This window comes from Curcuma longa, chromosome 11 (assembly GCF_044706935.1).
Source record: "Curcuma longa cultivar G26 ecotype Majalengka, Jawa Barat chromosome 11, ITB_CL_G26_1.1, whole genome shotgun sequence".
NCBI lineage: Eukaryota > Viridiplantae > Streptophyta > Magnoliopsida > Zingiberales > Zingiberaceae > Curcuma > Curcuma longa.
The window spans coordinates 18,701,394-18,834,533 of record NC_133871.1 but is presented as its reverse complement, the minus strand read 5'-3'; the positions used below and the strand labels follow the sequence as shown (position 1 = coordinate 18,834,533).

Sequence of the window (133,140 nt, the reverse complement as noted above, 5' to 3'; positions counted from 1 at the left end):
TGGTACCCATCTTTCAATTCCTAGGTAGGCTGGACATTGAACTTGGAACATTTGCTTTATTATACCTTTTCTTTTTCATAGCAAGGTTCCAATGCTAGAGAAAGCCTGTGCATATTTGTAAGGACTATGTTTGAAATCGATTACTGTGTTTCTATCATTTTAGTGGTAATGTATGAACATTTTGTTTGTTAATTCATCAGTGACATGAAGTTTATGTCTTTATCTTGGCTTACTTTGTTTAATGGTGAGTTTCTAATTGTTTTCATTATCTCATAACAGAAGCTATTATATCTAAGGGAATTGAGAATATTAAGTTTTGAAAAACTAATAAAATAAATGAACATCATGCACACTTGACATCTCAAGCTGTATCTTGTCAAACTGAATGGCTTGTATTTCAAATGCAGCAAACAATTGTAGTAATTTTTACTAGTATTCAAGAAATATCTTAACATAAATTGTACCTCTGATTTTCTTTGCAATAGTTCAAGTGTTGTCACCAGCTTCTTTGTATCAGGTCGGTCCCTAGGCTCATACTGTAAACACTGAGAAGCAAGGTCAACTAGTGTAGTTGCCTCTTCAGTTGAGAAATTTCCTTCCAAGTGTGAATCCATTAAGATTAAAGTGTTTTTATCACGTATCATGTCAAGAGCCTGCAAGAACTTGGATCTCATCAACTACTCAAACATATTTGTCCTTTCACAAAGTAACCACATATATTCATGTGCGTGTGCACATAGTATAATCAATACTCATTAACATACATTCATGTGCACATGCTCTATAAATTTTGCTAATCACGAGTAAAGAGGTGGACAAAATAATAAAAGTAGTTACAGATGGGTATAGTCAAACTGAAGCTGGAATATTCACAGGTACCATAATAGATAAGCCATAATTTTCTTTAATCCTTTTGTAAAGGGCCTTGATAAGACATGTAACTCATGGGCCTAACTATTAACTGAGAAAACTACATCGTGGCTGAAATCAAATCTTCCCAAAATGAAAAATTTAACATCTGACTATATGATCTTCACAAAACAAAACCAAATTGTAGCTCCTTTAGTTTGCTTACTTAATAGCATGTGACAGGAAACACCTCGATGGAGCACTGACAGATGGCAACAGAGACATGAACAATGGCAATATCCATGCCACCTAAAGTAAAAGGGTGGTTGATAATTGTGGTACTCTTTTATTGCAATTTTTCAGCCTCGTGTTTTTTTCTACATAGATATTTGTACTACTCCTGGCTTAGAAAGCTAGTTGTTCTGGAGCTAATCCCCTATCATCCAAAAAGGCCCTCCTGTCGTTCTACAAGACACCACAGTGGCATTTTTTCACAATGTTGTATTGGTTTTAGTAACAAAGTAGCATTTCATTAGGTTTTGTTAAAATCAAGGCTAAATGTTAAATGTTAATCTTTTAGTTAGTGAGCCACCTTCCCTTGTTGGTTTCCAGAATTATCTTATCTTCGCCTAGTTCACAAACTACCCATCAAAAACTTGCCAAGTAACACTTGTCATGGCAACTTATCCTAAAATTATTCAATCTGACAGTAAACAACCTATGCACAGATTGAATATGATTAAATTATACAATTTTGTTTCCCCTTTCCTGTGTGTCTTGAATCCATTCTCTAATCCATCCCTAAGTTGGCAATATAGCAATTTCATCAAAAGTCTATCACATGTCTTATAAGTTGAGCCATAATAGTCAAGACTAAGGGCTACATCAATAATCTTGTTCAGCTATAGGTTCTAACACCATGTGTTTCTAAAACCAAACTAGAGGTCGAATTGTTAAGGCCACTGAGTAGCTGGTTCAACTGTGGAACCAGATGGCCTGATTGACTAGGAAAATGACATCATAGATATAATTTATATTTTTACATTCATTAAAATAGTTATATGTTTAATAAAGATATTAACATACTGGTGATCCATCAACTGGAAAAAGAATGTCACAAATATGCTTTTGTACAAAATATTTTTTATAATTATATATATACACAACCCCAGAAGCACACCAACCATTAGGCTAGAAACCTAACTGGATTCAATTTTCCCGGTTACTATTTTCATATCACTCAATTTATGAGTCAAACTGGATCGAATTTGTTGCTGGCTCCTGGTTTCACCAGCCAGTCCAGTTCAGTCTTAAAACCACTGATACAATGCAACTTAAGAGCTGGCAGGGATTTTCATGCAGAGATTGCAGAAATTTATCAAATAACCAAGGTAGTCTACTATAGGTATATAGGCTCTCACTAGCCTGATTTTGTTCACCGGGTGTCTTACTACCAACAATCTATGTTAAAAAAACATGCATATCTAAAGCTAAGAGAATGGAACGATAACTTACATGAGTAGGAGGAATGCGCTTTCCACTCAGAAGATCCAAGAGGACAGTGCCAAAGCTAAATATAACACTCTCTGGAGTTACTCTCCCTGTAGAGAATCAAAGGTATTCCAGTCATAGGCACAAGCCTGAATTCCTTTTTCACTTTAGCAGGTACTAATATATTGATAGGTTAAGACAGATATAGTAGTGGTAATAATTTTGCACCTGGAAAATTTTACATTACTACAAAATTTCCCAATTTAAGTTTAAAAAAAAAACATGAATGCCACTTTACAACTCAACCTAGTTTCAAATCTCTCTCTCTCACACACACACACATATTGATCAATGTGAAGTTTGCTTGGATTGTTGTCATAATCCCAAAGCATTGATTGCTGGATAGAAATTGAGTAACATAAGAGCGAAACAGACAATAATAAATCAAATAAGGTAGATTGGGCATTACATAAAACTAATATAAAGCCTGTCATAGTGTTCTAGACTAAGTGGGCACGTTTGAAGGATCTCTTCAATTTGAAATCAACAGGCTCTCCACCTGTAATTTCAGTCTACTACAAAGCTTGTACAATTTGCCCTCGATACTATGGTATGAAGGAAAAAAGAAAATACCAATATGATCTTGCATCAAAGGAGAGAAGAGTCAGTTCTATGGAATGAAATCAGAACTTCATGTTTTCTGATCAGATGGTATGAAGTAAGAATAAAACATCTAATAGATATCCATACAAATATAGCAAGTGCTATATGCCAATAATTCTCTCTTTTAGAAATTTCATGCTCTCCACCTATATACTCTAAGCCTCTGCCGCGATTTTGAAATAGGAGAAAATCAATAATGATTTGTTTTGGCAGATTGTAGTGTATCATTGTATAGGCAGATATTTTTCTAACTGTCACTTATGGAACATGTATATAACACAAAACTCAATGATGAAAAAATTACTACAATCCTTTCCTCACCGAAAATAAAGCACTATGCTCAAGCATGCAACATAGTTTTGCTTGTAGCAAAATGCTAAAGAAACATCAAACAAAGAGAATTTGCACAGATGATATTAGTATCAAAGATGTACTTAACAAATCTCTTCAGTAACAAAAATAAGCTAGTACCATTTCTCAAATACTCTGGTGGTGTATATGCTAGATTAGTGCTATAACTTTTACCATCCCTGCTGTTCTTCATAAGACCAAAACAAGAAAGCCGTGGATCACCATCCTGCATGCATATGTGAAAAAATAAACTAAAAACACCCAGTATTGTAAACAAATGCACAGCAATTTCTGTGATTGTAGCAAATTCAGGAAGAGGAGAATATCATAATTGTTTACTTTTCCTTTTTCATCTTACAGTTTCAGAAGCTATGTTCATAAGTTTTACACATTGAGATTATTTTCCATCTAGATGCATGGCCAAGATAAATGAGTGCATGGGCATGTCCTTATCACCTTTTGCAACAAGTAAATTGGCAAAGGGTGAAACAAATCACACCAATTCTACATACATTTATGACCTAACAAGCCAGTATTTTCAACAATTTAGAATTATGTTCACTTGCCTTTTAATCTTATAGCCCTACATACAAAATATGCTTTGGCAACTTCAAACTTGAAAAGGAAGAAGAGATTGAATGGTGAATCAGAAACAGAATCTAACACTGGTTCATTTAACTTTTGCTGATATTGTTATAGATGGATAAAAAAACTATTGGTATTTATTACGCACAAACAGAATGTCATGACCTGTAGTTAGTAATTGAATACTTTATCAGAAACCAAAAAGTCATAATACACGCACTAAAACCAACCGAAACTAACAAAGTTGTATTCAGGGATTCTCAAAGACAGAAAATCCAGTTCAACAAAGGATGCATTCTCAAATGGCAATGAAAGCTTTGTTCACAAGTACATAATAGCTCTTAACTCACAGAAGTTTGCCCATTTTGATTCAATCATAGAGAACTTTCTCTTTCACATAGAAAAAACTCATGTTTATGAGATTTGACAAATCACTACATTTTAGTTTCCAAGAAGCTTGCAGAATAAAACACCAAGCAGACAAGTTTCATAAAGTTGCCAAGACAATTATAGAATAAAAGCTGCTCAGCTCAATATTATCCTCTTTTAAAGGTACAAACTCCAATGATATTTTCCCACAACAAAACATTGTTGTGTCAGCAATATATCATACTGCAGAAGAATCCTAACTATTGAAATGAAAAGATGATTCAATAACAATTAGCTAAGTCACCTCGTCAAAAAGGACTCTGTAAGCATTCAGGTCATGATACAGTGGTCGTTCCTCATTGCTGCAGTATTCAAGGGCTTCGGCAATATAGAATGCAACTCTTAAACGCATAGCCCATTCAATCGTTTGGTTTTCCCCTTCGAAGCAAAGAATGATAAAGGGTAAGATTCCATATAAAATAAACTTTAAGTAGTAACACAAAAAACCTTACATAAGGTGCTGAACAAAATGCAGTTTTTCTTTACCAAAATTGTTTTATCTTTTTTATCTTCTACATAGGAACAACAAATTCACCATGCTTCATTTGACAAATCAAGAAGCGTGTCTAGTTCCCAACTACAATCAGTCTAATGACACTCGCTCCCAAAATTTTTGCATACTAGTTAACCATTTTCAATGAAGGCGACAGCTTAAAAATTCGGCTTATAACAAGTATACAAATTATGGCATAGTACAATAGAAAAGATATGCAAATTGAGAGCGCCCAGATACTCCAACTCAACATAATGATGAGTAACACTCATTTTTCAACTAATGAAGCTTGTCATTTCAACAGAAGAAGATAATTGGGTGATGGGAATACATACAGTGGAAGAGATGCTTTGCAAGGGTGTCATTTGGCATATACTCAGTCACCAGGAGCCTCTCATCTCCTTCACAACAGTACCCAATTAGATTCGCCAGCCTCCTGTGCCTCAATTTCCCAACTCCCCATGCTTCCTCCTATAATCCCAAGAAGAAGAAGCAATTATTCCCTTTTTGCTACCAACAACAAGATCAATCGAGCAACAAAACGAGACGATGGGTGGGTGGTGGGCGGGGGGAGAAACCAACGGCGAACTGTTTGGGATCAGGCCAGGCACTCTTGGTGAACTTCTTGACGGCGATCCACCGGCGGTTCTGCAGCCGGCCCTTGTAGACCACATTAGGGGCTTTGTCGCCGCTCTCCGACACGACGTTCTTAGGGCTGAATCCGTTGGTCGCCTCCCTGAGCTCCGCCAGCGAGAACTGGTCAAAGGCCGGCACTTCTCGCCCACGGCCGCCCCCACCACTGCCCTCGGCCGCCTGGAGCGACAAGGACGGGCGGCGGCGCTGTTGTTGCTGCTGCTGGCTCTGGTGGCTCCATTTCTCGCTCTCCGGCTTCAGGCAGGAATTGCAGCATCCCATGGCCGCCACCAGCGACGAGGAAGACGAGACGACGACTACAAAAGCTACTCCTTTCTCGATGGAAAATTCTCTGCCTCTCCTCTTAACCCTTCTATATATGTATCGGTTAAAACGGAAATTACATGGAAAGTGTGAAAAATATCAACTTTTTCACACAAGAACCTGAAAATAAGGCAAGAGAACTACACCTCTTGCTCCACTTGCTTCTCTATTCCCCTTCATCCTTCCTTCGAGCAGGAGCTCGGTCTCGACTTGTGCAACCAGATATGAGTTTTTAATCTCCTTTTTATTCCTTATCTCCTCAGGCATTAACTGGACACGCAATAAACAAGCAGCATTTAGTACATGCAGCAAGCAACTACTGTTGCCGCTTTAACGTCATCTCTGTCATTTCTTCGCACAACGCTACTTCATACTTTTATATCTACTTGGTCTGAATTTCTCGGCGAAAATTATGTGTCAGGTGGTGACAGATCTTTATCAGAATGAAAAGAACACATGAATCTCACGAGTCGCGAACTCTCGTCACGGGCCCTGCAAATTTCTTTTTTCATTTCCTATGTTTTCGGAACACCTTTTAACTTCACACACTCGCAATGAATGTAAAAGAAAAAATTTTGCCGGAGCTGGAAATCTGGTCAGTGCACGAATTGATGGAATGCGCTGGTCTGGAAGTGGCTGAAAGCCGGCATATGACTTTCACGCATATGGCCGAGTCCATAGCGCGTCCTTTGACGAGCGACCGAGTTCATACGTATAAAACCATAAACTGTTGCTTGCTCTTGTGGGGAAGAGAAGACTCGGAGCCTGCCAGGTTTGAATCAAGCTTCCATCCACCACTTGGCTCACGTTGAATGGAATTGAGTCTCTGAACAGTAACGGCCGCTGGGGACTAATTAATCGCAACAAGCCATGCATGTTGCAGTCGCAGTTGCAGTCGATGATGAAAGTGATGGCATCGGATCAGTTAACCTAGGCGTAACTAGAGTTATTGAAAACGTTCAGTTCATGCAGATTCAGCCACAAAAAGATTCGACACATTCAACTATAATTCAAATATCAAATAAAAATTATTTTAAGACTTTTTTAAACAGCTTTCGATAAGATTTATGATGATCATTTTTTAATCAGCAGAACGTTTCGGGACCTTGGAATCCTGGTTGAGTGCACTCTGAGGTTGTGGGAGTTTTTGTGCACGAGGATCACTAAAGGCGATATTAACTTTTCTTCATCAAGAGTTTAAGGTAGAGTAAGAGTGATGGTATCCGAGATTATTTCTTAAGCACCCAATCTTATTTTCCAAGCGCTCCTAACTCATTAATATCTTCCCTGAGCACTTAATCTTCATCTAATTACATCTCATTTGGACTTGGGGTGGTTGCTGAGGATCTCGAGCATTCAATATTCGTCTAATAATATTCTACTTGGGCTTAGGAAGGTTGCTTGAGATCTATGCTCTGTCCTCACTATTTGTCTAGTAACATCCCACTTAGATTTGGGAAGGTCCCTCGGGATTGATGCTTCCGAACACTTACCGTTCGTCCAACGGTGATCCATTTGGACTCGAGAGACCTACTCAAAATTAATCAATCCAGCCCTTAGCCTCAATTTCCGACGATTTAACACCCTAGCAACATGACTAGTGTATATGATGGGCACTGACCTCAACCATCGTCCCCGTTTGTGCCCTAATTGTCTCTTAGAGGGATAGTCATTGTACATATGACATGCTAAGTGAAAATTCTTTTCCGTCGATTATATATTACAACCGATGAAAATAGATTAAAATATAATTTTATTTTTGCACGTGTAAATAATTCTTTTCTATCACACACTCGCTCTTTTTCTTTTTCTCGCATTTCTATGCATCTCATTTCTTAATTTGGTATTGATTTGATCATCGAATCATCCATGGAGCCCCGCTGATATACTTTATTTCATAGATCATTGGATCTTAACTAGCTAAAAGATTATTATAACTTCGACTCAAGAGACATCAAGAGAGAGGAGTCGTCTAGTAAGTAGGAAGGACATCATTAAAGATATTTATGTGTAAAGCGTAAATGTTTATTTGTCGAAGTGTTTATTATATTTTATCAATAGATTAATCATAAACAGTTTTGTAGGCATAATTTACACCGAATTAAATATAAGTCCTCGTCTTTTTAATTTATGTGTTATATATGTTAAGATGGATAAAAAAAATTATCTTGCAGACTGCTTCTACTCTTAATTTAGAAGTGCTCAAGTTGAGATAATCAATTATAACAAGTAATCATAGACATGTCTTCAATCTCATCAAGCGATAGTGGAGATCTATCTTTAAAGTTTTACCACTAATGCTCTGATGACCTTGATAGATTTGAAAGAGAAGAAAGAATATTTCTATTTTTATAAAGTTTTTCTCTAGTTTGTCTCGTCAAAACTTGAAATGAAAAAAATGTTAGTCGATAAAGAGAGATACGAGTCATTAGAGGAAGAGAAAATATTTTTTGATAAGGAATCCAAAGAGGAGTGATATAGTTGATGGAGAAGACGGTTATCAATATCGAGAGTAGGTGGACAATGCACCACTACGCTGATACTAGTTCAGTCACCATTAATTATTGATCGACTTCTTATCACTCCAATTTAGTTGTTGGCGGATAGATTTGAGATTTGGGAGTGTGTGATAGTCATAGATCATATCATTTTTTAAGGATAAGGCTAAATGGCGAAACGTGGACTCAGGAGCTTCGATTGCGTAGAATCTACGACAAAATTTATAAGCGTGCCAGAAATCAACATGTGGTGAGGAACGAGGGATCTATAGCTAGACCCTTTTCTCTCTCTCAAATTAATGAAGGTAGATAAACAAGGGAATGGTTCTGTTTTTAGATTCTCCCTCAAATTAATGAAGGTACATAAACAAGGGACTGAATATTGAAAATGAATTCTTTTCTTTTTTAAAAAAGAAAAAAGTCTTTTCCTTCCCATTTTGTTCTCCCAGCACAACATAATATCGAGCAAAGATACTCCATCAACAAAATATCCGATTACTCAGTTCGATTGAATTGCCCTGCATCAAAAGAATTTTTGAAGATCTTGTCCTATTTGCAAATCTTAGCTTCAATCAGAAGACCAGCCGGAAAGAATTCTATGCACGTATCTCCAATGAAGTAATTAACCTGTCATCGAAATTTGACAAGTATTCCTAATTTCTTTGCGTTGGGCCCCACCTAAAAATGGAAATCATTCGAGCATGATTCACCACTCCATGTGCTAGATTTGTAACTCATGGCTGGCTCGCTGCCCAATCATTTCATGGTTCGGTGTCATGCGATCGTGACGTGTGGACAGGCTGTGACGAGATGCGTCGTACGCTCGGACCTGCCACTTTTTCTGTCTTGGCCTGTTTTGTGGCAGTTGGCACGATGATACGACGCACGGTGGCTACGGACGGAGATAGATAGGGATGCCGTGTTGTCGGAGTCGTAGCTGCGCGTGTGGAAAGGGATGCGCGTTCGCAAAGCGAGCGTTGAGCGGACACGACGCAAACAGTGAAATCGATACATGGACTGCCAAATAGATCGGAGCTGGGCAGATAGGTTTGTGTCGGCCCATCCAAGGCCCGTTATTCTGCTCGAATAGAGAGCAGGTCAAGTATGAGCCGCCTAAGCTTTCTAATACGGACACCGCCTAAAGGATTTGGCACGAAGCATCGAAGCTAAAATTAGCTTCATGATGCATCATAAACTTTCAAACCAAATCTAAATATAATTATATACTCATTGAATCCTCTTAATTACTCCTTTTCTATTGAATTGCCGACAGCCATGATCTATATCCATATCTTTTGCATGGCAAAGTTCTTTTACCCCGTTGTCGATCTTATGAGTTTTGAGCATACTTCATATGAAAGACTCGTGATCTTGAATATATTTTACACGTAGTCCATGTAGAACACTGCTCCACCAAACTGCTCCACGTTCTACACTAAAAGTCCACCTGTCCTCAAGGAAGAGCCATCGATCCTTGAAAAAGTAGCCGCCATGACGGCATGACCTCATGAATAGTGACGATACAACTACTCCACTCGAATGCGTTCTACGCCCTTCTCGAGGATCCAAAGTGCTTCCTCTGTTCTCAATAATTCTAGGATTACGTATCTAAAAGCCACTCTTTTTTCAGGGACTCTGGTTCGTGCATTATTGAAAGAAGGGGATTAATTGAAGTATTTTTTAAAAAATAATAATAATAAAATTAATCCACTCGTAGAAGAATCAAGAAATAGATTTATTCTTCTATTATATATTTCATTTGAGTCAATTATAATTTTTTGATTTATTTTTTCATATACGATCGATTGACCATGCGGATGCCATCTTTTGCAAAAGAAGCAGATTTATTGAATTGATTTATTTGTTTGTATCTCACTACAGCTGTAGAACCCATACTATTATAGCGTTTGAGGAGAGTAAAATTATTTTTTATTGAGTTATAGCTTGATTTGAAATTTATACTTGGTAAGATTAATTATTTAGCTCTTTAAAAGGAAACAATTAAAGTGGTAAGTTTCTTTGAAAGGAAACAATATAATTAAAATGGTAAGAATTGAATCATATCTAGTAATTATTGTATTCGGAAGAAAATCCATTCAGAAAATAATAAATATTATGGTAACTAGAAAATATATATTTGGGCCAAATGGTTTTAGTGCAGGAAATTAGATGAACTTAAGGACTAATTGCCCTATAGTATCTAATTTTTGTGATATGGTAAATCCTAAAAGTAAATTATTTAATTCCACATACACAATTAAATAAATACAAATAAATTCTGACATGACATCTAACATCACTAATGGCTTTAACTCTGAGAGTTCAAAAATATCCAACTTGAAATTCAAATCCACAATAAAAATCATTCTTGTCTTTTATCACAGCATCGTGTCCCGGAGGCCACATTATTATCATTCCTATGAGAGATGAGTTCGATCGATTTTAAGCAATAAAAAACAAACACCTAATAATTTTGCAAGTGTATATCTATATCCATCTGACAAGCATTAAACGATTGAAAACGATGAGTACCTAATCCTGTCATCTGAACCCAAAATTAGAAGTTGCCTCATTTCTCAACTAATCTGATTTGAACTTGTCCTAATAGACATATTTTAGCTAGTTAGATCTGAGAGCTTCGATTTATTTTCGAGTGCGGTGGATAAGTTCTACTTATCCATAAAGTCGTTTCACAATTTTCGTCTTGAGCCCTAGTTTTACCTTTTTTATATTGGATGTCAATTTAGTGAATTACAAGGGCCAAAATCACAATTAATCTAATATTATTATTAGATTATTATTATTAGAAGGTAGTGCTTTCTACATGATTATTATTATTATTATTATTATTATTATTATTATTACTACTAAATACTTTATTCGACCAGTTATGTTATTATAATTGTGATTTTGGCCCTTGTAATTCACTAAATTGACATCCAATATAAAAAAGGGTAAAACTAAGGTTCAAGACGAAAATTGTGAAACGACTTTATGGATAAGTAGAACTTATCCACCGCACTCGAAAATAAATCGAAGCTCTCAGATCTAACTAGCTAAAATATGTCTATTTGGACAAGTTCAAATCAGATTAGTTGAGAAATGAGGCAACTTTTAATTTTGGGTTTAGATGGCAGGATTAGGTACTCATCGTTTTCAATCGTTTAATGCTTGTCAGATTAATGATGCTGTGATAAAAGACAAGAATGATTCTTGTTGTAGATATTTTTGAACTCATTTGTATTTTTTGAATTTATTTAGTTGTGTATTTGGAATTAAATTATTTACTTTTAGGATTAATCATATCACAAAAATTAGATACTATATATAGGGCAATTAGTCCTTAAGTTCATCTAATTTCCTGCACTAAAACCATTTGGCCCAAATATATATTTTCTAGTTACCATAATATTTATTATTTTCTGAATGGATTTTCTTCCAAATACAATAATTACTAGATATGATTCAATTCTTTCCACTTTAATTGTTTCCTTTCAAAGAAAATTACCAAGTTCAAATACTTGAATTATTTATAGTCAATTAAAATAAAAACAAATTTTGGAGGCGCAGATGGTGAGAGCTAAATAATTAATCTTACCTAGTATTAATTTCAAATCACGCTATAATTCAATAAAAAATAATTTTACTCCCCTCAAACCTTATAATAGTATCTGTCCTACAGCCATAATAATACAAAAAAATAAATTCAATAAATCTGTTTTTTCTGCAAAAGGTGAAATTCTTCATCTAATAGTTTTATACGATCGGTTTCATGATCATCTATAAAAAAGTAAATTAAAAAATTATAATTAAACACGATAGAATAATTTTATTATTATTATTTTTAAAAGTACTTCAATCAATCCCCTTCTTTCAATAATGCACGAACCAGAGTCCTTGAAAAAAGAGTGGCTTTTAGATACGTAATCCTAGAATTATTGAGAAAAGAGGAAGCACTTTGCATCCTCGAGAAGGGCGTAGAACGCATTCGAGTGGAGTAGTTGTATCATCACTATTCATGAGGTCATGCCGTCATGGCGGCTACTTTTTCAAGGATCGATGGCTCTTCCTTGAGGACAGGTGGACTTTTGGTGTCGTCGAACGTGGAGCAGTTTGGTGGAGCAGTGTTCTACATGGACTACGTGTAAAATATATTCAAGATCACGAGAGTCTTTTATATGAAGTATGCTCAAAACTCATAAGATCGACAACTGGGTAAAAGAACTTTGCCATGCAAAAGAGATGGATATAGATAATGGCTGTCGGCAATTCAATAGAAAAGGAGTAATTAAGAGGATTCAATGAGTATATAATTATATTTAGATTTGGTTTGAAAGTTTATGATGCATCATGAAGCTAATTTTAGCTTCGATGCTTCGTGCCAAATCCTTTAGCAGTTTTGTTTCTGTGTGGTGTCCGTATTAGAAAGCTTAGGCGGCTCATACTTCACCTGCTCTCTATTCGATCAGAATATCGGGCCTTGGATGGGCCGACACAAACCTATCTCACCCAGACCATTCTGCCCAGCTCCGATCCATTTGGCAGCCCTCTGTAGCTCTGCGAACGCGCATCCCTTTCCACACGCGCAGCTACGACTCCGACAACACGGCATCCCTATCTATCTCCGTCCGTAGCCACCGTGCGTCGTAGCAGAGTGCCAACTGCCACAAAACAGGGAAAGACAGAAAAGTGGCAGGTCCGAGCGTACGACGCATCTCGTCACAGCCTGTCCACACGTCACGATCGCATGACACCGAACCATGAAATGATTGGGCAGCGAGCCAGCCATGAGTTACAAATCTAGCACATGGAGTGGTGAATCATGCTCGAATGATTTCCATTTTTAGGTGGGGCCCAACGCAAAGAAATTAGGAATACTTGTCAAATTTCGATGACAGGTTAATTACTTCATTGGAGATACGTGCATAGAATTCTTTCCGGCTGGTCTTCTGATTGAAGCTAAGATTTGCAAATAGGACAAGATCTTCAAAAATTCTTTTGATGCAGGGCAATTCAATCGAACTGAGTAATCGGATATTTTGTTGATGGAGTCTCTTTGCTCGATATTATGTTGTGTTGGGAGAACAAAATGGGAAGGAAAAGACTTTTTTCTTTTTTAAAAAAGAAAAGAATTCATTTTCAATATTCAGTCCCTTGTTTATGTACCTTCATTAATTTGAGGGATAATCTAAAAACAGAACCATTCCCTTGTTTATCTACCTTCATTAATTTGAGAGAGAGAAAAGGGTCTAGCTATAGATCCCTCGTTCCTCACCACATGTTGATTCCTGGCTCGCTTATAAATTTTGTCGTAGCTTCTACGCAATCGAAGCTCCTGAGTCCACGTTTCGCCATTTAGCCTTATCCTTAAAAAATGATATGATCTATGACTATCACACACTCCCAAATCTCAAATCTATCCGCCAACAACTAAATTGGAGTGATAAGAAGTCGATCAATAATTAATGGTGACTGAACTAGTATCAGCGTAGTGGTGCATTGTCCACCTACTCTCGATATTCGATAACCGTCTTCTCCATCAACTATATCACTCCTCTTTGGATTCCTTATCAAAAAATATTTTCTCTTCCTCTAATGACTCGTATCTCTCTTTATCGACTAACATTTTTTTCATTTCAAGTTTTGACGAGACAAACTAGAGAAAAACTTTATAAAAATAGAAATATTCTTTCTTCTCTTTCAAATCTATCAAGGTCATCAGAGCATTAGTGGTAAAACTTTAAAGATAGATCTCCACTATCGCTTGATGAGATTGAAGACATGTCTATGATTACTTGTTATAATTGATTATCTCAACTTGAGCACTTCTAAATTAAGAGTAGAAGCAGTCTGCAAGATAATTTTTTTTATCCATCTTAACATATATAACACATAAATTAAAAAGACGAGGACTTATATTTAATTCGGTGTAAATTATGCCTACAAAACTGTTTATGATTAATCTATTGATAAAATATAATAAACACTTCGACAAATAAACATTTACGCTTTACACATAAATATCTTTAATGATGTCCTTCCTACTTACTCAGACGACTCCTCTCTCTTGATGTCTCTTGAGTCGAAGTTATAATAATCTTTTAGCTAGTTAAGATCCAATGATCTATGAAATAAAGTATATCAGCGGGGCTCCATGGATGATTCGATGATCAAATCAATACCAAATTAAGAAATGAGATGCATAGAAATGCGAGAAAAAGAAAAAGAGCGAGTGTGTGATAGAAAAGAATTATTTACACGTGCAAAAATAAAATTATATTTTAATCTATTTTCATCGGTTGTAATATATAATCGACGGAAAAGAATTTTCACTTAGCATGTCATATGTACAATGACTATCCCTCTAAGAGACAATTAGGGCACAAACGGGGACGATGGTTGAGGTCAGTGCCCATCATATACACTAGTCATGTTGCTAGGGTGTTAAATCGTCGGAAATTGAGGCTAAGGGCTGGATTGATTAATTTTGAGTAGGTCTCTCGAGTCCAAATGGATCACCGTTGGACGAACGGTAAGTGTTCGGAAGCATCAATCCCGAGGGACCTTCCCAAATCTAAGTGGGATGTTACTAGACAAATAGTGAGGACAGAGCATAGATCTCAAGCAACCTTCCTAAGCCCAAGTAGAATATTATTAGACGAATATTGAATGCTCGAGATCCTAGCAACCACCCCAAGTCCAAATGAGATGTAATTAGATGAAGATTAAGTGCTCAGGGAAGATATTAATGAGTTAGGAGCGCTTGGAAAATAAGATTGGGTGCTTAAGAAATAATCTCGGATACCATCACTCTTACTCTACCTTAAACTCTTGATGAAGAAAAGTTAATATCGCCTTTAGTGATCCTCGTGCACAAAAACTCCCACAACCTCAGAGTGCACTCAACCAGGATTCCAAGGTCCCGAAACGTTCTGCTGATTAAAAAATGATCATCATAAATCTTATCGAAAGCTGTTTAAAAAGTCTTAAAATAATTTTTATTTGATATTTGAATTATAGTTGAATGTGTCGAATCTTTTTGTGGCTGAATCTGCATGAACTGAACGTTTTCAATAACTCTAGTTACGCCTAGGTTAACTGATCCGATGCCATCACTTTCATCATCGACTGCAACTGCGACTGCAACATGCATGGCTTGTTGCGATTAATTAGTCCCCAGCGGCCGTTACTGTTCAGAGACTCAATTCCATTCAACGTGAGCCAAGTGGTGGATGGAAGCTTGATTCAAACCTGGCAGGCTCCGAGTCTTCTCTTCCCCACAAGAGCAAGCAACAGTTTATGGTTTTATACGTATGAACTCGGTCGCTCGTCAAAGGACGCGCTATGGACTCGGCCATATGCGTGAAAGTCATATGCCGGCTTTCAGCCACTTCCAGACCAGCGCATTCCATCAATTCGTGCACTGACCAGATTTCCAGCTCCGGCAAAATTTTTTCTTTTACATTCATTGCGAGTGTGTGAAGTTAAAAGGTGTTCCGAAAACATAGGAAATGAAAAAAGAAATTTGCAGGGCCCGTGACGAGAGTTCGCGACTCGTGAGATTCATGTGTTCTTTTCATTCTGATAAAGATCTGTCACCACCTGACACATAATTTTCGCCGAGAAATTCAGACCAAGTAGATATAAAAGTATGAAGTAGCGTTGTGCGAAGAAATGACAGAGATGACGTTAAAGCGGCAACAGTAGTTGCTTGCTGCATGTACTAAATGCTGCTTGTTTATTGCGTGTCCAGTTAATGCCTGAGGAGATAAGGAATAAAAAGGAGATTAAAAACTCATATCTGGTTGCACAAGTCGAGACCGAGCTCCTGCTCGAAGGAAGGATGAAGGGGAATAGAGAAGCAAGTGGAGCAAGAGGTGTAGTTCTCTTGCCTTATTTTCAGGTTCTTGTGTGAAAAAGTTGATATTTTTCACACTTTCCATGTAATTTCCGTTTTAACCGATACATATATAGAAGGGTTAAGAGGAGAGGCAGAGAATTTTCCATCGAGAAAGGAGTAGCTTTTGTAGTCGTCGTCTCGTCTTCCTCGTCGCTGGTGGCGGCCATGGGATGCTGCAATTCCTGCCTGAAGCCGGAGAGCGAGAAATGGAGCCACCAGAGCCAGCAGCAGCAACAACAGCGCCGCCGCCCGTCCTTGTCGCTCCAGGCGGCCGAGGGCAGTGGTGGGGGCGGCCGTGGGCGAGAAGTGCCGGCCTTTGACCAGTTCTCGCTGGCGGAGCTCAGGGAGGCGACCAACGGATTCAGCCCTAAGAACGTCGTGTCGGAGAGCGGCGACAAAGCCCCTAATGTGGTCTACAAGGGCCGGCTGCAGAACCGCCGGTGGATCGCCGTCAAGAAGTTCACCAAGAGTGCCTGGCCTGATCCCAAACAGTTCGCCGTTGGTTTCTCCCCCGCCCACCACCCACCCATCGTCTCGTTTTGTTGCTCGATTGATCTTGTTGTTGGTAGCAAAAAGGGAATAATTGCTTCTTCTTCTTGGGATTATAGGAGGAAGCATGGGGAGTTGGGAAATTGAGGCACAGGAGGCTGGCGAATCTAATTGGGTACTGTTGTGAAGGAGATGAGAGGCTCCTGGTGACTGAGTATATGCCAAATGACACCCTTGCAAAGCATCTCTTCCACTGTATGTATTCCCATCACCCAATTATCTTCTTCTGTTGAAATGACAAGCTTCATTAGTTGAAAAATGAGTGTTACTCATCATTATGTTGAGTTGGAGTATCTGGGCGCTCTCAATTTGCATATCTTTTCTATTGTACTATGCCATAATTTGTATACTTGTTATAAGCCGAATTTTTAAGCTGTCGCCTTCATTGAAAATGGTTAACTAGTATGCAAAAATTTTGGGAGCGAGTGTCATTAGACTGATTGTAGTTGGGAACTAGACACGCTTCTTGATTTGTCAAATGAAGCATGGTGAATTTGTTGTTCCTATGTAGAAGATAAAAAAGATAAAACAATTTTGGTAAAGAAAAACTGCATTTTGTTCAGCACCTTATGTAAGGTTTTTTGTGTTACTACTTAAAGTTTATTTTATATGGAATCTTACCCTTTATCATTCTTTGCTTTGAAGGGGAAAACCAAACGATTGAATGGGCTATGCGTTTAAGAGTTGCATTCTATATTGCCGAAGCCCTTGAATACTGCAGCAATGAGGAACGACCACTGTATCATGACCTGAATGCTTACAGAGTCCTTTTTGACGAGGTGACTTAGCTAATTGTTATTGAATCATCTTTTCATTTCAATAGTTAGGATTCTTCTGCAGTATGATATATTGCTGACACAACAATGTTTTGTTGTGGGAAAATATCATTGGAGTTTGTACCTTTAAAAGAGGATAATATTGAGCTGAGCAGCTTTTATTCTATAATTGTCTTGGCAACTTTATGAAACTTGTCTGCTTGGTGTTTTATTCTGCAAGCTTCTTGGAAACTAAAATGTAGTGATTTGTCAAATCTCATAAACATGAGTTTTTTCTATGTGAAAGAGAAAGTTCTCTATGATTGAATCAAAATGGGCAAACTTCTGTGAGTTAAGAGCTATTATGTACTTGTGAACAAAGCTTTCATTGCCATTTGAGAATGCATCCTTTGTTGAACTGGATTTTCTGTCTTTGAGAATCCCTGAATACAACTTTGTTAGTTTCGGTTGGTTTTAGTGCGTGTATTATGACTTTTTGGTTTCTGATAAAGTATTCAATTACTAACTACAGGTCATGACATTCTGTTTGTGCGTAATAAATACCAATAGTTTTTTTATCCATCTATAACAATATCAGCAAAAGTTAAATGAACCAGTGTTAGATTCTGTTTCTGATTCACCATTCAATCTCTTCTTCCTTTTCAAGTTTGAAGTTGCCAAAGCATATTTTGTATGTAGGGCTATAAGATTAAAAGGCAAGTGAACATAATTCTAAATTGTTGAAAATACTGGCTTGTTAGGTCGTAAATGTATGTAGAATTGGTGTGATTTGTTTCACCCTTTGCCAATTTACTTGTTGCAAAAGGTGATAAGGACATGCCCATGCACTCATTTATCTTGGCCATGCATCTAGATGGAAAATAATCTCAATGTGTAAAACTTATGAACATAGCTTCTGAAACTGTAAGATGAAAAAGGAAAAGTAAACAATTATGATATTCTCCTCTTCCTGAATTTGCTACAATCACAGAAATTGCTGTGCATTTGTTTACAATACTGGGTGTTTTTAGTTTATTTTTTCACATATGCATGCAGGATGGTGATCCACGGCTTTCTTGTTTTGGTCTTATGAAGAACAGCAGGGATGGTAAAAGTTATAGCACTAATCTAGCATATACACCACCAGAGTATTTGAGAAATGGTACTAGCTTATTTTTGTTACTGAAGAGATTTGTTAAGTACATCTTTGATACTAATATCATCTGTGCAAATTCTCTTTGTTTGATGTTTCTTTAGCATTTTGCTACAAGCAAAACTATGTTGCATGCTTGAGCATAGTGCTTTATTTTCGGTGAGGAAAGGATTGTAGTAATTTTTTCATCATTGAGTTTTGTGTTATATACATGTTCCATAAGTGACAGTTAGAAAAATATCTGCCTATACAATGATACACTACAATCTGCCAAAACAAATCATTATTGATTTTCTCCTATTTCAAAATCGCGGCAGAGGCTTAGAGTATATAGGTGGAGAGCATGAAATTTCTAAAAGAGAGAATTATTGGCATATAGCACTTGCTATATTTGTATGGATATCTATTAGATGTTTTATTCTTACTTCATACCATCTGATCAGAAAACATGAAGTTCTGATTTCATTCCATAGAACTGACTCTTCTCTCCTTTGATGCAAGATCATATTGGTATTTTCTTTTTTCCTTCATACCATAGTATCGAGGGCAAATTGTACAAGCTTTGTAGTAGACTGAAATTACAGGTGGAGAGCCTGTTGATTTCAAATTGAAGAGATCCTTCAAACGTGCCCACTTAGTCTAGAACACTATGACAGGCTTTATATTAGTTTTATGTAATGCCCAATCTACCTTATTTGATTTATTATTGTCTGTTTCGCTCTTATGTTACTCAATTTCTATCCAGCAATCAATGCTTTGGGATTATGACAACAATCCAAGCAAACTTCACATTGATCAATATGTGTGTGTGTGAGAGAGAGAGATTTGAAACTAGGTTGAGTTGTAAAGTGGCATTCATGTTTTTTTTTTTGAACTTAAATTGGGAAATTTTGTAGTAATGTAAAATTTTCCAGGTGCAAAATTATTACCACTACTATATCTGTCTTAACCTATCAATATATTAGTACCTGCTAAAGTGAAAAAGAAATTCAGGCTTGTGCCTATGACTGGAATACCTTTGATTCTCTACAGGGAGAGTAACTCCAGAGAGTGTTATATTTAGCTTTGGCACTGTCCTCTTGGATCTTCTGAGTGGAAAGCGCATTCCTCCTACTCATGTAAGTTATCGTTCCATTCTCTTAGCTTTAGATATGCATGTTTTTTTAACATAGATTGTTGGTAGTAAGACACCCGGTGAACAAAATCAGGCTAGTGAGAGCCTATATACCTATAGTAGACTACCTTGGTTATTTGATAAATTCCTCTGCAATCTCTTATTTGCATTCATGAAAATCCCTGCCAGCTCTTGACAAAAGAAGTTGCATTGTATCAGTGGTTTTAAGACTGAACTGGACTGGCTGGTGAAACCAGGAGCCAGCAACAAATTCAATCCAGTTTGACTCATAAATTGAGTGATATGAAAATAGTAACCGGGAAAATTGAATCCAGTTAGGTTTCTAGCCTAATGGTTGGTGTGCTTCTGGGGTTGTGTATATATATAATTATAAAAAATATTTTGTACAAAAGCATATTTGTGACATTCTTTTTCCAGTTGATGGATCACCAGTATGTTAATATCTTTATTAAACATATAACTATTTTAATGAATGTAAAAATATAAATTATATCTATGATGTCATTTTCCTAGTCAATCAGGCCATCTGGTTCCACAGTTGAACCAGCTACTCAGTGGCCTTAACAATTCGACCTCTAGTTTGGTTTTAGAAACACATGGTGTTAGAACCTATAGCTGAACAAGATTATTGATGTAGCCCTTAGTCTTGACTATTATGGCTCAACTTATAAGACATGTGATAGACTTTTGATGAAATTGCTATATTGCCAACTTAGGGATGGATTAGAGAATGGATTCAAGACACACAGGAAAGGGGAAACAAAATTGTATAATTTAATCATATTCAATCTGTGCATAGGTTGTTTACTGTCAGATTGAATAATTTTAGGATAAGTTGCCATGACAAGTGTTACTTGGCAAGTTTTTGATGGGTAGTTTGTGAACTAGGCGAAGATAAGATAATTCTGGAAACCAACAAGGGAAGGTGGCTCACTAACTAAAAGATTAACATTTAACATTTAGCCTTGATTTTAACAAAACCTAATGAAATGCTACTTTGTTACTAAAACCAATACAACATTGTGAAAAAATGCCACTGTGGTGTCTTGTAGAACGACAGGAGGGCCTTTTTGGATGATAGGGGATTAGCTCCAGAACAACTAGCTTTCTAAGCCAGGAGTAGTACAAATATCTATGTAGAAAAAACACGAGGCTGAAAAATTGCAATAAAAGAATACCACAATTATCAACCACCCTTTTACTTTAGGTGGCATGGATATTGCCATTGTTCATGTCTCTGTTGCCATCTGTCAGTGCTCCATCGAGGTGTTTCCTGTCACATGCTATTAAGTAAGCAAACTAAAGGAGCTACAATTTGGTTTTGTTTTGTGAAGATCATATAGTCAGATGTTAAATTTTTCATTTTGGGAAGATTTGATTTCAGCCACGATGTAGTTTTCTCAGTTAATAGTTAGGCCCATGAGTTACATGTCTTATCAAGGCCCTATACAAAAGGATTAAAGAAAATTATGGCTTATCTATTATGGTACCTGTGAATATTCCAGCTTCAGTTTGACTATACCCATCTGTAACTACTTTTATTATTTTGTCCACCTCTTTACTTGTGATTAGCAAAATTTATAGAGCATGTGCACATGAATGTATGTTAATGAGTATTGATTATACTATGTGCACACGCACATGAATATATGTGGTTACTTTGTGAAAGGACAAATATGTTTGAGTAGTTGATGAGATCCAAGTTCTTGCAGGCTCTTGACATGATACGTGATAAAAACACTTTAGTCTTAATGGATTCACACTTGGAAGGAAATTTCTCAACTGAAGAGGCAACTACACTAGTTGACCTTGCTTCTCAGTGTTTACAGTATGAGCCTAGGGACCGACCTGATACAAAGAAGCTGGTGACAACACTTGAACTATTGCAAAGAAAATCAGAGGTACAATTTATGTTAAGATATTTCTTGAATACTAGTAAAAATTACTACAATTGTTTGCTGCATTTGAAATACAAGCCATTCAGTTTGACAAGATACAGCTTGAGATGTCAAGTGTGCATGATGTTCATTTACTTTATTAGTCTTTCAAAACTTAATATTCTCAATTCCGTTAGATATAATAGCTTCTGTTATGAGATAATGAAAACAATTAGAGAAGTGAGTAATTGATCCTCTTAAAAGCTGAGTTTACCTTCTTGTTTGATATGGGCATCTACAGAGGCAATACCGCAATGTGCTCCTTTGTGGAGCAAATGTTGTCATTTAAAAATAAAAATAAAAGAAATCTTACATGACATAGGTGACTCTTATAAACTAGCTAAGTTGACTCTGTTTGTTAATTGGATGCTGGCCAAGCAAATTAAAAGATTCAACAAATGAGTCAGCCAATGTTACATTTCTGAAATGTTTTAGTGGTCTAGTATTTCTGAAAGTATGTTGTATACTAAAATGTTCTGTGTTGCACAGGTGCCATCTCACATAATGATGGGCCTAGAGAAGCAGCATGAAGAAGCTCCACCTCTGCAGCAGCCTCTGTCACCTATGGGAGAGGCCTGCTCCAGAATGGATCTTACAGCCATTCATCAGATTTTAGTAACGACTCACTACAGAGATGATGAAGTAACTAATGAGGTATTTATGCATATTTTGACACAAGAAACTATTTTGATTGCTTTCGGCAATACTATGTTGAAGAAAATAGTTCTAGTTTATAGAGAATAGTATAATGCTTTTATCTTTTCGTGATTGTATCAGCTATCATTCCAAGAATGGACGCAGCAGATGAGGGATATGCTGGAAGCACGCAAGCGAGGGGATTTTGCTTTCCGTGACAAAGAATTTAAGACTGCAATTGAGTGTTACTCTCAGGTATTTCTGTTCTACATAAGTGAATGATTCTTTGTTTTACTAGGATAAAAATTGATGAATGTGATGAGTTTAATTGATGAATTTATAGGAACCCATTTCACTAGTTCCATTCAGTTTACACTGATTCCACCTAACCGATTAATCTTAGTGTTACACAATGGCTATGCAAGCAACATCAACATTGCTTATCTATTTGCCAAGGTTGCTTAGCATTATAGCACACGTTGCTCAAGTTGACATTGTTTTTCTCAATTTGTTTTAATTTGCAGTTCATAGATGTTGGTACTATGATCTCGCCGACTGTGTATGCTAGGCGAAGCTTGTGCCATCTTTTGTGTGACCAACCTGATGCAGCTCTACGAGATGCAATGCAAGCACAATGCCTTTACCCTGATTGGCCGACTGCTTTCTACATGCAAGCCGTTGCTCTTGCCAAGCTGAACATGCAGGGCGACTCCCTGGACATGTTAAACGAAGCTGCAAAGCTCGAAGAGAAGAGGCAGAAGAACACTAGAGTTTCCTAATTATGCTCATGTAATTGTATCTTCTCACTGTGCTCTTGTTCATCTGTGCTTGCCGTGCCTGGAAAAGAAATATTATAGAGGGGAAAAAATGTTTCGATTAATTCAATGTATTTGGTTTTCCTTATCTATATATATATATATATATATATATATATATATATTATATCTGATTAATTAATTGAGAGGTTTCTGAGTTAACATATCACTCTTTTCATAGTCGCAGGTAGCACATCTCTGCAATAATTTCTGATCTAAAATTGTTTAATTTTTCTAAATTACATACATGTATAAATATATTCAAAAGTCATCTAAATTTGCACACAAATAATTATAGTAAATTATATATTTTATTATATTTGTACATATAAATAAAAAATATTTAATAAAAATTAAATTATGGTTAAAAGCATTAGAAACATTCCAAAAGTACCTAAATCTAAAAAAAAATATTTCATTAAATTACCTTCTATTTATTACTAACAAATTAAACAATATTTGTATTTATCAAAAGCAAACACAATTATGCATTAGTTAATAAACACTATAATTTTGTAGAAGGGTTGCACAACTTCAAAAGATAGTTTGAGACTACAATTTTTTTTGATGTTATGGTTAAAAATAGCTAAAAAATTCTAATTTGATGCAATAATATTTAGGCGTAGGTTATATATATGTGTATATATATATAAATATAATATGACATTAAAAATTATTGTGTTCAAATTCAAATAGTTGAAATAATTTTACTTATCATTAGAAAAATTATTTGAAAATGGTTTTAGATACTACATATTTTTAAGATTATCAATTCAGCCTTCCATTCTTTTAAAATACTCTTGCTCTTTACTATCCATCTTCCTTGTCTTCGGTATAACTGGCAATCGCTCAAATAGATTCAGCCACCATAACAAAATGACTTGGTTTACATTTTTATTTTGTATTTTTTTGATAATTTAGGTGTTTAAGTTTCACATGATTAATCTTGGAGGTAGACAAACATCTCCATTTAGAAGTCGATCTTCAGAATATTCGTTAGTTTATCAAGTAAATTTGAAATGTAATTTATGTACATTTAGAGATTGACCGTGCTTGACTTTAACTTATCTTGAAGTATATTAATTGTTATTATATTTTTATGAGCCTATTCTACTCTATCCTATTATATCAAGGGCATGAAATTTTTTTTATGAGTTTCTCTATAATGACAGACAGACGACAGACCGACGAAGATTTATTATGTTTACTTGAAAGTTAGTTCATAATTTAATGATAATAGATTTTAGACATAAACACACTCTATTGTGTTGTTGCTATCGTGTTTAATGGTCACGATAAGAATAGCGTTTGCTGCTGTATCAATTAATTAAGCTAGAAATTAAGGTCCAAGGCCTAATTTTCCCCCAACAACAAATCAACAATTCACCTGCCTAAGCTTCTTACAACAAGCCCACAGTAGCACAGTCCATGAATGAGAATCCAAGTCCTCAATCAGGGGGAAAATCAATCGTCCAACTACACAACAAAGCCACAACATTAATAATATTGCGTCCCGAGACAGTAGTAGTGGGTGGTGCAGATTAATGAACCAATGAATTAAACAGTGAAATCTAGGACGAGAATGACCATCTCCGTATCAGAATTTATGAAGAGTATATATATATATATATATATATATATATATAATTATATTAGACTAGCTAGACTGGTCCCAGCAGTGCAGTGAATCTAGAAGCGAAGCCACGTGATGTGGCTGTCTGTGAAGCAGCGACTAAGTGATTGGCAATGTCCCCTCCTATTTCTCTTTTCCACGGTCTCTTTTTTTGACTCCATCGTCGTCATGAATATCGCTGTCGGGCATTGAGCAGGCTCGCTTGATGGGCTTTACGTATGGCGCACGCGGTGGCCGGCCGGCAGCGCAGCAGCGTGCATGCGGTCGTGGGTTGCCGCCCTCGACATGGCCTCGCTGAGGCAGGCCGGTTCATGCATCATTTTCATGCCTCCCTCCCTCCACTCATCACGCTGCCTACTCGCTTGGCTTTACGTGCGGTGCGGGCAGGCAGGCAGGCAAATGGAGTGCTAGCTGTGCTTTGCTGCAGCTTCAGAGACTAATATATATATATATATATATATATATATATATATATATATATATATATATATATATATATATTCTAGATGAGATTATACTGATTATTCGTAGATGTGTATGTGATTCCTAACGAGTCCCGCCGCTGGCTTCCAAGCGCGACCAGACAAACAAATACTACGCATCCGATCGATCAGCATGTGCGAAGAGACATTAATTTTATAGCTAGCATATTAGTCGTTTCAGGGTGATTCAGATTAACAAACAAAAGCTTTAACGGATGAATAAAAAATGACAGTGATTAATCATTCTGGCGTTGTTAATTTATAGACCACTAATCATTCATCAAATCACTTAAAGAATTCTAAAACATAATAAATAAATAAATAAATGTCTAAAAGAACTAACAAAATGACAGGGAAATAAACACAACTCGCTGCTATTGCAATTCGTATATATTTAATTGTACACATATAAGGAAGCATCTCCTCACGATGGATGGATCGATGGAGTTAGGCGGGGCTTGATTAGTCAATAATTGGATCCAAACAAAAGCTAAATCCAAAAGTAGCTAGAAAAAAAAAAAAAAAAAAAAAACAGTGAGGTTTTTGGTCCTTCACAATTGTTTCTTCCATCACGTGTCAATATAATCGCTGCCCCCAATTAATTAATTTTAGATTTCTTTTAATCAATCGCTGTCCTGTTAATTGCTTCCGTTCGACTATATTGTGAGTTTCAGTTAATTAACACGACACGATTTAATTCAATTGTGAATTAATTACCAATCCGACACGGGAATTGCGTGCGTTGGTTTGCTATTAGTTTTGGCTTTTCACTCATGCAATCAATCCCTTCTATCGGATGTATATGTACTAGTCTATGGAATAACTATAGCAATTTGGGGTATTTGGATGAGACCAAACGTACTATATATAGCAATAATAAAGTCTTATTCCTGACTATAACATTTTTATCAATCGTTTAAAGTTTTATTAATATTTATTAATCGTTTAAATATATATATCAATATCACTTTAAATATATATAATCTCTCAGAAGTTTTACTCAATAAATATAATCATGATTTTTTTATAATATTTTTATTTTTTATTAAGCTTGACATAATTGTTAGTAAAAATTTAATATATATAATTAAGCTTTAATTTCATGGATGGATTAATATATATGTATCTATAAAGGAGTGCGATATATGTGTAATAAACCACGGTAAAAAATTCTAAAATTTTTTTTTTTATTGTTAGAAGTGACATGTACTAATTTCTGTTCTTTATTAACAATAATTCATTTTCTAAGAACGTGGTGTCTGTGCGCTTTTGTAATTCCATGAAGATCATATATAGATGAAAACTCCGGTCCGGTCCACTCCACCCACTAAGTACATGTGGACAGTTCGAAGAGACAGTTTTTAATAAATGATGCTAAAAGAAACAGCTGTCAACTTTATCCGATCGATCGATTGAATCAGAGACAATGAAATAATGATTCAAGAAAGCCGATTAATTAAGATCATCTGACCAGTATTTAAAGGCATTTAAGACTAAATATTGAAAACGAAAAACCCTTCGAGTCAAATTTATTCCAAAAATATAATAATAAGAAAAAAAATGTAATAAAATCCAAGTTAAACCGCCTAGCCACTAAACGATAATTTTCTAAAAAACACACACACATACACAAAATCACAACTATTTATCTAGTCTTTTCAGTTGATATGATACAAGCAAATAGGAAATACAAGACACAGAGAAGGTACCAATCAAAACTCAAAAGTTAGAAAACTCAACTGGATCGGACTCGCCCGATTTGTTTGTATGATATATTCAGAACTGGGATCGTTTCAATCTTTTTCATTGCTTTTGTTTGCGATCGAGCCTCAACGCGTGAAACTAATTAACTTTATTCATTTTTCCATTTTTACGTGGATGGAGGAATATAATTCAAGCCAATGGTGGTCGGTTGGATCGGAGTTAATTATTAATTAATTAATTAGCTAGCTAGCAGCCGTAGCTGTCACAAAATTGCGTGGCTGGTGTAATTAGTCGTCAAGTCATGTGATGGGTTTAGGGATGGGAAGGCATGGCATGTGGACTCAATTAACAAGCTAATCAAACTCACAGCAACAGCAACAGAACAAATCACGGCTCATCGAACGGGTTTATATATAATTCGCCCAAGCTCATCATTAATTCAATCGATGGAATCTTTCTTGTCAATTTTTTTTAAAAATTAATTTGATTAGAGTATTTAATTAATGTTTTCCTCCAGCCAATTATGAAGTCTGACGTTAAAAACATAACAAATTAATGGTTGCTAATCGATGTGACATATTTTGATTTTCTGTAAGCGCTTAGGCCTCATCGATTCGACTACACTCGACAGTTGGTAAAAATAGAAATAACATAAACATAAAAAAAAGGATGCTTTGTGTCGCATAAGTAGAAATTTAAAACGTTCTTTTTTTAATCTAAATTATTTAAAACACCACCGACCGTCTACCTCCCTCCCCTCCTTTCCTTTGTTGACATTCACAATGGTAGCCATTGTCCCTAGCTATATCTTAATTATAAAATGAAATTCAACATATTAATTTCCATAAATCTATAGAGATGGATGCTAATTTTAAATTAAAGTTTAGATCATTCTCTTGGGTTGAATTTGTATCCGGCTAAATAAAATTTGTTCCTCTAAATTGTACATAATATTTTTAAACACCAAACGTAAAATAATAATAATAAAAGAAAAGGGCCTAGCGTGCATCGCACCACAGTCCAGAGCAGAAGCGTCCAAACATCTACAGCAAATGGCTACTTATTAAGACAAAAGACATAAAAGGGTTCGGTCTTATCAGACACCCATGTTCTCCAAAAAAATGAAATGGCTGAGGCGTATACAAAATTTGAGATTTAAAAAAAAAATAATCAATTTTTAGTTTTTACCATCCGTTTCTGATTTGTTGATCTACAATTTTAGCTGAAAATGCTTGGAACCGACAGAGATGCCTTGATTCCAAATTTAATTTGAAAACATTCACCAAATTTAATTTGAAAACATTCACCAAATTTAATTGAATTAAGAAGCTGGATTTTTAATAGAAGAAGCCAAATGATTACTCCAAGGAGGAGGAATAGGAAACGACAGAAGCATACAACGCAACGTCCATGGAGTGGGTTGGATGTGCGTGCCTGCCGCATGCAGACGCCATCACCCAACGAGCACACGTGCTTCCCTTCCCCCACTGCTTCTTGTTTCCTTCCTCGCCTCGCCTCGCCTCGCTTCTCTTCCTTAGCTTGCTTGAACCGCCGCTGTTGCCCTCTTCGATCCGCCTCCCCGTCTCCGTTCTATAAAACTTTCACCGAGTCCGAGAAGAACAGTAGTGGCAGGACAGCAGCCGTCCATAAGGCTGGAAGAGCGCAGCAGCCTGGTGTACATGCGAGATGCAATGGCAAGCCTGGATTCTTGTCCTTTATCAACATGATTCAATCCTTGTTTTTGTGGGAAACAAGCCAACAGAGGCAGAGCTGGGAGAGCAAAGCTAAAGGAAAAGGCACAGCAAAAAGCGGTTCGCAGCTCGGAATCCTCTCCATCACTTTCTTGGGTGCGTGAAAGAAAGGATTCTGTAGTTGGTAGTTTGCTAGGGTGGTCTTGTCGCTGGCTCTTCTTCCCAATCTTGCCACCTCCGCCCTTTTAGTACGCCCACTATAACTATTTTTTCTTTCCTGGGGAAGACCACAGCCCTTAAAACACACGCTGCTACCTCTGTTGCAGCGTTGCTTGTTGCGCCACTGCCTTTTCTTTTGCCTCTGTTGCGAATGCGTGATGTGTCCCTCCTCTTCCCCAGTCTCATCTATTCTCTCTTCCTCTTTATGCGTTCGGTGAGCAGAGTGTGGTGGAGCTGTGTGATGAAATGGGTGAAAATTTTGAGAGAAGAACCCCTTCGGTCAGAGAGGTTGAGCAGGTTTGCTTTCCTATTCTCTCTTCCTCCTCCTATCTATCTACTATTTTTCATATGTATATTTCTGGTATGAATCTTGATATGTATTGGAGGAAAAAAATATTTTTTGATGTGTTTTACATTTGTTGTTATTTTCATTGAATAAAATGGTTTTTGGAATGAGGTATGGGGATGCATGGAGACCATATGAGCTGGGTTTTCTGGTGTTTTTATTTTGATTAATCACTAGCTAGTAGCTATCCATGTCTTCATAAAAGAAAAGCGTGTGGTGGATGCACTTGTGCACTTTTTGTTGACAGACACAGTTCACATTTTTCCCGTGTAATTTTGGTGTGGCCTGAGAATTTCATGCTCCTTTTATTGTGGCCGAGACACATTCCAGCTCTGTGCGGCAAATGAGTAACGTTTAGATTCTTTTTGGAGTTTTTCTCTGACAATTTCATCTATACTAGATATTTGCTTTCTTCTCTACCAAAAAATTTTTATCAAGGTTGAAGTATTGTGATTCCGGATTTCGTAATTAAATTCTTCTGTTGTATGTATCTTAAATGTTTCACTGTTTCCTCTTTCTTTGTGAAATGAGCCTCTTCTCCCTCTTTTTGTTGAGCAGGCCATTACAGCTTTGAAGAAAGGCGCTCATCTTCTGAAGTGTGGAAGGAGAGGGAAGCCCAAGTTCCGGCCTTTCAGGCTCTCAACAGTATGTGCGAAGATTTTTTTTGTTTGTTCCTCAAATGAATGGCCAAGTTGTTATCCTTTTTTTGCTTTGTCCCCCCCTTCTGAACATTATCAAAGGCACCAAAGATATGAAGGTTACAATTAATTTGGGCATTATGAACCTTGCTTTCAGTTAAACCTCCTGTTACTCTTGGACTCAGTTTGCAATCAGCCATCATTATTTTCATTAAAATAAGAGAGTATTTGCAATCCATCCTACAATTTGGAACTACCTTTAGCTTTTTCATGCTTGTTTTCTATCAAAGCTTTTCTCCATCAGGTCCCACTTTGGAACAAAGGCATCTCTTGCAACTTACAAGTAACAACTTTAGATTCACTTTTTGAGTTTCACTTTGTATCGCCAGATGAAACCCTGGGTCCTGGAAGGATAATCTCTGAAATGGTCACTTTTCACTATTAGAGTCTTGTTTTATTTCACCATCACCATTATTACTCTTCTTTTTCTTTCTTCTGAATGTCATGATTGTGTCAATGGACATAATGTAGAAAATATTCTTAAGTTTTGGTTGTTAATGGTTTAATATCACTTAATATAAATATGCAGTAGTTTCTTGATTGGTGAATTAAAAATTTTGCTAACATGAAGTACATATGTTAGAGAACTTAATAGTTGCTAGGTGTAATAATGATATAGAAACTAAAAGTACACCTGTTAAACTGCTCAAGAATTTAAATTGCTGGAATTTATTGGAAATGTTCAGCTTAGATAGTGATCTTAAACCTATGACAGTCAGTATGAGAAGGTTTTAATTGAAGTTCTTCTAGTTTCTTACATAACTTTATTAATTTTGCTATTTTGGTATAGAAAGAAGTATACCTGCATGTAGTACTCTTGCAAGTCATTCATCAAAATATTTAACTTTACTTATAGGATGAGAAGAGCTTGATTTGGTATTCTGGGGAGAAGGAAAAACACTTGAATCTAAATGCTGTCGCCAAACTGGTTCGTGGACAACAAACTGTATGTATCCTTAACTAAATATTTATACAAGTAATTGTTGTGATCTTCCTTATTTCATCTCAGTAACAACTGATTCAAATCAAACTGATGCGCAGGTAAATTTTCTTCGGCAGAATCAAATAGATAATAAACTTCAATCATTTTCACTTATATATGAAAATGGCCAACGTTCACTTGACTTGGTATTGACTCACACTTGAGTCTTGTTGTAAAGTTCTCTCTTTGGCATAATATATTGCTCATCTTTCTTTGAACATGTACCCAGCTAGCTAAATGACGTTGTTGTTGTATGTCTTAGATATGCACGGACAAGGAACAGGCTGACTCTTGGTATCTAGGTTTGACAGCCTTGGTCTCATCAACTCATCTACCAAGACCTTTGGCTAACATAAGCAGTAGTAGATGGGCACATAGTTGTGTAAATAGCCCTGTTGGCTACATCACAACAAATCATAAGCCGGGGCTCATCCATGGTTCAGCAAAATTAGCTAAGGTTAGACAGTACTGTCCTCTTATCCTTGCTGCAAACATGACAAGCTTTGCCTGTTTCACTTTTGTGTTGAATTTCTCTTTGGTAGCATATCAAATAAAACCTCTGACTTAATTTATTATCATCCCTTATGCTAAGGTGGCAAAATTTCATAGTTGATTTTTCTCTTGAAGGTGCGCAGTTTGTATGGAAGTCCTGCTCGGTCTTTGTTAGACAAGCATTTGTCAGATAGAATGTTGAAATCATCAGATGAATTCTATTCACCAAGACAAAGAACTTTGTCAGATATACAATCATATTTGGATAAAATACTCCCTCGACTTCCACATGTGGTATCTTACACAGAGAAGGATAAAACAGATGGTAATCTGAGTAGCAGACAAAGATTACTCTCAAAATCGAAGCTCATCTTGTCTGAGCATGAACCTCCCAAGAGTTATGTCAATGATGGGTTGAAGGATGTCTTCATCTGGGGAGAAGGAGTAGCAGGAGGTATGTTAGGCGGTGATATTGACTCATCAGTTCCAAAGCTTTTGGATTCAACCCGAGCACTGGATGTGCGGAATATATCCTGCGGAGACAGGAATGCTGCTTTAGTTACTAAACAAGGGGAAGTCTTTTGTTGGGGTGTGGAAAATGGTGGAAGACTGGGGCATAAGGTCACTATGGACGCTCCATGTCCAAAAATTGTGGAGTCTCTAACTGGAATCTGTGTGCATAAAGTTGTTTGTGGGGCACAGTGCACCTTTGCTATCACAAATGCTGGAGAGCTATACGCATGGGGTGACAGCAACCATGGCCTTGACCTTTCCGGTGATAGAGGCCATAAAAGCCATTGGTTTCCCCATAAGATATCTGGTCCTTTAGATGGCTTATCTATATCAAGGATTGCTTGTGGAGAATGGCACACAGCAATTGTGTCATCTTCTGGGCAGCTATTCACTTATGGTGATGGAACATTTGGAGTTCTTGGTCATGGTGATACCAAGAGTGTCTGTCAACCCAAAGAAGTTGAGTCATTAAAAGGGTCACGAGTAAAGTCGGTTGCATGTGGACCATGGCATACGGCTGCTGTCGTGGACATCGTGGTTGGTCATGTTAAAGGCAATTCTCCTGGTGGCAAGCTATTTACATGGGGTGACAATGATAAAGGGAGACTTGGACATGCTGATAAGAACAGAAAACTTACGCCAACATGCGTTGCTTCCCTTGTCGATTGTGATTTTGTGCAAGTTTCCTGTGGAATTATGTTAACTGTAGCGCTTACAATTACTGGCAGAGTTTTTACTATTGGAAGCTCAGTACATGGACAATTAGGAAATCCCCAAGCCGAGGATGTTTCAATAACTAGAGTTGAAGGGTTGCTTAGAAATGAGTCTGTTAAGGAGATATCTACAGGTTCATTTCATGTGACAGTGCTGACGACAAAAGGAAAAGTATACACTTGGGGAAAGGGTGGAAATGGACAACTTGGATTAGGTGATAATAAAGATAGAAACTCTCCAACACTAGTGGAATCCTTGGAAGATCGGCATGTCGATAGCATAGACTGTGGTTCCAATTTCACAGCTGTAACTTGTTTGCATAAAATTATCTCAAGCAAGGACCAATCACTATGTACTGGTTGCAAATTGGTTTTCGGGTTTGCTAGAAAGAAACATAATTGCTACAATTGTGGTCTCATGTTCTGTCATTCATGTAGCAGTAAAAAAGCCATGAATGCAGCATTAGCGCCGAATAAATGCAAGAGGTGTCGGGTTTGCGATGCATGCTTCACACAGCTACACAAGATTTCAGATCCTAGAACAAACATGGAGATTTCAACTCCTAGGCCATTACTACTGACAGTGGAGGGATACTCTGATCTAAAAGTTAAGAAAGAGCAATCATCTCTCTCCAGAGAAAATCCATTTTTATCTAAATTGTCAGCCCTTGAGGAAACTAAACTGATTGAAGCAAATGCAGAATCTATGCGAGAGAGAAAAAAATAAGCACAACACACAATCCTTAACAGCTCGAAGATGGGGGCATGTGCCATGCCCTCTGCAATTCCTTGAACATGCTAGAGAGAGTTCCTTGAAAGTGGTTCCTATTTCCGGACAGGAGATCTCTGATATTCTCGGCGCTTGTTCACAGAATTCTATGCTGGAGATGAACAATGTACTATCCAAAGCTGGCAGCTTGAAGCATGAATTAGATAATGTGGATAAGATTCTGAAAGAAGAACTACATCGATTGCAAAATGAGGTACAGTTTCTAGCCGCTATCTATTTAATTGCCTGTTAAATCATTGTGGATTTATTACATTCATATGTTAATTGTGTGTGCATTTTAATCTCATTTCCCGTCATATTTTTGTCAAAAAGGATAGTTATTAATTAATATGGAATTTTATTTGATTAGGCAAAATCTCTAACCCAAAAATGCCAGAGCAGAAGTCAGAAACTCCAACTTTATAAATGCAAAATTGAGGAGAACTGGTTGCTAGCCAAGGATGAAGCTGAGAAATGTGAAGCAGCAAACGCCGTAATCAAAATTCTAACTAGTCAGGTATGGGTATTCACGTTTAACTCTGCTATGTGTTTCACTTTAACTCATGTTGTTTTAGCTCATAACCTGCAGTAGAAAGTGAGAGTGGTGACACCACTAAGTACTCAAATTATACTTCTTGGAAGTAGATTATGCATAGTTATGGTCAAATTTTATACCTTCTGCTTCAATGTGCCAATGCGCTAGTGAATGAAGGATCAACTTTCGTTTTGTGATAGCCATTTTAGTCCAATGTGTTTTTAGCTGTAAAAAGCATCTAACATGGGTTTAGTTTTGGAACAGTTGAATGCTTCGACTGAGAAACTCCCAGCAAGAAAACGGATGAGTCATATTGGATCCTCCACTGATGTGATCGAAATGTGTCACCCTATGCAAACTAAGTGTTTGAATCCTAAAGATGACCAGCTGGTTTCTGGTTCTGGTCACCAGCTTACTAACCTAAACCAGAGATCCAAGAATCAAGCTTACACAGGCACATCAAATGATACACCCACAGCTAGGGGAAATGCAAAAATTTACAGAACTAATGAATTGAAGAATGAAAGCGTGGAGCAAGTTGAAGTTGGCGTGTATATTACTTTCATCACTTTGCCTAGTGGCCACAAGGGCCTCAAGAGAGTACGATTTAGGTAAGCCACAGTTCCATAATCCTATTACTATATAATTATGGATTCATGCTTGCACAATTGCTGTACTATCTATTTACTCAATTTTTGAATACATAAAAATAATAAATGATAAAGTTATTCATGAATGAAGTTATAAGCAACAGAATGCCAATGATGACTAATCTTGATGTCATGTTAACAGTCGGAAGCATTTCGGCGAGAAGGAAGCTGAGGTATGGTGGGAGGAGAATCAGAGGAGAATATATTCAAAGTACAACATCGAGAAAATTGTTACGCCACCTTGAAGTAAGACAGACAAATAGTTGACATGAAACTGAGATGTGGTTGTTAGTGAACATATGGAACAACAAAACTAACAATGACATTAAGCAGATAGCCGCAACAAAAAATTCAAATGGACAGCTCTCCTTTAAACGGTGAAATGCCATAGGTTTATGGAGATTTAGAAACAGAAACAGTTTGTCAAAATTATGTAAATGGCTTTATGGAGATTTAGAAGCCAAACCTATAAGTCAGTGGAAGCCGAAGGAAAGAGTAGTGAAACTTTGAAGGGTGGATTGTCAATAGTTTCTTTATTGAGAGCTGTTCTTGTTGATCGTGATAAACTTGCTCTATGACTATATTGATTCCCAGAGCTGATCAAATCAGGTACCTTTGTATTGTAAAGAATAATTTAAGATTGTTGGCGATTTACACATGGGTGAAGTATGTAAAGATTGGGTGATGTCCTAATATCTTCTTAATTGTAAAGAATAATTTAAACTTGAAGTATTTTATTTGAAGTTCTATAGATGCTGTGACCAGTACTACTTTCTTTCTTACAATTTGGATTACTGAATATTGTTAGCTTGTGCCAAAACACTGTATCACAATCTGTCGAAACCAAGGGCGTAGGATTGGCCTCAGTTCATGATATCAATGCGATGATGACTTCAAATGTTCAGACTTACGGAAATGCCAAATCGCCAAACTGAAAAAGTACAGAGTCAACGCTACATTCAAAATATTTTTTAAAAAGTAATGTCGAGTAACGAAATATATATATATATATATATACACACACATATATTGAATTTTCTTTAAAATTCCAGTACGAAGTACCTAGAAAGAGAGGATGGCTTGGATGTGAGGCCACGGCACTTGCTAGAACAAGATAGACTAATCTCCTAATCACGATGCACTTATTCAGAGTCAACAAATACTGCTTACATATATTGCTCAAGATCCAACTAAGAACACATGAAAAGAAAAATAACAAAAATTAAAAATCAACAAGAACGCGCAAAATGTCAAACAAGAGATTCAGAGTTTCACTTTAATAACTTCAGGGAACTTGTCTTCCAGTTCTGATCACCGAGCACGCCTGTTGCAGACATTGACCGAACTAGAAATTGTACGAGTCATCGTGTACATAGCAATCCTCCGTTACTTCACACGAATAATCCACCGTTACGCTTGATCCATCTGCTCCATGATAATCGAAGGAATAATCTACCTCCACATTTTCCTCATAATAGTTTGATCTATGGCCTGCACCTCCATCTTGATTCGGCATTGAGTGTAATCGATCATCGGCGCCTCCATTTCCATCTTGACAGGTGCAGTTGTATCTATTGCCACAGGCACAATTGTCATTTCCATCTCCTTGATCTCTATTTCCATCTCCACAAGTGCAGTTGTAGCGATCGCCACAGGCACAATCGCCATGGCCATTTCCTTGATTTCTGTTTCCATCTTTGCAAGTGCAGTTGTAGCGATCGCCACAAGAACAATTGTCATCTCCTGTTGCATTTGTCTGAGGTTGCTGTTGTGGTTGCTGCTGAGGCTGTGACGGTAAAGGCTGCCGCCGCTGCTGTGGTGGATTTAGAAGGCCCAGCAGCGGCAATGATACTTGTGGTTGTTGCTGTTGCCACGGAGATTGAGGCGGAGGAGATTGCCCCATTGGTCGTGGTGGGCGTAGAAGCCCATTGGCTGGTGATGGTGCTTGTGGTTGTTGCGGCTGCCAAGGCCGAGGCAGAGGAGACTGCCCCAGCGGCCGCTGAGGACTTAGAAGCCCCATGGGCGGCGATGGTGCTTGTTGCGGCCGTACTGGTGGCGATTCCCGTGGAGGGGCCGGTTGCAGTGGCGCACATGGTTGCTGTGATCCCTGTTGTTTTCTCCGAAGGCCACGATCCCCCGACTTAGTCCGAGACCGGGGCAGAGTCTGCTGGGCCGCTTCGTTGTTTTCTCCATCTTGATCTCCACACGATTCGCTGCTGCTGTCGCTGCCATCTCCAGCTTGCGACGAGGAAGCCCGTTGCCGTGGTGCAGATGGCCGTTGCGGTGCCCCTGGAAGTGGCGCAGGTGGCTGTTGAGATCCCTGTTGTTGTCTCCCGCGTCCACGCTGCCCCGACTGAGTCTGAGGCTGGGCCAGAGTCTGCTGTGTACCCTTGTCTTCTCCATCTCGATCTTCACTCGATTCACTGCCGCTGTCACTGCCATCTCCTACTTGCGGCTGGGAAGCCCGTTTCCGCGGTGCAGATGACCGTTGGGGCGCCACCGGCAGTGGAGCAGGTGGCTCTAGGGATCTCTGAGTCTGTCTCCCACGACCGGGTGGCCCCAGTCGACTCGGAGGCCGTGTCGACGGTGGCCGGGATTGAGTCTGATCAGGCGCGAAATTTAATGCACCGTCGTCTCCTCCATCTTGATCTCTACTCGAGTCGCTGCTGCTTTCGCTACCATCTCCAGGATGCGATCGCTGTCGTCCTCGTGGCCGAGCTCTCTGCTCTGTTTGCCGTGAACTAGTCGCTGTTTGCAGATTTCCCGCCGGCTTCGGTGTGGACGTGGCACACTCGATATGAATATCGAAATCGCATGCCGCACAGCGATATAGCCAGTGGTCCGTCCCGGCGCCACGACACACGTCACAAGAGAACACCTTCTCCTCGTACGGCGGGGAGAAGACGAGGTGGAGCGCGTGCTGGTGCGCCCGGTGCTTCACCGTGAGCTGCTTCGCAGCGCACTGGCAGTGCACTTGGTAGCCGCAAGGTTCGCACAGGAACACGAATCCGCTGCTTCCTCGGCCGCACGCTCGGCAGCTTGACACGGCGTCGCCGACAACGATGTTCATAGAGTCCTTGTGCGACGGGTGACGGATCCGCCGAGGCATCTGGACGCAGGAGACATCTAGCGCGTAGTTACACGGCTCGCAGAAGTAGTAAGCGCTGCCTAAGACGCGGGAGTCGCAACCGGCGCATATGGGCGGCGGCTGCGATGGGTCCGGCGGCGTGAGCTGTAGGTGGTGAGGGTGGCTGAAGTGGGTGACCCATGGATCGTCACCGGATGCCGCTGCGGCGCGGTTGGTCCTCGGAGAATCGCTGCCACCGCCCAGCCTTCCCATGGTCGACTACAATCGATAAGTTAGAACTGGGAAGCTGGCTTAACCTTGTTCTTTGGTATGGTATAAGTAACGATGGAGGGGCATTGACCCAGTTAAAGTCAACCAATGAAATGGTTTACAAATGTGGATGGGTTGACATCAATCGTAGCCGCTTGTGGATTCGCCGTAATCTATGGGATTTATGTTTCATATCTTAGCTGGCAGTTTGACTTTTCTGCATATAATTGGTCCACGACGATGACACTTCCACTTAAATCTATATTCCATTCTAATTGATTAGTTCCCTATTTTGATAGATTAATAAATTCACTAAAAAAAAGGTTAAATCCATATCTTAGTATCATGAACTAGCAGCTAGCTGCCCAATATTCAACTCCTTAGAACAGTATCTAGATATCATGAACTACTGTATCGATTATTATATCTCCAAGACCAATTCAATGTTACTAAACCAAATACTAGAAAAATAAAAAATTAAAATATTTAAAATATATATTTATTTATATTATTCATCTCTAATCAGTTTTAAAAATAATATTAATTATTTTTATTTTATTTTATTTTCTGAAAAAATTGGGAAAAGCTAGAGATATAGAGAGAGTGTTAGGCACGTTACTTCGAAGGCACGTAGTCTAAGCAACTTGCATGAAATGTTAGCTACAAACTAATGGATCACGACGTAGAGTTGACTCTCGATCCAATTTATGTAAAGAAATTTTAGGCCTCAACAACTTTATTAGTTGTGACTGTTAGATAAATATTTAATTATTTTAAATATTATATTATAATGCAGTACTGATGATGATATTAAATTTTTTGATACTTAATCAGATAAATATTTAAAAATCTTAAATATTATTATAAAGTAGATTATAATTTATATTTAATTATATATAATTAAATAAAAAATTTATTTGGATATACATAATTATAAATTTTTAAATAGATATAATCTTATTATAATGGATAAAAATTTTGATTTCTCTTGATATAAAAAATTTTCATTATGATTTCTTCTAATATGGAAAAAATATTATCATGATTTATCATAATATTTTAGATTAACTCGGTCCTTTTTGAGATATTAATAGTTGAAGGTACATTTAGTTATTCGTCATATTTATTGAACTTAGAGAAATATAATCTTAAGTATTTATCATGCTTATTGAGTTTAGGAAAGCCTGATATATTAAGCTCTCTTACAGTGACATCCTTGTCGAATAACAATCAATTTCTTTTTTCAGAAATAGCTAAATTTTCAGAAAGGAATTAAAGAAAGCATGCTTGATCAAAGAGGATCGATGGCAAAAATTCATGCTGCAGCTTTAAAATTTATCCTGAAGTTTGAAAGATTATAATTTATGTTTGATGAGGATTAATTGATCGTTCTAAAAATTTGTTAACAACGTCGACGTCACTGCATGTTGCGATCTTGTGGTGTGGGTATATCTGTAACTCTCGTTGTGCATGATCTTTTGTGTGTATCTGTATTCTAGCCATTCAACGATCGCTTCCGCTTGCTTTTCTATCAGTGGAAAAGAGTTTGTGGATTCAATAAGCGATCATATCATTTTGGTTTGAATACTTTGTAACTTTTTAGAAGAAAGAGATCGAAATGGAGGAACAGATGACCTCTCGAACTGTAGAAGAGTGTGAGAGTGAGACAGAGCTGCGTTTCTCAAGAAATTAGAATTTGGAAAATATGAAATATTTAAAAAACTTTAGATCAAATGAGATTTGTAGGCCAAATGTAACAACAACATAGGATAAGATTTTTTAATATTATATTTAGGATTTATTCTACAGCCAAAGGTATATAATAACAAGTATCTCGAAATAACTAGTGCTGCGAAATAAATGTCCAGTTTACTTCATAAATATGTTCCATTCTCTCACGCCTGCTTATTTCGTCCTCTAGTTATTAATCATTTCTCATCTGCTTCTCTCCCCGATTCATCGTCCCAATCTTCAACTAAAACACGAACAGAACATTCAACATAATTTACACATCAAAAGATTAGTAATATGATTTTTTTAATGTTCAGACAAATAAATTTCAACCATTTAGCAAATATCTACTTATTTTGATCCCTGCCAAAGTCCTTGAAAGCTGATCTTCTTAGTTGTTCCTCTTCATCCGTTCCCTATAAGCAGTGAAAGTATAATTTCATTAAAAGATTCCTCCGATAATACAAACAGAATGCAAGAACAAGTAAATCTCAGGCGCAATATATCTAGAAATAACGAGGTTAATTTGTGCAAAGATGCATACACTTGACTGGGGTTCGGTTGCAGCTCTAGAATTTGCAGCGTTGTTGATGGACAATAAAGCCAAATTGTTCATGATCATGGAGTTGGCCATGGCAGCGTACTGGCTCGGAAGTGGCCCAGCGTCGTAGTAGCTGTACTGATAAGCTCCGGAGTCTGGAGCCAGATTGGCAATGGCTCTGGCTCCTTGAACCATGGTGTCGGCGGCCATCATACTCGCCTGCATCTGCAGCTGGAGATCCAACAGTTGCTGCCCCATATTCGCATGCGCAGTTTGTGATCCTTTGGCTATCTTATTCGGCGCGTGGACGTCGTCGGACACGAAGCAGACGACGTGGCCGCCGAAGTCGCAGGCTCTGCAGACGTAGAACCACTGAGACGCGGCGTCGAGTTCACCCTGGCAGAGATCGCAGACGTAGTAATTGGCGACGGCCGTAGGGCCCTTGTAGTCGGTGACGAGGTCGAGAGGGTGGGAGTGGGACTTATGGCGGAGCTTCCGAGGGACGGCGGCACAGGGGAGGTGGAGGTCGAAATCGCATTGGGAGCAGTTGTAGCAGAACGAGTCGCCGTCGTGGCCGCAGGCGTCGCAGAGGAAGCTGCCGCTGGCGTAATTGGGGAGGAAGCGGAGGGTGAGGAGGTGGGCGGGGTGGGCAGGGTGGCGGAGCTTTTGGGGCAGCCGTGCGCAGGTGGTGTCTAAGAGAAAGTCGCACGAGTTGCACTTGTAGGCTTTGCCGGAACAGGCTCTCCGACATCCGCAGCAAAAACTGACCGCCTGGTCTACATCCGTGAGCTTGAGGGGGTGGAGGTGGTAGTGATGGTAGATTGTGTTATCTTCTCGGTTCTCTCTTTCCATCTGCTTCAACTCTGTTTTCTCATCCTACGAATGCAATGCCGATTTATAGTCCGCATTCGTTGACTGCGAATTCTGAAGTCAACTACTGAAATAAATCTTGGCTTTCAGTTTGTTGACTTGGGCAACAAATAGGATAGGAACCGACGACTTGACGATTAATCTTGTGTCCTTTCGAGATTACTTGAATGGATGCGCAAAGGTCGCCTCTAAGATGTGTTGACTTAGCTGGGTTCGAGAGTAACAGGAGGGAATAGTACAACGAAGTATACGTAGTCAGGGAAAGGTCGTCGGTTGACTTTATATCAATAGTTTGTCCCTGGATAAAAAAGTGTTGCATTAACAAAATGATCAATGTCGATGTCCGACAACGTCGCAATGAACTAAAAATTCACAATATATAATTAGGACCCATATCCAACTATCATGTATGAAAATACGATTTGGTCAAAGATTTATGCAAAGATTGGTCCATGATGTTATTAGGCCATGGGCCTCCTCATATGAGCTGACCCAACTGCGAAAGATCACTAGAACCGGCCCAAGAATTTACAGCCTCCTGCATTGCCAACCCGATTAATTATTATAGTAATGATTAGGCACAGCAGAATTCCTAAATTCATAATAATAAATAAACTAATTAAGGAGAAAACTTCACTAAATAAAGAGTAAAACACGTGCCATTATAAAATAACTATGTCAATTCACATAGGCCTTGCTAGTTTTTCCTCACGAAAGTTTCTTTCACAAAAGAAAATAAAAGTTCTTGGTGACCCCAAAAATGAAAATGAAAAGACAAAGGAAAGAAAAAGAAAAGGAAAAATAAAGGAAAAAGGTTCTTGTTAGAATTTTCAGGCACCTTTGTTGACCAACTCCACCAGCAACAAACTAAACCTTAACCAATTAACTAACTCTATCTAACTTGCGACAATGTTTTAACTGTAGCAATTTATTGATTAGCTACTAAATCTACTTCATCGATGAGTTGTGGCACATTAAACATCAACTGTGGCCAGATTAAGAAGAAATGATTCACATATAAAAGAAAAACAAAACAAAAAAACAAGTGACGACATAGAAATTACATGCGTGCATATCATATAATTTAAGATCCAAAGATGGACATAGAGAGCTCCAAATTTATTCTGTGCCTGCACCTGCAACAGGAATGGCCACTGCTGGCATTTTTTCTCCCTGAAGAACTAGAGATCACTCCACAACTTCCTTCCCTGGAGATTAATGAATCCTTCTTCTGAGACTGAGATGGATGCAGCGACAATGAGAGAGACAAAGAGCAGTCCTTCATGTCCAATTCATGATCACTCTCCTTTGACATTGACATTTTTGCAGGTGCAATATTATATTCGTGATGCAGTAAGGTGGCCTGCTAATTCGATGAAACAAATTAAACTACAGAAGATTAATTGCGAATGTGGTGATTTAATTTTAGTTCCGTCGAACATAATCAATCACAGTCCCATTGATTAGAGCAATAATAAAGCTGTGAGGAAATCAGAGAAGTAAAGAGATGTAGAAGCTTTATAGGGGGAGAAAGAGATCTCTTTCACTTTTTAGACTTACCTTAAAAGGTTCAGATTCTTGAAGCACAACCCCAAGAACTTTGAGGTTGGAAGGATGATAGCGATGAGCTTCTGACATGGCCAAGTCCTTTCTCCGACTCTGCTCATCACAATCTCTTTGCCAGCTTAGCCCTGCAATTCCATTCCCCTTTATTCCCTTTCCCCCTTGCTTGTAATTATCACCACCAACGCAGTGGTACTGGGAAGTGACTGCTTCTGCAGCTGCCACCTCACACTCACAGAATTGCGCTCTGCATTCACCACTTTTGGGGCTGCTCCTGTGAATTTAATAAGCGTAAAGAATGGTGGAAAAGGGTTATAAGCAAAAAAAGAGAGATTGAGTTATATTAAAGGTTGCGCTGGGAACAGACTTGGGAGTTGTCTTCATGCATGTGTGTGGGATATATAATATTGTGACTGATGCATGCTGCTTTAAGGGAGATGAAAGCTTGGTGGTATTTTACCTTTTCAGAGGGAGAAGAGAGGGAGGAGAGTACAAGGACTGGGACTTGAACTCCTTTGTGGTGATTGAGGGGTAGAAAGAGCCACTCCCATCTGCCTCATCAGAACCTTCATCATTGATGCCTTTATTTGAGTGCTTCTTCTCATGCAAATCTGTTGAGAAGGTGTGCATATGTAATTAGAGGATTATGCCTTCCTTATATGTTCAGATTTCATGCATCTGTCAAAAGCTCTAAAGCAAAGAAAAAGAGCAATGAAGCAAACAAGAAGCAACTAGGAAACCGACGAAACAAAAACAAAAACAAAAAAAAAAGTGGAAATTAAAAGTTATCTATATCCCATTAATTAAAAAGGCATGCCTTTCTGATCTTTTTATATTGCTTTGGTCTCCAGAAAACAAAAAAAGTCTTGTTTTTGTACAGGCTAATTAATCTCTTTATGCTTACTGGATTAACATCACGATGAAGAAATCCATAAGAAATATTTACCTCTTTTCCCTATGTCATTCCTCATGCTTCTATACATCTGATGAAAGCCACATCAACGAATCATGAACAGGCGTGGAAGAAGATAGTGAAGAACGAGAAGAAGCTAGAAAGGATTAGATATCCAAACCTGAAGGTGACTCTTGACATGGGAAATAGTGAGTCCTTTGACATCCATCAACTGGAGCACAAGCTTCGGTGTTGCCTCTTATCAGTGAAATTAAACAGCGAACACACAGATTTAATTAACGAACATAGAATCAAAGATGAGGCCGATTAAACATGAACATATATGTATATGTATATATATATGTGTGTGTGCATACTGTCATGGCCTCCAAGACTCCTGACGGCATGGAGGAAGGAGTGGTGGAGCTCCGGCGTCCATTTCAGGCGAGGGACCTTCGATCTAATGTACTGTCTCACGGCTCCATTCTTCCCACAATTCCCCATCTTTCTGCGTCCCTCCTCTCGTCGATCTGCTTTGCTCTGCTTAATGACTGCTTTGCTCGCCCGTCGCCCCCAACAAGAAAAAATATAATAATAGGATCTGAGAGGAAAGAACGAGGCCCAACTTTTTGGCGTCCTCTTCGCCAATCTATCACAATCCACTACAAAAGGGCATAGGCACAGTCCTCTCGCTCTCTCTCTTTGGAGTCTAATAAATTAAATGGTTCGAAGTCTACGCCCTGCAGCGTATCGGAGGCGTTGTAGTAGTCTACGTATGAGGTAGTTTGCATGGGGGCGATAAATATAAATCGGGTCGGGACTTTCGAGAATTAATGCAACGCGCAGTGTGCAAGAAGAAACCACGGTATTAATGACCAGAGACTGAACCAGTAGAGAACCCCCTTCCCTTTCCCTGTTCTCCTCTCTCTCCCACTGCCTTATAATTAATTCTCGGTGAAAACAACTCTTTAAAGTTGCATGGCTAGTGGCACCATCGATACCTCGAGATTGATCGAGCTGCTTGGGTTCCAAAATTGGTCGACTCTTAGCTTGTGAACGCTCGCTTAGTCTGAGATTGTACCACTCCTTCCGATTTCTGTGGATGTTTGGAAACACAGTAAAACTGCACATCATTCCTCTGTCACTTAATAGTTTCTTGAAAATGTAAAAAAACTGCCTTAACAATGGTGGTCGGTCCTCAACATACACGAACAGTGCTCAATGTGATGTTTCCTTGTGGGAGAGGGTCGAGCTAATTAATGGCCGGCCTATCAAATCAATCGACAGCGCTGGTAACCAAACCCTTTGAAAATTACAGTTGTTGATATCTGCACTGCAACTAATCCAAGGTGAAATAAAGGATGCATGCATGGCGGCTCGTAGAATTTGGAATTAATTGGGGAGGAAAAGTAGATTTGGATGATTTTGAAAATCGCAATTAAAGTCGAATGAACAGTCTCTATCTCTCTCTATATATATCGCACTGTTGCTATTGCATAAAGATTCTTCGTGCCTCTCCATCGTAGGAACAGTAGATAGGGATGGGGAGCAAGCTAATTAAGTAAAAGAGTTTGAAGTAGACTACAGTGCAACAAGTACTGAACTACTACTGTCTTTCTCTCATTGGGCAGCACAACAATTTCGTCCATCATCCTTCTTTTCCGTGTAGTTGAGGTTGAGGTATATTTATTATTATATTTATATTTACTCTAAAAATAGCCCAATTAAAAATGTTTTTAATAATAAAAACAACTTTTATATGGATAATATTTATTTTTTCTGAAAAACAAAAATCAGATTTTGTTTTGTGGGTTAGTAATGGACAATTGAGGAAAATGGCTCATTAATTTCGTGTATACGTTATATATATATTTTTAAAAAATGATCATATTTTTTACTTCAATATTTGATGTGCGCTAATGCTTATCCTATCCAAATTAATATTTGTTAATGAAGCATCAAAATTGGTTTTAAGATCAAATTATTTATATATCTTAACCAAACTCCTATGTGGAGCTCAATTTTCTCTTTCTCACTAAACATTCATTCTTTAGCAATTTCTCAATCAATTGTTATTCCTATCTATAATAAAAACACATAAGAATTAATATTTAAAATTACAGTGCTGTGTCTTGATCAAAGCATAGCTATTGCCTTAAAGTCTACCATGCAAGAAGCTTTATTTGTAGGACTGCAGAAGCTGCTCCAAGCCTATTCTTTAGAGAGGACTATGAAATCTAATAAAAAGGGACCATATATATTATCAGTTTAACTAATAATTGTATAATTTGTTCTATCCATGCAAAGCCATTAATTAAAAATCCTTGATAATAATAATAATAATACTAAGAAGAAGGGACCATGCATGCATGATCTCCATCCAATCCCAATACAGCAAGCAAGCTTATCACTCTTCACATCTCCACTAGCTAGCTCGAGGTGAAAAACGATGAAACAGCACCAAAAACTCCATCCTTTACATGCATCTTTTCCATCTCAGAAATCATTGAAAAAACAGTTGCATTATTTGAGTCCTCATCCAGTAGAGAGGAATTAAGGACGTGACAGAAAGGAATCATGGAATTGCTGCAGATGGAATGATGATGGATTGGACGGCATTGGCATCTAAATTTGCGTTTATAATTATTATTTCTTGTCCCATTGAGACAAAGGGGGAAAGCAACAGGTGAATAGTAGATCAGCGAAACTTTGGGATACTGCTAATGGAACAATATATTTAATGCTTTGAAATTTGATTTATTATGAGATGCAGACGTACGTACTATCGTCGTTTCCACCATGGCTAGCTGTTGAACTGCACACCCCACTGATCTTTATGTTTACAGTGTTTATCCCCACTTTGCGTACGTGAGTATTCCACTAATATATGGAAAGATCGCCTATAATTAGATTGATTTTTGTATTATTTTGAAACTCAACTAACTTGACAATTAGCTAGGTCAACGAATTAGAAAAGTATCATACGACAAAGTACAATCTAACTATTACAATAACAATTATAATAAAAAGAATTTCACAAGTCATGTAAAGTCAAGGAGTATCTAATGACCCTTCTTTCTATTGTATGGCTTCACATTACCTTGGCTTATTGATTAAAAATATATACGTACCATACGTAAAGTGCTTCACGTGTGGTTTGTGGCAGAAAACAAAGAGCGAAGAAAAGCAGAGCTAATGCATGCAAATATGAGACTAAAACTAAAGCAGCTCTTGACCTTCATCATTGTGTCCCTTTGATTTCATGTGAGCAGCAAAGCAGCAAGGCTTTTGAATCGATCGATCTTACCTCTTACACGGCAATCATGGCTTCCCCTGGTTCAGAGGAATTTGTTCCCCTTTCTTGTCCTTTTTCTCATCTTTAAACCATCTCGAGAAAGTTGTATCAAAGATGATTGATTTCAGTGTGTGGGGCTGTTTCTCCATCCTGTTCGCCCTACTTCACATGTTTACTGGTTTCAGATCATGATTTTACCTGCAAAAACTTGATCCTACATGATTTGCTTATCAGACTCATCTTTCCTGATACACATGCAAATTGTTAATGTTATCAACTGTGTCTATCCACCACTCAGAGCCGCTTAAATGGATCTTATCCCTTCATGGAGTTCGCTCCATGGAAGGCTACATTGATGAACGAGCTCAACACTTGTAAGATTCAATAACCTAGGCATGAAATAATACTGGGAATATAGGAACATGCCTGAACTGTTTCTGAGCTACACTTTGAGTAATTTTGAGGCTTTCTAGGCATGAAATTAAAATAATGCTAGAAATATAGGAACATGCCTGAATTGTTTCTGAGCTATAGTTTGAGTAATTAGGAGGCTTTCAGCTGATAAACTCTTGTCATTGTTCATAAAGCTGCATCATTTGATCTGCAAACACTACAGGCTCCAGGCTCACTTTAGAATGGTGCTGTTTAGAGTCACAAAATAAGATAACAAACCTGACCAATGTGGCTTAAGGGCATTTAGCAGCACTAATTAATTGAGAGCATTCGATTGACATCAGTAATGTCATGTTTAGTAAGTATATTTAAGAAGCATCAGCAGCAATTCAGTGCTAGAAAAAAGAGGCAATCAATGCACACTCTGTAAGTTGGTAGATCTTTTCAAGATTCAACTCAATGGTATGATGAAGCGACAAACATAATGAATCAGGATTCCATATAATGACTTAGAGATTGACTTCAAGTTATCTTCAAGTTTTAGGATATGCATATCCCAGAACAGTGATGAGTATTAATACGAATAACCTTGATAAATGCAGGAAAGTATCATCAACTGAAAAAGAAAGTGAAGATGTCATTAACAAGTGACATATTGTGTTTATTTTCATATGCAAATCTTTGGGAATTATCTACACAGAATTTTGCAGAATGCAGAAAAGCAGCTTATTGACATATATTCTGAAAGCCATTAACAAGTGACACAATTGTCACGAGAAAAATGTTCAGCTCCCTTTTACTGTGTCCCTTTCTTTGGAAACAATCACTCCTTTAATAAGACAGTACAACACTTTTACTGTGTCATCTTCCTTCAGAAACAATCACAAGTCTCTCTCATTTTGACCCTGAGTTTTCAATAAATTTTAGATAGTGATCTGTTTTTTTTCCTATCAATATTTGTAAAGTTTATACCCTGGGCTCATTGCTCAGGAAATAGAGATTCTTTCATTTGATCTCAGGCATACCTTGCGAAGTCGAACAAACAGAATCACAAGAACAATCCTGATCATGTAATAGGTATGATGATGAATATCTAACTTTGGTTGTAAAATTTCCATGCAGTGAAAAGGAAAAGTACTATCTTATGATAGCTGTGTGCTATACACAAGAATTAATGTGTCCAATTGATGCAAAATAGAAATTCTTTTCAAAACAAAAATAATAAATATGGATTACTATGACTCACCATGCATATGCGCATTATATTTATGATGTCTGCACAAATAGGTTGGCAAGATGAAGATGATAGTAAATTAGCCAAACCAAAAAAGTGACACAAACTGCTTAGAGAGAAAGCAAGAACATATATAAAGTAAAAAAAAAAAAGAAGGATTTTCCTTGATATGCAGACAAACATCACCTGGATTCTAATATCATAAAATTATCTAGAAAAATGATGCATATCCGGTTAAATGTTTTATGTAGGGCAATAGAAACAAACCATCACATATGTGTGAAAATATCCAGATACTTAACATCCCATATCATAAATGACGTAACAAATCCATCCATGAATTAAAACTCTCTTTATTGACCGACCTGTTATATATGATTCATGGCACTTTGAATCTGCAAAAAAAAAAAAACAAATGGTAATAATTGATGCCATTGAAAGTTGTCTTTACGACATTTGCAGGTTCTGAGCTGTAATCTATTTCAATATCCATACAACAATTTTACGACACATTATTGTCAAAAATGGACATCCCACCCCTCAAAATGGAATTGGTCAGCATCTCTTACAGGACTAGCTTAATTTCTTTGTATCCAATTTACTTAATGGCAATATTACAATCTCCACCAACACACTAGTTTTTTTTTTAATGAAAATAGACTGATCAAACTTTAAACTAAAGTGCAAATGCTTTTTCAAAATTTCATTGGAAACAAGGGTATGCTCTTTCTCTTCTACATCGTGCAGAGCACAACTTGTGTCAGCCCAGTACCCAACTTCCCACTATCAGTTCCTCTGATCTTCAATGTATATTTGAAGATTTTGGATGAGATCGGTCTCCACCGATAAAGTAATAATATGAGAAATTTCTACCCAACTTTATGCCTTGCTTTTAATAAATCCTTTCTCATTTTGAATGCCCCCAACTTATGCTGCCTCATTGAATCTCCTAAAAGCATCAGAGAACACCAAAACTTATAGTACCCTCAAGTGCCAAGTCCCAGCTTGTGAATCATTCTTGACAACTCTTCCCTTAATTCCACATTTTTATGAACTTGGCAAGCTCCAAACAAGGCTAAACATGAACATCAACCTCAAAAGGCACCCATTGGATGATATTATAGGCTTTTGTTCAGCAGACCTCCAGGTCCCAAGAAATCAACCATGCAAATGAAATGCTTCATCCTAGGAAGCATATTTTACTTCTCTTTCATAACACAAAATAAGGCGTTTCGGAATAACAAGACCTAAATGACTGCAAGCAGATAATAAAAGGCATATGAATGTGATATCATCAGGTACTTAACCTTCAGTTTCTTCTTTAAGAACAACGAGATGGATTATTTGCCCAGCCCATGGATTCAGTAGCAAACAACGATGGTATTCCATGAGACAATGTCCTGATGTAACATATATCAAAATCTGTCCTTATATAAAATTTTGCCAAATTTTACATACATGTATACCAAAAGAATTGCATATGGACGAATCTAAGGCAAGCCCACAAGTTGATATGCAAGCATGATTGCATTTTCCATGCCCCCATGGGCATAGCTGAGTTGATACTCGGATGGTAGATTGCCACATGAGAAAAGGGATCGAATCTCGGAGGAACAATCTCTTAAGAAATAAAATCCCTCCCACTTGAAGAGGCCGCTCGATCATTATGATTTCCTCCTTTCAAGTCGCTGTGGGGCCGGTATTGAGGAGCGGGGGTGAGCGTCTTCACCTTTTGCCACATGATTGTACGTATTTTCCATGTTGCAGAGCAATCAAGTGGGAACAAGCCGTAATCACATGCATCATAGTTTTTTTTTTTTTGGGTTGAATCAGTCCGATCATAGTTTAAGAATCAATATCAGCCAAGAAAATAACATTCCTCTGGAGACACTGTGGACTACTTCAGCATTGCCATTTGGGAAACAACCAGATATAATAGCACTGTAAGATATTGCATCTTCTGTACCCATTTCATTGAGGAAGGCAATAAAAGTTTAACAACTTCAACTTTAATCTAGATTGAATGAAAGGATTTTACTATCGTCACATGAATAAGAAGCCACCAATTAAATGACTGCAAAATAGATGACAACATATCCTGAGATATCACCTATACCATTGCTCCTGCCATCCTTCCACACAAGGTGTAGCCCTCATTCTCGAAGCTCATGTTGTTAAATATTTTATGAGCGTAACTAAGCACTCAGATTTTTCATGCATGTCCAGCAATTCATTATTAACCAAAACATCTTCTACATCACAAAGAACCTTATAGTACAAACTCCATGAATATTTTTTACCTGATCTCAGCGCCTTCATTTGGCTAACGGCAGGTAGAAGGGAAGCTAATGTCGAAGGACAGCGCACTGCCCATCCTTTGCATTTCGAAAACAAAACCATCTGTTCATACCTCTATGTAGTTCGTAGCCGGAAACAATCGCATTCCATGCAACATCTATCTCTCTGAGACATTCTACCGAACAGCTCGCATGCATCTTTCGAGTTCCCACGTTTGGCTTAGATGCCACTCGAAGCATTAGAGAGATACGCACTGAACAACATCCCTCTACCCGTAACACGTAAAATGAGCAACTTCATGGGAATGCTCGGATGACAACATGCCAAACCATCGAACGTAAAATGAGCAGACTCAATCTCACCGGATCATACGAACAAAGATGACTGATCAGTTATTGTAATCACTACTTGATCAACTAAACAGCCTCCTTTAATTTGATCAACTAAACACAACTTGATCATATCACAATCCTGGCTCATCGGTTCCAACCCAAGCCAAGTTTAAATTGAGTCAAGTTACGAGCCACCTGAATTTAGTCGATCTCATCTCTATATATACAATCCATTAATATCTAATTATATGCCACGGGAGCTAGAGTCGGACATAACTCAAGCTCAAGGTGCCCTACTTTGATCCAAGTAGACAGGACTTGGTCAGGTCATGGGCCTGGCTCAGTCTGAGCCAGAGCCAAATCCAAGGTGGGTATATATATATATATAAAACATTGTTATCTCAATTTATATTAAACCTATTTGTCTCTATTTAATTATATTAATTAGATCGATAATGCCTTTAATTATATGCCACTCATTAATGCTCATCTATATACACGTGTATAGTCTAAGATGTATTATATTAAACAATATCCTATACAAATCAATCAAACAAATCTTATTCTAAAAGATTAAAGAGGTCCATTATTGATAATCACTCCACTAAAATCACTCTGTTCTCAACCTTCACTAAAAGACAAAGACAAAGACAAAGACAAAGGCAACCACACCGAGAGAAAGCGCTAAATGGCCTCATCAACTTTTATTATCTATTGTAAACTAATTAAAGAGGTTGAGAGTTTAATAATATTGTTTGTTTCAATCTACACAGTCATTGTGTTTTCAACTTGATGATTTGGCAGCATTATTCAACAGTTAACCATGAGAGAGGCGAATAATACATTATTTCTATATTCTCTTGATTTCTTCAATAATTTTTATTTTATTATCTGTATCAATTTATTTAATTCCTTTTGTGAATCAAAGCTAATATTATAGAGAAGAAGTTGGAGTTGGACGATGGCTGTCCATGTCAGTGTCAAAGAATTATTTTCTCTTTATACAAAGCCCTTCTAGTGCCTAATTAAAGTTAAGCAAATCTAATTTTTATCTCTATAAATACTTTATTTTCTTCTTTCCACAATTTTGATAATTCAGATGAGCTATGAAAGGGAATTGTAGTGGAAATAGATGTCATATATATAGATTAAGATTAGGGTATACAGGGAAAAAAATCCACCATAAACGTGGATTAAGAAACCAGAAAATATGACAAAATACGTATTCATAAGCATTAATTAATATGACATGCAAATTGCTATCTCACAGATTTGATGGATCCTTCTTTAGAGGACTGATTAAAGAAGATAGAATTTAAAAGAAGGAAGGAATGAAACACGTACACTTGTTGCTCTCCAAGGTGGAATGGTCAAGCCAATGTGAATTTAGACTTTCCTTTAATTTCAATATGCTTTCTTGTATCTAGTGGAATCAAACTTCGGTTCGTTATATTTTTATGATAATTAAAGATTTGACTCGGTTAGAATTACATGTCATATAATTGATTGATTGTGTTTTATGCTTTGGACAGAAAAGACTGCTGATCATTTTCCTTGAGAAATGGAATGGTCAAATATCACTAGATATTTGGTTAATTACATCATATCAGTTTGACCACCTTAACTAACGAGATTAACTTTAATGTTAATACGTATTATCTAATGGAGTAAAGTTTATGAATAACTTTAGGGCAACTCCAATTGCAGAAAAGAAGAGATTTGTGAAATTAAAAAGCTGAATAAAAAAGATCGAACCATTATAAGCATGACATTTGTGATTTTTTACTTTAAGAGCGATAATAAAATTTCAAAGATGTTCTTTTATCTCAAAATTAAAAATATAGGTGGGGCCATAGAGATATTAAATGAAAAAATAATAAATGAAAGAGGTGTGATTTAATAATATAGATTTTATAAAAAAGTTATTGAGAAGTTTTTTTTTGACAGTGGAGAAAGTAGTAGATTTTTATATTAAAAAAAGTTGCTTGTCACAAACTCCTGTCATAAATTTGTGATTTTTTCGATTTTAAAGTTAAGATTAAATTCAGGCCATAAATTGAATAAGTGATTTATTTTAGGGTTTAGGATTTAGGATTTAGGGTTTAGGGTTTAGGGTTTAGGATTTAGGGGGTTTATTGATTTTAAAATCGAACGGTATACAAATTTATGACGGGAGTCTATTTTATGTTTTATATTTTTGATATAGTATTGATGTGCTGTAAGAGAAGAATGATGTTATTATTTTAAAAATAATTATATTTCTACAAGTCCACGCCACTTAGTTTGACATCAAAAACACTCCTTGGACCTCATAATTCTTTTCGATAAGTCACTCATGGTTATAGAGAAAGATGCACTTGGGTGTTTGCAAAAATGCTTTCCATTTCTCTAATGTTGGCCTACCATCCTTCATTGGCCCCCTCCTACACTTGCCAATTCCTACAACAATAATGCCACACAAACTTAGTGGAAATAACACAAGGATAGACACGCTTCTTTGTCCTCCCTTTTCCTCTCCCTTTTTACTCATAATTCAAAGTTATAGTCGATGTCATGCAAATGGCTACATGATTTTCTTTATATGGTCTCCTAGTTGCCACCGTAAGAGCCAAAGAGAATGCATGCATTCATGTCATGGCAGAAGAATCCTCTTCCAGTAGCTGGTGGGAGATCCATGCCACCTCTGTCTCCACTCACCACTCCATCAACAAATGGCCACCTCCTAGCAGCCGATACCATTCACCTTACGACCAAGACCCTGCCTCTTGCTTCACTAACATACCGGGCCTCAGCATGAGTTCCTCATCGGCCAATATCTCCAGCGAGCCAGTGCAGAGCCAACTATGGAACCAAGCTTTGTTGTAAGTATAATTAAAGTAGGAGAAGATATGAATAGTAGAGTAGTTGGTGCCTAACAGATGCATGCTTCAAATGATGATCAGCGACTTTTCTTCCTTTGGAGGACTTGTCTTTAGTTAGCAAATAGGGCTAGATTGAATTGAAGTCTGTTCTGATTTGATCAAGAGTAGGCATGTTAGGTCACATATTTATGTCTGAACTTTCAGAAACGTCGGAGGCGGCAGAGACACGCCGAACCACCTCCATACTGACAGCGAAAGCATCCTGCAACCATCGAACTCCAAAAGCCTAACAACAGGCCAGATCTTCCGCGGTGCTAACGACTACCTGAGCAGTCCACTGTCACTGAGCAGCCTGGAGAAGTTGAGCAGACTCCAGGTTGAGAGATTGAGCACTAACACATCAGACATGGCAATCAACTGGTCTTTAGCACCTCCAAACCCTCACCTGGACCACCCTCTTTCGCCATCAGTATTATCAAGCCTTCCTGTCGCTTCTTTGCTGGCTGATCAGTGCTCTACCCTGAACCTTGCTGATGTTAAGCATGATAGATTACGTTCAAGTTACTTGTCATGCAGTTATGAAGGCATTAACATTAAAGGAGAGACTAACGATCAGCACCAGGAGACGAGCATCAATAGCAAACTGTGTCCAAATGAGTTGCTTTGGACTGGCACTAGAAGTTTGTCAGATGGTATTTCTTTCACTGGTTGTTTGAACAACCCGCCGCTTGAAGGCTCGGCTTCATCTGTAAGTCTGGTGATTGCTTATTTTCCTTTTTAAGAAATCAAAAAGTTGTTTGTGTCTTTCTTTTTTAAATTTGTAGAATAGAAGAAATGGGAGAACATTTACTACCACAAGTGAAGGGAAAAGGAAAAGACCTGATGACAGTTCAGAGAGACTGCTGAAGAAATCCAAGTATGATAATTCAACGGCTTCATCTGTTAAGGTGCAATAATCTTCCCAACTGATTAATACAGTAAAAAGAAGGGTTTGTATTCAAGTATTTAAATGCATATATACATTTCGCAGGCACCTAAGATGAAGTTGACAGACAAGATCACTGCGCTGCAACAGCTTGTGTCACCTTTCGGCAAGGTGATTACAATAACTGATCAGTCATCTTTGTTCATATGGTGACTGACAAAGAAAATGAAAAACATGAAACATAACCATTCTTATGCTTGATGACAGACTGACACTGCATCAGTGCTCTTTGAGACATATAATTGTATCAAAATTTTGCACGAGCAAGTACAGGTACTTTAACTTCTTGTACATTACAGATACAAAACAGGTAAGTCCTGAAATAATATTCATATATGAAGTAGCTAAACAACTTCTTTCTTGAAAATGAAGATTTCCTACTGATTACTTACCTGTTCTTCAATAACTAATGAGTTCTTGATGTTTTCATGCAGTTGCTTAGTGACCCATACATAAAGTCAAGTAGTAGCAAGGTAGCTAGTAACGCTGTTCGATACATTATTTTTCTTTGTTAGTTGATCAAATTACTGTGTTTTTCAGGATTACAGTGGTCGGGGAGAGATGGCGAGGAAGGAGATAGCAGAGACAAATCTTGATTTGAGAAGTAAAGGGCTCTGCTTAGTTCCTATTTCCTGCATCCCGGAAGACCATAAAGAAAATTGTGGGCTAGATTACTTGATGCCAGCTTATAGAACTTGTTTGTACAGATGAACGATCTCTCAAGCTTTCTCCTCCTGATTTCACGTGTAGCATGAACAAATTCTTCCATCATCAAATCTCTTTTCTTAACAACTATACATTCTTTTATCAATGTTCTCATTATGATGAGACTGTGTAAGGTTTAATTGCCGGAGCTGCGATCTTTGAGATCCTTTCTTCCTAAATAAATTTTGATCTAAGTGAAAAATAATACTGAAGCATCTTGTTGATGAGTGCTAAATGCATGATCAAATAAAATAATCCAAGCTAGTTAAGTAATTAGACAAAAGAATAGCTCTCGTACTAATTGCAAAAGAGTGTTTTGAAACAGATTCAAAAGTGACAATCTTATTGGAGGATGGTTTTAGTTTAATATCTGTCATTAGAAATAGAAACAGGGAAAGGGGTGGAATGAAATTGATTTAGGAATTCTAGGAAGTGGCATGGAAATTTTGTAACAAGTTAGGAGCAAAGTGAAAATTTCTTTTTTAAGAACAAAAAAAAATCTAATGACCGGTTTGCCAAAGTATACGCTTAATAATTACAATGACCGTTTCCTCCTAGTTCACCGTCTTCTCCCATGGCGACGATCGATAAGGATAGCATCAATGCCAAGCTCATGGTGCGACTCTCTGATTCCCCTCTTTCCGCGCCTTATTCTTCTTCTTAAGCCTGCTTCTCCTGCAATAGTAGGTCGTGTGTGTCGAATTTTTCTGCGTCATATTGTTCCGTTTAAAATCCGGGATCTCGTTAAACCCTAGTTCTTACTGGGCGACATGAGATGAGCGTTGGGAACCACAGCCTCGCTCGTGGGTTCGTCAAGGACCAGTTTGGACAGGAAAGGTTGGATTTTGGCGGTTTGATTGTGTTTGATTCAGACTGGGCACCGTCTCGTATGGATTTCATCGCCCCATCGACGATAAATGTGCCAGGATTTTTTACAGACAACAATCAGTGTTTTTTCCATTTCCTTGTTACATTTTCTTGACTTTGCTATCCCTCTCTCTAGGTTAGAAATCATTTGAGAGGGCGAAGAAGTGGGTTCCCGAGCTTCAGAAATTAGTTCAGTAGGTGATGGAAATTGTGGAACTTTGTCAGTTAGTTTATTGCTAATCTCGAAGGGGCGCATGGGAGTGGGTTGCTGGCAGCAAGAGCTCTATCATCGCCGAGTGGAATCTCGTCTGCCACAAGAGGTTTCAAGCAGAGATTCCCGCCTCCTTGTTCTTCCTCTGCATCCTCTTCGGCAAGAAGACCGAACCCAAAGGCAGCTTTGCCGAGTTGTGCGTGGAGGCTGTCGGTTTCATGGCCTTCGACATCCTCTACGTCTACTGCGTCGAGCTGTTCCCGACCAAAGCGAGGAACTTCGCCATCTCCATGCTCCGGCAGGCGCTCATGCTCGGCGTGGCAATCGCACCGCACTTGGTGGTACTAGGGCGGCTGAGCCCGACGATCTCCTTCGTCATTTTCGGCGGCCTCTCCGTGTTTAGTGGCCTCATTGCCACTTGGTTGCGGGAGACCAGGAACGCTTCTCTCTGCGAAACATTGGAGCCGCAGGAGAAGCAGGAGAAGATGATGAACACTCCGATCGCCGAAATGGAAGCAGTGGCAGCGTAGTAGCAGATGAAGTGATAAAAAATCCTAGCTTTTACTCATCTGTCCAAAGCTCTCTGCAAGATTTAAGTGTTCCTGAACTGTGCAAATTAAACAATCTCAATATCCAAGAATCTTGGCCTCAGAAGAAAGGAACGACGAAAATATCTAGCAGTTCAGTAATTAGAGGGCAACCAGAAGGAAACAAATCCTATTCAGAAATGTTTATATACAGAAAATGAGTGAGTAAAATAGCAGTCATTGAAAGGATTTATCATATTTGAAGCCAAAGCTTTGCTGAAACCACTTAACATGAACTTGGAGACCTGCATCTCTCAATGCATACAAAGCTGACTCATGCAGTCTCTCATCCAAACCAATTCCTTCTTCTTGTATCTCCTTGAGGAGGCTAATCAGCTCATCAAGCATGCTTGCCTTTGAGAACACCCCCACCATTATCCCAGCCAATGCCCTATCCACCTTCCCCCCTTCCCTCTTAAACTCTGCAAAAAATTTCACACACTCATCGAGTCTTCTTGCTTTGCTGTAAGCACCAATGATGCTCGTGTAACTGATCTTATCTGGTGCAATCTTTCTTCGTATCATCTCCTTCCAAAGTTTCTCCACTTGCCTCAAGTTCATGAGCTTGCCATGGGCGTGCAGGAGGGAGTTGTATACCCAGACATTTGGCTTGCAGCCCTTCACCTTCATCTTTGTGAGCAGCCTCATGGCTTCCCTAACTTTGCCAAGCTTACCATACATCGAGATCATGTTTGAGTATGCGACAACACATTTGTCGTAGCCTTTCTCTATCATTTTGGAAAATGCAGCCTCGGCCATCTTTGATAGCCCCAACCGGCTGTAGACGTTGATGATAGAAGCGTATGTTACTTGCCCTGGATCACATCCTAGAGAAATCAGTTGCTCGTATGCGGCCACAGCCGATCTGGAACCTTTTTTCGTGGCGAATCCGTTGATGATTGTGCAAAGTATACAATCGGATACATGAATTTTCAAATCTCTCATGTTCTGCACGACCATGAGAGTCTTCTCCAGCTGCCCCAAGTCGACATACATCAACACCAGATTCATAAAGACGGCCTTGTCTCTCACCAAGCCCTTTTTGGTCGCTTCCTGGAAAAGATCTTCAGCGATTTCGGCCTCTCTAATCCCTGCAAATGAGTTCATCAGCGAGGCATACATTGCAGCATTTGGTGGCATTCCCTTTTCTTCCATTTCCCTGAAATATCTGAGAGCTTCGAAGGCTCTTCCCGACTTCCCTAGAGAATCACACAAGATCAAGTATATCACAACAGAGTCAGCAGTCAAAGTTTCAGACTTTTTTGACTGGTATTCTAGAAACAGAGCAACCACCTTTTCTGTCTCCCCCAATTCTTGATACGCTCGGAGAATCCAGCGGTAGCAGCTAGAATCCGGGGAAAGCCCGACCGCAATCATTTGATCAAAAACCGAAACCGTACATCTGTACATGTGGAGCTGGTTGTAGCTGCGCATTGCCGAACTGAAAGCAGAGACAGCAGCAGAAGTGCTGGCTTTGTCGGACTCAAGAACTCGAAGCAACGACTCAACCAGCTTGAACTTTCTTGCTCTGATGCAACTACGCACCAATCTAGCGCAGGTAGATTCGTCAGGGTGCACATGGAGGCTCACCAAGTCATCGAAGAGGACCGAGATGGAGCTCCAGTGCCTGGACTTGACCAAGCTCCTGAATAGAATCCTGAGGGTCGTTTTATCAGGTCGAAAAGATGGATCTGTTTTTGCCTTTTCATAATACTGAAAAGCGAGAGATTCGGTCTGGGGATTCTTGCAGATTCCCTGGATGAATTCGTTTGTGATCTCGAAGTCGGAAATGGATGAAGGGATTGGAACGGATTGGAGGTCATTGGATTTGGAGGCATCTTGAAGCAGGGGAGGGCTGGATTTGGAGAAGTTGGCTATCACAGCTCCTCCCTGTTTCCTGCAAGAGATGGCGAAGACTGTGGAAATCAAATAGTAGGAGGAGGGGGAGGAGGAGAAGAGCTGGGATTGGGGAAGGGTTAATTTAGTTCTCGGAGGGAGAGAAGGAGACCAGTGGAGGAGCTGCTCCATTTGGCCATCGACGGAAGAAATGGAGATCTTGGCTCATATATACCTTATCCATTAGTGGATGCTGTTGGGTTCACCAGGCCAATAGAAAGAAGACGCGTGGTCGATAAGCTGCCGGTAAGATTTTGTAAGATTTAGTGAGCGTGGCGCGGGCACGGAGCTGGATTCGTTCACGCTTAGACGCCAAAAATATCTACCTCTTCTTGACCATTCAAACAACACTTCCAATTCTCTAACCGCATTAAATTCTTTAACACTAAAATAATTATAAAGTAAGAGATAATAAGAATTTAGAAAGAAAAAAAAACAGCTGGTTTTTCCTGGAACAGCTCGTCCATATCAATATATTTTGCACAAAAATAAAAAAATGGTATTAAACAATTTATAATAAAATAAAAATAAACATAACTGTATTATCATCAGCAGCTTGTTTGGTGTTTTAAGTTTGGCCTGCATAAAGTACTTTTGTGCGATCCTTCTCTTCTTTTGTTTTTTCTTTAAAAAAAGTTGTATATCCTCCGCATAGACGATTTTTTAATTTAGAAAAGAAGGAAAGGGCAATAATTAGGGAACTAATGAAACTAAGATATTTGAGGGTATAATTTCACATGAACAAGCATGACAATCTATGTTCGAAAGTTAAGTGAATGGATTCTTCTTCCAAACATTATTCATTCTAACAAGACTAATAACTCCACCTCACTCCTGAGCTCCACGATGGCCTTTCCTTTGATTTGTCGATCAAGTAACTCCAAAATACAATTTATACATTTAAAAACCGCCTTTCAAAATATTTATTCATGGACTTGGAATCTTCATTATCTTATTATTTATGAACATTTTTGAAAGAAAATAATATGATAGCATGATTTCAGGCAAAGGATCATGATTCCAGTTAGCAAAACAATGAGAAACTATCAGAATTTACAATGAGAACCCAAAAACCAAAAAGAAAAGAAAAGAAAGAGAGGTACCCATCTACATCATAGAAGCAACAAACTATTCTCCTTCAAGGCAAGTGCGATTGAGTCTTTGATTCAAACAATGAACTAAAAGCACCATCCCCATAAATAAAATTTGGAAGGAATCCGACCAGTTCGTCTGATGTAATCTGCTTGCTGCGCAGTTTTAGCAGCTTGTTGATTTCTTTTGGCTTCTGCTGCAGCACGTTTTTGTTCAGCTTTGTGTCTCACAGACGCAAGCTGGTTCATCAATCTCTCGTGTGAGGATGCCCTCATTCTTTCTACCTTAACCTGCAACAAAGAGAGCATCAAATGACCAAAGTAAAAGAATAAAAAGTTGAATTCTTGAAGAGATCATGGGCATGTGATAAGATATAATAAAAATGTAATTTGCAAGATGAATATAGTCCGTCAAACAACTCTGCCACTTCAAAGAGCTTCATTTAACTTTTGTGATTGGTGATCCAGAACTAGAATAACATCGTGGATTCTTTCATGTATCCAATGTGCAAGCATGCCATTTTCTCATCGGAACTATGTTGCTATATCTGCTATATTTTCAAAGTTGCCTATGACATTTTCTTATCTGAACCATGATAGCTCACAGATGCACACCTTTCTCACAGTATGTTATTCAAATTTCAAGCTGCAAAAGTGCTCTAGCTTTCAGGACTTGTTTGCTTAGTAGAGCATCAAAGTCACACTTGTATAGTTAATTCCCAATATCAGCACCCACGCATTGAAAGTATTGAATAGCTGTTTCACTAAAGCATGAAAAGAAACATGGTTATCACATTTCTCCATGATGCTAGAAGTCCTCAAGCCAAAATCACAAATGATTAAATAATTCCACTACATTTAGAAGTATAATTGAACATTAAGGATAAGAATCCTACAGAACAAAAGTGTAGTAATTCCATCTTGATCGCTTAGTGGTTCTATGATACTTCTAAATATTATACCAATAAGCTGATAAAATGCTGGTTGAGAAAAATTCTTGAGCGCGCCTGGAATGTGATGTCTTGCAAACAGCTTTAGTCAAAAAAGGAAAACACAATACATGATCTAGTAATAGATAGCAAACTCTTATCTTGGTGGTAACTGAAAATCATAATAGTACTTTCCTTTTCCTAAGCACCTAGTCCTCATCAAACATCCAACAGAAAGGATCTCTGGAACATGACTCAATGATATATAAGAAACTATGATTCCAACACTGTAGGAAACCATAGTATACCTCAATTTTCCTCAATTCAGCTTCTATTGTTGCTTTCTGATGATTTTCCCATGCCATGATTTTGATCTCTTCTTGTTTAAACCTGAGGAAATATAATTTTACATAGAACATTCTGAAAGTAGGTTTGTTTAAATACTAAATGTATCAAAACTCAGCTAATTCATTTAGCAACTAAAGAAGAGAAAACCTAAGAAACAACATGAAATTTACAATTCCAGTGGTACCTAGCAAGATACTTGGTCTTTTCCGCTTCCTCCCATGCTGCTGCACGAGCTTCAATGACACTTCTAGCTGAATGGTCCTTTGACATCATATTAGTTGAAGTAGATGCATAAAGTTCCTCGTCTTCCTTGCTAGCCCATGCTGCTATGTTTGTCTTACCCAATTGCTGGCCTAGCACCATTATCTCCCTCCGAGTTTTCCTGTGCTGTTCCTTTTCAGACAATTCCTGATGATGAATTGTGTCTGTCTGAGTTGAACCTGGAACTGATCTTTGTGGTGTTGATGGCTGGGACAAAGGTGGGCTACTAAGTGGTGAGGTTGCCCTAATGGGGGTTCCTGTTCGAGAAGGCTCTTGGCTCGCAATAGGAGTCATTTCTGTACCCATATCTCTCATGGATACAGCCCTGATAGTAGGCACTGGTGTCATAAAAGTTGTAGCACTTTGAGTAGAGGATGAATCATGCCAACTAAAATTAACTGCAAAAAGTTACAGATACTATAATTTTCCAAGAGTTGCAATATAATCAATGAACAATGAGCACAGATAAATAAATAAGGTACAGAAGAATATGCAATAGCTTGAGTCAAAATCAATTCCCTCTCTAAAATGAAGCAACTTTATTACCTTGGAAGAAGGCAATGCTTAAATGACATATTTAGACTCTACAGTTGCTCTTCAAGCATTAATAATAGTGTTTTTTTATTTTTCAATTTCAAAGAAACATTTAGAAGAGAAAATGTTCTACAGTGTAGAAAGCTACCATCTCAGATACCAATTATAAAGATTGTCAAGTAACCAATATCCAAGTGTACAAGAATCACAGTGTTTCATCATTTCAATTTTGAAATGTATGGACCTCAATAGAAACCCATAGAGATAAACAGCCTCGATGAAATCAAAAAAAAACTGAAGCATCCAATGATCCAATCAGTTGTTTAAGATCTAACTTAACAAGAAAGATTGTATAATCATTCAATTGGCAGTTAAAGAAAACAAATGCTGATGAACTCAGATTAGACGATCTAGTCTATCATTATACTGCATTGACTCAGTTGTCAAATCATTGGACCAGACAAGAAGTTCTTAGATTGAGGCATGCTTATGACTATATCATAACCGTATCCCAGGAATGTAAACACAGAAATTCACTGTTCGATTACAGATGGTGGATCCTGAAGTGTATAATTCGATCGTAAGGAACAGAATAGATATGATGATAAAGAACCAATTTCTTAGACAAGAACACATGAAGACAACAACCAAGAAAGCAGCCGGCTTAATTGCAAAGAGAAGAAGTTAGTAGAGTAAATTAATATTACCATCTGAATCGACCACTGGATTCTCGAGAACAGCCGCAGGTTTAGCCCCTGACTCCGGCGCAGGATGATGCTCACCCACCCAACTCATACTCTTCGCAGCGCCCATTTCTTTCTTCGCCTGGCTTACATCCACTCTCTTGGTGTCTACTTCCTCCACCACATCCAGAGCAGCCTTGGCCGCGTTCTGTCGACTCACGTATCCCACGAAGTCTCCCTTCTTCGCCTGACCTCCTCCTCCGCCCTTGTTCCCCCCACGGTTCGACGTCGGGCTTGCAATCCACTTATGCGCATCGTCCCACTTCGACGGTGCCGGCTTCGAGAAAAGAGGCACCAGCGCCGCCGTCGCCGTCGACCGGTGATGTGACATCCGCTCTGCCTTCTGGAACTCGAATCCGGCCGATCCGCTGTCCGATTCGGTGGAGTCCTCTTCTTGTGCTCTAGTCCTGCCTACGCCCATCGCCTGATCTCTCGATCTGAAGCCTACCTCCATCGATGAGGAGCATTCTACATCCTTGCAACTATTCGCCGCGCTTGGCCCTGCAAGATCCCAGCGCACATCACTTCAAATAAAGAGGGGGAAAACTCTTTCTTATAGCAGACATTTTTAATTAAAAAAACGATTTTTTTTTTTACTTCCGCTTTCAAGCTTCGAGGGTTCCGATCTTGACGAAGCCTTCGATTCGAGCCCCTCCTCTTCCTTTCTCCTCTTCTCTGCTCCAAGCTGCAGCATTGCCCGAAGCTTCTAGGGAGAGAATCCGCTTCCCTAAAACCACAAAACCAACTTAACCCAAAAAAATCTGACTAAAAAAGCTGCGGGATCCCCGTCACAACGCCCCAAGCAAAGGTATTCATATCATTTAATCTAAAAACCCATCTCAAGTCTTTTCATGCTCGAAATTATAATAGGAAAAGACATCGAATCGGAGCGCGCGCAAGCGCAAGCGCAAGCGGACGAAACCTATCTGCATCGAAACTGATGCAAGCAGTGACTCATGTCGCAGCTTTTGGTTGCCAATCTCAGACACCAGTCCTTCGAGCACAGAGGGAGATAAATGGAGATGAAAAGAGCAGAAATTTACCTGAGCGGCCAAGGGCTTATGGTTACGGATGCGTTCGTACTCCATGGATTCAGAGATGGGGAGCACTACCAAGGGAAGGAGTAGCAGTTGTGGGCACTGCCGTAAGCTGGTCATGAGACAGACAAGATCACGTGAGTGAGAAGCTACTCCATTACAAAGAACAGGACTTGGGTCTTGGGAGTTGGAAGTTATCGATCACCATTGATGATGTGGGTCTGTTGGTTAAACTCTGAAACATTGCAGCAAAAAAATAAATAAATAGTAACAATTGTCTCTTCTTCTTCCTCCTCCTTCTTGGAGATGTTCATGGACCATGCAGGTCCTAAAGCAACAGCTCGCTTAACTGAACACTATTTTCTTCCAAAATCTCACCATTTTTCTCTAAAAATTATTTGTCCAAAAAGTTATTTTATCCTTTTGTTTCTTAACACATCAATGTTGAACAGTCAAATTATTTTTTTTAAAATTATTTGTACTTAGTATTCGTTTTCTGCTTTTAAGATTATTTAATAACGAAAACAAGTAATGTGATTTCAGCAAAAGAAATAGATAAATTGCCTTGCCATCCTTTTTTAAAAAATTTCAATTAATGTGTTCCGTGTATTTTCATCGACCGACAGCGATTCTGAATCTTTTCATAATTAATGAATCCAAAGACCTTAAAATAACTGAAGCCCTGCATTGATGAATTATTAATTATTATTTAATTCTCATAAAACTGCAATATCTAGAAAAGAAAAGCAAGAGATTAACAAAGGCATTTACTGTGATTTTCATAACTCAATCAATGCACTAGGCCACTGAATGCATTTCCCATGACAGCAAACAAAACTGAATCGAAAATAAATGAGACCCTGGATTAATGAGCCACTGAGAAAAATTTTCGTCAGTTATTTAAATCTGACCTGGATACTGAAAACTATTAGGATATCTTTTTTAAAAAAATTGAAAAAAAAACTGATTAACAAAAAAATAAAATCAATAAAAAAACAAAATTTTAAAAATAATAAATTGAAAAAAATACAAGTATTATGAAAAAAATAATAAATAAAATTAATTAAAAAATAAAATTTATATAAAATTGAAAAAATATAATAAACAAAATTGATTAAAAATAAAACTAAATAAAATTTATATAAAATTCTAAAAATAAAGTATTGATAAAGAATAATAAATAAAATTGATTAAAAAATAAAACTAAATAAAAATTAAAAAAAAGTAAAAAAAATTTGTATTGATGAAAAAAATAATTAATTAAATTAATTAAAAAATAAAATAAAATAAAATTAAAAATATATGAGAGTTATTTTTAAATAAAATTAATTAAAAAATAAAATTAAATAAAAATTTAAAAAAATAAAAAATAAATAAAAAAAAAGAGGATAGAAATGTTGGGAGAGAGAGGAAGTGGGAGAGGAGGGGTGCGGTGTTAAGGGGTGGAAAAAGCAGCTCTCATTTTTTTTTATTGTAGAAACAACTTAAATGATTGAAATAATAATGCTCAGACTGTATGTAAAAAAATAAACAAATAAAATATGGTCGATCATGCTTGCCTTTTTATCCTTTTCTTCATTGTTCTTTGTTCTCTCTTTCGAAAGAAATTAGGCAGAACCGCAGAAGCCTTTCATTGCAAAATACTGAAATCTCATTGCTTTTTGCAGACTCTTTCCTTCGTTTCCCCAAAACTGACGCCTGCGTAGAGTTGACTGGAACGAGTTACAAGAACAGTTCCTACAATCTGCATGATGCATGGAATGCATGTGCGAAACTGCAGGAGGAATGACGTGACCATTAATTCTCATGAACACTACAAGTGTTCTTAATTAATAACATATTATATCTAATTATTAAGCTCTTCCTCTGCCATAGATGAAGTGCTTAATAATAGATTTGTTTCCACTGCTGCTTTTTTTGTCGTGATCTATCTATTTATTTGGAATTATGGTTGAATATGTAGCTTTTAAATTTGGCCTTGGTCACTGCATTGACTAGATTGTCGTACTGGAAGGGAATTATGAACGTCATGAGGGGAATTTTGAGGGTTGAATTGTCAAAATCAAGATTTTTGCAACGAGTTATTATTTAAGTAAATAGTTCATTACAGGAGAAATGAAGTGCCTGTGATCTATTTATTTGGAATTTAGGCTGGAACAAAAGGGTATGTAACGGCCACTTCTCTTCTAAGATCATAATTAATTCATCTTAAAAAAACAAGTACTTTCTTTGAAGGTGTAAATTTCCATCAATTCTGTATCTGTAAAATTCAAAAAAGTAAGCATTGTGAGCAGGAGATCAATTAAGATTCTTAGAATTTAGGCACGGGTTGGAACATCTTAATCCATTCCTGATCACAAAAGATACAAAAAGCAAAGAAAAGAACAAAATAGGAGTTGTTATTTTTCTGAGTTGCTAATCTGTGCCAATGCTGTCAAGCCATGCCACTAGCTGCTTTGACAGGGGCCTCATCTTTGGCGAATCACTCAGGCAAACACAAGCAATCTCAAGCATCTTCATCAGTTGGTAGAACAGCAACTTATCGTAAATCCGAGGATCGAACACCTCCACTTCCCTCTTTTCCTCCTTCATCAGAAGTACCCATGATACCAGCTCCCTCCCCCCTTTCGGCTTGCACATATCGACCGGGCGTTTACCGGTGATAAGCTCCAGCAGCACGACACCGAAGCTGTACACATCTCCCTTGAAAGTGGCTACTGAAGATTGACCATACTCGGGAGGAATGTAGCCCAATGTGCCAACCAAGTCTGTGGTGACATGAGTCTCGTAGGGAAATATCAGCCTTGCAAGCCCGAAGTCGGCCAAGTGAGCCTCAAAGTTCTCGTCCAGCAGGATGTTGCTGGATTTGATGTCACGGTGCAAGATGTGTGGGTCGCAAGATTGGTGCAAGTAGGCCAGTCCCCTAGCAGAGCCTTGTGCGATCTGAAGCCTTTTGTGCCAATTCAGTATCGTGCCACCGTCAGGTTTTTCATGAAGCCAGTAGTCCAAGCTCCCATTTTGCATGTAAGAATAGATGAGGAGTCTGTCACTGCCAATCTTGCAGTATCCTTGAAGAAGAACAAGGTTTCGATGTTGAGCTCGAGAAAGCGTCTCGATCTCCGCCTGGAATTCCCTCTCCATTTGGAAGTAGTCGCCCGAAAGGCGCTTGATGGCCACCTTACTGTCATCAGGAAGGATGGCCTTGTAAACAAGGCCGAAGCCTCCGCAGCCAATTATGTTGGATTGATCAAAATGGTTGGTGGATTTCAAGATGTCACCGATGCTCAACTCACTGCCACTGCTCATGTTACGAAACAGAAGCACCAGTCTGGATTCCGCTCCCTCCAAATCACTGCCATTGTTCGAATTGGAATAGTCTGCCACCTTTGGACCATCATCCTGTCGATTGCAGTGGTTCCTCGACACGAGAAAGTAAACGAAAGCAAGAAGAGAAGATGTTCCGAGTCCAATTCCAGAGGCAAGTCCTATGATCACACCTTTGTTTCTTCTCCTTTGAACAGTCTGCCCCTCGTGTTTTTCAGAATCACAGAGTTTCAAGTGAAAGCCACAGAGGCCTGGATTGCCCTCGAAATCTGAAGTCGAGAAAGTCGAAAACTGACCTCCTGTGGGGATCGGACCAGACAGATTGTTGTAGGCCACGTTGAAACTCGATAGAAAGCTGAGCTTGGTCAGCGAGGAAGGAATGGTTCCACTGAGAATGTTGTGTGACAAATCCAAAGCTTCCAAACTAGACATGCCTGATAACTCATCCGGGATGTTCCCTGACAGCCTATTGCGCTTCAGATCAAGCGCGTGGAGCCTCTTGAGGTTCCCGAAACCCGATAAAACTGGACCAACGAGCATATTCTGGCTCAGAATTACGGATGGTGGGAAGCTACCGACTTGATTATACTGCAATCCCTTGCCACTAATGTTCTTCTTCACAAAGAAAGGGAAGTCCTCATTTGGGGGTCCAAAACTCGAGCTATTACCGGATATTAGGCTTTTCATCTGTGTCAAACTGACTGGAATCTCTCCACTCAGCGAGTTATTCGATAAATCCAAGTAGAAGAGATGATCAAGAGTCCCTATCCATGAAGGTATACTCCCTTCCAAATGATTCCATGACAAGTCCAGAACATTTAACTCGCTCAGATTGGACAACCAAGGTGGAATGGATCCCAAAAGGCCACAGTTTGCTATAGCCAGAAGCTGTATCTTTCCAAATCCTCGAATTCCCTCCATCGGAATCCTCTCATCGCCATGGAAGTTTCTTGTGAGTGCCAAACCAGTAAGGCTTTGCACTTCCTGCAGGATCAGCAATGCAGAATATATGTTGGACAAGCTGTTATTAGAAAGTGAGAGATAAGACAGCGAGCCAAGGTTCCTGAAACTGGTCGGAACTTCACCGGTTAGGTTGTTTCTGGCTAGATTCAGGGTTCTCAACTCCACACACTGAGACAGATTGTGAGGAATGGAGCCACTGAAGAAGTTAGTCCCGAGATCGAGGGAGCTAAGCTGATGCATTGCCATGCAATTGAGAGCGATCTCACCGGTGAGTAAGTTGTTCTTCAAGTTGAGCAAAACAAGTGGTGATAAGTTGGACAAAGAGAATGGCAAATGACCACTGAAACTGTTGGACTGAAGAGATAAGTACTTGAGTTTTGTTAGTCTGCTGAAAGCATTGGGGATCCTGCCGGAGAAAGAATTAAATGAAAGGTCCAAGAGCTCAAGGTTGGAGAGATTACCTATGCTTGAGCTGAGCAAACCATAGAGCGAATTCCCCTGCAAACGCAGCCTTCTCAAAGATGACAACTTGAACAAATCGTCCGGCAAAGTCCCAGACACTTTATTCACATCCACGGAGAGCTCTTCGAGGAAAACACAGTCGCCGAATCCGAGAGGGAATTCGCTGGAGAATGAGTTTGCCGAGAACCGGAGGACTCGAATTTGGGCTGAAGTATTGCAGATTGTGGTGTCAATGCCACCGGAGAACTCATTGAAGCTGATATCAAGAACCAGCAACCTCGTAGACCCAAATAAAATTGGGCGCTTGCCGCTGAAAGCGTTGTAAGAAATATTGAAGACTTCGATCGAGGGAAGGAATGAATCCGGAGGAATCGGCCCCGAGAGCTTGTTCATGCTCAGGTTAAGGTGCTTCAGTCTGGTAAGATTGAAGAGCCCTGATGGAACAGTGCCTTGAAGAGAGTTAAATGAAAGGTTGAGGCTTGAGAGAAGATTCAAATCTGCCAAAGAATCAGACAGGAACCCTTTCAAGCTCCTATTTTGGAGATCCAATCCAACCACTTTCGCTCCAAGGACTCCGGAATGGTCACAAGAAACACCATCCCAGCTGCAGCAATCGGAATCAGATGCATTGAGGCTCCATCCCGGAATCCCAGAATCCAAGCCTCTGAAGAAGCGTTGCAGGGCGATTAAGTCCGCGGAGTTGCAGCTCTGGGAATCGGTGGGCGTAGCAGCATCGAAGAAGAAGAAGAAGAACACCAAGAACCCAAAATTCAATCTTTGACTGAAATCATAGGCGGATTTGTCCCCCTTCTTCTTCATAACCGCAGAGTAAGATAAGCGCTGCAGGGAGTGGTAAAGGTGGTTCTTTTATGAGAGCTTGTAACTTTGGCGAGTGAAATCTTTTTGGATTCCTAATTCTTCCACACATACAGCAATGTTTTTACGGTAGGAGAGCTAAAGAAGAAGAACATAAAATAATGAAGAGATTTCCTCTGCTTACCATGAGATTTGCGGGGTTCGGATTGGTAACGGAGGCAGCTTTTTTTTCGCGTTCCAAAGAATACTTAGACTTGGAGGAATTCATCAGCTAGCTAGCCTAACTTCTACAACAAGCTTCGCCATCAAGATTGTCAATTGTCATCATGCTGCTACTCTCAATTTGGGGAGAACTAAGCACAAAGAGAAAGAGAAAGAGAAAGAGAAAAGGTTGGTTTGGTTTTGACTCCACTTTATTGCAACCGTTCATATAATTAATTCAACATCTTGGCAGTGTATTAGTTTCCACCCTTGGACTTCTTGAAGACATTTGATATATCGTTAAAATTAATATTTCTCGGGCGGTAATAAGATGAAGTGGAGTGGAGGTCGAAAGGCGGCGTGGGGTTCGGCAGGAGGAGGAGAGAAGAAAGCGGCGGCCCGGCTGGCGCGACGGCGACCGGCGCCGTTTGGATGATAAAAGTCAACGGTCAAATTTTTAATTGCGACTTTGAGAGAAGTGATTTGGACTTTTCCGGCCCGACCTCCCCACTGTGTAGATTCGCACCCTTCCCTTTCCAAATAATTGCATCAACTTTTATATATAAATACATCTGAACCCTAAATCGATCGAATTAGGCAAATTAGACAGATCGATAATGTCAAAACAAATTGTATTCATATAAAAATAGTTTACTAAATGATTTACAATATTGTTATAAACTAAACATAAAAAATTAAATAATATGCCAACTAATAAAACGAATATTTCTAGTTTACTCTGTGAATATTTCTAAATCATCATAACATCTTACTTAGAATTCAAAAAGTCATAACACAATCTCTTTGTTTGTTGTTTTGATTTCAACTATAGAATGTGAGTTATTTTAATATTAATTTGAATGGATAGACATTGGAGACTTTTGATATGAGTAAATATATTAGATATCGCAATCTATTGCTTGGATTTTGCTCCATAGTGTAATTAAACGAGTAGCTGTACTTGCTTATTTTATATCGTAATTAATTAATAAATAAATAATAAATTAGAGGTGTGTAAATTTCTTCATCTACGGCGCTAATGTAGGTATAGACTCTCTCACTACTCCATCAATGTGGTATCTTATCAACTTGTTGAAGAAAACCATGTCTTTTTTTTTTTTTTAAGTTCTAAGTAATCTTCTTCTTCATCACCATCTTGCTAAATTACTTCAACCAATCCATGCATTATTGGACACATTGACGAGTCCACATGTTAATTAATGTAAGAAGGAAAACCATGTCACCTAACACAATTGACTTCTTCTTAAATGCCTAATTAAGGTGTTAAGATTATTTTTAGTTGACTTCTTGTGTGCCTAGTTCAATGAAATTTATAAAATCAACATAAAATGAGCTTAAAATAAATATAAAATTCTCAACTTTCATTATTCTTATAAAGTTAAGAAAAAACATAATCCATTCACAAAAATTCAAAAATTTGGTAAAGCGAAATTTAATTATAGCAAATTTAGGTTTGATGCTTCTGACATTTTCACCTAATAGTTTTTTCAGAAAATAAAATTTTCAGCCACCCCCAACAAAACAGATCAACTTTTCTGCTATTTAAAAAGTTGTATATAAGATCCAACAACCCAATTTAAAGATAACTAGGGCTAGAGTTAAATTGTGTCCCTTTCATGTGAAATAATTAAATACCATTAAGTTGAATTAAACACTGTATAAGAGTAAACTAATATCCAATGCTCAAATTGAAATGCAATGTATTTTTCCAGGATTTTGCTTAACAAACATCACTACAAACATCACTGATACTGATTGAGATCGTTTGGAATAAACTGAAGAAGACAAATCCAGACGAAAAAAATCTTATGGACCAAATCGAATGGATCCCAACAATAATACACTAATGCATTCATTTTTGTCCTCTACTGATTTTCATTTATTTGTTTGGATCCACATTGCTTTGAACAAAGCATGGCAACCCCACAATCCAACCTAATCTATTTCATGCCTTGACTTTTTTAGGGTGGTGTTTGTAAATTTAGTCAAATCTTTGAAACGTGGAAAATGCTTTTGATTAGCTAAAATCCAAAAGAAACAGCAGACTTTCTACTGTTTAATCCATTTGATGGCTTAATCATTCAAGTGTCATCTGATGTCCACTCTGAAATCAGTTAGCACTAATTAGCAGTCTAATTTATCACAAGTGGAAGGCGAATTCCTTTTCTTCCACTCTGAAATCAATGGACTCAAGGAAAACGCTACACATACCACTGACAATTCTATTATTCTACTAGTCTATTTCTTCATCAAATGCTCATGCATTCAGTGGACGATCGATTCTGGCTGCTGAAAGCTGCAGCCACCATCAAAAGATTGCAAGATATCATTAACTAAGGTAGTTATGCTCTTGGCAATGGATGAGCGTCAAATAGTGGAGAGATCAGACAGCTTCACAGGTCAATGAGGGTATTGAGAAAGGCTTGCAAGCTCCAGCTCATCAGGAAAGCTTATTCCCGTGCTGTTAATGGTGGATGCTTTGCTTTTTGTTTGAGTGGGTGGTGTCGCTTCAGATGCTGCTTTTAAGTGGAGTGTGCACGGAAGCTTATTATTGGTTGATGATTCTATTTGTTTTTAGAAAAGAAGATATATTGGTTGTGCTGGCAGGCAAATGTTGATAGGAGAAATGATTGCTCTTGGCTAATGGCAATGGATGATTGCATTCAATGCATGCAGTAGGTTGACAGTGAGTGTGCGTGTCTGCCATTTAAATAGTTCAATCAATATGCTGAGTCATAATTCCATATTGGAATCACTCCTGATGAAAGTAGTTGGAGATCACATCTTGTAGTTTCACTTAAGGGTTATGGATTCAGTGATAATGATCTTGGTGTAATTTTCAGCGTCCTGAATCCTTAACAATAACTACTTTTTGTTTCAGTTTCAGTTTCAGTTTCAGAGTTGTTCAGTATCATAATCTTCATATCAGAAGCAGTGGAACCTTTCAGACAAAATTTGTGTGCAGGATACCCATGGAAATCGCTTTGTCAACGATATATTGCAAGGGTGAAATATGTAAGAATCAAATGTCAATCGTAGACTTGAAAACAATAGGGAACCTTTTACATGGCGGCAGAAAAAAAAGTCAACCATAGTCTAGGAAAGACAAATGGTACTTCAAATGCAACATTGTTGTAATGTTTTAGTACAAAGTTCTAGTTTTTGTGATCTTCTGTACAATTTCAATTTCAGTTTCTGTTTCATAAATGTCTTCAAAGAGCAAACCGTCATGAACCCTGAAGCACGGACCAGAGAGGCAACAATATTTTGAATTTGCTATTCCAATTCTCATCTAATGCAGTTAAAATAATATTAATTGGAGCTCATACAAACTGATCGATAATGTTAAAACTGTATCACAAAGAGCCTGCGATCGAAGACAAGTACAAACTTATCGGTCAATGATAATGATACCTACCATTAGAAAGGTAACAGGGTGATACAAAGAAGCAAAGACAAGAAGAATTCTCCTCGGTTTAACTAACTACTGTCGTCGTTAACATCTGAAGTAAGTGCCCGACACTGAAGATTGCTTCCACTGCTCCATTTGACAACACACCACTGTTAAAAAAGTTGAATCAACATGCAATCATATTCAACAAGAAATGCTTTCTCAGTCACTGCTTAGAATGTTGGATTGATCACTAATTGGCAGTCGCTTCTGTTATCTTTTTCAACCTTAATGTAACATAATGAACTAGACAAAGTTAGAGCATGCATCAACCACCTCACTTTTCAATACTGATTTCATGCGACTAACGCCCTGCTCTATTTCTTTATGAATAGCAGTTACAGCTGACCTTCAACAGCAACTTTTTTAGATGCATCATCAACATCTTGCTGTTCACTATTGTGCTTTTCCATTTAAGATGATTCTTTACGAGATGAAGTCTTCTGCAATATGATGTAATGAGACAATTAAAGGGCCATATGCAATTCCATTAAGCCATCTTAGGGCTTCCAGGGCATTTATCAAATGATTATCAGATAATGTATTTCAAGTTGTAGTAGTACTAAACTAATGCATTTTAGCAGAAATGCAAAACTTGTCGAATGCAAAATTGTAACATAAAGATCAAGAAATGAAGATGTAACCTGCAATAAGCACTGCAGAGTAGTAGATTTCACAGGATGGGTCTGAACGAGCAATGTCGAATTCTTGAGCAAATAATCAATGAAAACTTGGAAATAAGTTGAAATACCAACATTTTTTTTTCATAAGACCATAACAATGCTTCAAAATGCCGATTAGCCACAATTCCTGAAGCAGTATACTGCATCGACCTTAAACGGTAGGGCTCCTTCCACACTACAACCTCCGAATGGCTTGATTTAGAAGACTAAATTGTGAATCCATAGAATCTAAAGTTGTAAATACTTATATACTGTGATTTCAAAGATTACAATATACTAATTTGCATCAATAAAATCTAAATATTATGGTTTAGATTAGCTATATAATTTATTACGGTTTCAAAGATCGAGCTAGAAACGATAATTGTGTTTATGAACTTTCAAATACTACAGTTTAGCAAACTTGAAATTCTGCGATTTCAAAATCCTGAAATGCATATATATACTACGATTTAGTAGGTCCAAATAGTAAGGTTTCAAAGTTCCATAATGCGTATATATGATTTCACAAAACTTCACTTCACCTATTGCTTTAAATTCATGTTTTACTTCGCGAGTGGAGCCACCATAAAAAAAAAAAGGTAAATGATTGGATAGACTCATTTAAGTTGCATTTGCATTTGTATCAAAAAATCCCAAAAAACTCAAACCGGCGGTTACTGGGCGCATTTATTATTATTATTATTTAACAAATGTGGGAATTTAAATGGTAGTATCTTTTCATTTTTATGGAAAAATTATACTGCAACAACTTGAACATGATACTTCTTCTCTATACATAAAAAGAATACTCTTGTGGTGAATAGTTGGATAATCAAACTAGCAAAATAGTCCGTAAGTGAAAAATTAATTATTGATTTTTCCAAAAAACTCATAGATAAGAAAAAAATATATAAAAGCAAAAGAATATCTAACGATATAGAACAGAAAATTAATCAAGAGCCACGAGGAGAAATTTTTTTCAAAGAGTTAAATTATACAATAATAATAATAAGAACAAAAGAACAAAAGAAATAAACTTTTTTTCTTAAAAAAATAAAAAACAAATAATGAACAATATTAATGAAAAAATATAAGATAATTTATTTTAAAAAATAAAAAATGATTTCATCTTGAAGAAAAGAAACAACTTTTTCATTTTAACATCTTACAATTTTGACATAAATAAAACAAGAAGAGCTACGGAGACAAACAAAAAATCCAATGCAATAATCAAAAAAAATAAAAGACTTTGATTCATGTTTAATTTATACTTACAATACAATACACAATTAGTTTGATCATTCACATTGATAATTAATAAAATATTTTTTAAATCTTACTAGATTTTATTATTGTAAAATGAATTTAATATTACCTAAAAGAGATATTTTATTATTGTAAAAGTTTTGTTTAACCTTCCTAACAAACTTTGGCTGAACCAACCAAAGGTCAAAATCAACGACAACAAAATTGGGTTCAATGACACATGTTATAATTTATTTTTTTTTTTTGTACCAAGTGGATTTTTCTTGGACATGAGAAATGAGAAATGAGAATGGTAGACAATAACACGTGTTATAATTTTTTTTCAATGAAAAGAAATAAATTAATAACTTCTTTAAAATACGAATTTAAGCTAAGAAAAAAGAAATATGATTTACAAAATATTTCTTTTTTTAATTTATTTTTAAATTCATATTTTTTTGAAGTATAACGGGGTTACAGTTTTTTCCACGTTATGATTTATATCGTTGTTACCAAATAATACGTATTCATTACAAATGACGTCGGTAACAGAGCATTAATCCACAACTTCATTGTGGTCAATAGAAAGCCAATCTTCTCTACCGGTGCGGTTCTCCCAGCCAACCTCCGGCGACCCGATCGGCATCATGAGATCCACTCTTGGGTTTGTCGTGCTTCTACTGTGGAGTCGTGTTATCATCGGTGACCCCCAGACCAACCTCCTCCGAGACGGCTGCAGCGCATACGTCTCCAACACCTCCTTGGCCTCAATACTCAACGACACCCTCGCCGACCTCCGCTCCTCCCTCTCCGACAGCACCTCTGCTCTCTTCGCAACCGTGATCCGCCCGGGCGTTCCGACCTTCTACGCCCTGTTCCAGTGCCGCGGTTACCTCTCCGCCGGCGATTGCCTCGCGTGCTACTCCGCCGCCGAAGGCCTCATTCGAAATTGCAGATCCACCTACGGCGGCACCGTCTTCTACGACGGCTGCTTCCTCCGCTACGAGACCTCACCCTTTTTCGACCAGGCGACGCTCTCTGATAACGGGAACTTTTGCGGCGACCGCAGCGCAACTACCGGAGGATTCAACACCTCGGTGAGGTCGCTGGTGGCGGATTTGAGCGCTGCCACGCCGAGAATTCCGAATTTTTTCGCGGCGGCGGAGAGGGAGGGAGTGTTCGCTGTGGCGCAGTGCGTGGAAACAGTGAGCGAGGAAGGGTGCGAGCAGTGCCTGGCGATGGCGGTCGACAACGTGGAGTTGTGCCTGCCGAGCGCCGACTGGCGGGCTGTGGACGTCGGATGCTTCATGAGGTACTCCGACGAGTCCTTCTTCCCGGCCAATCGAACGGTGGATCTGTCGCCTTACTTGACGAATTCAGGTGCTGTGACTCCTCCATTGACCCGTTCATCAATTAACTGAACCAACCACATTTTTATTTCAAGTATACATATAAAATTTATAAAATAGCATAAAAAATAATAATAATAATAATAATTAGGAAAATCGCTGTTTTTGAATCGAGAGTTTCAGTTCGTCGATTTTTTTATATGAATTTAATGATTTTTAATACCAAATGCGCTTATAATAATAATAATAATAATAAATAGCCAATGTTTTATAAAAAAACAAACTGTCGCTAAACACAGTAGTCCTATTTCCTCCAGATTTTTCTTCGGCAACTAATTTTTGTTCATCTTTTCATGAGAGTAGTGATTTTTATTTCTTTCTGATTTAATCTCGATCGGAATGTGATGATGGAACACAGAAAGAGCGAAATCGAGCAATAAGGGGGCCTTAATTGGGGGAGTTGCTGGAGGAGTCGGCGGCCTGTTGCTTCTTCTAGGGGCTATATCTCTTCTGTGGATCAGAAGATCTAGAGATCAACGAAATCCATCTGAAGGTTTATGAATCTGATCTTATTTTTATTGGTCTGCTAATTTCCCATCAAGTATGGACTTCTGTTCTTTCTCCAAGTGCCTAGTAGGTAGTAATAATTAAGCTCAAAAATCATCATTTTGTTTGATTAGGTCCGGGAGTTGAGATACATATCGGTTTTCATCACAAATTTGTGTAGTCAACCAAGTTCTGCTATCATTAGAAGAGTCAGCTAAGGCGGCCATGTCAGGTTGTGAAGCCGTCGCATCTGGAAATTAACACTTTTTGCTGTGTTGATCCAAACTTAATAGCGAGTATAACTTCATGCCTACTATTTTACTATGGCATAGCTATATATGTCATCGACAAATCCTTGCTTTTGAAGTGTGCATTATGGCCACTATCAAACAATAGGGTAAACCTGCTTCATGGCTCTTTTCGTTGAAACATAGAAGCTCAATCTCCTTATCTTTTCCAAAGATACAAACAATTAAGGTTTTTATGATTTAGATGCTAATATCTATATCTATATCTATACATGGTGGATGCTGATAGAACTTTGTTTGAGATAATATTTAATTTTCATCGTTCTATTAGCTTGTACAAACCGAACTTATGTCACTATTTTGAATCAGCTCCTCCTTAGCTTTGTTGATGCACATCAACAGGTGGAGCTTACTTGGGTTCATATTCTGCTTGTTTAGTATTGAAGTATAAAGAGGTGTTTAAGATTGATTGTTTGTCATTCCAATTAAACATGCACATTGTCAAACTGAGCATTGTGTTTGTTCAAGACCATTTATTGTGTTTATTTTAATTAGCCTTTTGTTGCCAGAGCAGATTCAAGGATTCTCACATTGATTCACATTCTTTTACTGGGTGTGCCTTTATTGTTTCTTGTTTAAATAGTTCTCACGAGGTTATCTTTGAGCAGGAGATACATTGGGAGGAACCAAATTACAGGGGTCACTAAATTTCCGTTACAGGGATCTAAAAAATGCTACAAATAATTTCAGTGAAAAAAATAAACTAGGAGAAGGAGGATTCGGAGATGTGTACAAGGTGAAGTCCTGAACTGTTAAAGATGTTGCTTTCTTGATGAATCATAATTTCCAAGTGAAATTTTTGGGAAAAATATGTGATCGTTTTTTTATCAACAGAAGATACAAAAAAAAGTTAGTATAATCATATCCAAACTACACTTAATACTTATACTAACAGAATGAATGCAGATGTACTGACAATTATAATTTTCACAGGGTCAACTTAAAAATGGGAGAACGGTCGCTGTAAAACGGCTGGCAATTGCTCAAACCAGTAGAGCAAGAGCTGATTTTCATAGCGAAGTGAAGCTGATTAGCAATATTCATCATAGAAATTTAGTTCGTCTGCTTGGATATTCTAGCAAACGTGATGATTTTCTTCTTGTCTATGAGTATATGGCAAATGGCAGCCTTGACAAGTTCATATTTGGTAACTCCTTATTTTTCACATACAAGCTGCTTACATTTTGTCTTTGAATTGCATGCTTTGTTGTTTAATATGAGCCTCGGTATTGTTTAAAAATCATTTGGAAGGCGATAAACATGGGTTCCTCAACTGGAGTCAGAGATTTGATATAATTGTTGGGACAGCTCGTGGTCTTGCTTACATGCATCAAGAATTCCATGTCCGTATCATACACCGCGATATAAAATGCAGCAACATTCTGCTCGATAACAATTTCCAGCCAAAGGTTGCAGATTTTGGGCTGGCACGACTTCTCCCTGAGGACAAGAGTCACCTTAGCACTATATTTGCTGGCACTTTGTGAGTCTTAACAGTATGCGATATTCTTTGTTATTGTCATTCATCTGCAGTCATTTTCTTTGGTAATTGCTACATGCTTGTTTCTTTTATGATGCATTAAGGAAACTGTACATCTATTGATTCAAAGTTCTCGATGTATCATGCAGCGGATATACAGCACCTGAGTATGCAATTCACGGGCAGTTATCTGAAAAGGTTGATACATATAGCTATGGCGTTGTTGTCCTTGAAATAATCAGCGGCCGGAAGTGCAACGACATAAAACTCGAACCTGTGACTCAATATCTTCTTGAATGGGTAACGACAGTTGCTACTATCACAAATATTGGATGGGAGATGAGATACATCAAACTGTTTTGTTTCTGTATCTGCTTTTATTATCACAAATTATCGATAGGAGTAATGTTCTAGGATCATCCAGTGATTTGAACCTTCATCTATTTCCTTTTCTGAAACAGGCCTGGAAATTATATGAAGGAGACCGGTTATTGGAGATGGTGGACGAAACCTTGGATCCTAGTGACTATTCACCAGAAGAAGTAAAAAGGATCATTAAGATTGCCCTTCTCTGCACCCAGTCTACGGTTGCTGCAAGGCCAGCCATGTCAGAGATTGTAGTTCTGCTGCTGGACCAAATTGATGACAATCTTCAGCCAACAAGACCTACCTTCATAGATGCCAGCAGTAGGGTTCATGGAGAAGCATCTTCATCGTCTGGTGGCTCATCTTCGATGTCACATGCAATTCCAAATGCAGCTTCACATGCAACTTTTTCGACATTGCAATTTTCTGCTCGTTGATGTTCACAAACGAATGATGAAGTAAAATATATCATTCAGAATTACATGATGCGAGTCACATCTGTATATCGAGATTGTTTGAGCCTGAGAATTGGATTGTCACGATTCTTGTGTAATGCCTTCTAGTTAATTATAAGAGCAGCTGTTTAAACTGACCGATGATGTTTTAGAAAAGACTGCAATTTCTTTGCTCCAATCAATTTTTAGAAACAGAGGAAATTAAATTGACGATAACCTAATTATTTACGAGAGCACCATCAGAGAGGTAAAATATATAATTTGACAATTTGAATAAAATAAATTGACAGTTTCAAATGAAGGAAGACTAATTAAGAGTACTACAAGTTACTCCAGACAATATAATGTGGGATGGTAAGATATAGAATTTTACTTCTTTTTCAAATTTGAATGGTCCCTTATTTTTACTAAATGGAATAATATTACACTCAGTTTAGACCACGAGACAATTTAAACAATGTAGAATCATGATCAACTTCTTTTTCAAGTTTGAATGGTCCCTTATTTTTATTGATCAATAAATGAAAGAAGACTAGGAGTATTCCACTCAATTATATTTAGACCACGAGACAATTTAAACAATATAGAATCATGGTCAACTTCTTTTTTAAGTTTGAATGGTGCCTTATTTTTTTATCGATCAGGACGAATAGGAGTTCCACTCAGTTTAGATCACGAGACAATTTAGACAATGTACATTCATGATGAATGTCTTTTTTAAGTTTGAATGATCCTTTATTTCTATCGATCAATAAAGGAAGGAAGACTATGAGTATCCCACTCACCACGAGACAATTTAGACAATGAATAATCATGAACAACTTCCTTTTCAAATTTGAACGTCCCTTATTTTTATGCTTAGGTGTGAGAGTAGGAGTATTCAATTCAATTTTGACGACCACAAGTCAACTTATCAATGTAGAATAGTAACATATATGTCCAAGTTTTTGTAGAATTATGACTGACTTCTTTTCTAATTGATTGTGAGGGCACTAAAAGAAAAGTAGTTGACCAATGTAATTAGGTAGGTAGGAGAATAAGAAAGATAATTTGAGAATTGGGTAGGTGTATTCAAAGTCAGTTTATGGTAAAATGACTAAATATAGACTTTTTGTAGAATTATAATCAATTTCTTTTCTAAGTTTGAATGGTTCTTTAATTTTTTTGCTCGTGTGAATTATCTAAACTATCAATTAATTAAAGGAAGAGTAAGAGTATTCAAGCCAACTTAGACTGTGTGTAGAATGGTAAGATGTAAAATTTGTATACTACGTGTGAATAGTCTCTTTTTGTCTAATTAAATTACCAATTTAGGAGAAATGACAAAATTTATATGGAGGTTTATTTAAAACATAAATTAATTATCTTGTTAAATTAGAATACATGAAGTGGCTATTAATTAGAGAAACTAGAGGATGAATTTTGTAAACAAGCTATCAAATAGTGATACTCTTCAAAATTTTATTAGAATGTTAAAATTTTAAAGAGGCTATCAAATATCAGGAAAAACTTTATAAATTATCCACAAATTTGTCTTTAAATTTTTTATTATTTTATACTCACTCCATCACTTCATTAAATAATGATATCATTTGATTGGAGTTGATCAAAACTAAAAGGTTAAACTACATTTATCTATTTATTTAATGTTAAACTATGTTTGTCTTGCGCAGATCTACTTATAACTTTATGATTACATGCATGAATGACTTGAGAGGGAATACCAGTTGTTTTTGGATCCTTCTATCAAAACCCTCGTTGTAAATAAATATAAATAAATGTTCAGTTTTTTAAAAAAGCGTATTTATAATTTCAAAATGAATTTTAAATGGGTTGTCATAATTTTCCTTGTTATATTGTTAGACTAAATACGTTATATCGATTACTAAACGCGTTATATTGGATCAACGTAAAGTGGATTTGAATTCTATATAATCTATGATGGTCTCCTGCGGTGCCGTACTCCCTACAGCTCACATCCGGTGTCCCGACCGCGTAGCATGGCCTACGTCGCTTCGGCGCTCGCGTTCGTGGCGCTTATACTATGGAGTCGGATCACTGCCGGTGACTCTCAGCCCAACCACATCCTGAACATCTGCAGCGTATACAACGTGACCAACGCCACCGCCTTCGCCGCCACAATCAACGGCACCTTTGCCGACCTCCGCTCCACCATCTCCTCCGGCCCCCACTTTGCGACCGCACGGAGCTCCGCCCAGCAAGTCTACGCGCTCTTCCAGTGCCGCGGCTACCTCTCCACGGACGACTGCCTCACTTGCTTCTCTGCCGCCGCTGTCCGTATCCGCCGGTGCGGCGCCGCCAATGGCGCCCGCGCCATCTACGACGAGTGCTTCCTCCGCTACGAGAGCGGCCCCTTCTTTGACCAGGGCACGCTCCCGGGGCTATTCAACATCTGCGGTAGCCGCAACACGACGGGCGGGCTCGCCGCTGCGGCTCGGCAGCTGTTGGAGGATTTGAGCACTGCCACGCCGAGGACACCGGAGTTCTTCGCGGCGGCTGAAAGGGAGGGGGTGTTCGGGATAGCGCAGTGCGTGGAGACGGTCAGCGTGGAGGGGTGCGGCCAGTGCCTGGCAGCGGCGGTGAATAATGCAGGGTTGTGCCTTCCGGCCGCCGAAGGCCGGGCTGTGGACACCGGCTGCTTCATGAGATACTCCAACGAGTCCTTCTTCCCCGCCAACCAAACCATGGATTTATCCCCTTTCTTGAATTCTGGTGAGCAAAGCCGTAGTCATGGTTTCCGCTTAACAAGATTGGTTCTTGCTTAAGCTTTCATGGTGATTCATGGGTTTTTAACATGAAATATGGGGCTTCTATTTTCTTACTCTCTTCCAGATAAAAATACGTTTTTTGTGTGTAATTATGGTACTAATTAAGCTATGGATTTGGTTATGGAACAGGGAGATCGAACAAGCGAAGGGCCATCATTTGGGGAGTCGCTGGAGGAGTCGGCGGCCTGTTGCTTCTTCTAGGGCTTGTGACACTTCTGTGGATCAGGAGATCCAGAGATCAACGAGGTCGAAAAGGTTCGTGAATTCAATCTATTCTCTACTTACCTGAAAGTTAAGGTTAGAATTCTTTCCAGGGAACTAGCAAGTAGTTAGTTCAACAAATTATTTTTCTTTTGTATGATAAGGGGAAGAAAGACCAGCCACATATTCATTCTCTTCATAAATCAATGTGATAGTTCATTGATTTTAATCATGCATCATCAGTAGTTCCATTGACGTTGATGTTAATCATCTCATTTTTTTCTTGCTGAAACGAAACTCGAATGCTATTTTGTATATAGTCGACGGCATCATTTGTTTGACTAAATATTGGTAGAATAATGGAGGCAGCTAGTTGACAAAAGGACTTCTCATTAACGGCTGAACTAATCCTGTTAAAGCAACCTTTTGGCCTACTTTTCTATATTATTTGAGGGTTTAGTCAATTATTGAGGATTTGACATACATCATCTTTCTAATGAGTATTTACTAACAGGCTGAAATGCATTTAACAGGATTGTATTTATTAAAAAAATTATAGTTATAGGATGAAATCAATTATGATTCATTTGGTCTTAAAAAAGTAGAAAGGATATTAACTTGTCATGCCAGTTTTCTATTTCTCTTCATGCTAATGAGTTTCAGTCGTGCGAAGTTCTAGGTGTTTCCGTTTTGCAAAATGAACCACGCTTGACATTTTATGCTTTGTATCCAAGTAATTTCTCATGAGGTTATCTTTGTGCAGGCGATATATTAGGGGCAACTGAGTTACAAGGTCCATTGAATTTCCATTACAAGGATCTAAAAAAAGCTACAAATAATTTCAGTAAAGACAGCAAATTAGGAGGAGGAGGTTTTGGTGATGTGTACAAGGTGAGACCCATTAATTGTTTAAAATGTTTTGTTTTTGATGAATCATGCATCAGATCTGGAAAATTGGGTGAAGTTTCAATGTTTTTCTTCTATCCTCAACAATTGCAATGGCATAGTTGATATACATAATTGCTCTATGCTAAAAGAGTCAGTTAATATACGCTGACAAGTTCTAATTTTCACAGGGTATACTGAAAAATGGGAAAACAGTTGCTGTAAAGAGACTAGCAATTGCTCAAATTAGTAGGGCAAGAGCAGATTTTCAGACTGAAGTGAAGCTCATTAGCAATGTTCACCATAGAAATTTAATTCGTCTGCTTGGATGTTCTAGCAAAGGCAAAGATTTTCTTCTTGTCTATGAGTACATGGCAAATAGCAGCCTTGACAAATTCATATTTGGTAATTTCTTAATTTCAACACACAAACAGCTTGCATCTTACTTTGAATGCCTGCTTCATTATTAAATGGATATTTTTGATGTGTACAATTAAATCTGAGTCTGAGTTTCATTTTCTTTGTGCTTTCTATTTAGCCAATAGGTGCACAAGATCATTAAAGTTAATTTGTGGTTTCTCACCTTTGTTTATTGTTACTGTTTTGATAAATAAGAATCACTGAAACACTACATCCAATCAATATATGCCTCACTCATTGGTGGTCTCTGTAGTATCTTGTGCTTTGTAGGACTTAATTGTTTGACATATGATGTTTTTCCTTAACCAATTTGCTATGCAATAATCATATTAATTAGATTAGTGTTGCACAATTTTAAAGCTTGGACATAATTGCCATTGGTTTTCTTGAAAAGTTTAAAGTTATGCTATGCATAGTTAGATGACAATGCTTAGGTTGGAAAACTGCAAATTAATACTAAATAAAACTGTTGGACAATCTCAAAATTGTGAGACAACATTAGACAGAAGTGAGGCAAAAATAGACTAAAAGATGCCTCAAATTTCTTCCTTGAAAACATTGTTTTGCTTGTCTTGGGACCTTGGCGTAGTCAATTGTTGCCAAAAGCAAAAACCAGGAAATAGGTGGTGCTTCAATGCACACAATTGTTTCATAGAAGGGACCAAAAGGTGCAAAATAAGTATCATTGATCGATCTCTTGTGTTACTTTAATTTAAGATGAGTAAATTCAGGTTTTCAGTAAAATTGAATTAACCTATTGCATAGAGAAATGGTAGAAACTTTTTTGGAATACAACTTTCAGTTATATCTGAGAATACCATTTGGTTCTTATGGTTAATTGATTATTGTCAAAGTCAAAGCGCTTCAAGTAAAAGTATTTTAACTAATTTTTTCTTTGAAAAATTATCATAATTTTTCTTTGATTGAACTAACTAGCTCATTTGGTAAGGACCTTCCTTTATTGCACAAGGAGTTCAGTTTAAATTATGTCTTCATCACCGAGTAGTTTTTTCCCCCTTTCTGTTCTCCTAAAAAAAGGGTTTCTTCTGTTCACTTATCTGAGTTCATTTTCGTACGTATGTGATCAAGTACCTGAACTGAAAGTTGTCAGTTGCATCCAGCCTTGGAGAAATTGATATAAGTTTGAGTTTCTTCTGTTAATTTGTGCCTTGTTGAAATCATTTTACAGGTGACAGACGTGGATTCCTCAACTGGAAGCAGAGATTCTCCATAATTGTCGGCATGGCTCGTGGTCTTTCTTACCTGCATCAGGAATTCCACGTTTGCATCATACATCGTGATATAAAATGTAGCAACATTCTGCTTGATGATGATTTCCAGCCAAGAATTGCAGATTTTGGCCTAGCACGCCTTCTGCCGGAGGACAAGAGTCACCTCAGCACTAGGTTTGCTGGCACTTTGTAAGTCTTTACAGAGTTAAATTCCCATGCAGTCATTCCACAATATTCGTAACTGCTAGTTTCAAATTCTCAAATACTGTATCATGTAGGGGGTATACAGCACCTGAGTATGTAATTCAGGGGCAACTTTCCGAAAAGGTTGATACATACAGCTTCGGAGTTGTTGTTCTCGAAATAATAAGTGGCCGGCAAAGCAATGACGTAAAACTCGAGCCTGACGCACAGTATCTCCTTGAATGGGTAATCGCAATAACCCTTATGTAATCTCAAGTATGAACTTTATGATAACAAATAAAACAGAAACACAAGCGAACTGGTATCTCACCCCAAACAGTTAGATGGCAAGATATCATATTTATATATTCTATATGTTCATTTATACCATCTTGTGTTTTGATTCTCTTTGTCTACCTTTTTCGAGACAGGCTTGGAAACTATATGAACGTGATCAGTTGATTGAGCTGGTGGACGAAACCTTAGATCCTAGTGAATATTCTCCAGAGGAAGTGAAAAGGATCATTAAAATAGCTCTTCTCTGCACACAGTCTGCTGCTGCTGCGAGGCCGACCATGTCTGAGATGGTTGTTATGTTGCTCGGGCAAAGTGATGCTACTCTTGAGCTCACAAGACCAACCTTCATAGATGCTGCAAGTAGAGTTCATGGAGATACACCCTCGGCTACCAGCTTATTATCTTCTACTTCGCATGCGACTGTTTCGATTTCTCAAGTTTCTGCTCGTTGATGTTCCACAAGTAATATTTTATTTTATGGAGTAAACCATAGTTTCTTAATTATGAACTGCAGTAATAGGTAATCGCACGTTAGTAGAGGAAGAAGGAGATTTAGTATGTAATATTATGTAAGGATTCATATAGTTAAATTCCACTATGTAGAATAAAGGTTTGATTGTTATTATTATTATTATTATTGTTGCAATAATAGACAACACATGTTAATTTATATGTGTATATTTCATATATGTTGATTTGTATATTTAAGATTGAAGAATATATGTCTTAAGTGAGCTAAGAACTGGATTATCATCATTATTGTTCCTTAGAAAGGTAATGCTAACAAGTTAACATGATTCTGGTTCTATATCTCATCAGTTCCTAACAGTATCAGTCCAGATAGATTTTTATCTCATACCCCTAAAATTGTATTGACATTGGCAGTGCAATAATATTCACCCGTGTGAATAGAATTAATATAGTTGTGGTAATTTATTCCATTAGAAAAATATATATATATATCCTTAGGTGTTTTTTAATTGAGTTTCAAATCGTGAATGTTTGAGTAAATTCCTCGAGGTGCTATTGAATAATAAAAGAGAGTATTAATGAAAAAATACAAGAGAATTTATTTTAAAAAGTAAAAAAAAATTCTATTTTAAGGAAACAACCATTTTAGTTTAATGTTTTGAAATTTTGAATAAATGTGCAAAATGACAAATGAAGAGCAATGAGACAAACAAGAAGCCCAATGAAATAGTGAAAACGCATATATAGTTTACAATACAGTAATTAGCACAGGCTGATCATTCACATTGATGATTAATGAGAAGTCTTTAAATCTTGTGATATTTTATTATTGAAAAATGGAATTAACGAATTAAATATTACCAAAAAGAGATATTTTATTATTGTAAAAGTATTTTTTTAAAATATTCCTACGAAACTTTGACTGAACTACCTATTTCTGACCAAAGGTCAAAAACAGCGACGACAGAGTTAGGTTCAGGATGGACTACGTCATGCTATCTCAATTTTGCTGACCATTTACGGATTGTTTTCCGGCAAAAATCAATAGGATCATATCAGCATCCTTTCTTTTTTTAGATATTAAAATAATATCCTTTATTCTGAAAATACTTTTATTTAAGCGCTGTTGTAATAATAAAAGTAAATTATTCAGCTCTTAAAAAAAAAAAAATCCATCACTTCAGCGATTCTACACGATCGGCCCCAGCGATCCTACACTTCATCGAGAGTAAATTATTCAGCTCGATCAATATAGAGAGAACACTAATATAATTTTTTTCATACTTAATCAAAATTATATAAATTTAATAAAATTTGATTTAAAATAATTAAAAGCATCCTAAAATGATTATATCAGTAAGCTACCGGCTATAACTATTGTAATAGTCATTTAAAATGATTTTGACTTTTTTATAATAATTTTAATATTAAAAAAATAATTTTAATTAAGATTAAGTAATATTAATAAGTTAATAAAAAATTTAACATAGAAGTACATTATATATAGTATTTTTGAAGAAATTAAAATAAAAATCATTTAATTTTATATATTGTAACAGCTACTTCATGGTTGTAAAAAAAAAAGGTGGAATGCCTTTTTAATAATTCCAATAACTAGGGCGTCATTTTAATCTGTGTCTGGATTTTTCTTTGGCATGAGAAATGAGAATAGTAAGAAATAAATTGATAATTTATTTATTCCAATGGAAAGAAATAAATGGATAACTTATTTAAAATAAAAAATAATCGTAATAAAACATAAATAAGATTTGAAATTTTTTTCTTTTTTAAAATTTTATTTTAAATTCATATTTATTACAAATGACAGTAACAAAGCATTAATCCACAACTCCATCGTGTTCAATAAAAAGCTAATCTTCTCCACCGGTGCGGTTCTCACAGCCCATCTCCGGTGACCTGATCTGCATCATGAGTTTCGTTCTTGGGTTCGTGGCGCTTCTACTATGGAGTCGTGTTACCAACAGTGACCCACAGATCAACCTCCTCCAAGATGGCTGCAGTTTACACAACGTTACCAACTCCTCCGCCTTCGCCGCAACATTCAACGACACCCTCGACGACCTCCGCTCCTCCATCTCTGGCAGCAACTCCTCTCTATTCGCCACCTCGCACCGTCCCGCCCTGCAGTCCGTCTACTCCCTGTTCCAGTGCCGCGGTTACCTCTCCGCCGCTGACTGCCTCGCGTGCTTCTCCGCCGCCGAAGGCCACATTCGCCGTTGCGGTGCCGCCGACGGTGGCCGGGTCATCTACGACGGATGCTTCCTCCGCTACGAGAGCATCCCCTTTTTCGACCAGGTGACGCCCCTCCAGAACGAGAACTCGTGCGACGGCCGCAACGCAACTACCGGAGGATTCACCACCTCGGTGAGGTCGCTGGTGGAGGATTTGAGTGCTGCCACGCCGAGAATCCCGAAGTTTTTCGCGGCGGTGGCGAGGGAGGGAGTGTTCGCTGTGGCGCAGTGCGTGGAGACTCTGAGCGAGGAAGGGTGCGAGCAGTGCCTGACGGCGGAGGTCAGCAACGTGATGCTGTGCCTGCCGAGCACCGACGGGCGGGCGCTGGACGTCGGATGCTTCATGAGGTACTCCGACGAGTCCTTCTTCCCGGCCAATCGAACGGTGGATCTGTCGCCTTACTTGACGAATTCTTATTCAGGTGCTGCGACTCCTCCATTGACCCGTCACCAATTAGCTGAACCACATTTTTTTATTTCAAATATACATAGAAAAATTATAAAATAACATAAAAACATAAAAATAATTACGAATTTGAATCAAGAGTTTCAGTTTCTCGATTTCTATATGAATTTAATGATTTTCAACACCAACATGCGCTTATAAAAAAATGCTTTACACAAACTCTCGCTAAACACAATGCAATCATATTTTCCTCCAGATTTTCTTCGGCAACTAATTTTTGTTCATCTTTTCTAGAAAGTAGTGATTTGTATTCCTAATTTAAGCTCGGGCTGTGCTAATGGAACACAGGAAGATCGAAATCGAGCAATAAGTGGGCCCTAATTGGAGGAGTTGCTGGAGGAGTCGGCTTCCTGTTGCTTCTTCTAGTGGTTATATCTCTTTTGTGGATCAGAAGATCCAGAGTGCAACGAGGTCCTCCTAAAGGTTTGTGACTAATTTTCCATCAAGTATGGACTTCTGGTCTTTCTATTTGAAGCTCAAAAATCATTATTTTGTTTCATTAGGCCCGGGAGTTGAGATACATATCGGTTTTCATCATTCTATGTTTTATTTTGCTAATTCTTTGTTTGAGAGAATATTTATCTTTCATCATTCTATTAGCTTGTGCAAAACAATCTTGTGTCACTGTTTTGAATCAGCTCCATAGCTTTGTTGATGAACATCAACAGGTGGAGCTCACTTGGTCCATATTCTGTTTGTTTAGTACTCATGTACAAAGGGGTGTTTGTTTAAGCATATAATTGTTTGTCATTCCAATTAAACATCCACATTGTCAAGCTGAGCATTGTGTTTGTTCAAGAACATTTGGTGTGTTTATTTTGATTAGCATTTTGTTGCCGAAGCAGATTCAAAGATTCTTACTTTGATTCACATTTTTTTCACTGTATTGCTTCTTGTTCAAATAGTTCTCACTAGGTTATTCTTGTGCAGGAGATATATCGAGGGGAACCAAATTTCAGAGTCTACTAAATTTCCGTTACAAGGATCTAAAAAATGCTACAAATAATTTCAGTGAAAAAAATAAAATTGGAGAAGGAGGATTCGGAGATGTGTACCAGGTGAAGTCCTCAACTCTTAAAGAAGTTGCTTTCTTGATCAATCATAATTTCCAAGTAAAATTTGTTGGGAAAAGTATGTGATCATTTTTTTATCAAGCTAGTATAATCATATCCATACTAACTAACATAATGAAAGCAGACAACGTACTGACTATTATAATTTTCACAGGGCCACCTTAAAAATGGTAGAACGGTCGCTGTAAAGCGGCTGGCAATCGCTCAAAGCAGTAGAGCAAGAGCTGATTTTCAGAGCGAAGTAAAGCTCATTAGCAATATTCATCATAGAAATTTAGTTCGTCTGCTTGGATATTCAAGCAAACACGAAGATTTTCTTCTTGTATATGAGTATATGGCAAATAGCAGCCTTGACAAGTTCATATTCGGTAACTCCTTATTTTTCACATACAAGCAGCTTAATTACATTTTGCTTTGAATTGTATGCTTTGTTGTTTAATATGAGTCTCAATATTGTTTAAAAATCATTTGAAAGGCGACAAACGTGGATTCCTCAACTGGGGGCAGAGATATGGCATAATTGTTGGGATGGCTCGTGGTCTTTCTTATTTGCATCAAGAATTTCATGTTCGTATCATACACCGTGATATAAAATGTAGCAATATTCTGCTCGATGATGATTTCCAGCCGAGGGTTGCAGATTTTGGGTTGGCACGACTTCTGCCTGAGGACAAGACTCACCTTAGCACTACATTTGCCGGCACTTTGTAAGTCTTAATAATATTCAGTATTCTTTGTTATTTTCATTCATCTGCAGTCATTTTCTTTGGTAATTGCTACATGCTTGTTTCTTTTATGATGCATTAAGGAAAGAGTACATCTACTGATTCAAAGTCCTCAATGTATCATGCAGCGGATATACAGCACCTGAATATGCAATTCACGGACAGTTATCTGAAAAGGTCGATACATATAGCTATGGCATTGTTGTCCTTGAAATAATAAGTGGCCGGCAGTGCAATGATCTCAAACTCGAACCTGTTACTCAATATCTTCGTGATTGGGTAATGACAGTTACTATTATCACAAATATTCTATAGGAGATATGATACATGAAACTTGTTTCGCATCTGTATCTGCTTTTAAGTTATACATTATGAGCAGGGTTCTAGGGTGGTCAGCCAGTGCTCTGACCCTTCATCTGTTTCCTTTTCTGAAACAGGCCTGGAAATTACACGAACAAGATCGGTTATTGCAGATGGTGGACGAAACCTTGGATCCTAGTGACTATTCACCAGAAGAAGTTAAAAGGATCATTAAGATTGCTCTGCTCTGCACCCAGTTTACGGTTGCTGCAAGGCCAACCATGTCAGAGACTGTAGTTCTGCTGCTGAGCCAAACTGATGTGGCTCTTCAGCCAACAAGACCTACATTGATAGATGCCAGCAAAATGATTTATGAAGAAGCTATTGAATAATATTAATTTGTAATCTTTGATTTACAAATCAAAATCTAATTTGACTACAATATTCTAGAACTGCATTAGAAAGAATGGTCAAGTGAAGTGTAAGTGCTTTGGAAAATTATCGAGAGTTTATTATTGACTAGCTTTGATGTACTCTAGATTTCATTTTGCACTATAAATAGAACCTGTAAGTGAGCAAGTAAGAAAATTAAGAAAGCAAACTGTAAAGAGTGTGCTGAAGTAACTCTTCCATTTCAATCTAAATGCTCATTTCCTTAAATATTTATGTTTTTGAACCCAACAAATTTGATGTCAGAGCTATCATTCTCATCTTTCTCGCTACTGCTGTTCATTCTTATATTCCTTACTACAGAAAATTCCAGCAAGAAATTTGTGAAGAGTTCATGCGGTATTTTTTCTGAAGAAGATTTCTGTTTCAATTGCATTCATCGACCAAATGGCATCTACCTTATTTATACTATCCGGGCTAAATACCTATTTTTGAAGGCGAATATTACTGAGAAGATTTCTGTTACACTTGAGTTTTGGAGCAGCCAAGACAAAGTGGTTTTCTCATAAAAACTTTAAGGACCGATTGAAACGATTGATGAAATGGCAAGGAGCATGTTAAAGGCAAGGGAATGTAATTTCAAATCTATATTAGATAGAAGCTGTATATATTTTCAATCGATCACCAACTAAATCTGTCATAAAACCCCATATATATAAAGCTTGGTATAAGAAAAAGCTAGGAGTTGATTGTTTTAAATTATTTGACAGTATTTGCATATGCACTTATACCATCTAAAGATTGCCAGAAATTTTATAAGGCTAATACTGCATTTCATTGGCTACAATGATGAATCAAGGGATATTATTTGTTAAATCCATCAACAAACAAATTCATTGTATCTTGAAATGTTTTCTTTGATGAGAATGCTACTTGGGATTGGAAACAAAAGGGAATTGTTTACTTGGGATTTGATAATAGTATCATCTCAACCTGATCCAGTCTGCAATACAAATCCAATTCCTAAGACTCTATTGATAAGTGGCATCTATGATTCTTTTGAGCTCATATTATTCTCTTGTATACCCTAATCTTTTGGAAGAAGCGTCAAAAGAGAAGTGTAGAACAAAAACAAGTTTATAATTAGGTACACATATAGTGATTGAGTCGGATAGGTTGACGATTGAAAAAACATCTTTGGATACATTTTTTGTCTAGGATCAAATGTGGCATCTTGGAACTCGAAGAAGCAAAACATCTATGACATTTATTTATGATCTCAACGTACCTCATTCAGGATTTAGTTAATCAAGGATAAATATACATAGAGTTTTATCAAGATAGATGATCAACTTGGAAAATAAATAAGTGCTTTGGAAAATTATCAAAAGTTTAATATTAACCAGATTTAATGTACTCTAGATGATTCTATATATTTTGCACTATTAATAAGAACTGTCACACCCAACAGAAGCATCTTCATCTTCTGCTGGTTCATCTTCAACGTCACATGCAAATTATCTAGTGCATGTTCTATTAAAAAAAAAGGGTTTCTTCCGTTGACTTATCTGACTTCACTTAGAATATCAATATGTACCTGAAAGTTGGCAGTTGCATCTAGCCTTGGAGAAATTGGTGAGTTTCTTCGGTTTGTGTCTTAATGTTGAAATATAATTATTCTACAGGTGACAGGTGTGGATTCCTCAACTGGAAATAGAGATTCTCCATAATTGTCGGCATGGTTCGTGGTCTTAATTTCTTACCTACGTTCATCAGGAATTCCATGTTTGTATCATACATCGATATATCGTGATATAAAATGTATAGCAACATTTTGCTCGATGATGATTTCCAACAAAGAATTGCAGATTTTGGCCTAGCGCGCCTTCTGCCAGACGACAAGAGTCACCTCAGCACTAGGTTGCTGACACTTTGTAAATCTTTACACTAGTGTTCAATTCCCATGCAGTAAGTCATTTATTTTTCACAGCGCTGACATGCATGCTTAGCTTGTGTCCTTTTGATAATGTATGTATCAACCACAATATTTGTAACTACTTGTTTCAAATTCTCAATACGGTTGTATCATGTAGGGGACATACAGCACCTGAGTATCCAATCATGGGCAACTTTCTGAAAAGGTTGATATATACATACAGCTATGGAGTTGTTCTCGAAATAATAAGTGGCCGGAAAAGCAATTATGTAAAACTTGAGCTTGTCACTCGGTATCTCCTTGAATGGGTATATAATCACACTAACCCTTATGTAATCTCAAGTTCGAGCTTTATGATAACAAATAACACAGAAGCACAAGCGAATTGGTATCTTACTCCAAACAGTTGCTTAATTATTACAACTTACAACATCAGTTAGATGGCAAGATTCATATGTTCATTTAATTATATCATCTCGTGTTTTGATTCTCTTTGTCTACCTTTTCCAAGACAGGCTTGGGAAATTATATGAATGCGATCAATTGATTGAGCTAGTGGACAAAACCCTAGATCCTAGTGAAATTTATCTAGAGGAAGTGAAAATGATCATTAAAATAGCTCCTCTGCATGCACACAGTCTGCTGCTGCTGCTGCCGCTGCTGCTGCAAGGCCGACCATGTCTGAGATTGTTGTTACGTTGCTGGGCCAAGGTGATAATAATGATCTTCAGCTGACAAGACCAACCTTCATAGATGCCACAAGCACAGTTCTTGGAGACACATCCTCCTCCACCTGCTCATCTTCTACCTCGCATGCAACTGTTTCAGTTTCTCAAGTTTTCATATTTTGATTTGTTTATTTAACATTAATTGAAGAATTAATATATGTTTTAAGTGAGCTAAGAACTGGATAATCATGCATGATTGTTGTTCCTTATAAAGGTAACGTTAAGAAGTTAACAACATCATTCTGGTTCCATCAGTTCCCTACAATATCAGTCCAGATAGATCTTTATCTTATACCCCCCAAAATTGTATTGATATCACCAGTGCAATAATATTCACCTCACCCGTGTGAATATAGTTGCATTGTTGTATTTGTCTATGACTAGAGTAAGACCATCACTGATGCTGATAGATATATAATAATTCTTGCATTCAATAAATTGTCTCATACCAAGAGAAATATTACTTGCATGGATGATTTTTTGTTTTGGCTTATAGTTCTAGGATGAATCATTATAACTACAATAAGTTTCTACTACTATAAAATAAAATAGTTGAACTAGTTAGTGATCTTGAAGAAGAATATTTATCATAAATGTAAAGCAGATTGACCAAATTGGTGCAATTCTTATGATTTTATTTTGTTTTATTGAACATAAATGATACAAAAGGAAAGATAGAGGAAATCTCGACAACTAAGCATTGCATAAGATATCAAATGAAGCCAACAAAGCACAACAGTGTACAGATTTGGACCCTGTTCCCTTTTTCCAAGGCATTGTCGCCATGTGGGGCACCCTTTGCTTTCTTTGCTTGCTAGGACAAACTGACCACTTGCAGGGCACTGAGTAAGCTTTCTCTATCTCTTTCTCTCTCTCCATTTACGAATTTTAAGAATCTTAATTGCAGGGGGAAAAAAATCAAAATCATTGGCCAATTTGACTGGAAAATGTAGAGAAAAACATAAAAGAAAGTTTTGTATTCTCTTTTACATAGTTGAATTTTATATACAACGAACAACTTTATTAGTGAACTTTTTCAGAGGCTTGATTCTCGAATATTAATATGCTGAGTTCTATAGTGTTAAATAGATCGAGCTGATCATATATTATGGGGATTACAAAATTAAATCCAAATTGATTTATTATATTATGGGGATTAATTGAGTCGATTGGATTGACTGGACTATTACATTCGATGTCATCGTCCATGCCGAATTAGTGACGTCCAGATTAATATAAACAACACACTACACTTGTAGGGTAGAGCCAAAATGGAGATTAAATAAATATTTGCTTTTTCGTAAAATCCAATCCACAAAAAATATCTAGTTTAATCACCTTTCAAGGATGTTGTTGTTCATAGTTTAGTTTAATCATTCTGAGTAAAGAAAATCTGATTCGGTATTAATCACCGAGATTATCGATCCAACCCACCCAGCGTTGATGACAAAAGATGCTGTTGCTCCTTATTCTTTAATCATTAAAGATCTACTTGTTTTATTTATGTTCCAAAAAGAAAGGAGAGGTGATTTGAGATATCATTATGTAGGACAAAGAAGCAACGTATAGTAGAGAAAAGTAAGAAAAAAAATATTTCCGCCTTTTGTTATTTTAGTGTTTTTGAAGAAGAAAAAAAAATCTCTTGTACTACCAATTACTTTTTTGTTTGTTCTTGCATCAATTTTTATTTATTGAATGAGTTAATGATAAACTTCACCTAAAGGTAGGGGGACTAATCGACAAGAGAAGTAGTGGAGGAAAAATCTTTAATTTTCTAGGCTCCTAGATTATGAATGTAAAGCTATGGGGCCAACAAATCAACTCAAATCTTGTTGGAGAGCTACTTGTCCTGAGTTTGTTCTAAAGTATAGCCGAGATTGAAAATCATTTTTAAGGAACCACAGTCAAACCGATTCAACTTGACATACCTTTAATTTGATCCGAATCAACTCAAGAAGATCAATCAAATGCACTTGACTCTCAGCTGGAGTTGTATTGATCAAGTGCACTTGTTCGATCGAGGTTTTCATTTCCTCGTTAAAAAATTCTAGCACACAGACAGAACTAAGTGCCTTTATTAGTGATGTGATCCTCAATTACTATCTTTGGCTATGCTTAATTATTCGCGTTATGAGTAGGAAGGCACAAGGGGGCACTTTTGAAATGCATGGCTGAGGCTGATTTGATCTGATTGATGTCACCTGAAATCCTGCCTGAGTTGATCTGATCTTAAAGCAAGATCTGCACTGTGACAGTAATCTACCCTTCTTAGGTGCCTATCGCAGTCTCCTAGTGATATCGATGCATCAAAAGTAGGTAGACAATATTCTGAAATACTTCAAAATATTACCTGAAAGAATTTTCTGTAGAATGAGGGGAAAGAAAAGTTAAATAGAATAAGAAAAAACTTTAAGCTATACACATCATTAATGAGGACAAGAGGAAAGGGCCTTCCACAGTTGCCAATAACATGGAAATGTTTTGTTGGTTGAAACAGCAGTTCAAGGACCACCCACAGAAGGTTTAGAAGTTTTATTCTTTGGTCCAAACAAAAGGCTAGTGCTCATCATGTTTATGACTAGTTTCAGAAGAAAGGGAGAAAAGTGGTGAAAAGATATGCCTGCTCTTTATGTATAGATCGATCATATTAATAGGAGAGGATTCACTGAGCCATCTGGTTCTGATCTCAGAAAAGGAAGAAGAGAACTTTTCTTGAGAAAATAAAACAGTGCCGTGCAGTGCAGTATACAGTAGGCAAGCTTTTGGGTTGGTCCCATATGCTGACTCAGCAGCTAGACGTGAAAGGACATGGCTATATTGTGAGGGAAGATTGTCTAAAGGAATTTAGAGCCTGCAAAATTTTGATTTTGAAGATTATGAAATGAATTTGATGTTGACAATTTGCTACCCGACCATTTATTTTAAGACCAATGAGAGTTTCATATGAACATCTTTTAGCAAAGGCAGCAAGCCTATTGCTGTCAGTGACTTCATAGACCAACAAGTTTAATGAGATATTAAAGAGATGAATGCATGCTTGCAAGATTGATAAACCCATGTCTTTATCTCACCGCCTGCATCTTGATTTTTTAAACTTTGGATCATAAAAAAAGTTCAACAAGATCCTAAATCTTCTCTCGAAAGGAACCTAATCAAAATTTAGTTAGGGATAGCTACATCAACAGACATCACACCCTTTAGTTACCTCATGCCAACCATTCACATCCCCTTCAGCTCTCCTTGATATGTGAACACATCAAAGTTTTTGAGTATTCTTCATATTTAAATCTGAAAGAAACAATAATAATAATAAGATCGGGCTCAATTCAATCTTAGACAAAGAAAAATGTCAAACAGAAAGAACAACCAATTTCTATTTGCAAATTGAATTTGTTAAGGTCAACTCCAATTAAATTAGAAGATTAAAAAGATACAGTCGTAGAACTCATGTCCTTTCTTACAGTATTAAAAAAAGTCAGTTAAAAGCCATTAGTTCTAAAGCTTAATCTGTTAAATGAAAGTAATTAAGATATAAATCTTGCCCCAATAGCAATTGATTACAAGGACTCTGCATGGAAAAGAATGGCTGGCACAAAGTTCTCAGTTTCCAGCCATACAATCTATGGACATCTTCTTGGATGAGTGGTGGCCAATCATCATCACTGTCGCTGGCTGGGGACCCTGCCACTAATCTACTCAGAACAGTACACTGCAAAAGATTTGCTTCCTGTGCAATCTAAACCATCTAACTAAGTGGCCCAGGTCAACAGTAACAGGAGGAATCACAGACCAAGGTTACACTTTAAAGTCTGCATCCATCACTGTGGTGACAGCCAGCACGCTAACCTGTGCTGCTGTGCAGGTGGATGAGAACAAGCACAAGGGTAGGGATGAAATATATCTAACAACAAAACCTTTCCCTTCGTTAGAAGTCTGTCCTAATACTGTCCCTCTATTATGTTTGCAGGAGGAAGAAAGAACCCAATAAGGGGAAATGAGATGTTGATCTTAGTAAATGGGAGGTCAGGAGGTTCACATGCTTCCTTCTTCCTGGATTTGGGGCCCCATTAGATTCTGTACAAAGACCTAGAACTCTCTTGCCCCACAGCAGAGCAAGATCTATCCTCTTTCCCTTTTCATTGAAAAGATTGTTTGGTTCTTGTCTCCCTTCTTGCTCATATATATTTTTACTGTGGGCCTCTTCCATCTTCATCTTCTCATTGTTTTGAGGAGATAGAGATACTTTTGTGCTATACTCGTTATCTTGCATCCTACCCAGCTGCTGATTGCCTCTCCTTTCCTGTTCAATATCTTTCTCATATACCTTTCACCTTTCTCTTTGATACTCTCCTTTTGTCCAGAACTTCTCTTGTTTTTTTCTCTTTAACTGATAGCATATTAGTTTTTGCTGTTCTTCACCTGATATATAAGCATGATCATAATCTTCTCACTAGACACGCAAACTAAGCATTTCTACTGCAAAATCACTCCTTTTGCAGTTGAAACAGTGGCTAAGAAGAAGCAGAGCAATGGGTTTTTTGCTTTCTAAAGAATGCCATGCGATCCATTAGATTCCACTCCAATTGAGGTCCCAAGTTTTCATAATCAACTTGAGCAAGTTGTTCTCTATGGAGTTTGCTTTCATCTTTACTAAGATCAACATTCTCATCATCATATTGGCAATCTGTTCTCCGTGCAAGTTCATCCAGAGTCCAATGGACTTTGGTTCCTCAAGCCTTCTCCAAACCACCAACACATCATCCATAGACTTTGGAAGAATTATATTCAGTCCTCCCTCTGCAGTTCTGAGGCCTCAATCCGCAGACGACATCTCCCTTCTCCTCACCTTCCTCTATGCTTCATCCTTCAGCAAAGTAACAGTTGCAGCAAGAGGAGCTGGGCACTCTATCCATGCGCAATCTCAAGCCCTTGATGGAATTGTCATAGAAATGGACTCTCTCCCTTCTGACATTCACATTCACAAGAAATTAGATGAGGGGCATGGCGTATCTTATGCTGATGTTAGTGGTGGTGCTCTCTGGGTGGAGCTTTTACAGGAGAGCTTAAAGTTTGGATTGGCTCCAAGATCTTGGACCGACTACCTTTACCTCAGCATTGGAGGAACTCTCTCCAATGGTGGCATCAGTGGCCAAACCTTCAAGTATGGACCTCAAATCAGCAATGTTCTTGAACTAGATGTGGTGACAGGTAACTTGAAATGAAAAAAAATGAATTAAACAACAATTCTATTTCCTTTTTTTCCTATGATGTGCTTCATTTGATAATACACTCGGATTCTAACAGGAAAGGGAGACTTGATAACATGCTCACCCACCAAAAGTTCAGAGCTTTTCTTTGCAGTTCTTGGTGGATTGGGCCAGTTTGGGATCATAACAAGGGCAAGAATCCTACTCCAGGACGCTCCAGAGAAAGTAATTCCGAATCGCAATTTTCTTTTTCTAAGCATCAATCAAGTTGTTGACGCCCTTGTGAAATTGACTTTTGTCATAACTTTAGGTGAAATGGGTCAGAGCCTTTTATGATGATTTCGACATCTTCATCAAGGACCAACAGCTGCTGGTTTCAATGCCAGACTTGGTGGACTATCTTGAAGGGTTCGTAGTTCCAAATGAAGAATCACTTCTCAGCTCCTCCATTGCCTTCCCTGCACATCTTCATTCAGTACCATCTTTTCACTTGTCCAACGTCTACTACTGCATCGAGTTTGCTGTTCATGATTTCCAAGTTGAACCCTCCGTTGTAGAACAAGTAAGTAATTCTAACTTCTAGCCTCATAAGAATCAATTCTTCCATCAAAATCAACAAAGTCACAATTTTTACTGCCATCGCAGACTGTAGAGAAAATAACCACACAGATGAGCTACCTGCAACCCTATATTTACAGTGTGGACGTCTCCTACTTCGATTTCCTAAACAGGGTTAGGATGGAAGAGATGAGCTTAAGGGCTAGGGGACTCTGGGAAGTTCCCCACCCATGGCTCAACATGTTTGTGCCAAAATTTGGAATCAAGGAGTTCAAGGACCTACTGATGGATAACATGTCACTAAATCAATTCAAAGGCCCAATCCTTATTTACCCTATTCTCAAAAACAAGTAAGAGTGACAAAAAATGCGTTTTTTTTCTTCCCTCAGATCTGAAACTAAGAACTGAAAATTGTAGATGGGACGCAAACACATCGGCGGTATTACCTGATACGGAGGACCTGATATACATCGTCGGGGTGCTTCAGTCCGCCGATCCGGCGAGCTGCTCCGCCGAGTGCGTCGCCGGCATCGTCCGCCGAAACCGCCGGATAGTGGGGGCTGCCTCCGCCGAGCGGATTGGAGCAAAGCAGTACCTGGCGCAGCAGCCTTCGCTGCTCCATTGGCGCTGCCACTTCGGCGGGCACTGGAACCGGTTCTTGGCGCGGAAGGCCCGGTTCGATCCGCTTGCTATATTGGGTCCGGGCCATGGCATATTTCCGAGAGTCCGATTGCATGGAGTTGATTCTACGTGGTAATAGCTATTTCTACGAATATGTAATAATTGCGAATTTTAAAGCATGTGTTGATGCTAATGATCCAAGTCAGAAATTTTGGGACCAGAATTTTGATTTAATTTTAGATCAACAAAATTGATGAAATATATAATTGAATGATCGTGATCTCTTAATTACACATGTATTATACAGTTAGCTGTATGTGTTTTTATCAAATTAATATGATAATACATTACAAAATTTAAAATTGATTTATCATATTTATACAGTATAAATAGTTTTAAGATTAATTAGTTGATACAAAGGTTAGTATTTACTTTATTTTTTTATTGTTATATCGTCCAGTTCATTTATTAGCTAGTGGGCCGGCCCGATTAACAATTCTGAGTTCCGGAGAAGCCACAATGACCTGGTCAACGATGGAGCAGTTGTTGAGCGGTTCACCAGTGATTGGATTTAAACGTTGGGCCTTTCTTTCAATCTAGATAAAGGAAGTAACTCGCGAAGCTAAAAACTAAAAAGTACGTCTGAACCTAATTTAGAGGGCCCCCGTCTCTCTTCTCCTCTGATCCTTTCAACGCCGATGGCCTTTATCTCCTCTGTTTTTGTCTTCGTCTTTGCCGTCGCCACCGCTCTCCTCTCCGCCCTCATCACTTTCATATAAATATAGATCGTATGAGAAAGTTTTAATATTGATGGTATGTGTTATAATCATTAGATGATAATATTTTGTTTAAAATATTCATGATAAATTAACGATCGATTTTTCAATTCGATCACTAAATTTAGTGACCGAATTCACAATTGATCATTAATTAACGATCGAATTCAAAGATCAATCACTAAATTAGGAATCAAATTTTAATTCGATCGCTAAATTAGAAATACAAAAGAAAAAGAAATAAAAAAAATTAAAAGTATTTTTTCTATTTTTAATATTTAATTATAAAAAATAAATAAAAATATATTTATTTGAAAAAATTAGCACACTCTATTTCCCTAAATCCTAAATTAGCGATTGAATTTTAATTTGGTCATTAAATTTAGCGACCGAATTAAAATTTGGTCATTAAATTTAGTGACCGTAATAGATTTCGGTCGCTAAATTTAGCGACCGATCTCGAAATCGATCGCTAATTAGCGATCGATTTTAAATTTGATCGCTAAATTGAATTACGACGAATTTTTTTGTGATTTATTTGATCGATCGCTAATCAGTCGCTAAACACAATTAGCGACCGATTAATGATCGCTAATCATGTTTTTTTTTTCTATAGTGGTCATGACAGGCGGCCGCACGAGTTGGTCATGCGCGCGGCTGCTCGAGGCAACCACTCCGTCGGCTATGGCAGTGGTCTTGCGAGGTGACCATGTCATCGAACGCAGCAGAAGATGATAGATTAACTGTGATAGTGTAGGAGTCGAGCCTGTCGAAGTCGGTAATCTCGGAGTCGGCGTCGGTGTAGGAGTTAATCCCGTCGGGAATCTCGGTGGAGTCGGTAAGCGTCTCGGCATTGAGGTCGTCGGTGTAGGAGGAGTTAATCCTGTCGGGAATCTCGACGGAGTCGGTAAGCGTCTCGGCATTGAGGTTGAGGTCTCAGTGAAGGGAACCGTCTCGGAGAAGGGATGGCAGCAGAAAGGATATGTGTAAAAGTGCTAAAAACACTGAGCACTTAAAAGTGCACGGAGCTTCATCTTTTAGACTCATTTACTAAAATTTTCTATTTTACCAAAAAACTGATTTATTATATATATATTTTTAAAGTCTTTTCTCTCTTCATTCAAATGTAGTGTTGATCAAAATTTAAAAATAATACAAAATTTTAATTATATTATAAAACTTTATTATACTAAAATTATTGTTTTATAAAAAATTATTCATTAAATTTAGAATAATTCTTTAAATTTATACATTTTTATTTTAATTTTAAAATCTTGATAAAAAATTAAAAATACAAAAGAAAAGTAATAAAAAAAATTACAAGTATTTTTTCTATTTTTAATATCTAATTATAATAAATAAAATAAATAAATTTATTTGAAAAAATTAGCACACTAGTATACCAATATAATTACAATGACCAAATGTTTTCTATGTCTTTTTAAACCTAGACTAAGGTGGTTATTATCATGAGATGATAATATTTTATTTAAAATATTCATGACGAAATTAACTATTAATTTTTCAATTTGGTTGTTAAATTTAATGATCAAATTCAAAATTAACCGCTAATTAGCGACCGATTGAAAGATCGATCGTTAAATTTAGCGATCGAATTTTAATTCGATCGCTAAATTAGAAATACAAAAGAAAAGTAAAAAAAATTAAAAGTATTTTTTCTATGTTTAATATCAAATTATAAAAAATAAATAAAAATAAAAATAAATTTATTTGAAAAAATTAGCACACTCTATTTCCCTAAACCCTAAACCCTAAATTAGCGATCGAATTTTAATTCGATCGTTAAATTTAGCGATCAAATTAAAATTCGATCGCTAAATTAAGTAACCGTATTATATTTCGGTCGTTAAATTTAGCGATCGATCTTGAAATCGGTCGCTAATTAGCGATCGATTTTCAATTCAATTGCTAAATTGAATTACGACAAATTTTTTTATGATTTGTTTGATCGGTTGCTAAACACGATTAGCGACCGAAAATTCGATCGCTAATCGTGTTTTTACTGTAGTGGCCGTGCCAGGCGGTCGCACGAGTTGGTCGCGTGCGCGGCTGCTCAAGGGAACCACTCCGTTGGCTGTGACAGTGGCCTCGCGAGGCGACCGCGCCGACGAACACAGCGGAAGACGGTAGATTACCTGAGATAGTGTAGGAGAAGTTGGGTCTGTCGGAGTCAGTAATCTCGGAGTCGGCGTTGATGTAGGAGTTAATCCTGTCGGGAATCTCGGTGGAGTTGGTAAGCGTCTCGGCATTGAGGTCACCCCGCACTCCCGTATACGCCATCAACACCATTCAACTAGTCACCAGGGTTCTAAGGTCTCTGTCGAGATTGCCAGTTCGCCACCACGCTGGCTGTTGCCTCAATAGCCTTCAGGTCCTATAACGCTGCCTACTCCCAGCTTAATCCAAACTCCTTTCTCCCTCTCTCTCAAATATGCCTTGTGACCCTTCCTTGCATCTCATCAAACTGTGAAAGACGATAGATTATGGTTTAGGGTTTACCTGAGACAGTGTAGCAAGAAGAGTCGACAGCGTCGGTGGAGGAGTTATCGGAGTCGACATCGGTGGAGTTAATCTTCGAGTCGGCGGTAATCCCGTATTCGAGCATGTCGGCGGGAAGCGTCTCGTCATGTCGTTGGTGTAGGAGACGTCGGACATTAGGCGGAGTCGATCAGTTATTGTATTATTAAACTTTGATATACTAAAATTATTTTTTATAAAAAATTAATCATTAAATAGAATAATTCTTTAAATTTATACATTTTTATTTTAATTTTAAAATCTTGATAAAAAATTAAAAATACTAAAGAAAAGTAATAAAAAAATTAAAATTATTTTTCTATTTTTAATATCTAATTATAAAAAATAAATAAAAATAAAAAATAAATTTATTTAAAAAAATTAGCACACTCTATTTCTTTTCCACGACTTTTTTTTAATTAAGAAAAAATAACATAACACTCTCTCCCTCTCTGTTCACTCCGCCCCAGGACCTTTCATTGCGATGGGATGGGAGACACACATATTTCTTATTGAAGGCCACAACCCACTTGGCCAACATGGTCTACGCCATGGTGGGCAATCCCTACAAACTACAACTGTTGGGAATGGCTTGAGGACATGGCCACCCCGCGCCCCCTATACGCCATCAACACCACTCAACCAGTCACCAGGGCTCTGAGGTATTTGTTGAGATTGCCAGTTCGCCACCAGGCTGGTTGTTGCCTCAATAGCCTTCAGGTCTTATGACACTGCCTACTCCAAGCTTAATCCAACTCCTTTCTCACTCTCTCTCAACTCTGCCTTGTGACCCTTCCTTGCAATATCTCATCAAACTATGAAAGACGGTAGATTAGGGTTTAGGGTTTACCTGAGACAGTGTAGCAAGAAGAGTCGACAGCGTCGGTGGAGGAATTATCGGAGTCAGCGTCGGTGGAGTTAATCTTCGAGTCGGGCATGTCGGTAATCCCGGATTCGGGCATGTCGGCGGGAAGCGTCTCGTCATGTCGTCGGTGTAGGTAGGGTACGTTGAGCAAAATTTCGGTTAAACCGAATAAACCGATCAAATCGAATTGAATTTTTAATTTGATTCGATTTTTCAAAATTTCAGTTTTATTTAATAAAAAAATTGGGTTTTTCAGTTTAATCGGTTCGGGTTCGGTTTTTAAAGTTCTTTTTCGGTTTACCCGAATAAACCGAATAAATATGGCACAACCTCATCAGTCGACTGGATTTAACTCCAGTTGAGTCGTTTCTGGAGATTAGTCGACTGGCCTTGAAGGTCAGTCGATTGATGGCAATCAGAAGGTATAACGACTCGATTGGAGCTTCACGTCAGTCGACTGAAGGTGATGGATTCGGCTAGATATGTTCATCAGTCGACTGTCACCAACTCCGAGCAAACAGAAGGTAGATGACTCGACTGATCGACCACATCAGTCGACTAAGGGCAAAATTAGTCGACTGATGAGAAAAGTCAGTCGACTTAGAAATCGAATTAAGCTATTTGTGTTAGAAAAAATTGGTTAATTCGGTTAAAAATTGAATTAACCGATATTTAATCAGTTCGATTTATTCGGTTATTATCGAAAAATTCGATCGGTTCGGTTTGGTCAAAAAAATTTGGTTTATTCAGTTTTTGATTTATTCGGTTCGATTTTAACCGAATACTCACCCCTAGGTGTAGGAGGCGTCGGGCATTAGGCGGAGTCAGTAATTGTATTATTAAACTTTAATATACTAAAATTATTTTTTTATAAAAAAATTAATCATTAAATAGAATAATTCTTTAAATTTATACATTTTTATTTTAATTTTAAAATCTTGATAAAAAAATTAAAAATACAAAAGAAAAGTAATAAAAAATTAAAATTATTTTTTCTATTTTTAATATCTAATTATAAAAATTAAATAAAAATAAAAAATAAATTTATTTTAAAAAATTAGCACACTCTATTTCTTTTCCACGGATTTTTTTTTAATTAAGAAAAAAATAACATATATTATTATGGGTTTTTTATTTTTTAATTAATACATATTGTAATGCCCGTAAATTTTTTCGTATATTTTTCATAGATTTTCTCATAAATAAAGCAAAAAGGAATAAAAATTGTAATGACCAAGGTTCGAATTACCTTAAACCTCTAAATAATAGAGTTAAGAAAAGGATAGTAATGGTCATTATCCGAGTAAAGATTTTTATCATAGAAAGGGAAATATTGTAATTATACAAGTTAGATATGAAAAAATGTTTCAATTTCTATTAGTATAAAAGGCAAAGTTAGAAAGAAATTTTATCATTTCTTCTTCTTCTTTCCTTTGGATGAAAATAAGAGAGGACTTAAGATGCGTTTGGTTTTAAGTTATGATATATAACCTTGGTTATATGATTACCAGGTAATCACATAATTAACCAAGGTTATGGGCATAAAACATAACTTAATGTTATTTGGTTTACTTTATTTATTTGGAAGGAATAAAACATAATCAGTTTTATATTTACTATATTACCCTTCATTCAATTATATTTTAATATAATTCATTAAATTAATAAGTATAATTTGTTAATTTTATTTTAATAAAATAATTTATTAAAAAATAATTATTTTAATAAAAAATTTATTAAAATAATAAATATAATTTGTTAATTTTATTTTTTAAATTTTAAAATATAATATATATATATTAATAAAATAATTTATTAAAATAATTATTTTAATAAAATAATTCATTAAAATAATTATTTTAATAAAATAATTCATTAAATTAATAAATATAATTCTTTAATTTTATATTTTTTTAAATTTAAAATAAATTTATATTTCTTTTAATAAAATAATTTATCAAATTAATAAAGATAATATGATAATTTTATTTTAATAAAATAATTCATTAAAAATAATTATTTTAATAAAATAATTTATTAAATTAATAAATATAATTGGTTAATTTTATTTTTTTAAAATTTAAAAAAAATATATTTTTTTAATAAAATAATCTATTAAAATATCTATTTTAATAAAATAACTTATTAAATTAATAAATATAATTCATTAATTTTATTTTTTAAATTTAAAATAAATTATTTTTTAATTTATAAATATTTAAATTAAAATTTATTGAATTAAATAATTTGATTTTAATTAGATTTCTTAGTACTTTTTAATTGACTTAGTTTTAAAATTTGAGGATAATCATGGAAAAAATTTCGTTAACCTCAGGAATCGTAGAAAACCTTAGGCTGCCAAGGTAATCACATTACCGGGTTATAACTCATTTGCTGATGTGGCGGTGATGTTGTATTACTTGGGAATCAATCATAACCTGAACCAAATAAGGTTATCAACGATAACCTTGGACAGATAACCAAGGTTATCATTGATAACCCCCAACCAAAAGCCCCCTTAAGGTATACTTCTTAAGTGCAACATTATCCTAATCCATATATAGGTTGTGGGCCACAAATATAATTATCAATTTGAATTGAACCCATCAGATTAACTTGCTCTGTCAAATAATTTAAACAGATTAAGTTAAAATTTTATCAATCCATTTTAAAGTAGGTCTAGCTGATCTGACTCGCCTAGACTCGCAATTTATGTGGATTGGCTCGTGACGGACTTGGATTGACCCGCGAGTTAAGAAAAATTATTTTTTTCTTCAAAATTTAAAATTAAAGTAGAAAACTCAATCGGTTTGACTCATTTAAATCGCAATCCAAACTTAGAATTTTTAATATTATATATATATTTTTATTTTTTTGACATATTTGCGCGTGAGTTGATCCGCTTAACATGCAATCTGCTATTAGGTTGGGTTGAATATTTCCTAACTTGACAAGTTAGTAGGTCGGTCCGTCTTGTCCCGCTATATGATGGATTTCTAATAGGTTGATCCATCCTATCATAGATTGATCCGTTTGACATCTCTAACCACAAAGATAGTGCGATCCATTTGGGAGTAGACTATGCTTGGCACGACCAAGAGTCGAGACCATTTTGAGTCGAGGCAAGTTGAGCTAATCACAGCACGACCAATTTGAGTCCTCTGCTTTATAATTCAATATAATTATACTATGAAAATCTTGCTTATTGGAAGTCTTGGGCTCTCTTGCACGTACACTGTCGTGAAAATAAGAAATTAAGTTTATAAAGACCCTAAATCTTTCTCTCTCTTTACTACTTGGTTATATATATATATATATATATATATATATCATATATAAGCTAACAACTCACATGTTGACTCGTTATTTGCTTCCTTAATTGATAGTCATGAATATATATATATACCCTGCGCGGAAAAAACGCGACCCGTGCGCACGCGACCTGGCCGCGCGATCCAGATCGCGAAAAAACACTGTAGTTTCTCTGCATCGTCGGCGTTCTCGCCGCTGTGCTGCGCTCCCCCGTCCGGCCACCGCGGGCCACCGGACCGACGGCGATCGCAACCACCGGCGCGCGACTGGTGGCCGGATTCCGGTTCGAATTCGGCCGGAATCCGGCCGAATTTCGGTCGGAATCGACCAACAGCTACTGTTGGCCGATTCCGGCCGAATCACGGCCGGAGATCGGCCGCGGTCGACGCGCCCGGCGCCGGCACGTCGACCGCGTCCGGTCTCCGGCCGCGATTCGGCCGGAATTCGACTGATTTCCGACCGACAGTGGCCGTTGGGCACTGTCCTGTTTCCGGCCGGATTTCGGCCGGATTCCGGTCGTAATCCGGCCGGAATCCGATGCCGGAATGTGCGCTGGCGAGTTGTACATCCAACGGTCCGGGTCCGGTGGCCGGCGGCGCGACGGCGGCGGAAGTGGGCGGGGGTCGGCGGTCACGCACGGATCGCGTAGGGATGAGTCGCGCGGGATATCAAACCTCTCTCTCTCTCTCTCTCTCTCTATATATATATATATATATATATATATATATATATATAGCTCTGATATCCTGCCCGACGCCCCCGCGCGACCCCGCTGCGCGACCGTCGGACCTCCCCGCGTTCATCGCCGCCGTTCGTCGTCGTCCGGTCACCGCCGGCCACCATCCCGGGCTCATTGGAAGCCAACTCGACGGCGCACACATCGGCACCGGATTCCGGCCGAAACAGAGCAGACGCGCTGGTGGTCGATTTCGCCGGAATCCAACCGGATTCCGGCCGAAATCGGCCGCCAGCGTCTGGCGGTGATTTAGGTCGGAATTCGGCCGGATTCCGGCCGAATCGGGGTCGGACTCCGGCACCCGCCGGACCGCCGGTGAGTTGCGGTTCCAACGGGTCCGGTCCGGCGGCAATTGGTGGTCGGACGGTGATGAACGGACGTCGGGAAGCGGCGAAGGTCCGAGGAGAAATACTGTGCAATCGCGATTTTTGGACGGCTACTGTTGATCGTGATCGGGCGTGGACGGTGTGGATCGATCGCGCACGGAGTCGCGTTTTTTTCGTCGCGCAGTATATCAAATATATATATATATATATATATATATATATATATATATATACCCCATGTCTTAAGCTAATTTGCTGTATATGTAATATACTACAGTCTATGTACTCTCATATTCTTGTATTAATAAATCATCTTGAAACATGATTCACTATATTGTTTTTTCCCCCTAAAAGAAGAATGATGCGGTAGGTAGGTAGTCGGCCTCCATGTGAAAGGATCAAGTTAAAAGTCAAGCTGACATGTGAGTCAAAGGTAAGACTAGACCACACTCGGTCCAAATGGGGGTCTAAGTTAGATCGAGCCAAGCTCAAGTGTGACCTAATAGCCGACTTCTCGGCGCCCGACTCGATAGAGGTCCGACCCCTTAACACTCAGTCGTTCGCGACTCCTCAGCACTTTAGACAGGTCTAGACATCCTAAATTTGACTCGGTGTTAACCTGTCTACTTAGGAGTATAACCCCGACCCCGGCCCTTGATGCCCAACTCCGTAGAAACTCGACTCAATAAAGGTCTGACCCCTTGACACTTGGTCGTTCCCGACTCCTCAATACTCAGTTGCCCCCGACCCTTCGACACGATCTCTCCTACTCCATCAAACGCTCGACTCAGTTTCAAGCATCCCTAATTCCTCCACCACATGTACTTGAGTGTGGACAACGTGACTAGTGGAGGATGCGGAGAATGTGGGACCATGAGGCGCTCGGACATAACTAGCGAAAGAAGTGGGGAACAGAGGGTGACGTGGCATCCCCTCAACCCGAATGTGGGTGACTGGGGACGTGGATAGAGGACCATGGGGCCATACCTCTCTTCTTCAAGGTAGTATAAAGAAGAGCCCGCTCTTGTAAGAGTAGGGATGCTCACAAAAAATTTGAATTTCTACTCTCTAATCTTCTCTCCCTCTCTAATCCAAGAAGCCTAACTTGAACGTCGAAATGGCTATGTTAAGATCCGCCTTGACCTCCATTCATCTAACTTAACAATTGATAAATCCCTCGAAACCTTGTAGGCATCCACTATCGATGAACACAAAGAATTTCTTGGGACGTCTTTTAGTGCATACCTGATGACGTCTCTATTTTTCACCCTTTCTATGATGGAATGAAGTCTATTTAGAAGTTCCTTGAACCTTCCTTGAAGTTGGCTTACCGTTTCACTTTCCCTCATCATGAAATTATACATTTGATTGATGAGAAGATCTCTGCCTTCATTCAGCTCAATGAGCTTGCCCCACAACTCTTAGCTAGGGCTAAGTATTCGGTTAAAACCGAATCGAACTGAATAAATCGAAAATCGAATAAACTGATTTTTTTTGAACCAACTGAACCCACCGAATTTTCCAATAAAACTCGAACAAACCGAACCAATATTTTATCGGTTAATTCAGTTTTTAACTGAATTAACTAAATTTTTTAAATATCATGAAAATTTTACTAATTAATTAGGGATTTATAAATTTATTTACTTAAAATTTATAAATTATTTTTTTATAATTTGAATAATTTGTTTATTCGGTTTAACCGAATAAGGAATTTTAAAATCGAAACCAAACCGAATTAACTGATTTTTATAGAAGAAATAACCAAAATTTTGAAATAACCGAACTAAATTTTTTAATTCGGTCGGTTTAGTCAGTTTATTCGGTTTAACTGAATTGTTGTTCGCCCCTGCTCTTAGCACTTTGGAAAGGACCGACCTTGGTTAGTTGTGTTGGTGCAGGAAACACTAGATGATCGAATATGAGTTTTGATAATGGCAAAGGGTTCAAGTTAAGTATGTGAAGTAGACTAACAAGCTGAACTAAGTGTGCAGATAGCACAACGAAGTCCTAGTTGAGGCTAGGCAAAGGAAGTCCTAGTTGCGGCTAGGAAAGGAAGACATGGTTTGGAAGACTAGGTAAAGAAGACCTGGTTTGGAGGATTGGGTAAGGAAGTCCTGATCAGAGGGACTGGGCAAGAAAGAACTGGTTTGGAGAACTGGGCAAGAAAGTCCTGGTCCGGAGGACTGTGCAGGAAGTCTTGGCAGATCTGAGCACTAGAAGAGAAAATCTAGGTGAGTTTGGAGGACCGGACGTCTAGCACGCAGTGGAAGTCTTGGGGGCCGAGGATCAAGGTTGAGCAAAAGTCCAACAGGACTGGAGGACCAGGTTGGTAAAAGGTAATTTCTTCCGAGTGGAGTGGATGAGGATGGGTTCCCGGGAAGGGAAACAATAGGCGTCGATCTGATTTAGAGTTTCCGATATCATATTTGGTGTACCTAGCTGAGTGGAACTAATCGAAACTACCTCGCCAAGTCCTAAACTAGTTAGACCAGAGTTTTTTCCTTAGATTAACTAAGTGTATAATTTGTCGAACTAGCTTTATCTTAGGTGGTTGTTGTTCCGATACCCAAGAAGACCCTTGTACCTCTCCACTGCTTGGAAGCTAATTCTTGAAATGTAAACTTAATTAGTCGATGATTAAATTTGAATCTAACTCAAGGTTAATCAAGTCTTAGATTTTTTTTTGTAGAAGAAAATTATCTCACATAATCTATAGGATTAACTACATGATAATCTAGAAATAGTTGAGATGGAAATTAGTTAAGATCAATTTACTTTTTAACTCCGCACTAGATTCAAATCAAATATCTTATGTGTAGGAATACAAAAATTTAAACCAATGGATGTTGGATAGTGGATGCATGCTCCATGTACATGATTGGAGACAGATCAAAATTCACAAAACTAAAGTTCAAGAATCTATGATCCGTTGCTTTCGAGAACAATGAAAAATTTAAGGTAATCGGAACAAGTAATATCGAATTAAGTTTTAACTTCACATATTTCACGATGAGTGCATGAGGGAATGGGTTGCTCGAAGTAATACCTGTCTGCTCTACAGATTTACGCTTCCTAATTAATAATTAACACTGAGTAGCTACTGGATTGAAAAGTAATTCTTCAATTCATTCATTCATTAGTTGGTTTAGGTCATTAATTAATATTTTTAGTTTGATGGATTTAATTAGTCTAGTGGTTAATTAATATTGAACCACACCATTCATATTATTAAATAAAAATTTATAATTAAAATTTTAATTAACTGACCGTAGTACTAAATTGATAGTTCACTGGTTTATTGGGGGATAAACCCATAATCGATTTATCTAAAGACAAGTCAGTTATGTGTTGGGTCTGTTGAACAAGATCATCCGTTGACCCAATTCAAGTTCTAGGTCAGGTTTGGTTTGGACCCAGCTCGTGGGCAGGTATGTTGTGTTGTGTGTCACCTACAATCGACAAATGTTGAGTTTAAGGTTAATCTTTTATATATCAATTGTTATAGTTGTATTATAATATAATTTATTTAACTATATATATATAATTCCTTGATAGCTTGTGATGGCAAATTAATGTAATCTATGGAACTTTACAATGTTATAGTTTTTATTTTATACGAAGAGGTCAAAAAGTTAGATCGATTGCAATATAATGATTCTCCTTGCAATTAATTAATATTATTTTTTGAAAACTAAAATTTGAAAATAATAATAAAAAAAGAGCCTTAATTCCCTAATTAACGAGTTAAGAATTGTTTATCAAGCAACTAATGAGCACTACTTACTTTGCCATTAAACAAATGGTTAAATCTGTTGCAGTAGAGTATGTATATGTTGATGCTGCAGAAGATCTCCTCGTATAGGAAGGGAAGGGGACTTCCTCTTCTTCTTCATCATAAATATAAAATAAATTATTGTCCATCCATTTTTAAAGTATCATATGTATATATATATATAGTCCCCGGGGCAATGGTGCAACGCTAGGATATCCAGATTATGACTTAGGGATCCACGATTCGATCCCCAGCTACGGCGTATTTGTAGAAATTTTTCTCCAAATGGGGAACGCAATCAAAGGATGTTGGGCATCTGGATTGGCCGCCGTATGTGTTTCCCAATTTATCTTGGTAGTCGGTGGAAAACTTCCGTGGAACCAAGTCGGCCACCTCCTAGGATTGAGTCCATAAGACTGACTAGGATTTATCATATGTATATATATAACACAAACTTATACAATTTGAAAGAGAACGGTTTACTTTTCTTTTATATATTTAAATATAAAGATTCGTCTTAAATAATGTTCGGTGGATGTTAATTTAAAACATTCATAACTATTTTATATAAAACAAAATTAAATTATGCTGATTTAAGGCATATGTTTTATTTGATTAAATTCTGTACATGAATATTATTAAAATAAATCATACTTTACTAATTTAAGGCATATTTGTTCCAACCATGAATATTGGTAGGCTGATTTTTTTAAACGGATATAATCAAGAATTCTTTTAGTACAACGAAACTAATAACATTACGAGATTAAATATTTTCAAGATTCAAATATTTTTCTTTTAAAAATCATCATCAAATAATTTTAATTTTATTATATCATAAATTAAAATCATATATTTTAAATTATTAAAACCTACATTGAAATGAAAAAAAATTGATATGATCAATAATATAATTAGAGAATTATTAACAACTAACTAACATAATCAAGATTTGTTATATAAAAAATTGTTAAAACTATAATTATTAAATTATTAATTAGGATGGATGGGAGCTTAATTTGTTTAGATTTAAAAAAAATAAAGTTAGTTAATTGGAGAATTATTAGCAACTAACTAACAGAAAATTTGCTATATAAAAAAGTCCTCCCTCTACCTATTTTGTCATTCATCTCATTTAATTCTTCCTTCTTCCATAACCATCAATTCATCGACCAACACTTACTCGATGAGCAACGCAGCAGTCGACGGTGCAATGTCCATTCGATTCCAATTCCAATTCCAATTTCTGGGTGCGAAGCCGATGCAAGCGGCTATGTCCTTAGCATGGAAGCGGAAGTGGTGACACGACATTCGCAAGACGTTAACCCATCCCAACTGATCTTCTACTTTTGTCTCCAAACGATTTCTCCTTCCACCCACGATGTTGAGCGCACCTACTTCACCGTCGGCCAACTCTATGAGAACATCGTCGACGAGGCTACTTGGAACGTGGAGACGTGGTGGATGCTCTCCCATGTGACGACGGCTCATGTGCGCATCGCTGACCGTGCTTTTCTTGGGCTAGCTTTCTGCATATACACCAGGGCGGTGTTTGATCGCTTTTCAATCATGGAATTATCCAAGATGAAGTTCTTCTCCGTTATTAAGATTCCCCCTACGGCTCCTTCCATTTATTCTGCTGGTCATCTTCGCTACTTTGTGCCTCAGACACAATGATATTTCTTCGAGGGGCATGAGGAGGAGGAGGAGGAGGAGGAGGAAGAAGAAGAAGAAGAAGAAGAAGAAGATGATGATGATGACAACGAAGAGCCCATCAGAGGACCACGCCGACGCCTGCAGCAGTGGTGGAACGGCTCCAAGTGAAGATTGCAGAAGAGCCCGACACATGCTCAATCTGTCTAAACGTCTTCGACATAACGACTCATGTTTTGGAGATGTCGTGTCGTCACATATTTCACAATGAGTGCTTGAGGAAGTGGTTAACTCGAAGCAATACTTGTCCACTTTGTAGGTTTACGCTCACTGACGCAAACGCAGAGTAGCTACGATAGTAGATCGGAAAGTAATTTCTCAGTTCATTCATTATTTGATTCATGGTGTATTTCTCAGTTCATTCGTTAGTTGGTTCATTCATTGGTTGGGTTTTAACAATCTAATTAACAATTGTTAAATTCCAGGAAATTATTATTTCAGTTAAAAGTTTTAACTAATTTCGTTCACTTCGGTTTAGAATTTTTTCCTCCAAGATAATTTATTAGGTTAGACAATCATTTATCAATTTGATGACTACGAAAAGAAGAGCCTAAACCCAGTTTATATCACTAAACATATTGAAATAAAAAAAAGAATTAACAAAATGTACATGAAATCTCATTAATATTTATACATATCCAATATTATGTTAGCATTAATCAAGGACACCAAATTAAAACAATCAAACTACAAAAATAAAAAACTAATGAATGAATGGAAAATCTAGTTGCTACTTTGCATTGTCGGATAGGTATTGCTTCGAGATAAATAGTCATTTCCTCAAGCACTCTTTGTGACGGCATGTTATCTCCATAACATGAATCGTTGTGTTGAAGTCGTCCAGACTGATATATTGAGCATGGATGGAAGGAGAAATCATCCGGAGGCAAAAGCGCAAGATCAATTGGGGTGGTGGGTCCACGTCCTACAAATGACATTGTGTCTATTACTGACTTCACAGTGGAAAATTTATCATGCGCGTATGCGCATATTTTCTCAGTATTTCTAGGGTTATATTTATTCTTTTTCCATTTACAGACCCCACCCCATCCAGTCATTGAGCCATCGGTTTCTAGAATTATGTAAGCCCCTTCCGGTGGAATATCCAGGTTAGGCAAGGTTTTTACTTGCTCTTTGATCTATCTCACTAGTTCCCAATCGGATACTTTCATCCTTTTGTCCCCATGAACTGATGTTTTCTCATACAAGAGACCTAACTTTGAGCTTAGATTTGATATATATGTTCTGGCATAGTTTAATATGCCTTACCATGACCTAAGTCCTTTCTTTTCTCTGAACTGATCATCTTTAACCTCAGTAATTTTCTTAATTATATGAGGTTGGAATCTAAGTCTTCGTTCTCCTATCTCAGCTCCTAAGAATTCAATCCTTGGTACAACAAGTTTACATTTTGTTGGAGATAATACTAGTCCATGTTCTTGACATAAATTAAGCATAATCTCAAGATGTATAATATGTTCTGACTCAGATTGAGAGAATACTAGCATATCATCAATATAAACTGCGATAAATCATCTGTACCTTTGAACACGTGATCTATCTTTCGCTGGAAGACAGCTGGCGCGTTCTTCAATCCGAACGGCATGACCAGCCATTCAAAAAGTCCTTGTGGACAAATGAATGCTGTCAACTCCACAGATTCCGAGTCCATTGCAATCTGGTGGAAACCCAATTTCAAATCAAATTTGGAATAAATTTTGGAGTTGCTAACCTTTTTAATAATGGTGTTTATCCCCGGCAGACTATATTGGTCTTTAAAAGTGTTGTCATTAAGGGTATGGTAGTTGAATACCATTCTTTTCTTCCTCTTAATCTCTTTGCCAGTTTCTGGATCAACTGATCTTCCGGACTGGACTATCATGGCCATCATCCGATGTTTGCTTTTAGAGGGTCTGATTACCTTCAACTTTAGCAAGACTTTAGCTATTTCCGCCTCCATGCTAAGGACATAGCTGTTTGTGTTAGCTTCCCACCCGAAAACCTCCATTGACAGAACATCGTCGACGGCGGTGTTGCTCATCGAGGTGGAAGACTCCATTAAGAAAAGAAGATGGTGAAAGGTTCTGGAAGAAGACTCGAATGAGATGAAATAAAATGAAATGAAATTTGTTTAATAAATATTGCTTCTGTTTCTAATAATTTTCTAATTAATTAATTTAATGTTTTTAATTAATTCTAAACAAATGAAGCTCCGCCAATCCTGATGTATTGCTGCTAAATTCTCAAATTAATAATTTTTATTCTTGTTTATTTTTATCTTTATACTCGATAAATTATTTTATAGATGGCTAATATTTAAGTATTTAATAGTGATTATTTATAACTATTCGAGAACTTAGTTATGATTAAAAAAATTATATAACGTATTTTACACTTTTAACTTTTTTTTTTTTAATTAAACATCAGCGATTAACTATTGCTTATAATAGCGTAATGATCAAAATAAAAAAAAAACAACATATACATATGATACGTTAAAAATGGGAAATAATGTATTTTATATTTCTAATTAAAGTTTAAAACAATAAAAGAAAAACAAAACTTTTATTAACTCGATAAAAATTAAATAAAAATAAAAATAATCAAAGTTGATTAGACTTGTTTATAATCCAAGTTTTAACCAAATAATTCAACAATCGTACAGTGTCGACTACCAAGAAATGGAGCTAAAAAAACATCTCAGTCACATGCATCTATGGCTGCATGATAAGTTTTCGCATGATACTTCAACAGTTTCAAGTAACTAGGAACTTCGACACTTGAGTTGCTGAGGCACATTTCGATCACACTTAAATCCAATTTTGAATTTGTCTTCCATTCATATGCAGGCGAAGGATGTGATGAAGAAGAAAGAAGATCTTCCTTCCATTGTGCAAGGAACAAGACGTGATAATGGATCAGCTAACAGAGTTAACAAGCAAAGGATGTGCATGGTTGTTTGCTTGTTGTTGATGAGATGCTTTATCTGATCGGGACCTTTACTGATGGTGATCTGCGGCGCACGCTCAAGGAGTATGGTGCAGCCATCTTCAACCTCATAGTTGGTGAGATGTGCAACAGGTATTTTCTCTTCTCTAATGTTCTTGAATATTTCATGACGATGTTTTCCTCAAGTTTCTGAATTATTATCCCTTTAGCTGCTTATATGGATATTATCTTCTTTTATCGACAACTGTTCTGATGTGTTACTTTACAATGGTGATTAAAAAAGTTTTGAAACAGGAACCCGAGATCAATTAGCCCAGAAGCTATGGTTGTCGAAGCAATGGAGAGGATGGAATCACCCCCTTCTGCCGTGCAATTCTTACTTGTTGATGTCCGCAATATTGTGATTGGTATCATCACCTTGCATGGATTGGTTTCAGTAGGCTTGTGATCTTAACTTGCTGCGAATGCTAGTGTAATACTATTGTGGAAATAAGAAAAAAACCATCTTTGGTGATCCATTTTGTATATGAAAATGTTCAGCAATTGAAGTTTCCATTTATAGCTTTTAGATATGAAGCCCATATTGTAGACAGAGGAGTAAGTACCTTTGGATGTGGCAGATGACTCGAGAGCAACAGTTGAGGTTCATGCAGATTGTTAATTTTGTCTGTAAATCATCCAGAGCACTTGACATCATGAATATTAAAGAGAGTGATTCTGAAATAATTATTTATATTTAACATTAGAAATAATTTTACCAATGAGGTGTGAAGACACCTAAAAATATCAAATAAATGAGATAATATGAGTGGTCATCATCATTATAATCATGAGTTTAATCTTCCATTTTTCTATAAAAAAAAATCAAAATCTCAGCTTTTTGATGAAAATTAGGGACCATTGCTTCAACTGAAGTTCTTCAGATATTTAGAGGTCCTTTTCTTCAGCAATCAGATTCAACACAATTAATGGTAAAATGAGCCTGAGCATGGTTTTTAAGTTCAACAACTGATAAGCTACACTATCATCATCAAGCATCTAAGATTTCACTCTTGTTCAACATAATATTATTAGAGTTGCACCAAAATGGATATTACATAGAGCATTACACGACACTGACCAAACTAGAAAAAAAGGAGCCACCAATTCTACCTATAAACACCTCACCTAGTTCCTTCTCACTTATTACCATCTTCAAAAGCAGCACTTGCAGCCAAAACTACTTTCTGTTATTTGTGAGCTAAATCATAGCATCGAGGTTCTTGCCGTTCTCTCTTTCGTCACAACAGAAGCTTCCTAAGGAACATACCCCCTCCTTTTTGTTTCTTTGGTACAATCATAAGGCTTTCAGCATTATTGCTACTTGGTGACTTCACTGGTGACAGATTCATGATACTTTTTGCTGAACCTTCATGCGAGTGTTGGTTCTTAGAAGCTGCAGCTGTTGGGTGTTTCGGCGGTTCAATGCGTATGATTTCCTTTGTGTTTGGAGATTGCAGTGTTACCTGTTCCTCTTCTCTCATATGATCAACTAACTGAAGTCGGCGTTTGGATTTTGCAGTGGCAGGAGTGGATTTGACCTTGTCGAATAAAGGTTCATCTTGTGGTGATGCCAATGCTTTCAATTGTTTCCTGGCAAACCGCAAGCTTTTCAGAAGCAGCAGCGATATCACAGTCCTGCATGATCATAGTGTAATAAGTAGCTGAAAAACAATTCGAGTGATTATCAAACCTTGATCCATTATCCTTACCGCCTGGATTTGCTTTTCTTCTTGTTGCAGAACATACTTTGGAGCTTCCTTGGATGCAACACTTCCACATTATCAAAAATTTTAGAAGGTTAATTAATCACAAGACTATCTAGAACAAAACTGAAAACTGGAAAATTGTTCACACCTTTCGATTTGAAGCTGCAATTCGAGACATGCTGCCTCAAATTCCTCACAGCAATTGCTTTTCTCTTCAAGTTCAACTTCAAGGGATGAGAATTTTTTGATATGCCTCTTTCAATTCAGTCTTTGCAATTGAAAGCTGTGTCCCAGAGTCGAAGTTACTTGAGCAGTAAATTGTTCAAAATCAACCTTTCTTCACAGCAACTCATTACACACTGAAACAAAATTATGTAGGACAGCAAAAAGTTGAGAATTTTCCCACAGAAATGAGCGTGCAACATATCCGGGGATCGTTCATCCACCAGATGTAGGAGTTGAACACGAGCACATCCGCCCCCTTCCAGTGCGCCGCTTGCTTCTCCACACTGTCGGGGTTAATGACCCTCACCGGGATTCTGTGGAACTCCGGCTTGTCGGAGTTCGACTCCATTAGGAACGGCGCCCAGTAGAACTCGATCGGCGAGTGGTACTCCTACAAAATTGAGAGTGGGCAGATTGGTTGAGAAATTAGGGGCTACCACCAAATTTAGAGAAACCCTAGTGGGTGGGAGTACCTTGATTGGGAAGATGATGCGATCCATCGACGATGCGGCTTCTCCTCCCCCGTTTGGGGACGGGGAGGCGAGATCCATCGACGGTGGCGATCGGGACGGAGAGGCGACGGCGGCGACGGCGGGCGACGGAGGGCCGAGTGCGACGACAGGCGCGACGGCGAGCAGAGCGACGAGCATAGAAGAGGCGAATTAAGAATTAACATTATTAGAAACGGAATTAAAAAACGGAATTTCAATTAATAATAAAATACGACGAATTTTAATTAATAAATTATATCTTTTAATTGGAAAATTATTAGGAACAGAATTAACATTTGTTAAACGGCTTGCCCTCTCCTCCCCCGGTTATATCCTTACCATGGAAGGACGGCATGCGAGGCGATTACACTAGGGGGTTCACCATCGAGGAGGCCGCTTAGCAAACCCTAAATCGCTTACCTTACACTAGAAGGCCACAGGACATAGCGACGGTGGCGATATTTTTTCGAGGATTACGACGAGACAATGATGAGCGACGGCGGCGACGAAGATTTTAACCTAACCTCGGGCCGACCATGTATTTCACAAAGAGTGCCTAAGGGAGTGGTTAACTCGAAGCAATACTTGTCCGCTCTGCAGATTCACACTCTGAGAAACACGATTCCTCAATTCATTTTTCCCTTTAATTAGATTGTTTTTTATCTCTTCTGTAAGTCTGCTCCGTCGTAATCAACCATTATTTTTTTATCTCTTGATTAATGTGAATGTTGATTCTGCATAAATATTAATGAAATTTTATGTACATTTGTCATTTTTCTAATTTAAGTATGATTTAAATTGGCGGTTTTCTAAATAATTATTTCAATTATAAATTATATTGTTGAAATTGATAAATTAAAGAAGAAAAATTATTTAATTAAAAACTAATTCAATTTGCCCCATTATAATTGGTTTAAATCCATTTAGATCTTTATTCAATTTTTAGTTCGAATCATAAAAGCAAGGAAGGGTTTTCTTATACAATTTGTTTACTTTTCTTTTATATATTTAAATATAAAGAATGTTCGGTCGATGTTAATTTAAAACATTCATAACTATTTTATATAAAATTAAATTAAATTATGTTGATTTAAGGCATATTTTTTAATTGATTAAAATTATGTACATGCATATTATTAAAATAAATTTTATATAAAATTAAAAGGTGACGTTAAAAAAATATAATAGAAATAATATTAAAATATTAAATTGACCCAAATTGTTAGACCCTTATTTAGCAAATGTAATTAAAATCAATTATAATATGTATGATGATTTAAAGCATATTGTTAGAACTCTAAGCGGCGTGATTGGTGGAGACATACGTGCGTTTGAAAATTATAAATTTACAAAACCATCAAACTTTTTTTAAAAAAAAATCTTAAAAAACTATAATTTTTAAATTATTAATTAGAATGGACGGGAGCTTCATTTGTTTAAGATTTAAAAAAAAGTTAGTTAATTGAAGAATTATTAGTAGCTAACTAACATAATCAAGATTTGTTATATAAAAAATTCTTAAAATTATAATTATTAAATTATTAATTAGGATGGACGGGAGCTTAATTTGATTAGGATTTAAAAAAATAAAGTTAGTTAATTGGAGAATTATTAGCAACTAACTAATAGAAGATTTGTTATATAAAAAAGTCCTCCCCTACCTATTTTGTCATTCATCTCATTTAATTCTTCCTTCTTCCATAACCATCAATTCATCGACCAACACTTACAAGATGAGCAATGCAGCAACCGACGGTGCAATGCCCATTCCAATTCCGATTCCTGGGTGGGAAGCCGATGCAAGCGGCTATGTCCTTAGTATGGAAGCAGAAGTGGTGACACGACGTTCACAAGATGTGGACCCACCCCAACTGATTTTCTACTTTTGCCTCCAGACGAATTCTCCTTCCACCCATGATGTTGAGCGCACCTACTTCACCATCGATCAACTCTGCGAGAACATCGTCGACGAGGCCGCTTGGAACGTGGAGACGAGGAGGATGCTCTCCCACGTGGCAGCGGCTCACGTCCGCATCGCTGACCGTGCTTTTCTTGGGGTAGCTTTTCGCAGATACACTAGGGCGGTGCTCAATCGCTTTCCAATCATGGAATTATCTACGATGAAGTTCTTCTCCGTTATTAAGATTCCCCCTACGGCTCCTTCCGTTTATTCTGCTGGTCATCTTCGCTACCTTGTGCCTTCGGAGACACAACGATATTTCTTCGAAGGGCATGAGGAGGAGGAGGAAGAAGAAGAAGAAGAAGATGATGATGATGATGACGATGAGGAGGCCATCATAGGGCCCACGCCAACGCCTGCAATAGTGGTGGAGAGGCTCCGAGTGAAAATTGCAGAAGAGTCCGACACATGCTCAATCTGTCTAAACGACTTTGACATAATGACTCATGTTTTGGAGATGTCGTGTCGTCACATATTTCACGATGAGTGCTTGAGGGAGTGGCTAACTCGAAGCAATACTTGTCCACTCTGCCGGTTCACGCTCACTGATGTAGACGCAGAGTAGCTACGATACTAGATCGAAAAGCAATTCCTCAATTCATTCATTATTTGGTTCATAGTGTATTCCTCAGTTCATTCATTAGTTACTTCATTCATTAGTTAGGTTTTAACAATCTAATTAACAATTGTTAAATTCTAGGAAATTGTTATTTCAGTTAAAAGTTTTATCTAATTTCGTTCATTTCAGTTTAGAATTTTTTTCTTGCAAGATAATTTATTAGGTTAGACAATCATATATATATCGATTTAATGACTACGAAAAGAAGAGCCAAAACCCAGTTTATATCACTAAACATATTGAAATTAAAAAAAAAGAATTAACAAAATGTACATGAAATCTCATTAATATTTATACATATCTAATATTATATTCACATTAATCAAGGACACCAAATTAAAACAATCAAACTAAAAAAACAAAAAACTAATGAATGTATTGAAAATCCAATTACTACTTGCATCGTCAGGAAGTGTGGATCTATAGAGTGGATAGGTATTGCTTCGAGATATATAGTCATTTCCTTAAGCACTCGTCGACAAAAGCACAAGATCAATTGGGGTGATGAATCCATGTCTTGCAAATGACGTCGTGCCCCTACTTCCACCTCCATGCTACGAAAATAGTCACTCGTGTTGGCTTCCCTCTCAGAAACCTTCATTGACACAGCACCGTTGGCAGCGGTGTTGCTCATCGAGTCAGAAGACTCCATGAAGAAGAGAAGATGGTGAAGGGTTCTGGCAGAAGACTCCAATGAGATTAAATGAAATCTACTTAATTATGTTCCTAATAATTCTCTAATTAATTAACTTAATATTTTAATTAATTCTAAATAAATGAAGCTCGCATCCATCCTGATGTATTGCCGGTGATTTCTCGAATTAATAATTTTTATTCTCGTGTATTTTTTTCTTTATACTCGATAAATTATTTTATAGATGGCTAATATTTAAGTTTTTAATAGTGATTATTTATAACTATTCGAGAACTTAGTTATGATTAAAAAAATTATATGATAAAAGATAAAAAAATGGGAAATAATGTATTTTATATTTCTAATTAAATTAAAGTTTAAAACAAATAAAAGAAAAACAAAACTTTTATTAACTCGATAAAAATTAAATAAAAATAAAAACAATCAAACTTGATTAGACTTGTTTATAATCCAAGTTTTAACCAAATAATTCAACAATCGTACAGTGGCATCCCAAATCTCAATCATTTTTAAGGTCATTGAATCGTAAATAAAATTTAATAATTTCAATTTTTAAAAATTTATTCTTTTGCAATAAATCATCAAGATAGCATAAATTAAAAAATATATATAAATTACACCAATAAAAAATTCAAGGAAATTAAAATTGGAAAAATTTATAAATCGTTCGAATATTTAGATTTTTAAAGAAATCTTCGCTATTTTCAATGATTTTTAAAACTATTTTAATAACTTTGGGACCAAAAGATCATAATACCCTCATAAATTTAAATATTTTTCAATGTTGTGGGGAAAAGAATATACATAACCATCAGGGTATACTTCTTAAGTGCAACATTATCCTAATCCATATATAGGTTGTGGGCCACAAATATAATTATCAATTTGAATTGAACCCGTCAGATTAACTTGCTCTGTCAAATAATTTAGACAGATTAAGTTAAAATTTTATCAATCCATTTTAAAGTAGGTCTAGCTGGTCCGACTCACCTAGACTCGCAATTTATATGGATTGGCTCGTGACGGACTTGGATTGACCCGCGAGTTAAGAAAATTTATTTTTTTCTTCAAAATTTAAAATTAAAGTAGAAAACTCAATCGGATTTGACTCGTCTAAATCGCAATCCAAACTTAGAATTTTTAATATTATATATATTTTTTTATTTTTTTGACATACCTGCGCGTGAGTTGATCCGCTTAACATGCAATCTGCTATTAGGTTGGGTTGAATATTTCCTAACTTGACAAGTTAGTAGGTCGGTCCGTCTCGTCCCGCTATATGATGGATTTCTAATAGGTTGATCCATCCTATCATAGATTGGTCCGTTTGACATCTCTAACCACAAAGATAGTGCGATCCATTTGGGAGTAGACTATGCTTGGCACGACCAAGAGTCGAGACCATTTTGAGTCGAGGCAAGTTGAGCTAATCACAGCACGACCAATTTGAGTGCTCTGCTTTATAATTCAATATAATTATACTATGAAAATCTTGCTTATTGGAAGTCTTGGGCTCTCTTGCACGTACACTGTCGTGAAAATAAGAAATTAAGTTTATAAAGACCCTAAATCTTTCTCTCTCTTTACTACTTGGTTACTATATATATATATAATATAAAGCAACGTTCAATGAGGCAAGATCATCGACCAATTTTCTCTTATGCTGAAGCTAACAACTCACTCGTGGGGCCGATCGTATGGAGCCGCTAAGATGACGTTCCATTTTACAGAAGAAGCTAACAACTCACATGTTGACTCGTTATTTCCTTCCTTAATTGATAGTCATGATATATATATATATATATAGATCCCATGTCTTAAGCTAATTTGCTGTATATGTAATGTACTACAGTCTATGTACTCTCATATTCTTGTATTAATAAATCATCTTGAAACATGATTCACTAGATTGTTTTTCCCCCTAAAAGAAGACTGATGCGGTAGGTAGTAGTCGGCCTCCATGTGAAAGGATCAAGTTAAAAGTCAAGCTGACATGTGAGTCAAAGGTAAGACTAGACCACACTCGGTCCAAATGGGGGTCTAAGTTAGATCGAGCCAAGCTCAAGTGTGACCTAATAGCCGACTTCTCGGCGCCCGACTCGATAGAGGTCCGACCCCTTAACACTCAGTCGTTCGCGACTCCTCAGCACCTTAGACAGGTCTAGACATCCTAAATTTGACTCGGTGTTAACCTGTCTACTTGGGAGTATAACCCCGACCCCGGCCCTTGATGCCCAACTTCGTAGAAACTCGACTTAATAAAGGTCTGACCCCTTGACACTTGGTCGTTCCCGACTCCTCAATACTCAGTTGCCCTCGACCCTTCGACACGATCTCTCCTACTCCATCAAACGCTCGCCTCAGTTTCAAGCATCCCTAATTCCTCCACCACATGTACTTGAGTGTGGACAACGTGACTAGTGGAGGATGCGGAGAATGTGGGACCATGAGGCGCTCGGACATAACTAGCGAAAGAAGTGGGGAACGGAGGGTGACGTGGCATCCCCTCAACCCGAATGTGGGTGACTGGGGACGTGGATAGAGGACCATGGGGCCATACCTCTCTTCTTCAAGGTAGTATAAAGAAGAGCCCGCTCTTGTAAGAGTAGGGATGCTCACAAAAAATTTGAATTTCTACTCTCTAATCTTCTCTCCCTCTCTAATCCAAGAAGCCTAACTTGAACGTCGAAATGGCTATGTTAAGATCCGCCTTGACCTCCATTCATCTAACTTAACAATTGATAAATCCCTCGAAACCTTGTAGACATCCACTATCGATGAACACAAAGAATTTCTTGGGACGTCTTTTAGTGCATACCTGATGACGTCTCTATTTTTCACCCTTTCTATGATGGAATGAAGTCTATTTAGAAGTTCCTTGAACCTTCCTTGAAGTTGGCTTACCGTTTCACTTTCCCTCATCATGAAATTATACATTTGATTGATGAGAAGATCTCTGCCTTCATTCAGCTCAATGAGCTTGCCCCACAACTCTTAGCTAGGGCTAAGTATTCGGTTAAAACCGAATCGAACCGAAATGAATAAATCGAAAATCGAATAAACTGATTTTTTTTGAACCAACTGAACCCACCGAATTTTCCAATAAAACTCGAACAAACCGAACCAATATTTTATCGGTTAATTCAGTTTTTAACTGAATTAACTAAATTTTTTAAATATCATGAAAATTTTACTAATTAATTAGGGATTTATAAATTTATTTACTTAAAATTTATAAATTATTTTTTTCTAATTTGAATAATTTGTTTATTCGGTTTAACCGAATAAGGAATTTTAAAATCGAAACCAAACCGAATTAACTGATTTTTATAGAAGAAATAACCAAAATTTTGAAATAACCGAACTAAATTTTTTAATTCGGTCGGTTTAGTCAGTTTATTCGGTTTAACCGAATTGTTGTTCGCCCCTGCTCTTAGCACTTTGGAAAGGACCGACCTTGGTTAGTTGTGTTGGTGCAGGAAACACTAGATGATCGAATATGAGTTTTGATAATGGCAAAGGGTTCAAGTTAAGTATGTGAAGTAGACTAACAAGCTGAACTAAGTGTGCAGATAGCACAACGAAGTCCTAGTTGAGGCTAGGCAAAGGAAGTCCTAGTTGCGGCTAGGAAAGGAAGACATGGTTTGGAAGACTAGGTAAAGAAGACCTGGTTTGGAGGATTGGATAAGGAAGTCCTGATCAGAGGGACTGGGCAAGAAAGAACTGGTTTGGAGAACTGGGCAAGAAAGTCCTGGTCCGGAGGACTGTGCAGGAAGTCTTGGCAGATCTGAGCACTAGAAGAGAAAATCTAGGTGAGTTTGGAGGACCGGACGTCTAGCACGCAGTGGAAGTCTTGGGGGCCGAGGATCAAGGTTGAGCAAAAGTCCAACAGGACTGGAGGACCAGGTTGGTAAAAGGTAATTTCTTCCGAGTGGAGTGGATGAGGATGGGTTCCCGGGAAGGGAAACAATAGGCGTCGATCTGATTTAGAGTTTCCGATATCATATTTGGTGTACCTAGCTGAGTGGAACTAATCGAAACTACCTCGCCAAGTCCTAAACTAGTTAGACCAGAGTTTTTTCCTTAGATTAACTAAGTATATAATTTGTTGAACTAGCTTTATCTTAGGTAGTTGTTGTTCCGATATCCAAGAAGACCCTTGTACCTCCCCACTGTTTGGAAGCTAATTCTTGAAATGTAAACTTAATTAGTCGATGATTAAATTTGAATCTAACTCAAGGTTAATCAAGTCTTAGAATTTTTTTTTGCAGAAGAAAATTATCTCACATAATCCATAGAATTAACTACTTGATAATCTAAAAATAGTTGAGATGAAAATTAGTTAAGATCAATCTACTTTTTCTGCCGGAATATGCTGCGGCATTACTTTGTCTGCATGCTTTTTGCCAAACGGAGAAAAAAATAATCATAAACTAAATTCTCATAGATCCAGATCTTTAACCTGCAGTAAGAACCAAAGGAGATGATGGCGAACCCAACTGCCCTCAAAGATTGCTGTCAGCAATAAACAAGAAGGTTGACAGTCAAGATTTTGGAGAGCCAATGAGGGAAGAAGTTCATGGGTGGATCAGATAATATATATATATATATATATATATATCATGTGAAATTCCAGTAGATTAAAATTTAAGTAATTTATTGAACTCTGCATTAACTTTTTTGAGTATCAAAATCATATATATTTTTCCTTTTAAAATTATCAAATCATGCATGAATTTTTCAAAATACCCCTTTATATTTTGCCTACTATTAGTGGTCACTCGAATAAGTGATTCGGATGTTAGATAATTATTATTATCTATGCAGAAGTTACTAATTAAATATATTATAATAATTATTATTAATAATGGATATAAATAATAATAATTATTATTATTGATATAGGATGGATGTATGAAAATAATATTGATTAAATTATATATATATATTGATTTTCTCTCTCTGCCTATAAATAGAAGGTATTATAACGATCTATCATAAAAAATATTGAGTATGTTCGGAAGAAGAAAAAATAAATAAATATATGTAAAATAATTATATTGTAATGACTCCTTCATTAAACTCAAGTATGTAAACGTATAGATTTAAGATCCATTTCATGAAATAAATATAATGATCATCTAAAATTAACATCGGACATCCTACCTACTCAGTCGTGGACGAGTATCGTGTACGGGAAGACGTGCAACATAACAATCCTATATGCTAAATATGACGGTCCATGATTTAAGTGGAATAGAGGTGACTTGAGTGCAACACTGATTTAAGTTGGGCTTGGCCCGAGTTAAGCAATCAAATCTAATGTGACAGTAAAAAATTTTGATCATTAAAAAATTAAATTTTTTTAATCAAATCTAACTACAAGCAATCAAAAATTAAAAATTACCTATCAAATCTAATTTGACTAATAAAAAATAAAAATTATCGATCAAATTTAATTTTGACATGAAAAATTAAAAAATTATCAATCAAATCTAACTTCAACTAATAAAAAATTAAAAACTATCTGTCAAATATAATTTGGCTAGTAAAATTAAAATTATTCATCAAAATAAATCTTAGTTATAAAATTTATGTCATGCTCGTGATAGTTTGTTTATATGTCCAAACGAATGACATATAAACGGCCGGGTTCAAGCAATTCGATTGCTTTAAAAGGTGGATAAACTTTCACTTTTACTTCTGTGATTTAATTTATTTGAATGTATAAGTGGGTGAATTAAGGAGTAGTACAATAGATTAATTATTCATAGATTTAAATTATTATCTTATATATTAACTTACTGTTTATCCGTTTATTATATTCACCTTCTGTTAATTAATAATAATTATACATAAAGGCACATTTTATTATTCATAATAAAAATTATATATATTTATTTATATTGATTATTATATATGCTGTTATAATTAAGCAGTCGTCAACAGTGGATGTTGATGTTAATAATTAAGGGTGAGTATTCGGTTAAAATCGAATCGAATCAAACTGAATTAATCGAAAATCGAATAAATCGATCGATTTTTTTTTGAACCAATCAAACCGACTGAATTTTTCAATAAAAATTTAACAAATTGAACCGATATTTTATCGGTTAATTCGGTTTTCGACCGAATTAACCGATTTTTTTAATATTATAAAAATTTTACTAATGAATTAGAATTTATAAATTTATTTACTTAAAATTTATAAATTATTTTTTTAATTTGATTAATTCGGTTTAACCGAATAAGAAATTTTAAAATCGAAATCGAACCGAATTAACCGATTTTTTTTAAAAAAATAACCGAACTTCCGAAATAACCGAACCGAATTTTTAATTCGGTTCGGTTTGATCAATTTATTTGGTTAACTGAATTTTTGTTCACCCCTATTAATAATAATAAAAAAAGAGAATATAATAAAATATGTTAAACGGAATTAACATTATTAGGAATGGAATTTATTAAACAGAATTTCAATTAATAAATTATATCTTTTAATTGGAAAATTATTAACATGCATATTATTAAAATAAATTATATATAAAATTAAAAGGTGACGTTAAAAAAATAGAATAGAAATAATATTAAAATATTAAATGGACCCAATTTGTTAGACCCTTATTTAGCAAATATAATTAAAATCAATTATAATATATATGCTGATTTAAAGCATATTGTTAGAGCTTCAAGCGGCGTGATTGGTGGAGACATACGTGCGTTTGAAAATTATAAATTTACAAAACCATCAAACTTTTTTTAAAAAAAAAATCTTAAAAAACTATAAATTTTAAATTATTAATTAGAATGGGCGGTAGCTTCATTTGTTTAAGATTTAAAAAAAAAAGTTAGTTAATTGAAGAATTATTAGTAGCTAACTAACATAATCAAGATTTGTTATATAAAAAAATTGTTAAAACTATAATTATTAAATTATTAATTAGGATGGATGGGAGCTTAATTTGTTTAGATTTTAAAAAAATAAAGTTAGTTAATTGGAGAATTATTAGCAACTAACTAATAGAAAATTTGTTATATAAAAAAGTCCTCCCTCTACCTATTTTGTCATTCATCTCATTTAATTCTTCCTTCTTCCATAACCATCAATTCATCAACCAACACTTACTCGATGAGCAACGCAGCAGTCGACGGTGCAATGTCCATTCGATTCCAATTCCAATTTCTGGGTGCGAAGCCGATGCATGCGGCTATGTCCTTAGCATGGAGGCGGAAGTGGTGACACGACATTCGCAAGACGTTAACACATCCCAACTGATCTTATACTTTTGTCTCCAAACGATTTCTCCTTCCACCCATGATGTTGAGCGCACACTACAAAAAAATCATGAAATAGCGACAAATTAGCGACGGAATTAATTTCCGTCGCTATAATTAGAGACGGAATATTAATTTCCGTCTCTAATTAGCGACGGGAAAAAATTCCGTCGCTAATTATAGCGACGGAAATAAATTCCGTCTCTAATTAGAGACGGAATATTAATTTCCGTCGCTAATTAGCGACGGAATTTATTTCCGTCGCAAATTTTAATCGGTAAAAGGTAGAAGGTATTAAATATTTTATTATAGAAAGAATTAATAATTTTAATCGGTAAAAGGTAAAAGGTAATAAAAATTTTATTATAAAAAGTATTAATAATTTAATCGGTAAAAGTTAAAAGGTATTAAAAATTTTATTATAAAAAGTTTTAATAATTTTATCGGTAAAAGGAAGTAAAGGTTTCGGCCGACGCTACTTAGGGTTTTTCGTGACCGCTTCTCTTCTTCCCGACCGCTTCTCTTCTTCGCGAAACTCCCCCCTCCGACGCGTCTCGCCCGCGCGATCGGCCGGCCCCGGCAGCCAGTCCTCCCGCGCTCGACCTCCTCTGTTCTCCTCCAGCGCTCGCCCGCCCGCCGTCGGCTTTACTCCAGCGCTCGCCTGCTCGTGCCCGGCCGGCCTCCAGCGCTCGCCTGCTCGCGTCGGCTTTCCTCCAGCGCTCGCCCGGCCCCGTCATTCGTCCCAGCACTCCAACAAGCTAAGGTAAAATGCTGATTTGCGCCCATCTTTTACTTGTTTCTTTTAGGGTTTTTGTGATTTCCTTTTGTTGTTTGATCAGGAAGATGAATGGCAGTATACTTGTTGTTTGATCATGATTTGCGCCCATCTTTACTTGTTGTTTTAGGGTTTGTTTTAGGGTTTGTTTTAGGGTTTGTTTTTTGGGCATGCATGTGGCAGTATAGGCAAATATCAGTTCATTTTAGGGGGGCTTTTGGCAGTGCTGGGACTTTGATGGTTATGCTAATTGAAACATGCACGAAATACAAAAGTTATTCAAAATAGACAAACTGTTAAAAGTTAATTTTGGAAAAGTTCAATAAAAATAGGATTCAATTTTAGAATTGATACACACTATTTTAGACGGATCAGAAAATTAATTAATTAGATAAGTTGTTTAACTATGTTAATGAACTACTAAAGATTTACATAGTACATATGTCATCATATACCTCGCCTTGTACATGAATATTTTGATTCATTAAAATTTTATTTTTTGTAATAGGTAGCAATGTCTATGAATAAAGCTTGGATGTATAATAGATTAGACGATGGATTTATCCGAGCTGAATTTTATGCTGGGGTTGAAGAGTTTGTGAATTTTGCTAAGAGTCATCCAGAATGTATGGATGGTGCAAAGTTACGGTGTCCGTGCAATCATTGCAAATGCAGAAATAAAGCTTTTCGTGATGAGGATACCGTCAAAGTGCATATATGTAAAAATGGTTTTGTTCCAAACTATTACAATTGGTATTGTCACGGGGAGCCTTATGTCTCAGAACGAATTGGAACTTCGGCTACTTCTTCATCTGACACAAATGTTTTAGATGAATCAACATCTAATGATCAGATGATGCAATCAATGGTTTATGACGCTATTAATGCAGTAGATCCATCTAATGTAGATGAATTACCAACACCTGCAGTACAGCAACTATATGACATGTTAAAGGCTAGTGAAAGAGAAGTGTGGGAAGGTATTCCATCTGGTCATTCCCAACTATCAGCTACTGCAAGATTATTGAACATCAAAGCTGAACATCATTTCTCCGAACGATGTTACGATGACATTTGTCAATTGATGTCAGAGTTGCTCCCTGCTGTCAATTAATTTATACTAATAAAATTAATAGCGACGGAATTTATCATTCCGTCGCTAATAACCAGAATTTTTTTTTATTTTTTTCTTAAGATTAGCGACGGATTTTATTAATCCGTCGCTAATCAACGTTTTTTTTTTTAATTTTTTTTTAAATATTAGCGACGGAATTTATGTTTCCGTCGCTAATTAGCGACGGATTTTAATAATCCGTCGCTAATCAACGATTTTTTTTTAAATTTTTTTTAAATATTAGCGACGGAATTTATGTTTCCGTCGCTAATTAGCGACGGATTTTATTAATCCGTCGCTAATCAACGATTTTTTTTTTAAAATTTTTTTAAATATTAGCGACGGAATTTATGTTTCCGTCGCTAATTAGCGACGGATTTTATTAATCCGTCGCTAATCAACGATTTTTTTTTTAATTTTTTTTAAATATTAGCGACGGAATTTATGTTTCCGTCGCTAATTAGCGACGGATTTTATTAATCCGTCGCTAATAAACATTTTTTTTTATTTTTCCCCCCCCCCTTATATTAGCGACGGAGTTTATATTTCCGTCGCTAATTAGCGACGGAACGTATAATTCCGTCGCTAATATTTAGAGACGGAAGTAAATATCCGTCGCTTAATGTTAGAGACGGAATTATTATTCCGTCGCTAATAATTAGAGACGGAATTAAATTTCCGTCGCTAATTAGCGACGGAAATTTGTATTCCGTCGTTAAAGTGACGTCAGCGACCAAA

General features: G+C 37.2%; 13 protein-coding genes, 1 long non-coding RNA gene and 2 pseudogenes across 18 annotated transcripts in view; 8 read left to right on the top strand and 8 right to left on the bottom strand.

Annotated features, from left to right (window-relative positions):
- Positions 1–6,289, bottom strand: part of LOC141837274 (serine/threonine-protein kinase BSK1-like) — an 8,003-nt gene extending 1,714 nt beyond the window's left edge. The window contains exons 1-6 of the mRNA XM_074724710.1: positions 5,444–6,289; positions 5,197–5,332; positions 4,613–4,746; positions 3,475–3,580; positions 2,365–2,450; positions 454–653 (exon numbers count right to left, since the gene is read on the bottom strand). Of these exons, the coding sequence (XP_074580811.1) occupies positions 454–653; positions 2,365–2,450; positions 3,475–3,580; positions 4,613–4,746; positions 5,197–5,332; positions 5,444–5,776 (995 nt within the window). The 5' untranslated portion in view covers positions 5,777–6,289. The remainder of the gene's footprint in view (positions 1–453; positions 654–2,364; positions 2,451–3,474; positions 3,581–4,612; positions 4,747–5,196; positions 5,333–5,443) is intronic.
- Positions 6,290–15,875: 9,586 nt separating this feature from the next.
- Positions 15,876–23,284, top strand: LOC141838136 (serine/threonine-protein kinase BSK1-like). 3 transcript variants are annotated; one of them, XM_074725535.1, is made up of 10 exons: positions 15,876–16,193; positions 16,291–16,714; positions 16,825–16,960; positions 17,411–17,544; positions 18,577–18,682; positions 19,706–19,791; positions 21,521–21,709; positions 22,235–22,399; positions 22,523–22,636; positions 22,906–23,284. In XM_074725535.1, the coding sequence occupies exons 2-10, from the start codon at positions 16,382–16,384 to the stop codon at positions 23,158–23,160; spliced, it is 1,518 nt and encodes a 505-aa protein (XP_074581636.1). In that variant the 5' UTR covers positions 15,876–16,193; positions 16,291–16,381; the 3' UTR covers positions 23,161–23,284. The 3 variants fall into 3 exon arrangements, with proteins under 3 accessions (XP_074581636.1, XP_074581635.1, XP_074581637.1); XM_074725534.1 differs by having other exon boundaries at positions 15,876–16,714; XM_074725536.1 differs by lacking the exon at positions 16,291–16,714 and having other exon boundaries at positions 15,884–16,193.
- Positions 23,285–29,171: 5,887 nt separating this feature from the next.
- Positions 29,172–35,299, top strand: LOC141839612 (PH, RCC1 and FYVE domains-containing protein 1-like; annotated as a pseudogene).
- Positions 35,300–35,743: 444 nt separating this feature from the next.
- Positions 35,744–37,981, bottom strand: LOC141839880 (uncharacterized). The gene has a single exon (XM_074727729.1). It carries the CDS (start codon positions 37,961–37,963, stop codon positions 35,969–35,971), a length of 1,995 nt encoding a protein of 664 aa, XP_074583830.1. The 5' UTR covers positions 37,964–37,981; the 3' UTR covers positions 35,744–35,968.
- Positions 37,982–40,030: 2,049 nt separating this feature from the next.
- LOC141837664 (protein VACUOLELESS GAMETOPHYTES-like) lies at positions 40,031–41,084 on the bottom strand. Its single transcript, XM_074725032.1, has 2 exons — positions 40,236–41,084; positions 40,031–40,107 (listed from the first exon to the last, which is right to left on the bottom strand). Exons 1-2 carry the CDS (start codon positions 41,082–41,084, stop codon positions 40,039–40,041), a joined length of 918 nt encoding a protein of 305 aa, XP_074581133.1. The 3' UTR covers positions 40,031–40,038.
- Positions 41,085–42,157: 1,073 nt separating this feature from the next.
- On the bottom strand, positions 42,158–44,061 carry LOC141837683 (myb family transcription factor MOF1-like). The gene is made up of 6 exons (XM_074725054.1): positions 43,935–44,061; positions 43,739–43,815; positions 43,612–43,648; positions 43,126–43,276; positions 42,663–42,939; positions 42,158–42,465 (listed from the first exon to the last, which is right to left on the bottom strand). Exons 1-6 carry the CDS (start codon positions 44,059–44,061, stop codon positions 42,187–42,189), a joined length of 948 nt encoding a protein of 315 aa, XP_074581155.1. The 3' UTR covers positions 42,158–42,186.
- A 9,667-nt stretch (positions 44,062–53,728) lies between these two features.
- Positions 53,729–55,801, top strand: LOC141842099 (uncharacterized). Of its 2 annotated transcripts, none has more exons than XM_074730315.1 (7): positions 53,729–53,970; positions 54,175–54,718; positions 54,795–54,917; positions 55,001–55,066; positions 55,163–55,228; positions 55,390–55,428; positions 55,496–55,801. In XM_074730315.1, the coding sequence occupies exons 1-7, from the start codon at positions 53,744–53,746 to the stop codon at positions 55,664–55,666; spliced, it is 1,236 nt and encodes a 411-aa protein (XP_074586416.1). In that variant the 5' UTR covers positions 53,729–53,743; the 3' UTR covers positions 55,667–55,801. The 2 variants fall into 2 exon arrangements, with proteins under 2 accessions (XP_074586416.1, XP_074586415.1); XM_074730314.1 differs by having other exon boundaries at positions 53,744–53,970; positions 55,504–55,651.
- A 1,626-nt stretch (positions 55,802–57,427) lies between these two features.
- On the bottom strand, positions 57,428–59,353 carry LOC141840148 (pentatricopeptide repeat-containing protein At5g13770, chloroplastic). The gene has a single exon (XM_074728054.1). The coding sequence runs from the start codon at positions 59,351–59,353 to the stop codon at positions 57,503–57,505; it is 1,851 nt and encodes a 616-aa protein (XP_074584155.1). The 3' UTR covers positions 57,428–57,502.
- A 932-nt stretch (positions 59,354–60,285) lies between these two features.
- On the bottom strand, positions 60,286–64,257 carry LOC141840535 (uncharacterized). 2 transcript variants are annotated; one of them, XM_074728552.1, is made up of 6 exons: positions 64,171–64,257; positions 63,725–63,854; positions 63,092–63,628; positions 61,774–62,248; positions 61,550–61,631; positions 60,286–60,603 (listed from the first exon to the last, which is right to left on the bottom strand). In XM_074728552.1, exons 2-6 carry the CDS (start codon positions 63,819–63,821, stop codon positions 60,400–60,402), a joined length of 1,395 nt encoding a protein of 464 aa, XP_074584653.1. In that variant the 5' UTR covers positions 63,822–63,854; positions 64,171–64,257; the 3' UTR covers positions 60,286–60,399. The 2 variants fall into 2 exon arrangements, with proteins under 2 accessions (XP_074584653.1, XP_074584654.1); XM_074728553.1 differs by lacking the exon at positions 64,171–64,257 and having other exon boundaries at positions 63,725–63,935.
- Positions 64,258–66,443: 2,186 nt separating this feature from the next.
- LOC141841288 (phytosulfokine receptor 1-like) lies at positions 66,444–69,999 on the bottom strand. The gene is made up of 2 exons (XM_074729433.1): positions 69,914–69,999; positions 66,444–69,753 (listed from the first exon to the last, which is right to left on the bottom strand). The coding sequence occupies exons 1-2, from the start codon at positions 69,995–69,997 to the stop codon at positions 66,580–66,582; spliced, it is 3,258 nt and encodes a 1,085-aa protein (XP_074585534.1). The 5' UTR covers positions 69,998–69,999; the 3' UTR covers positions 66,444–66,579.
- A 5,902-nt stretch (positions 70,000–75,901) lies between these two features.
- LOC141838660 (cysteine-rich receptor-like protein kinase 2) lies at positions 75,902–79,912 on the top strand. Its single transcript, XM_074726199.1, has 7 exons — positions 75,902–76,692; positions 77,080–77,214; positions 78,124–78,251; positions 78,449–78,662; positions 78,767–78,998; positions 79,145–79,295; positions 79,457–79,912. Exons 1-7 carry the CDS (start codon positions 75,960–75,962, stop codon positions 79,796–79,798), a joined length of 1,935 nt encoding a protein of 644 aa, XP_074582300.1. The 5' UTR covers positions 75,902–75,959; the 3' UTR covers positions 79,799–79,912.
- A 1,904-nt stretch (positions 79,913–81,816) lies between these two features.
- On the top strand, positions 81,817–86,391 carry LOC141838661 (cysteine-rich receptor-like protein kinase 2). The gene is made up of 7 exons (XM_074726201.1): positions 81,817–82,549; positions 82,735–82,860; positions 83,570–83,697; positions 83,883–84,096; positions 85,301–85,532; positions 85,622–85,772; positions 85,958–86,391. The coding sequence occupies exons 1-7, from the start codon at positions 81,817–81,819 to the stop codon at positions 86,273–86,275; spliced, it is 1,902 nt and encodes a 633-aa protein (XP_074582302.1). The 3' UTR covers positions 86,276–86,391.
- Positions 86,392–88,223: 1,832 nt separating this feature from the next.
- On the top strand, positions 88,224–91,502 carry LOC141838662 (cold-responsive protein kinase 1-like). Its single transcript, XM_074726202.1, has 7 exons — positions 88,224–88,968; positions 89,301–89,435; positions 89,943–90,070; positions 90,240–90,453; positions 90,561–90,792; positions 90,939–91,089; positions 91,248–91,502. Exons 1-7 carry the CDS (start codon positions 88,224–88,226, stop codon positions 91,500–91,502), a joined length of 1,860 nt encoding a protein of 619 aa, XP_074582303.1.
- A 600-nt stretch (positions 91,503–92,102) lies between these two features.
- On the top strand, positions 92,103–94,287 carry LOC141837273 (cold-responsive protein kinase 1-like; annotated as a pseudogene).
- A 4,293-nt stretch (positions 94,288–98,580) lies between these two features.
- Positions 98,581–100,765, top strand: LOC141840638 (cytokinin dehydrogenase 3-like). The gene is made up of 5 exons (XM_074728686.1): positions 98,581–99,372; positions 99,469–99,596; positions 99,682–99,933; positions 100,017–100,279; positions 100,347–100,765. The coding sequence occupies exons 1-5, from the start codon at positions 98,793–98,795 to the stop codon at positions 100,684–100,686; spliced, it is 1,563 nt and encodes a 520-aa protein (XP_074584787.1). The 5' UTR covers positions 98,581–98,792; the 3' UTR covers positions 100,687–100,765.
- Positions 100,766–118,621: 17,856 nt separating this feature from the next.
- On the bottom strand, positions 118,622–120,051 carry LOC141841737 (uncharacterized). Its single transcript, XR_012602825.1, has 4 exons — positions 119,987–120,051; positions 119,437–119,904; positions 119,292–119,352; positions 118,622–119,217 (listed from the first exon to the last, which is right to left on the bottom strand). It is a non-coding gene; the product is annotated as an uncharacterized LOC141841737 (long non-coding RNA).
- Between the last annotated feature and the right edge of the window lie 13,089 nt (positions 120,052–133,140).

Bases quoted from the DNA above. Each gene is read 5' to 3' on its own strand.
- LOC141840535 (XM_074728552.1), bottom strand. From the start codon at position 63,821: ATGCTGCAGCTTGGAGCAGAGAAGAGGAGAAAGGAAGAGGAGGGGCTC. The intron at 62,249-63,091 runs GTAATATTAATT...AACTTTTTGCAG, and splicing joins TCCAGTGGTCGATTCAGATG to TTAATTTTAGTTGGCATGAT. The intron at 60,604-61,549 runs GTATACTATGGT...TCTTTGTTGCAG, and splicing joins CTGAATTGAGGAAAATTGAG to GTTAAGGTAGAAAGAATGAG.
- LOC141842099 (XM_074730315.1), top strand. From the start codon at position 53,744: ATGGCAGAAGAATCCTCTTCCAGTAGCTGGTGGGAGATCCATGCCACC. The intron at 53,971-54,174 runs GTAAGTATAATT...CTGAACTTTCAG, and splicing joins CTATGGAACCAAGCTTTGTT to AAACGTCGGAGGCGGCAGAG. The intron at 55,067-55,162 runs GTGATTACAATA...GCTTGATGACAG, and splicing joins TTGTGTCACCTTTCGGCAAG to ACTGACACTGCATCAGTGCT.
- LOC141840638 (XM_074728686.1), top strand. From the start codon at position 98,793: ATGGAGTTTGCTTTCATCTTTACTAAGATCAACATTCTCATCATCATA. The intron at 99,373-99,468 runs GTAACTTGAAAT...GGATTCTAACAG, and splicing joins TGAACTAGATGTGGTGACAG to GAAAGGGAGACTTGATAACA. The intron at 99,934-100,016 runs GTAAGTAATTCT...CTGCCATCGCAG, and splicing joins AACCCTCCGTTGTAGAACAA to ACTGTAGAGAAAATAACCAC.
- LOC141839880 (XM_074727729.1), bottom strand. From the start codon at position 37,963: ATGGGAAGGCTGGGCGGTGGCAGCGATTCTCCGAGGACCAACCGCGCC.
- LOC141838661 (XM_074726201.1), top strand. From the start codon at position 81,817: ATGGCCTACGTCGCTTCGGCGCTCGCGTTCGTGGCGCTTATACTATGG. The intron at 84,097-85,300 runs GTAATTTCTTAA...ATCATTTTACAG, and splicing joins CCTTGACAAATTCATATTTG to GTGACAGACGTGGATTCCTC. The intron at 85,533-85,621 runs GTAAGTCTTTAC...TGTATCATGTAG, and splicing joins ACTAGGTTTGCTGGCACTTT to GGGGTATACAGCACCTGAGT.
- LOC141838136 (XM_074725535.1), top strand. From the start codon at position 16,382: ATGGGATGCTGCAATTCCTGCCTGAAGCCGGAGAGCGAGAAATGGAGC. The intron at 18,683-19,705 runs GTACTAGCTTAT...GATTCTCTACAG, and splicing joins ACCAGAGTATTTGAGAAATG to GGAGAGTAACTCCAGAGAGT. The intron at 21,710-22,234 runs GTACAATTTATG...TGTGTTGCACAG, and splicing joins TATTGCAAAGAAAATCAGAG to GTGCCATCTCACATAATGAT.
- LOC141837683 (XM_074725054.1), bottom strand. From the start codon at position 44,061: ATGGGGAATTGTGGGAAGAATGGAGCCGTGAGACAGTACATTAGATCG. The intron at 43,816-43,934 runs GTATGCACACAC...TTCACTGATAAG, and splicing joins GAGTCTTGGAGGCCATGACA to AGGCAACACCGAAGCTTGTG. The intron at 42,466-42,662 runs GTAAGTCTAAAA...TCGAATTAGCAG, and splicing joins AAGAATCTGAACCTTTTAAG to GCCACCTTACTGCATCACGA.
- LOC141840148 (XM_074728054.1), bottom strand. From the start codon at position 59,353: ATGGAGCAGCTCCTCCACTGGTCTCCTTCTCTCCCTCCGAGAACTAAA.
- LOC141841288 (XM_074729433.1), bottom strand. From the start codon at position 69,997: ATGAATTCCTCCAAGTCTAAGTATTCTTTGGAACGCGAAAAAAAAGCT. The intron at 69,754-69,913 runs GTAAGCAGAGGA...CACTCCCTGCAG, and splicing joins CGAACCCCGCAAATCTCATG to CGCTTATCTTACTCTGCGGT.
- LOC141837664 (XM_074725032.1), bottom strand. From the start codon at position 41,084: ATGGAAAGAGAGAACCGAGAAGATAACACAATCTACCATCACTACCAC. The intron at 40,108-40,235 runs GTATGCATCTTT...CACTGCTTATAG, and splicing joins CAACCGAACCCCAGTCAAGT to GGAACGGATGAAGAGGAACA.
- LOC141838662 (XM_074726202.1), top strand. From the start codon at position 88,224: ATGAGTTTCGTTCTTGGGTTCGTGGCGCTTCTACTATGGAGTCGTGTT. The intron at 89,436-89,942 runs GTTTGTGACTAA...ATTCTTGTGCAG, and splicing joins GCAACGAGGTCCTCCTAAAG to GAGATATATCGAGGGGAACC. The intron at 90,071-90,239 runs GTGAAGTCCTCA...TAATTTTCACAG, and splicing joins GATTCGGAGATGTGTACCAG to GGCCACCTTAAAAATGGTAG.
- LOC141838660 (XM_074726199.1), top strand. From the start codon at position 75,960: ATGAGATCCACTCTTGGGTTTGTCGTGCTTCTACTGTGGAGTCGTGTT. The intron at 76,693-77,079 runs GTGCTGTGACTC...GATGGAACACAG, and splicing joins GCCTTACTTGACGAATTCAG to AAAGAGCGAAATCGAGCAAT. The intron at 78,663-78,766 runs GTAACTCCTTAT...ATCATTTGGAAG, and splicing joins CCTTGACAAGTTCATATTTG to GCGATAAACATGGGTTCCTC.